Genomic DNA, 144,179 nt, shown 5'->3' on the forward strand with positions numbered 1-144,179 from the left:
TTTTTGTGCTAATGGTCTTGCAATCGTTACATGGTCTCAGAGACTGCTTTATGGTACAAGATTGAGGTGGGGGAGCAGATACTCTGAGGATCCATCTGAGCCTAATGTCAATGTCATCACAATGTGATCATAGGGAGTTTAATTCGATGACACAGAGGCTCCTTTCCAGTCCCACCTTCTGCCTCACCACTGCAAGCTCAGAGAGATCATGTGTCCCCCTTTCTGTCCCAATTTGCTCTTTATCTGCTGCTCTTCAATTGTCTCTTCTTTAGATATTGCTTCTCTATGTATTTATAAGGCTAACAGTCTAAACAGAACTTTTCCAAAATAATTGAATATGGTTAATGATACAATCCTTTGAAACTATACTATTCTGATAATTCTCACCCATATCTTTCAATTCCTGCACTAGCTTTGGAACCAGTATTTCCACAAAGTGCTGGAGTTGGAGATGAATGCTTCATATAGCTTGGAAGTCGTGATTATATGTTTCAGATGATACATGACATTGTTTCAAACATCAATCACTTGAAGGCAGCAGTCATTTAAATTGGGTCAGGATAGGGGAATGAGTGCAAGCAGAGAGGATGTTAGTGACAGTAGCGTGATTTTCATTTTCAAAATCTCATGACCACTGGGCCTATGTTGGAGTGTGGATCTTTGAAGAGACTGCACGAAGAAAACCCTGTGTGAATAAAAGACGGGAGCTGGGAAGTTGGGCCTCAGGGGCGGAATGCCCTTGAAGTAAAGGATAAGAAAACTATGCTGTATGATAAGGGAGTAGTGTTTGCTTAGAGTAGAGCTTCGCTAGGCGGGTGTTTTTTGAAATAGTCTGTTAAACATGACAAGCATATGTATCATCCAATAATGGTGTAGAAAAGGTGTGGTCTCAGGATGACTGACAAAAGTTGTCTATATAAGCAATAGAACTGCGCAATAAACAAGATTCCTGCAGCTAACTCATATTGAGTCATCTCTGCGGTCTTCAAATCCCGCTTCCGCAGGCCTAGAAAAAAACCTGCTGCACATCTTTGTAAGGCTGGACTGGATGATTAGCCTTCTAGTGGCATGCAGCATTGATTTCTGTTCTTGGTGATTCTGAGTCATCAATAGTCAATGGCTTTTCAAATCAGGCAAACACGGGCCTCTTTCTGGACAGGACAGGATGTTTTCTGCATCTCAGGTGTCTTGAACCACTTACTGGATAGCAGCCAGCCCTGGTGAAATAAGGACTGGCCAGCAGGAGTGAACAGAACTTTAAATAAATAGGTTTTGTTCTCCTAGTGTGGGAGAGTAAGAAATGCAGACATAGATGTATAAGAGGAATTGTCTGCATGAAGCTTTATTTTCAAAGGCTTACATGGGGAGTGTAAAGCTGCTCTTAAACATGCACTTATCAGGCAACGGCACTGATGGCACATTGTGCACACAGTCTTCAGTTTTAATAGCAGCTACTTGGGCAAAAAGGAGGTTCTGTTGCCCGATTTTCTAATCCTGTCTGTACTGTTTTTGGAAACATCCTTTCTGTGCAAAGCCCTGGGGGAGAAAGTAAACTCTTCCACTTTTGAGTGTCTGGGATTTGTGAGCACTAGAAACAGGCCAAAGCCTTGATGCTATTCTTGACATTTCAAAGTCTGCTAAGCTAAAAGTCAAATACTGCTTAATTACAGAGAAACAAAAGAGTATGCCTAGTATTCTGCTCCAGGAGCACGAGAACCCATGGCTTCCTTGTTCCCTTGCCCAGCCGTATATGTTCTGTGGGAGAAGATTTAGTATAACTCAAAAATGAAAGAGTAGGGCCTTTATGATTAACAAACATTTGATGAAAAGAAAATTTGAAATGCCCCTATTCTATCCCCAGCTACCCTTCTTCTTCTTTAGTACCCTCCTTTCTCTATCTTTTACTGCCTGTTTTAATGGTTTCTTTGTCATTTTCTCTCTTTTCTCCAATGCTTTACTGACTCATATTCTTCCCTTTCCACCCAAGGGTCTTTTGTGTTTTCTCATGTGCCCCCACCCCCTGTAGTCCACCCCTTCATTTTGCACCTTGTCTTAGTCTGTTCCTCTTTCTATTTCTCAACCTATTTATTGAGACTAATGCCAACTTAAGACAAGGCTGCTGCCAGAGGGCAGGACCATAGATGAGCTCTTCAAGGAACACACAATTTGGGAAGTCAGGAGGCTTCAGTAATCTGCACTATGCCCTTGGAGGCAGTGTTGAAGTTCATTAGTGTCTAATGCCATATGCACAAACATAAGAGTGATAACGTGTCACTGGAGCAAAAGGGAAGGCAGATTCTGATCTCAGAGCATTGATTGATGGAAGTCTTAATTAATTCCATTGATATTCATGGAATCATACTATCTACATCGGTGCTTGCAAAGATACCCGCTGCCACTTTCTCTCAGATGATGCCTGCAAATACTGGACCTGATTCACAGCTGTTTTTCGCTCAATTTTTGCACCAGCAGAACTTCACTGATGTCAGTGAAGACAAGCCAAATTTAGAGATATAAATGAAATCAGGAGTAGCGAACCTAGGCTATATATTTTCTCTGAGTGCCTTCCAAAGTCTTCAGTTGTATTTTGAAAGTCTCTGCATTTCCATTTAAATTCAATTATTCATGTTTGACAGAACCTGCTCTGGCACTATTGTGCTTTAAAAACTGGAAATTCCTCTAAGGTACAGTACAGAAAAAATAAACACCACTATTGTCCTTGAAGGGAATACTGCAAGGCTGCTGGTTCTACTCTTTCAAGCAGACTGATAGTTTTTTGTCCTATTGTGTCAGTTCATGGTTGCTGAATGTATTCTAAAACATCTCAATTACTTTCTATTTTACAGACATTTTTATTAGATCTATAATCTCATGCCTCATAACTTCAGAGTGTCCTCGATGCTCTGCCATTGCTAAACAATTATCAGGAGGATGTATTTTCTCCCTGATGGATTTTAAGCTTTTCTTCCAGAGGCTAGATTTTATTGCAGATTTTATGTCAGGACAGCAGAGGCTCATTGTTCTTCTTAATTGTTCCCACTAGAAGTTAAAAATGTAAATACAGAAAGAAGAGCTGGAGTGATGATCCAGACAAGAGAGAAAGCAGTTTTTGATGTCCAACATTCTCATAAAAATTCATTTCATGTTCCTGCTGACCTCCCTCTTGTTGATTCATGACAGATAAACAGAATATCTATCTCTTTTTCGTCTGTTATGATGCACCAGAGAGGCCCGGCTCATCTCTTATACAGCCTCTTTACTGCAGAATAACAGGCTACAGGACAGCAGACAGTTTTGCAAGCTTTCATATTTCAGCTGTTCTTTTTGCCCATGCCTATTATCTTGTCCTCTTCATATACTGAAAAATGTCACCCATCTTAGGTGGTCTTAATCTCTCAAAAAACACAAATTAAAAAGTATGTTAATGCTGTCCCTAGAATATGATACTTCAGATCTCTGTTGTGCTCTGCATTTCCATAGCAAAAAACCCACAGAAATACATTCCCAGCTTTCAGATAAAGGTGTCAAATTCATTAATTACCTTTCTAATTAATATTAAGTCTAAACTTCCATTCTAGCCTTTACTTTCTATTGTTGTTAAGACTGTATTTGAAAATGGGGATCCTGAAAATATGGCAGGAAAAGATTTTCTTTCCTCCAGTCATCGCAGTAGTGGTGTCATAGATGTATGGGACTTCTAAGGAGTATTGCACATGACATATTTCATTCATATAGTGGGCATTTTCAAAAAGATATTTAAGGAGCACAGGTACTAATGATTTAAATGGTAGCACATGATGGAATCATGCTAGACTTCTCCGTTTCAGTATTTGAGAGATGTCCTACCAGCTGGCTGCTATGAAGTAGCCATCTTGCCAAGACTACAGACTGCTAACATACTTTGGATCAAAGGAGAAGATGGAGAACCTGGGAAAACAACAGTTTGAGAAATTAAACAGCACGACTATCACAACAGACTTTCTCAACATAATTCCAATGGGTCCTAAGTTGGGTAAACTCGAGCATGTAAGACAGTAGCATTAGGTTTTTCACTAAAAGGCTAAACATTACAATGACTTTTCTGATTTTGGTGAAAAAATGTTGGGTTTATGTCTGCAACAGTCCCACAATTTGAGGCTATTGCTACCAAGTTTATTTATTTATTGATTCTGTCATTCTGAACACCTTTTTCCCCATGCATTTGATGAGACCTTGAAATGCACTACAAAACATCTGCCCATAGATTCAAGCCAGCATCCTTTTGGGCAAGTGTATCATCTTCAGAATCACCTACATTATTTTGGAGCCAAGGCAATTTTTAAAAATGGCACTCAGAGGAGCGAGAGGGTGGAGTGATATCCCTCCCCAGGGGAGCGCCATGAGCAGTAGTCTCTGCTGGGGCTACCATACTCTCCCATGCTAACACAATGCCCGTTGAGCTGATGTCTGCATAGTGCAATATTTTTCACAGGCAGGATGTAGGCTCACAGAATCATAGAATTATAGAATGGTTTGGGTTGGAAAGGACCTTAAAGATGATCTAGTTCCAACCCCTCTGCCAGGGGCAGGGACACCTTCCACTAGATCAGGTTGCTCAAGCCCCATCCAATCTGGCCTTGATCACTTCCAGGGATGGGGCATCCACAACTTCTCTGGGCAACCTGTTCCAGTGCCTCATCATAAGGAAGAATTTCTTCCTTACACCTAATCTGAATCTATCCTCTAGCCAGAGAAATTGGCTTTTATCTAGTTACGGTGCACGGGCGAAGTCAGTCTAGCTCCTCCATTAACCACCTGTCTGCCCTCTAAAACACTGACAGGCTTCATTCTTGCCAGGTGACAAATTTGAGAAGAGGTAAATATTCACGGTCAATAGTAAAATATTTCATATTTCAAATTCACTGGAGGTTTTTTTACTCAATTTCTTGCAAGGGTTGGCAACTGTCTACTTCCCCATTGGGTGTGGAGGAAACGCCAAGTCTTGGTAAGAAAGAAGCTCAGAACCATAGGCTTTAAGTGCCCAAGTGTGATGAGAGCCAGCCTTCAGCTTTAGATGATTATAGGTATGTTGTGGGTCTTCCAGTATTGCTTCTTTTAAAGAATAACGCAGTTGCAGCTGGCTCCATTTCCTGTATTTTCTGCCTTCTGTCTGGATCTACCCAGGGTTTGGGATAGGAACTGAACACTTGCAAAGAGCAAACTATGAGCACTGAGCAAGTTTCCAACCAAACAGTACAGTGCTTATACAATGTGGCTTGCCATGAGTCCTGCTTCTATGTGGCAACTGCATTTAAGTGTCTGAAGTCTCTTTGTTGTCTCCTTTATATTGAATATCAGTTTTGATTTGTTGCCTCTTTCTTGTAAAACTGATATTGTAAAAATCCTTGGATCTTGGTTCTAATGTGCATCTCTGACCCCGTGTGCAGCTGGCTCTGTGTGGTCCCAACCCTCAGCTGGCTTCGCGAGAACCTGCTCTGCTAATTCCGGAGCTGGGAGCCTTAGGGTATTCTTCAGCTTGCATCTGCAGAAGTGCCTTTGGTTACTGCTTTCTGGCACTCAATCAACGTGGCGGCTCCGTGTGGCACCAGAGGGATGCTTGAGATCGGGTCAGCCCATGCCGGGGCTCTCTGCGCTCTGCTCCACGACGCAGAGACTGCCTGTGCCTTCTCGCCACAGTAACGACGGAGCAGCTTTTAGGCAGTTTTGCTGGTTTTGATTCTCTTTTTTTCTCTTAGTATTGTGTGAGAGGCTGAAACTCAACCTTGTGATGACTGATAATTGTCTGCAGAAGATGCAGATTATAATTCAGATTGTGTGTTTCTATTTTTTGGTCTGCTGCAGTAACCACTTTGGGCAGGAATGGTAGGACAATATTTGCCAAACAATTGTGAGGAAAAAGGAACCATGAAGTGGCAAGAGAAGATTTAATAGATGTATTCAGTAAATCAAGGCACCACTAGCCATGACCGTCCCTGACCCCTCCCTGGGACTCCCCCCACCCTGTCCATGGCCCAGGAGCCCATGTCAGCCCCCGAGAGCCATCAGCCCCTGCCCCAGCGATGCTGCAGCAGGGCTGGTCTCCAGCTCTCCACAACCCTGCCTGTCCTGTCCCCATCCCCATTCCCAGGGTGGTGCCCAATGCCAGGGCTAGGGCTGCCCTGATGTCCCCCCGCTACCCTGCTCCCCTGGCCTGCTGGCTGCCCAGGCACCAGCAGCTCTGCTCCTTCATCTGGAGATGTGGGAGCTGTGGGGCACAGTGCTAGGAGGAATTACTGGCTTAAAAACTGAGAACGCCGGAGATGGGCTGTCAGAAAACATGAAGACGCTCATAAGAGACTAAGCATATGGCTACTTGGTCTGTACTATGTTTCATTTCACCTTCATGGAATTACCCCCTCTCCCTCTGAGACTGGCAGGGACTGAGTTAGTGTTTCACAGGGGAGCTCACACCTACGCAACAGCCAGAATATTCTCAGTTGCAATATGCTGACCTGCAACTTTGCAGATGAAATTGATTCTTTTTGCTGTCAGCCCCCTTCTGCTCTATTAAAATTCAATTTTATGGTGCAACATTCCCTAGGGATACGCTTTGTCATTTGTTTGCAAGACATCCTGGAAGCACGTATGTGCTTCTAGCAAACACTGAAACCTAAGAGAAATAGCTTATGAATTAGCAGCAGTGGGCTATGGTATAACAAACAGCTCACTGTTTTGTTACCATATAATATGTGACCATTTGTAACAGCTTTAAAGCCCAGCTATATGCTCATCTATTAAATGCTATCTTGTGAGACAAACCTTTTAGCTCCACTGTGTCGAAGTGCAAGTGACCCTTTTTTTTTTTTTTTATGACCGCTAAAAGTGTCAGTGGTAGATGAAGCCCAAGATGACCAAGGTCCTGAGCCTGCAAGTTCCCAAGTGTTGTCACTTCTCATTACCATCAAGATGTGCCATTAGAGCACTGTGAAATTTCTCAAGCGGTGGCGCTTATGAGAACAGGGGCTGAAAGAGCCTTAAACTTTGCAGCAACTCAAGGGAAGTCTGTCTCATCAATCTATAGGAATCATTGATGCTATTTTGACTGTGTTACCTCAGCATACGAAGGGAAATAACACAGTCATTGCATTGAAAATGTGCTGGCATCTAGATTTTTTTTTTCAGAATAGATTGTGAAAGAGGGTTAAATCATCCACCTGTTTCTGGAATTATCTACATTGCCCACGTTTTGTGATGTTTCTGATCAGGCATGGTTTTTGATTTTCGTCTGCAAGCTCAGAAAGGCAGCCTTGGAATAGTGCATCTGTAGATTTCCATCCTCTCCTAACCCAGATCTTTGCACAGCAGATTAGAGCTGCGTAACAGGGCTGTCAGCTTTAATGTGACAGCTCAGTTCTCCTGCATTTATTCTAAAAACAGTGCCACTGGTTCATTCCCTACAGCTCCTAGAGCTGATTATACCAGCTATACACCTCCTATGCATTTCAATGTCTTTAGTGATTCCCAAGCACACCATCTAAACATAAGCTTCTGAACCCCATTATTTTTTTTTTTAATAATTAAAATTTCATCATGCAGCATGATGTTTAACATCTTGTACTATTAGTGATGCATGTTTGAGTTTGCAGTTCAGATTGGCCGTTTTCATCCAAGCCTCATGAATATTTGCTGTATTTTACTTAGTTTATTATTTTAAAGCCTGATTGTGGTGATTATTTCTTCATTTAGTACCTTCAGTATTCTGGCAGTCATTACACGAATCCAATGAAGGAAATCCAACCCCCAAACCATGTCCATTTTTTCCCCAACTGTATCAATGAGTCAGTAAAAGAGATTGCTGCTTCCTACAGATCCTTGCTCAGTCAAGGGCAGATAACTGTTGGTGCTACCACTCTATCCCCTTGAAGCACAGCCTAGTTTATATCAGCACCTATGCACAGAGTGCTTGCCTATGTGCAATGGTTATTAATTCATCATAAATTCAGCAAAACCTAAATAAGATGGTAATTCATGCAACATTTTCCGTCACAATTTTGAAAGCTTATCATGAGTGGTGTTGGCTTATTTTGTCTGGCCTTAATTCCAATAGTATAATAAATCTGTAATACCTACATGGCATGCTTTTAGTACTTCAGTCAATTAATTGTTTTCTACAAAGAAAACTGTAGAGAAATAAAACGCCTCCCATGAAAAGCAAATGGTCAGCCCTGACGTGATCAGGCAGTTGGATTAGATGATCATTGTAGGTTTCTCCCTCTCCCTCTCCTCTCCCTCTCCTCTCCCTCTCCTCTCCCTCTCCTCTCCCTCTCCTCTCCCTCTCCTCTCCTCCTCCTCTCCTCCTTCCCTCCCTCTTCTTTTCTCATTAGAAGCTTTCTGGTTTTAATTTTCATTTTCTATCTTACTACTTTTGGTAATAGTTTCCTTGTTTATATTTTGTTCCTATGCTGCTCCTTTTTTTTCTTTTACATAAATGCAAACAACCTTTCATGCTCATGAATGAGCAGGTCCATCTCTGGTGATGTGCTGCCCCTGACAATGGTCTCTAGATGTCCAATATCATGATGGTAATGACTACAGTTTCTGAAGAGGATTATAATACAAACGGATTCTATGATCATGCTATTATAAGCGTCTTCTTACTGCATGTTTAGGCATCACCTTAATTACTGAAAATTATTTGAATTCAGCTAGCAAATTTTTGTTTATAAAGGAGAAGAGTGTTAGTCTACCATGCTCCTCTGGGCTTGATTTAGAACTGAGCAGGGAAAATATTTACTTCATTTTATATAGAGTACCCAAAAGAATTCATTTATTGGCTTTAATCCAAACATGGTAACTTAAACTCCTAACTATGACCTTTTCCTTATTTTATCATTCAGCCTGCTTCAACCTCAATTCCTGAGGAGGCAATATTTTCATAAAAGGACACCATAGTTGAATATTTATTGCTTCATTCCCATTAACATCTTTTTAAAGTAGTGGAATGGCTATTAATTTTATTTTACTAGTTTGTTATTGGTTTTCAGTTTGGCAGTGAGCTCCTACCTCAGCAGCTGCCCTGTGTTTCAAAAATCCATTCTTTGGCATGTTCTGCACTTTCTCCAAAGGCAGCTGGAATAATCAGCCCAATGGATGCAAGGAGGTCTGGGAGAACAAATGGACAAACAAAAACAAAAATAGAAAGAAAAAAAAAGTTCATGAAGTGTAATCTGGTCTCCAGTTTCAAGTCTGATCATCTCCCTTACAAATTTGGAGCATAATCCAGTATCTGCTGTTGTATAGGGCTGCCTTACAGTGAGTCCCAGGTTTGCCCCAAAAAATGAGCTCAGGCAGGACATGTCAGCAGAACAAACTTACCTCTCTATGTTCAAGTACTAAATAATTATTCCATTAAAAAAACTACATGAAAGAACAGAAAGTGACTGAAAGAAGCTATCCAGAGATGTTGCATTCATGTGCTGAGTTTCTTACTGTTTTGAATCCACCATTAATTAAGCCATTTAGGATTCCACAAGTACAACTTGTGCATAAGTCCCTGTGCATACGTACCCAGAGAACAGGAACGTGATACGGCTTCCCCGTATATTTTTAGCTCATGTCAGTGAAGCTAGTTTTTGGGGTAACTGTGCAAGGGAAAATTTCAGAGAGGTCTCAGTATGGTGGCAAATCCACCTCATGTTATTTTAATTAGACAAGGATTAATGAAAATTATGTGTGAAAAGTGAAGAACAAACACGATCCTCTAAACATATTCATTCTTATACGTCAGGTAGGGTATTTTTGACATAGCACCTATTTTTGTGCTAAGACATTCCAATTCTTAGGTTGGCGGGCCATGAGTGCAAATACTTAGCTTTAATTGCAATATTTTAATAGTTTAACTTGCAACCTTTTAATTGCAAAGGTAAACATTGTTTAATTGCATTTTTTAGTTGTTTTAAGTGGTAACACTATATAAAAAACTACTACTAAGACATGTATGTTAAATGTTTTTTATTTCACTGTCACATTTCACAGTTTAGTGGAAGATAGGAACTAAAATAGCTGCACAGTCATCCCTAGTACTGAACCGCGTGTGTGGATGTGTATTCTATAAATACATTTTCTCTCTGCCAAAGTTGTTCTTTTTTTTCTTCTTTAGAAAAGGTGAAATCATGCTGCATAATAGAGAATCATAAGACTTTGTGCTACTTACTTCCCAGTTCAGATGTGTTTACCTGAAAATTAAAAGGTGTCTAGACCTTGTGTCGTTTTTCAGTGATTAATGTCAAGAGAAACAAAGGGAAGAAAATCAGTGTGTCTGTGGTATTGTCAAATTGCGTTTTTTCTTTGTCAGACTAGCATCTAAACTCATTTTCCAGTGCATGCCGTGTTAGCCAATATTATAGACCTGCCCCTATTGCATGCCTAGTAAGTAGCACTGGGTAAAACCTCTGGTCAATATGGGAAAACACTTTACACATCAGCTATTGACCATTCAATTGCAAGCACACAGAAGAGCATTTTCTGCCATTGATCTACAGTAATCCTGGCATTCACAAGGCATCTCCACGCTGAGAGCCTTAAATTGCTCTGCAATGATAACAAATTCTCACAGTACCCCTCTGAATTAGGTGACACAGTATTTGGTTTACAAATGAGCAAAGTAAATATAGAAGAGTGAGATAATTGTTCAAGGTCAGATAGTGATTTTTGGGCAGAACCCAGAAAAACATCCAACCTTACAGCCTTTTAGATTTGCAGAAAATAAGTATAAACTTTGTTACCGAAGCAGATACTAGGTTTGTATCTGCTGCTCGCTTTGCACAGATGTTAACCTGCCTGTAACGACAACGTAAAACAGTGGAGAACCATGTTCTCAAGCAATTGTGTCACAGATTAGAAGAGGACACGGAATGCTTGAAGTGTGGAAAACTTTTTTGACTTCTGAATCACTGCTAGCTTTTGAATGAAGAGCTCTAATGCAGAGACACCTTAGCACGTTCCTGTATTCTAGTTCTGCTGTTACTTGGTGGCAAACAGGACACTCAGTTCTGCAGAAGGGATAATAGGCTGCACATGAACTACATACACGGACGAGGCCTCAAGTTTAATGGGAAAAACTCTCTGTACGGCTGTCTCTGAGAATAGAATTGGTTTCAAAATGTGTAGACCTGTGAAGAACAGGGTATAAATACCCAGAGAGATGTCAGGGTAGCATTTACGACCCAGTTCAGAGCCATGGGATGCAGCATAGCTTCTTTAGACTTGCAAGGAAAAATAATCTGCATAGTAAAAATACGGACAAAGATTTTTGGTTATTTTATCACCCTTGCTTTATTATAAATACAAGTGAAGAACTGCCATTGATTGGTAGGATTTCTATTTCTGGGGTTTGCAGGGGACTGAAAACCCTCTTCTTCAGGCAAATCAGGTTGCAAATTATATCTAAGCCTTGGTACATTTAATAACATACACAGCTAAAAAAGATACTCTGCTGTATACTCTGTCCTTGTTCTGCTCTTTTAGCACTTCAGTACCTTATGGTTTCAAGTCTGTGCTTTTAGACCTGCTTCACACCCCAGTTTCTAAATCCTACGTCATTCTTCTTCTTGACATTGTAAATTTATTTATACAGCAAAAAGATATTTATGGTTTAACATTTTAATAATGCTGTAGTCAGATTTATTAGTGCTTCCCTGTTACATTTTGTGTGAGATAGGAAAGAGTAATAAAGGAAATATCATCATGGGGTTTTAGGCTTATGAGCTTAATGTATTATGATACAACAAATGTATTATCTAAAAGTCCCTTTCTCACAAAGGCAAACGAGAGCACCATAGATATGGCCAATATAAACAGCAGTCAAAACAGCGGTAACATTCTCTTATTGCAAAAACATTTTTTTAAATAAAATATAATTTATTTATTAAAAAAAAAAGTTTGAAATACAGAGTTTTAGGATTCCTAATCTTGGCTGTATGCGTATTACACAGCTTGTAAGAAACAGAAGTGAAAACTAAACAGAACAAACCTATTTTCCCGCACAACGTACTTTGACCCCCGAATCTGCAGCAGAGTTTGGCCATCTGGATAATGCGTGTGACAGGATGTAAGAAATCACCAGCGCAGTTGGGTACAAATGGTTGAAGGAAACCCTTCCAGATGTCCTCAGAACGTTAGGGGGTTTCAAACATTCTTGCAGCTAATGAGCGAAAAACCTTATAAAAGCTCTCTTAGTTTCTTCTCATGCTCTCTTTGCTACGTAGTAGGCACAAAGACAACTTCCAAAGAAAACTGAATAGACATTACTTAGTCTGGAACCATGTCAACATTACATGTACAAGGGAGCTCATCCTTGTGCTCTCATTCCAAATTGTAATGAACTTAAGCGACAACTCCCAAAACTTAAATTTATACTAATTTCAGGAGCACTGATACTGATATCTCCAAAAGGTGACATGCTTCTCCGGACAGCAAAGTCACTCTCCCTTAGGCTGGTGGCTGCCTGCCTCCGAGCAGCCGTCCTGGGGGCCACGAGAAGCACACAGATCCCCGCCGGGATCGGACACGGTCCCGAGCGGGCACCGGCCGGCCGCGGGAAGGCAGGTGGGCAAATGGGCAGAGAATCCGAGACGCAGCCCCGGGACATCTGGCCACACAGCCCCGAGCCTCTCGGGGGAGCCGGGCGGCCCGCCCGCGGCGTGCCAGCTACCCGCCGGCTGCGGCCCTCTTCCTTTTTTTGAGATCCGCCCGCAGACCTCATTTCAGGCCGCTGGCCGGGCCCCGAAGCCCGTAGCACCGTCGCGTCGCCGCCGGGCGCTCTCAGCGGAGGCGGCTCCCGGCACCGCCCTTGCCGAAGCCGACGGCGAGCGACCGGGCTCCGGCGGCCGGGGCGAAGGGGCCGGGCCCCTCCCCCCCCCCCGCCCCGGGCCGCCCCCGGGCAGCCCCACGGCCCGCGCGGTCCGGGGGCGCCGAGGGGCGGGCCGCCCGGGGCGCCGGGGGGCGGCCGCGGCGGGCGCGCGCGCATTACCCGGTATGCAGCGGGCGGCGGGCTCGCACCAAGATGGCGGCGCCTCTGGAGGAGTACGAGAAAGAAGCGGGCTGCGTCCCTATCCTGCACCCGGAGGTGAGGGCACCCCGCTGGGGGCGGCGGCGGTGCACGGGCTCGGCAGCGGCCGGGACGGCGTCCCGCCGCGGGAGGGGGAGGGCGAGGCGGGCGTGCGGGGTGCGCGGAGGGCGGGAGGTGCGCCGCCGCCCCCGCCGCTGCTCGCCTGGTGTGCGCGGGGGCCGGGGTGGGCAGGGCTGGGCCGGGCCGCGCAGGGAGGCGGCCGGGCGGGGAGGAGGATGCGGGTGCCGGTGGCGGGATGGAGGGCAGGCTCCGCCGCGGGCCCTTCTGTGGCGCTGTTCCCGGCGGCGGAGGTCCCGCCCGGCACCGGGCCAGGGGGTTGAGGCGGGCGGCGGGGGCCCGCCTGCCTCCCGGCCCTATCGCTTCTCCGCGGGCCGGGCGCCCTGAGGCGGAACCGACACCGGCTGCTCTTGAGTAGCAGCGCTCGGTGCCCGGCCGGGCTCGGCGCCCGCCCCCGCCGCCCCAGGGGGGCTGCGGACCGGCAGCCCAGGGGGAAGCGGTTTGGGGAAGGAGGAATGAATGTTTCCTCTTGCGTTTTGCTGGCACTGGCCTGCGGCTCGTCTGCAGGTCGGGCCTGGTCCGATCCAGCCCAGCGCTCCCTGGGTGGCGTGGGATTTTTTTAGAAAGCAAACGGTCTGTCTTTTCCAATGTGTTGGCCAGGCGGTGGGAGGAATGTTTACAGGTAACATGTAGCGGTCGTTTCGTGTCATATTTTTACTGTTCATTTGTGCCACCCAGCGTTGTCAACAGCATATGTGCATTCTCGGGGACTAGTGTGATTGTTTGGAAACGTTTTAAACAGATTAGAAGACCTTTTACGTGTGGACTTGTCACATGATACATTAAGGATTGTAAAAATGGATTTTTCAGCCTATGAAAACATTTAGTGCATATGCTGGCCTCCAGATTTTGCTAAACGAAGGGCACTCTTTTTTCCTTAAACAGCATCTTAAAGACACTTTAAGTTTTGTTGATGACTGAAGAGGCTCTGTAGGCCTCTATATGTGATTGTGTATCCTACTCCCTCTCTAAACTGTCCTCACTTATGACTGTAAAATAGACCTGTCTGTTCTGAAGGTTAAGCAGCGAAGTGATGCACGCCAAATAAGTGTCTGGATTTTCTGTTTAAGTGTTGTGCAAAGATTGATGCTACATATTTCTTCAGAGTTAACTGGAGAAGTACTCTCATTTGCAGTGTTCAATATTTTTCAGAAGTGACAGAAGTTTTCAGTCATGATCTAGACTGTTGGATGTTGATGTTCTTTGAAGGAAACGTTCTTAACTTGTGGGAACTTTTGATGGGCAGTCTAAAACTATAGAACAGAATAAAAAGCATCTATAGGCTGTTAGAAAACCTTTAGTTTCGAAAATTGAAGATTAGTATTGTTAAACTAATTTTAAGTAATTACTTTATAGTGAAGAAAATGTCTCAATTTAAATTGAGGACTTTGACTAGTTAAATCATCTGGTAGAATTTTACACCGTGCTTTGGTGTATAAGTTGAGTGTAAAAAACATGAGGAAGAAAGAAAGCTTGTATATATAGCATGCTATAACAGCAACCTGAATCTTCTAATATGCAATAATATCACTTGTCTAACTAGTCTTGAGGGTTTTTTATTTGATTTTCTGGAAATGCTGAGTATCTGACTATATCTTCTTCACAGGGTAGTATTTACATGGATTTCAGTGGGTGTTCCTGTAGTCCTTAAAATCACTTTGTGCAGCAAGCTTTAAAAGAGAAGGATGTTTTAATGTCGGTGGCGAGACTGGCTGTTAAAAGAGCATTTCTGGAGTGTCTGTTAAAAGCTTGAGGATTCTGTACCGTAGCAGAGCTGTATTGTCACAGACCTGCCCATTGAACAATGTAGTCCATCTGTGTTCAGTCATTTTTGAAGGTCAGAGGCCCTAATACTCAGTGATTTCCACTTTTTAAGAAAATAGCACAATGTCCTTATGTAAGTGGTGACGTTGGAGCATATAATCAGTTCTTACATTTGTGTACATATAAAACTGATGCTTTTTATAGGACTGTCAAAATCTTTCCCAGTTTCTTGTGTTTCATGCTACTATTATGTGTCATGCATCTTTTAAAAATGTTTTCTTGTACCTTTTTTTTTTTTTAAATGAGGCTTTTGCTGCTTTTACTGTCTTTGTTTTGACTAGTTTGGATTATTTTCAAAGTTTAAGGGGCTTTTTTGAAAGGGAGGTGTTTGTTTTTGTATGGGCTCTATGGCTTTGCATTTTGCCATGAGATATTATGAACACAATATTAATGTTGTAGGAAAGATGGTCTTGGGAATAGTGACAAATTACTTAAATACCGGAGTGCTGGAAGATCTATTTGTTTGTGAAAGGCTTGAGTTAAAGCGATTCAAGTAATTTTGGTGAGAGAGATAGAAACACTGCTGAAAATGTGAATGCCCTAGGAGATTGATGATGGGACTGCCTTGGGGGTATTATGGCTCTTGTTTCTGCAAAGCGAATTATTATCTTTGTGTTTTTTCCTTCTTCTTATCGCAAGTTCAGTTTCGTGTGACGGTTTAGATCTCACTGTTTTCTGCTAACATTGTTGTAAGATTACTAGTGGAACAGCAAAGTATATGAATATCATTTATTGGTGAAGTACAATAATAACATCAATTGCTCATGTTATAGAATGATCTTACAGTATATGATAAATGGATGGATAACTGCTGGCTAACTAATATCTTGGAAATAGTTCCTAGAGAGAGTTATTCCTGAACGTCATGGTTCTTGAAATTCTTAGAGGAATTAATCTACTAGACACGACACTTTTTTTCATTAATTATTTGGAAGTAATAACAAAATGGTCATAAGTAGAACTTGCAGATGGACAAGATGGATAGGTACTGAGCAGGGAGGATGGAACAATTTTACAAACCCATCCAGAATTCACATGAAGTTAAGCTAGTAAAAAAAGTACACCTTAGTGCAGCTGTATTTGAAGTATTGCATTGAAGATAAGGAACATAGGCATGGGACTGTGTCCTGCAATATATTGACTGGTAGGACATAAATATGAATGATCAGTTCAGAAGCTCCCAGTATAATCCTTTAATTAAAAAATATGTAACGTATTCCTTAATTTAGTGGGTTTTTTTAAGATGGTTTACGGATTAGGAACAAGAAAATGATTTTTGGCTGAGGATGTGATAATTCTAATGACGAAGTTTTGTCTTTAGAAGTCATTGTTAAATAATGGAGTGTGGAAAAAAGTTAAGAATTATTTTAATAATGCCTTATGGTGAAGGACTTGGAAAACCCCTGTTCACATTATCAGACGTAGTGAGAAGCAGCTTTTTTTTTCCCCATGTAAACACTTTCTTACTGAGATCCAGTGCTTTATTCAGTTTATACTTAAGATCCAGTGACTGGAAAGTGAAGCTGAATGGGATCAAACTGAAAGGCACATGTGATAAGCAGTGAGGATGAGTAATCATTGTAGTAAAGAAAGAAGGGCAATGGTGGATTATCCAGCTCTTGATGCTTTCAGCTTGAGTTTGGATGTCTTTCTAGAGACCGAATGCAGGCTTTTGAATTCCATGCATGGACAGCGGGGTGTTTTAAATCCGCGAATGCAGAGGAATGTAGACTGTGTTAGGGTGACTCTCATTCTGAGAGTGATGTACCACCTTTTTCATATACATGAATTCTTCAGCAGGATTGTGAGGTGCATGGATGACCAAAGAGATGTAGATCTCGGGGTGGGCATGGTGTTGGCCGCTCTACAGTGTGATATGGTAGCTCCATTATAAGAGACACAGAGCACCCTAGGATGGCACAGTAACACTGGCTACGTAGTCCCTGCAAATTTGTTTCCTTCTCGCCATGTTCAGGTTTCTGGTGACAGGTACAACAGCAAGCTCTACTTCCATTTATACAGTGTAGTCTTGGTATGGGAATATGAGAATGCTATTCGTGTTGCTTGTACTTCTTACCCTTCAACTAAATGATTTTGATGGGCCTTCTGACTTTAAATTCCTTGGATCTTCTAAACAAGAACAACTTCCTGATTGTTCTGTGGTAGGTGGTGATAGGCTTGGATGTTTTATTTTGAAATCCAAGAATGGGACGAGAATCTTTAGGAAATAGATTTTGTTTGTATTGCTCCTTTTTCTTTGGAAAATATTCTTGGTGCATGGCCTCTTTCAGTCTGAACTGCCAAAGTTATTTCAGCAGTTCAGGGCTGCATCTCTTCCTAAATGGTAACAACTGTTACTGGAGGGAAGCTCTGTTTTGTTACCGCTATGTAGTGCATTCACCAGTGTTGTTAGGTTGTGTGGGATATGTTTGAGAGAGAGGGGTTATTGATTCTTACAGATCTCTTTTGGCATTAGAAAAGTCTTGGCTGTGGAAGTTGAGGTTTTGAGGGTTTTTTTGTTGCTTACTCAGAAGTCAGAGAAAAATATTCCTACAAAGTTGGAAGAAAATTTTAGGAGTTATGGGCTCTGGCAGGAATTATTCTAGCTGGAAGCCTTCATTTTTATCTTTTTTTTCTCTCCCTGTGGTTCAATTTGTAACTACCTGGGAAGTTAGAAGCATGGTATATCCTTGTATTCCTCGGTGGCAATGAGAAGAAAATAGGTAAACTTATTGTAGATAGCTTTAGCTCTATTTTTTCTGTTTAAAATATCAGTGAAAGGCCTGATTTTTACAGTCTGACTCTATTCCCTGTGAGATTCTGTTGATACTATTGGGGCAGTATTAAGGTGCAGATTGTTCTTGACTGCCCTATAAAGGTATGGGAATTACTCTGTGCTTTAGTCAGGATCACTACAGGGACTAAGCTTACATTTATGAGCTTATTCAAAGATCAGTTATTGTTTATTGTATTTACTTAAAAAGGAGGATGGAACCGTGAAGTCTTAGACAAATTAGTTTGCTTAGTATTGCAATTGAGTCTTGCTTCGTGTATCATGGTTAGCTTCGTAGTTTGAGGCCAGAGGGGACTGCAGATCTAGTCCAACATTCTAATGCAGATATTGAGGGTTTTTTAATGAGCTAATTCTTTTAAAGCGCAATGCTACTTATAAAGTAAAAAAGAAAATAAGCAAAATCCTACAGTAACAGATAGTATTGTGTAGCTGGGCAAGTCGCCCCTGAATTTAATTAGTCTGTTTAAGACTTAAACCTGTTTCTAGTCTGAATTTAATTTGTTTCTGTTCATTACATCTTGAGAGTTATCTATCCAAATACAGGTCTCTCCGTATTTATTTAATAAGCTGGTGATTATCAGATCCCTACGCTGGTGTTATGGTCTGCAGTCCTGCTGACCCTTTTGAGTCTTGTTAAGATGTGTTCTTTCATTCTTTCAGAGTTTTCATGGCGTTGCTCTGAGTGTGATAGCTGTCTTAGTGGACTTAAGAACAGACCGCTGTTCTAATTAAGTCACACGGGCCAGTTGCAGTAGTGAAGCAACTTCCATGTTCTTACTTATCATTGCACATTTGTATACACCATTATACTGATCTCGTTGGGAACTGCATCACACTGGAAGCTTGTGCCCAGATGATTTTCCACCTCCAAGTCTTTTCAGTGCTTTCAGGATAGTTTCCTGGATGGGTCTTCATTTTAGGTATAACTTTGCTTTCGTTGGTGTTTAAAAACCTTATTCTGGCTTGACTCAACCTTCTCCAAGTAAATAAGCTGTGTTGTGTCAGAGTATTATTTATCCCCCTTTCCCCACCACCCCGCTATAAAACTTAATTATAACTGTTGTTTACCTCTAGGTTGCAGACAACCATGAAAGAGTGGGGTCAAAATACAAGCTCTGTAGGGTGCTTAGTGTCCTCTCCATAGTATTTTCATATTAACGGTCCTCTGAGGCTTTACAAATGTTAGCTACTGAAAAGAGCAAGAGCCTTTTTTTTGGCCAGCATAGTCCTTAGCTAGGACAGTATGTATAAAAGTCACAAAATGAATCATAAGAATAAAGCTTGTACCTCTCTAGTTTTTAATACATGCAAGGCAGACTACATTAACTTTCTTTATATTCTAATTTCTTAATCAAAATATCAGACAGTATTAATGCAACACTTTGGTCATTAACTGTGTTTAACTGTTACTACTACTTTATCAACTGAAAGTGCTGGGTTTGTTTTTCTGTGAAGCTGTGGTACTTAGCATTACTAGCCTTTGCTTTTTTGTTAATTCTGTATCAAACCTAGAATAGTCACAATAACTTAAAATGGTAACCATTTATAACCCAGGTCATTTTATCCAGATCACTGGAGTTTCATCAGGCTTAATGAAAAACAGTATTTACAGCTTTGGGACTATAAGGTTGACCTAAGCAACCTGTACTTTGAAAAAGTTTATATAATATGTTGTTATATTAGAAAGCATTTTATCATGGCAACAGGATGCGATTTAAATTTTCTGGCTTTTTCCTCAGCTGTTCTTGTTCTGTACTTATTGAACATTTTCACGTTTTGTGGTTTTGTGTTTTTATTGACAGTTCTATCATTCTTATGTTGTAATCATGAGAACTTGTCCGTTTCTTTTGTTGTTAGGATGCCGCTTGCCTTTCTAGGGATAGGAATGTCTTGTATCCTTTTGCTTGGCTTTCAGCTCTCTGTATTTTTCTCATTTGTCATGCTTATTATCAATGCTTCTTTTGCTGTTTTTTACAATATTTTTTTTTTACAGTTGTTCTTACTTCCCTTTTAAACTATGCAGTTTTTCACCACTCTAGGATTTTGTTGAGGTAATATTGTGGCTTCAGACATCTAGTAAAACACTTAAAAATAGATTTCAACTATTTACTGTTTTTCTTTTACATACTTTCTTCTGATTTGGGCAGTAATTGATTTTTAACTTTCTGAAACAGGCCCTCTTAAGGGAACTGGTTAATGTCTGGTTTGACCTAAATTTGTGTTAACTCACTTTGCCTTTACTTCCTAAGCACAGACTTTATTCCTCTCAGGTTTCACAGAATGTTAGTCTTTCAACAGCATTGGTTTCACTGTGCTTACCTGTTTGCTCAAGAAAGTAATGAGACATTATAAATGTGGAAGAGGGTTACATTTAAACTTTGCAGAATTCAGTTTATGGGATTAAAGAGGAAAACGTTTGTTTGCTGTGTGCTTGAAAACTGGATAATATTGTCATTGATACTGACATGTTTAGATGGGAGCAGCCTCAGTAATTGATATTTCAGCATACACAGTCCTCTGCTGCTTTTCAAAGGCAGTATGAGATAAAGATTTGACTTTCATAGCATCCCTGTAGTTGAGACAAACACTGGAGTCTGTTACAAATGAGACTGTAGAACAAAGTTGAAAGCTTTTTCTGAAGTCAGAAGGAGTCTGGCTGGATTGAACCCTCAGGCCTGTCATGCCCAAGCGCATGGTGTAGCATTAGACTACAATTTGTCTTGTCCAGTTTCGAAATCTAGTAATTTCTTCCTATGCTTGTAGGATGCCCTGAGGTCTTTAGAAGTGTTTCCTTGATTGTCTCTGTAAGGGGGAGTAACAAAAAATGGAGGGTAGCGGGAATGCTGTGGTCAGAGCTTAGAAGGCTGCTCAAGAGCAGAGGAAGATGAAGATGACTCAAGAAGGAGAGAGCACAGTAGCAAGAGAGGGAGGGCGTTGGAGTGTGCTTTGAGAGCACTTGTATTGCTGGCTTTGAAGGATGTGGTTTTATGATTGAGTTTAACGTGATCTAAAGCCGTGGTGGAACCCAGACCCTTCGTCGTGGTTTAGCCTGACTAGCAACTAAATGCCACATCACGCAGCTGCTCACTCACCCTCCCACATCCCCGCGGATTAGGGAAGAGAGTTAAAGGGGAAAAGGGAAGGAGACTCGTGCGTTGAGATAAGAACGATTTAATAATAGTAATAATATATATGTACAATAATAATACATACAAACAAGTGATGCACTACCCAGTGACCAACACCTGTCCCGTTCCAGCAAGCGATCCTGAAACAGGTAAGTCCCAACACGGCAATCCCGGATGAGTGAGAGGCCTGAAAAGAGAGAGAGCACTCTTGAGAGTCTGAGCCCTCCCAAGAGAGTTCCTGAAAGAGCAAAAAGCTCTTATTTCTGGTCAACCGTCATGTATACACTGGGCATGACATTGTATGACATGGAATACTTCACTGGCCAATTTGGCCCTCAATTCTGAATCTAAGTTCAAATCATAAGGGGAGTTGTGGACTCTTTGTCCCAGCCATGCTCTCCCAGCCTATTGTGCTCCTGCACACTGGCAAAAGTATGTCAAGCTGAAAGTCCTTGGTGTTTCAGTGCCAACTATAAACATCAGTGCACTATCGACATTTTTCTTGTAATGAATCCCAGACTGAAAGCAAAACACAGAGCTCTTTTAGCTGCTAAAAAGGGAAACTAACTGTCCCAGTCAAAACCAGGAAACCCTTTCTGTGGTCAGCTCCTGCAATTGAGTGGCCAGTAGGTGAACTAGGCTACTTCTTGCTTGGTGAGTCTGTGACCTGATCCAACTCCAACTGTTACTGCGCTGTTGTGAGGACTGGTGGTAAGAGGTAATGGAGAATGTGCAGCTGGGACTGTGAGTGTGACCACCCCTTCTGATGGCAGGGCAGTTTTAGTTTGACTTAAGCAGGTTGTGAAACCTACGTTTAAATACTTCCAGCTGCATGCATCTGCCAGTGATGGTTGTCTGGTCCCAGGATGAGCCAGTTCAGGCAAGTAAATCAGTAGAAAAATTCATCCCATACTAAAAAAAATGTATATAACTTTCTGCCAGTTCACTAAACCTACTCATTATAGGATCAAGCATGCTACACTACTGACAGAAGGTAGCGAGTAAGCTGATGTGATCAATCTAGAACATTAGGAGATGGATAGAGTGGGACTGTTCTTAACTGTCAGACCATAGATTTACTAAGCTGTCTCTCATATGCTGTAGAAGACTTATCAGCATGACTAGAAGTGCTTTTCATGCACTTCCTACTTGTGGTAGATGAACCAACCTGTTTTTACTATAAGTGGGAATGAGAGTTTGCTGCGTTGGCTATTGGTTTGAAGCTCCGTTTGCTGGTTTAAGGTTGTGGTGGGAATGGTGAAGTTTTCTATGAGAATTGATTGCAACTTGTACTAACTTTCTTTTTTTTCCTGTATATACCAAGGAGAGAAGAGGGTCCATAGCTAGACTGACTGCTCATTCTGTTGTGTACACTTGCCTGTGCTCTAAGTCTTGATTTAATTTTTTCACTGTTCCTCAGAGATGAGTTAGCTATAAACTCACTAAGCAGCATAATTTACATTTGAGTGTGCTTTGACAATATTTACTGAATAAAGCAGAACCTTTTAGTGTACTTTTTTTGAATATGTTATGTTATGGGGTTTGAAAATTGAAGAAGAATCATAGAATGGTTCGGGTTGGAAGGGACCTTAAAGATCATCTAGTTCCAACTCCCCTGCCATGGGCAGAGAAATCCTCCCCTACACCAGGTTGCCCAAAGCCTCATCTAACCTGGCCTTGAACACTTCCAGCATCTCACACACAGCAGAGAAACGAGCCCTAAAAGGTAGCAGAAAAAGCAACCAGCAATTTGCTCCAGAATCTTGATCTTTGAAAAGAACTTTCAGAATGTCCTTTGCTGTGAATTTTTAAGTAGTGGGTTTTCTTTCTCTAAATGGTTGAGGATCAGGATTGAGCTAGATACACACTTAGGTGCATTTTTGAAGTTTAGCACTTTAAAAGAGTGAAATGAATAATTGGGTGTAAATTACTCTTATGATGAATGACTACTAATCCTAGTTCTCAAGGATTTTTTTTCATATTGAGAGGTCTGCAAGCTCATATACTCTCAAACTTAGAGTTGTTTAAATCACTTGAACAAAAAATACAGTTTTATTTCTCTTGAATTCCTGACATTTTGGCTGAGAACAAAACGCAACTCCTTTTCACTCCTTGAAAAGAAAGCCAAAAAAGATATGTGTTAATGGTAATGTAAGTTGCTAACTGAAACAAAACTTTAAAGTAAGCCCTAAAGCATAGTATTTTAAACTTTTTGGTTTTTTAACTTTTACAAATGCTAATAAATGCAGCTGTTTTAAAGAACACTTGCTGGTGATGCTGTGTGTGCAAATACAAGGCCTTCTGAAGGCCTGCTTGTGAAGCTGTTGCTTGCCAAAGTATGGTACTGTTCAATTTAGGAGCATCTCTAAGTAAATGACTATAAAACAGGCTTTTGGTTATAGATGCTTGCTTTGAAGAAATGAAACTTACTGTTACCAGCTGTGCCTTAAATCACATGATCTCTGACCTCTGCATGGAGTGGTTGGATTAAGGGCTCTAGTTGAGCATCTCTAACTCGTTGTTATGTAAAGAATTAGATCTGCATGGGAGAGTATGCGGATTATTCTCTCTGTGTGATGGCTGACTTGCTTGTGAGTGGAACTCTGTTATCAGCAAAAGCACTACTTCATCGTCTTTGAGATGAGGCTTTCTCAATCTATTTCGCTGCTTTTTAAAGAAAGCATTGTCAGTTTAAACTGTAACTTGCTTTCAGAAAAAATCCATGTGATAGCTACAGATTTTTTTCACTGGGTATGTATTCTATAATTAGCTTCTCCAGGTATTTTCATAATTGCATCTTTTCTATTGGTGTGTCAAGAAACCATGCAAATAGGCCAAAAATTTAGGAGGGAAACCACACAGACTTCACAGGATGCTGTCGAATGTGCAAAGTAATGGAAAATGGTGACAGAATTGGCATCGAATGGAAGTGGTTTTTTGTCATGTCATACTCATTTTGTGTAATCTAATGCTCCAATAGGGGGCAGGAATCCCAGCATAAATTGTAAAGGTCAAAGTAAGGCGAATCTGGTATGTATATATATGTATGTATATTGGCAAGCCAAACACTGAACTGTTGTTCTGATGTGTAATATGATCAGTTAAGATTAAGGAAAAAAAGGTATTGCACACTTTTCATGGAAAATGGAAGTTTTCTAGCATGAATGAGCTAAACTGAAGGTGTATATTCATCATCTCAGTTCAGACGATCTAACAGCTCACAGCTGCTGAAGGCTCCGGCTCCTCAAACTGATGAACCTGTTCAGCCCTGCAGAATTTTTTTTTCTGTGGCTAGCACTTCATGTGAGTATAAGAAGGATCAGACTACTCCCACTTGAGAACAGTCAACAGTTAGTCAGATTAGCTGTTACTGGTTTCATCCTAAATTTACTGCTGCTTCTAGAGGAGAAAAAGTTACTCTTCTTATGCCTGTAACGAATTAAATGTGATTCTCTCTAAAATTAAGACATCATCACTTTAGCCTCTGTTTCTGTGACTTTGTGTTGCCGAATTAGGTGAAGGGGCAGGAAAGTTATCATAGACTTTAGAAGAGGAATTTCATTTTAAAATGTTAAAAAATACCAGGAGTATCTTTTTTAGGAATGCAATGAGTTGATTTGCTTGTACTTATTTCATTAGCATTTTTCTATTAATGCTAGTGTTTGAGTGGCTAGTATTTATGTGGGTGTTTATAACATGCAAATGACTATAAATAAATTTGTGATATAGATTCTTGCACTTCTTTAAATGTGGGAGGAAAACTGGGAAAGCTTACTAAAAAGCACTGTATTATAAAAAATGAAAAATAGAGAAATGAGGGTGGTGAGGCACTGAAGTAGGTTGCCCAGAGAAACTGTAGATGCCCCATCCCTGGAAGTGTTCAAGGCCAGGTTGGATGAGGTGTTGAACAACCTGGTGTAGTGGAAGGTGTCCCTGCCCATGGCAGGGAGGTTGTAACTAGATGATCTTTGAGGTCCCTTCCAACCCTAACCATTCTATGAAATTGAACACAGATATGGGGGAAGTAATGCTTTAATGTTAATCTCCAATAGTCCCTGTTAAATGTAACACGCATACATGAAGATTATTTTATTGTTTAGCTTCCTTGAAATAGTATGCTTAGTTGCAGTCACTTCCAATTTTATCATCATTCTTTTGACTGTTTCCAGATATGGAAATAGTATAGTCATCAATTAAAAAAAATAAATTATGATTTCTTCTGTTTTCATTAAGAAGCAAAGGCAATAGCATGCAGTATTTTATGGAAGGTAATACTTTTATTTCTACATTTTTAGCTTAGAACTTGTTAGTTTTTTTTAAGTGTCAGTTAGCTTGGTCACCATTCAGAATTTGACTGTCTGATGTTGGTCACGGTATCGCTTCCTTGCAGCAATATTGCATAACGTTAAAGGAAAGGCAGTCCTAGCCATCTGTTAATGCCTACCAGAGCCATGTGTAGCAGCTGTAAGCAGCAGTATTTTCCTCCCTTCCTTATGTCCAAGCAGGCATATTGACCTATTCATATCCTCCTGCTATATAATTACGAATTATAAATTGCTATCTCAGAATAATTCAGTCTTGGTCATTTTTCATGCATAACTTCTTAATTCTTTTGTCTATGAATACTGTTCTTAAAATTCTCCTTAAGATTATTTAATTTTGTCTTTTTTATTGGAAAAGATTAGAAGATTTGAATACAGAGGGGAAATGAGCATAACTTTACTTGCACATTTGAACGTGAGGATAGCTGACTGGGAATGCTGGTATTGGTAGTGCTTATTCTTGGGAGCTGTGCTTACTTTTTGTCCCCCACTCTCCTGTACTTCTTCCTTTTTCCTTTGGAGTTATTGTTTATATTTTGCTTTATTCTGTTTCCCCATCTTATTGGTCCTGTATTACAGAGGAGGTTACTTTTTCTCCTTTGCTGTGTTGTTTCTTTTTTCCAAAAGACCTTTTTTAGCCTTAGTCTCTACTCTTCTGAGCTTTTTCCTACACTGCATTACTTATGCATCCGTGCAAGCAATCTGCACACTTCTTGACTAATGAGTAATGACGAACTAGTCACAGATGCATCTGAGTGATTAGGGCACTGTCAAAGGATAGTCACTGAAGTGGGAAGCTCATCTAGAAAGAGTGACCCTTTGTAGTAATTGGGAAACCAAATTTGATTTTTATAAATAGGTAAAATCTGTCTCTCTTGCAGCCTTCCAAGCCAACCAACCTCTCCCAGTTTCTAGAAGTAGCATCATTTTCTTCATCCTGTCAGCCTGGCTTCCTTGAATATTTAAAAGCTGGAGTGTGTTCCATGATTACTTAGTCAAATTAACAATTGACACCTACCAAAATGTTCCTACCTTCTTCTTACTTGCTTTCCCTCTACCAGTGTGTCCAGAGTCTGTCTTTTCACAGGAGAAACAGATTCAACTTGCTGTCCTAGTAAAAGAATGAGATTTTTCAGTTTCTTGTTTATTCCCCCTCCCCCCCCTCTAATGTATTGAGTGGGCTCACTGTGACCACAGCTCAGAGGACCAAAGGTAGCTTGAGTTAGGCAGCAGGAGCACGGAGCCAAGAGCAGTGGGGGAGAGTGGGCAGAGAAATGACCTTTCTCTTTTAGCAATGGTAAGCTACTAATTTGGCTCAAGTCATGCTTGGAAATGGTTCCTTGAAACGGAATGAAGTAAGTAGAGATTTAGTGTCTGTAACACCATTGTAAATCAGTGAAATCAGGCCTCTGCTATGCTACTTTCTATTTAGTTTTCCTGACTTTCAACTAGGGGAGAGCCGTAGTCAGTAGAGATCAAAGTATTAAAAAATAAATGTGTTTGGGTTTCAGTTAGTTTTTTATCTCTGAGTTAGCTGTGAGTGGTTTTTAACAGTGGATTATCATTGAAAATTAAATTTTCTGTGATTAAATATTTTTGTCATAAAAGAAAAAATATTTTAACACTTTGGAACATTGTTGGAGCCATGTGTGAATGTGGTGTATGTTCTAGGCTCAAATATTATGTTGTTACTTTTTTATCAATCTGTCATATGTTTAAAAGAAATCATAGTCGTTTCAAGAATTTTAACTATTTTCCTAAAATTTGTGCGAAGGCTCGTGAATTTAGAGGGGATTCATTCTTTCCTATTTTTGGTGAGAACTTAAAAGCTAAATGGTGGCATTGAAACTGACAATACACAATGCCTTCTCTAAAAGGCATCATGTAACCATGATACAAATCATTATTTTTCACTTTTTAAAATGTTATTCCTGTTCCTTAAATAATGATGGGCAAGTAATCTAGATCAGTATAGGATTTTTAAACAGCAATTTTTCTTCTGTCCAACCGGTTAGATGAAGTAATCTGTATTTTTATGTGTTTTAATCTGCTGTTAAACTCCAAAAATAAACGCTGTCTGAATGTCATACTTAGGATTTCTTTCTAGCTTAGCTGCTGATGCAGAATGACTAGCATTGGGCAAACTCACCCTGGCTGTAACACCAGGGTACACTGTAGCTGGTTCTGCCGGGGCTGAACAGGACGTGTGGTGCCTGGGCACAGGCAGCTTTGTTCAGGTAGCTGCTGCTGCTGACTTACAGCCATGCCTGCACGTAGGATGGCAGCATCTGACGGTTGTGGCTGTGTTGAAACCATCATGCTTGGAGGCAATGCGTGTAGAGAGATTGTGTTTAATAGCCACAGCTTTTTAAATAGCAATCTTCTAAATTACTATGCTAAACATTTAAAAATATAAAACTTGCCAAAGAAGGTGATGGAAAGATTGTGTTTAAGCTTTGGCACGGTTTTGTTCTGAGTCATGTCTTCTTACATAGCTTATAATGGGTGCATATGTGCTACCATGTATGGGTTCATGAGGAGTTTTACTGTCTATACAAGTGTCTGGATTGAAATACTTGTATATTAGGATTAGCTTTTTTGCTTTTGATGTTGGGTTGTCTTACTGCTGAGTCCTTATTGCAAACTCTGTAATAGTTTAAATATATTGTTGCAGTCCTTGAGACAGAAGAATTACTTGCAATAAGGCCATTTGAAGATCTTTCACAAACAGTGTGACCAGCAGGACTAGGGAAGTGATCGTGCCCTTGTACTCTGCACTGGTGAGGCCACACCTCAAACACTGTGTTCAGTTTTGGGCCCCTCACTACAAGAAGGACATTGAGATGCTGGAGTGTGTCCAGAGAAGGGCAACAAAGCTGGTGAAGGGTCTGGAGCACAAGTCTTGTGAGGAGTGGCTGAGGGAACTGGGGTGGTTTAGCCTGGAGAAGAGACCTTGTTGCTCTGTACAGCTACCTGAAAGGAGGTTGTAGCAAGGTCGGTGTTGGTCTCTTCTCCCAGGTAGCTAGCGATAGGACAAGAGGAAATGGCCCTAAGTTGCACCAGGGGAGGTTTAGATTGGATATTAGGAAAAATTTCTTAACTGAAAGAGTGGTCAAATATTGGAACAGGTTGCCCAGGGAGGTGATGGAGTCACCATGCCTGGAAGCGTTCAAAAAACGTAGATGTGGCACTTCAGGACACGGTTTAGTGGGCATGGTGGTATTGGATCGATGGTTGAACTTGGTAATCTTAGAGGTCCTTTCCAACCTTAATGATTCTGTGATGTTTGCAGCAATGTAATGTAGTCAAATGAAACGATCACCATACCTGTTTTTTCTGATTCTTACTTTCCAAATAACTACAGAGACACATGGCAGAACTTGTCTATTGGTTGGATAGACACAAAGAAGAATTTACATTACTGTTTTCTCATTTGAGCAACAGATGCTTCAGAAGCAGTTATTCATCTGTATTGTAGTATTGGGAATCGGGCGTTTCAGAGAACTTTTTTTTCTTTAAAAAGGATGTAATTTGAAATTTGTGGGAAGTTTTAAGAATGTGCTTTTGGGTTTCAGTGCTGTGCATGGAAAAACAAAGGGAAGCTTTGCATTTCAGTCTGAAGTGAATGTGTTGATAGAACCAAATACATGTCAGGCATAAGGTTGTACTGGTTTGGCTGAAGTAATTTGAAATCTGATTATTTCTGGTTTTTTTTTTTTTCTTTGTTGTATATATAGCCTTTGTAAAAGCAGAGGTAGCTAGCAGTTGAAATCTCTTGACTAGATATTGGTGTATCACAAGCCATGACATCTGGGAAGGTTAGCTGTGTCGAATACAACGTTTTTAGTTACCTGGTAAGTCAATATTTAATCAAACTAGTAGACTCTGTAAACAGAGACATAAATAACCAAATTGTTCTCTGAAATGCATAAGGCTGATAGAGACAGCAATATCAAAAGCTGAAGGTTCAAGCAAAGTGTTTGTTAGCTGTGTTCGGTAGACTCAGGTAACACTTTAAGCAGATACTTGTTTTGGATTCACTTTTAGGTTTATAATGGTCTCCTATTCAGGCTATCAGTTGTTCCTTTTACTGGTAACTTGCCCAGCTAAACCAGTGTAGACCCATATGAGGTTCTCTTAAAATTAGTCTTTCATTATTTCTTTCTAAATCATTCTTTCTCGAATAACTAGGAGAAGTTACTTCTATCCATTTACAGTACTGTGCCCTAACCCTGCACAGGATTTTCAGAACCCTGGAAAAAATTCTTCAGGAATGAAGAGGCTTTTCTGTTCTAGCTGGTGTCTTGCCTCTATGACATTTTGCCTTGTCAGCCAAGCATAGTGTGTAACAGCGTTGTTTGCAGTGACCTGGTCCAAATCGCCTGTCACCCGGTGAACCAAATCTTACTATGATTCATAAAATCCAGGTTCTCTTTTATCTTGATTCCTGGCAACTTGTTGACATAGGAGCCCAAAGTTACTCTACAGAGCACAATCATAAACCAGGCACTTACAATGCCAGATAAGAGTTATATGCTGTAGAATGGCGCTGGTAGTAGCGAGCGTGCCACTGTAAGCCAGTGTGCAACTGTCAGGTTGCACAGATAGCGTTAAGTGATAGATTTTGACTCTAAGCTTGGGAATCTGTCCAAGCTGCAGAGAACTGTGTTGGGTGAGGATTCAGATTTGATATGCTTTCCTGGAATTTGTCTTAAATGATTTGCTTCCAAAATGAACAGTATTTGCATCTTCTTTTCCGGCAAATCTAAAGTCATCCCTTTTTAACAGAATGTTAGGGATTGGAAGGGACCTCAAAGGATCTTCTAGTCCAATCCCCCTGCCGGAGCAGGACCACTTAGATCAGATCACACAAGAATGCATCTAGGCGGGTTTTGAACATCTCCAGAGAAGAGACTCCACAACCTCTCTGGGCAGCCTGTTCCAGTGTTCTGTTACCCTTACTGGGAAGAAGTTCTTCCTCATGTTTAAGCGGAACCTCCTATGTTCCAGCTTATATCCATTTCCCCTTGTCCTATCATTGGATGCCAGTGAGAAGAGCCTGGCTCCATCCTCATGACAGTCACCCTTTACATATTATAAACATTAATGAGGTCCCTCCTCAGTCCTCCTCCAAGCTAAAGAGACCCTGCTCCCTCAGCCTTTCCTCATAAGGGAGATGCTCCACTTCCTTAATCATCCTTGTGGCCCTGCGCTGGACTCTCTCAAGCAGTTCCTTGTCCTTCTTGAACTGAGGGGCCCAGAACTGGACACAATATTCCAGATGCGGCCTCATGAGGGCAGAGTAGAGGGGGAGGAGAACCTCCCTCGACCTACTAACCACACCCTTCTAATACACCCCAGGATGTCATTGGCCTTCTTGGCCACAAGGGCACATTGCTGGCTCATGGTCATCCTGCTGTCCACCAGGATGCCCAGGTCCCTTTCCCCTATGCTGTTCCCCAACAGTTCAGTCCCCAACTTTTCCACAGTTAGCATTGTGCTTAGAAGACTGTTCTATGATGTTGGAGACTGTGATGTTCCTTTCAGGATTTTAGGGACTGTTTCAAGTGTTCTTAAATGTAAAATACAAACTCAACTCTCCTAGTAAACTGAAAAGCGTAGAGTTCACTTGAAGTTTATATTTGTCATGAGTCTTTATATTGAACAAATGGATTGTAACTGCTAATTTATGGACTAGAGGCAAAGAGGGAGAGAGTTGTTTCTCACTCATTTTGTGTCAGGCAATCATATTTACCATCACTTCAAATCTGAGTTTTTAATCATTTTTGCTTTTTTGCATTAATATAGAAAATTCGAAAGTTTCAGCATGAAGAAAGTAGTTCAGAGGTGTTATCAGTACAAAAGGAGATTAAAAATTATATTTTTTAAAATTTAAGAGTACTGTTGTTACCTTCAATCCTTAGTAAAAGTAGTAGATAAGCTGTAGAAGAGGGTAAGGAATATCATCTCTTACTTTTTTGAATTTACATGGTTAACTTAAGATTTTGCTGTGTTCCCATAAACCTTTTTATGAAAGCATTAGTATCATAAGGCTGTAGTTTTCACTGTAGGCTGACATAAATTTACACTGCTTGTAAATGTGCATCTCTCTTGACTGGTTAGTGTGGGCTCAAGGGAATAGACGCTTGGTTTGTGTGCTTGAAGTAGTCATGAAATTGCAGCTTAGGAGAAGTAGTGTTCCCTGTTAATTAACATCTGCCTGAAAAATAACCTTCTTGATTTGCTTTTAATAATTGTTAGATAACAAGAAGAGAATTTTTCCCCTTCCAGCAGCTGTAGGAGGCTAAGAAATGCATGGAACTACTGTCTCCTCATTAAGGTGCTCCAGGACAGTGAATTTCTTTTGTTCTAGCCTCTGCCTACTAGTTTTATCCTTTAGCTTTTCAGGGTCTGAGCATTACAATGTGATAGGTAAAATCCTACAGCAGTTGTGTGGTGTAAAAATTGGTTAACAGAGATGGTATAAATCTTCCTTTTTTTCTAATGGGATGGAGAAGAGAAAATCATGTGGCACAAAATAATCAATTTAGCCTTCTCTTATATTTTACTTTTTTTTTTTTATTTTTATGGTGTCCTCTGGTATTTTTTTCAATGTCTTTACTCCAGATAACTCTCTGGCTTATCTAGTACTTTGGGGGAAAAAGGCTTAGTTAAGCTGTTCCCTTCTTCAAATAAAAAGTGAAGCTGTGTTTCTGGATAGTAAGAGAATTGGTTGTAATGTGTGGTTTGGATGATAGCAAATGCCCTGTTAATACTTTTAGGTTGTCTCTCCTGTAGAGATGGCAACAGAGCAGCCTTCCTGCTGGGCTGGCAGTGCTTAATTGGTTAATCTAGTCAGTTTTTCAGGCTTAGGAAAAAAATTGAATGCTACAAAATAACATTGTGGTCAAGAAAATATGTACTCTGATCATTTAGGTACTGTGTGAAATTCAAATTTTTTTTTTCTGAAGAAAAGCCTATGCATGAATAAATCTATTTTGAGATAAAGACTTTTGCTGCACTAGTTCTCAGTATTACTATGTTCTGGTTTTAAAGCTCTAGACACTTGAATTTCTTGAAAGGTTTATTCAATGTATAAAATGTCATAAATGTTCTAACTGTATAAATGACTATTAATTTAGTACAAGTTAGTGCTACAAATGTACCTAATGCATTAGAATTTATCTTAATTTGATTTTTTTTCCCCTATATGAAATATGTAAATTGTATGTAACAAACACAAGCATACTCTGTTGAAGTTACTTGAGTTTGAAACTAGTACGGGAGGTTTTGGCATTTGCAACTAGACTACATTCTTGATAGTTTACTCTGAGGTTATAACTGGTATGAGTTTTTAGACTTCTGCTTAAGTGGCACTTCAGTATGTTGAAATCTGAAAATAGATATTTTAAATGTGGTTTTCAGTTTTAAATCTTTTTTACCTCTCTAAAAGAGATTCGTAATGCATGTAATAGTTTTAGGCTAGAAATACCTGTAAAATTACTTTAGTGAGAAAAATTTGCAATGACTATTTGGTTATCAGCATGCAATTATGGGGGAGGCATTGTGTTTATACAGCTGAGATGAGTGAACTCCAGATTGAGAGAGTCAGAGGGCAGAGTTTACCTGTCTGTGTGTGAGCTCAGTATTTAAACGCCCATTGCAGTCGATGGAGAGCTGGTTAACATTGCAGGAAGCTAGAAAACACTTCTGCTGACTGGCCTCAACTGGGCACGCTATGAAGTCACTGACGCTTCTCATTGCAAAAGGAGCTGTTGGTCACAGAGATTATTGCGCAGCTGAGAGAATGTGAGAAATGGTGAGACCTGCTCATCTTGGCAATAGATATCTCCCTAGCCCTGGTATATAGAATCACAGAATGGTTAGAGTTGGAAGGGACCTCAAAGATCATCTAGTTCCAACCCCCCTGCCATGGGCAGGGAAACCCTCCACTACACCAGGTTGCCCAAAGCCTCATCCAGTCTGGCCTTGAACACTTCCAGGGATGGGGCAACTACAACTTCTCTGGGCAACCTGTTCCAGTACCTCACCACCCTCTGAGTGAAAAATTTCTTCCTTAGATCTAATCTAGATCTGCCCTCTTTCAGTTTAAATCCATTACCCCTTGTCCTATCACTACACGCCCTTGTAAAAAGTCTCTCTCCAGCTTTCTGTAGGCCCCCTTAAAGTACTGGAAGGCTGCAGTAAGATGACCCCGGAGCCTTCTCTTCTCCAGGCTGAACAGCCCCAACTCTCTCAGCCTGTCTTCATAGGAGAGGTGCTCCAGCCCTCGGATCATCTTTGTGGCCCTCCTCTGGACCTGCTCCAGTAGCTCCATGTCCTTCTTGTGCTGGGGACTCCAGAGCTGAATGCAGTATTCCAGGTGGGGTTCACGAGAGCTGAGTTAGAGGGGCAGAATCGCCTCCCTCGACCTGCTGGCCACACTCCTTTTGATACAGCCCAGGATACAGTTGGCTTTCTGGGCTGCCAGCGCACATTGCCGGCTCATGTTGAGCTTCTCATCCACCAGCACTCCCAAGTCCTTTTCCTCAGGGCTGCTCTCAATCCATTCTCCGCCCAGCCTGTACTTGTGCTTGGGATTGCCCCGACCCATGTGCAGGACCTTGCACTTGGCCTTGTTGAACTTCATGAGGTTCTCACAGGCCCACCTCTCCAGCCTGTCAAGGTCCCTCTGGATGGCATCCCTTCCCTCCAGCATGTCCACAACACCACACAACTTGGTGTCATCTGCAAACTTGCTGAGGGTGCACTCGATCTCACTGTCCATGTCACCAACAAAGATGTTAAATAGCACTGGTCCCAGTACTGACCCCTGAGGAACACCACTTGTCACTGGCCTCCACTTGGACATTGAACTGTTGACCACGACTTAGTCACTTCAGCTAGCGGGTCAACAGATGCCTCTTGAGAAGGATGGTGGTGGGGATTTGTTGACTGCTCATCCTTGTTAAGGTTAGGTGTATTATGTCATGGTTGTCTTGACTCAGGATATTGTTACTTCAAAAAAAAAAATCTGTCAATAGTGGAAAAGATGATCACTCATTTTAATAACTAAGTGGAAATTGGAATCTTAATTAAACACCTTTCATAAATTGTTTAACAGTGTTTCCAGGTATAGATTAAAGAAACAATATTTCTGCTCATGGAACTCTGTTCAGGAAAACTGAGTAAAATGACACTTCTTAATAAAATCAATTGAAATGCATTTTTAGAACTTTCAGAGAGATTGCTTCTTTTTTGCTTCACTGTTGCAGTTCTCACTTTTTTGATGTAGCTATGCTGAATTGCAGGGTTGATACACAAAGGCACTCAGCTATAGTATTTGTAACAAATGGAAAATTGTCTAAAAGCTGTATAAAATTCATCACTCAATTTCAACTTGCTGAGCTGACTTTCACATGCATGCAGTTTGTAAAGAAAAATGTGTGTTGCTGCCCTAGTGATCTGTCAATACAGTGTTTTAATATAAATTCCACCAAGGGAAGCATTAAGGGTTGAAGTGTTGCCCTTCAGAAGAATTAAGTTTGTAGGGAGCTGTATCAGGTGAAGAACATGTCATGGTCATGCCATTTATTTCTGAGACCCATAGGTTAAACATACATAGATCACCTCTGAAGTTGGAATTGGAGTTGAAGAATCAATGAAGTATCAGCAGGTTCTAGTCATTTGTATTAATCATTCCCAATTATTTATTTTCTAAAAGGGATTTGACTATACTATTTAAAGTATAACGTTTATTTGCAGTAGGAGTGAGACTTTGTCAGTTTATGGCCAATAGGTTTTGTTAGCTATGCTATGTTGCATTTATTAAAAAAAAAATCTAAACCAACCAAACAAAAAATATGTGCTGTAATGTGGGGTTTTTTTTCAGCATTCTAAAAAAAATGCCCTAGCATTACATTTGGCAGAACTCTACTATTACAAGTGGTGTTTTCTGGAAGGTGTTTGAAATCTATGTAAAGGGAGTACAGTGGCCTGATTTGTGAAATGTAGAAATGTGGCCAGTCAGCTTACCACCCTCAGATTTAAGTAGCTTCATAGTATATTGAACTGGGTACGGTTTTTAGTTTTGCTTGTAGAATTTTTTTTTTTTTTCTGATAAACGTTAGCATATGCTGCTTTTGGTGTTCTAATAGCAAGTTTGTCTTATTTTAGGAATTAAAGCCTCAAAGCCATTACAACCATGGATATAGTGATCTCTTGGACGGAAAAGCCACATTGATGATTACAGCACTTGGGACATTGTCAAAGCCACACAGTAAGTTTATTTTTTGAGTGTTAAGATTTATTTGTGTCTGTATTAGTTAAAAAAACAGTAAAATAGATTTTTTTATTTGTGTAAAGTGGAAGGTGGACTGTATTTGCAGATACAGTAATGGAAGATTTCAGAAATAAACTCTACAAAATTACTTTTAAGACAAATCCTGTTGGTACCTATGTTTATTTTCTGTAGTGATGTTTAGAAGGTAAGTAGACAACATTGATACATGAACATGAGGATTTCCTTGATTTATCCTGTATTTATTTATAGCCTAGAAGGAATGTGTCTCTGTAACTTCCTTCGTTGTCTCTTTTTGCTGTTTCAGTGCTGCTGTGAAACTGAGTTTATTGCTGAGAAAGGATTGTAGGAGCAAACTGTGTGCAAATTTAATGATTGTCTTCTTAATGTAGATGGTTTATACAAATTTGTCTTCCAGAAAGTCCTGTAGTAGGTACTACTCATAAGACTTTCTGAAGAATTGTCATGACAGTACTTTTAGCGTGCTATTGTTTAGCATTCAGAAACCACCACCACTGTCACTTCAATGAACCAAGATAGTTTTATAAGATTTTTATTTTTTTTCTTGTATTGTTAATTTGAATGCTTAAATTATTATGTGTCTTGCAGAGCTATTTGCTGCTTTTTTTCTTAAAAGAAAGTTTTTCTTTTTTTTTTCTAAAAGGCAACTCCAACTGAAAGCAGCTTTGCAGCTCTGCATGTGACATAGGCCTCGTTTAGGTTTAGAAAGTATGTACTTTTCTTCACTTTTTGTTTTGAGTTCTGAGGAGTTTAACTTCCTGAAATAGATGTTGACTGACTCTGCAGTTGTTACTGTAAATACTGTAATGATAATGCTACAACCTATAATCCTCATATTAGGGGTTTTTAGAGATGAAAATATTAGCATAACATCAAACTAACTTCTTCCTAAAAGCATGGAAATATGACAGCAGAAGTGGTTTTACAAGTTACCTGCTTCCATTCTTTTATGCTCACTGTGTGTTTCAAACCCTAAAACTTGTTTGTCCCCATTAGCCCTCAAACTTAGGCTGACATATGCTTTCAGATGAGTTGTAATAATTCTTTTCTGGTCTCCTCAAAGAACAATCAACAGGACTGTGAGTTTGTTCATTATGTTCCATCCCAGTCAAGGTGAGATGTCATCCTCTGTACAAATCACATCTCACCACAGAGGACTATAGTTTCATATCATATCCCTAATGGTTAGGATTACAGGGAAGGAGGACTATGAGCATGGATATATGATCAAGTTGTGGTATCTAGACAGCACTTCTCTGACTAGAGGGAGGATTCACCTTGTTATTTTAAGTATTTACTAGATTTTTTAAGGCCGTATTCTATAAAACAACTGTCTCAAAGGGAAAAATCTCTGTATTTAAGGCAGAAAATAAACCTGCCAAGTATCATAAGGCTTGCAATAAAATAAATAATGCTGCTAATATTAATTCAGTGTTACTGAAAAGACATAGTTTCTATTAAAATGACGTAGTTATTCACTTTTGTAGAAATATAACCTTTCTTTTACGTATATGAAAAATAGGTGATCTTATCCTCTACCGCTTGTTGTTGAAAATCAGTATTCACTTAGGTTAAAATATCTGCTGACTTTGTTTACTTTTTAGTTCAATGCTAATGTAAGATGCCACAAAAAGTTTTTTAAAAAAGGCCGCTCATCTGTCTCCCAGAACTTCTCTCCTCAAGCAATTGAGTAAATTCAAGCAAAGCGTAGCAAAACAGAGTAAGAATTATTTTCAGTCTCTTACTTTGGGTGGTTTTTTTTTTTTTCCAAGTCTAGGCATGTAGCATTCAGCATGAGATTGTCAGCACAGTTACTTTTTTTCAGAACACCTCAAAACTTCCCCAAGAGAATATAACAGTTTTTTAGTGTGATATTCAAATGGTAGGGTGCTTACCATTAGTGAAATGAAATTCTTCTGGTCTTGAGAATGGTCTGATAGCTAATAATAATATAAGTTGTGTATCTTCCTCTGTTAAAAAAAAAAAGCAAAACAGTCAGACTGATCTATCATCCAAAATGATTTGGCATTTCTTGTAAGACCACTTAAATTGCAGGCTTCTTGACCAGTAGAAGGTGTGTTTCACTGTAGCATAGAATTGCTTGCTATTAAATTTGCGATAATCCAAGCAGGAAGCAGTTATGTTGTACGTAGCTAGTCAGTCATTTAATAAGTATTCAATGTGCTGCATTCTTAAAAGTTTCTCTTGTGAAAGTAACTAGTTATATTGTTGCAACATACCTGAAAATGGGGAACATAGTGGAATGAAAAGGTTTAAAACTCATCTGTACTTCATATCTACTGTTTGACTGTAGAATTCTGTTTTGAGATGTCGAGTTTATTGGCACTTGATTACAAAGAAATAAAACTATGTTAGTGAAATAGTGCGTTTGCTTTTATGTTTTTCAGAAAGGGAAAACAAGACCTTGCAGGCTCCACACGTTTTTCCAGAAGTATTTGTTCATTGTTTCATATCTTGAACGGTTTCTATGCTTTATCTTCTTAGTCTGTAGATGGGACACTTATTAAATTAACATGCTCATACACTGAGCTACAAATCTAATAACCTCTTACAATCAAATTAAGTTTTTGTACAGAAAAGAGCAGTTCAGCTGATGTTCTCATTGCAAAGAGTTTATCAGTATTTGTATTTTTTCTTCTATGCGTTCCTGATAAATTTTCCCACAGATGTAGGGACCGAGACATGCTTTATACCAAGAAGTGTGTCTCTGTTTATTTTGCAGAAACTTGTACTGTATTAAAAATTACAGTGTTTGGTTTAAATGTCTGTTTATTTAAAGGACACTTTTCACTGTCTTTGTTATGAACATGTCCAAGGGCATCTAGGTAGTGTTAAAAGTAGTAGTGTCTTAGCCCTTCATCTTCTAGGTGCTAACAATACGTGTGTCGTCTCTTAGCATCTTGTATTCGGTTATAGCAAAATTATTGTTTATATAAAGTTTCCACAGCGTTTCTGAAAGCAGAAGCAGGCCACTCATGTATTTGAAAATCTGTTTTCAAAGCATTAGTAAAGAAAAAATCATCATCATCATTGCTATAGCAATGGGGAACATCGTGTACTAATACTTAAAAAGTACTTCGTTTATAACTGCATAGCAAGTCTTTGAATTTCTTTTGCCTTTACAAAATCAGAGGGTGGGCTCTGTACTGGTTTTGTTCCTCTGATGTTATTCAGTGCTCTTGCTGGAGCTGCAAGGGAATGAAGTCTTGTAAAAAAAAAAAAAAGTCATAAGTGATTTAAAAGTGAAATTTAATGGAGATATGTTGGGTATGCTTATTTCTACCTCTTCTGGCACCAGTAGCCCTGTGCGTCCAAGCTGGGCTCATAACTTGGAATATAGTGTCTTGGGAAGCGTACTGTGTTAACATAGCAACTTAAAAGTTGCTGCCCTTGCTTTGTTTTAATTTTTTTAAGACATGAATCTAAGGAAAAGTAGCTAATGTTCACAGGTATAGCAGTATATGATGGGTTGTGACTAGAAGAACAAAATCTGAGACATTAATTCTTGCGTTGTGATTTTCAGTTCTGTTGAGAGTTAATAGGCACTTTCTGCTTGTAGTGAACTTGCGCAAATTCCAGCTATGTGAAAGTACATTAAATAACCATTGTGAACATGGATGTTAAACTTTAATGATTTTAACAAGTGCTTCTGTGACGTCTGGAAGATTGATTCCTTGTGTTCAAGTGTTACAATTTCATTATTTCAAGATTAACTTTTCTGTTAGTTTTATTCACTGAGATGATTCAAAATGAAGCCGTGTGTGTTGTGAAATAGTGCAGCATGAAATATGCTGAATCTTGCTCAGGAAAAAATTTGTTGGATACATTTGAGAACATGCTTTTTTCATCACTATTTCTCATCGTTAATAGGGTAACTGATAAGAAAAAGTAGAATGCATATGGAATGATTCAAATTGGTGAGGGTTGGCCAAAGTGACAATTATTCTTGGCTTTTTTCAGCTATTCACAGGTGAGGATGGGTAGACCGTGACACAGGTACACATTCTTTATGCCTGGTCATTTGTGCCTGGAGTTTGATTATATTGCTGAAAGTGAAATGTATCTGAAGTTCATGGAAGGGTGGGATTTTTTTAACCATGCTAGTCATACAGCCACAACTGTCTAGACAATTTGAGGCTTTGGAACATATGCAAGAGCTGAATTTCTCTTGTCTCTCAACATTACTGTTAACAGTTCATTAAGCAGCTTTGAGTTATCCCTTTGCTGGTGAAAACAAGAATGTCTTACTATTTAATAAAAACCATGAGAATGTATGAAAGGCTTTGTTAGTGTTTAACCACCATGATTTATGGAAATGAACTTCAAAAGATTAAAAAGATCATTTTTCTACTAATCGCATTTCCAGTTAAAACAGCTTTGATTTGAGTTACAATGATAGCAAGATGAGGGGGTGAGCTCCTGGCTTACCTACTGTTTGTTGGCATGGTGATGTGCTCACTGAAGAGATTTCTTCCTAGTATTGTGGCCAAATTTTATGTTAATCATGCAGCAAAGCTGGCGATGTCTATTTACAAGAGTTGATGCGCTTGCAGACAAAAGATTAAAAAATGGATTACATACTTAAAATGCAAAAGGCTTCTAGGATGTTATTTTTGAAAGTATTAGATTCAGAATATCTTAACCCGCAATGACAGATTAAATGTTACAGGTGAGTTACTGACATGGCTTAGAGATCATGATAGTGAAATGAGCTTGCACAATGGTATTTTTGCCTGGAAGAAGTAGTCCCATTTCTTTCGGAATTAGGCAAGCTAAATAGTATGCTTTAATTATGCTCTATATTGATGTTTACAGCATCACTCTCTAGAATTCACCCAGATGCTGAAATTTCTTAGGTTAATACATCAGTCTTTTGTGAGGATTTGAATCTTTTCCTCCGTTCCCCTTTCTCAAAGGGTAGAGCCCTTTATAACATCATCATGAGCATAGTTATGCTGAGTGTCTAAATAGGTAACTTTCTCATTTTGTAATCTTAACAGTGTGTCATGAACCTTTGGAGAAGGCAAAGTGAAGTCAGCTGCAGCAAATCGATGAAGAAGACTGTAGATAGTATGGAAGAGAAGAAGCTGCATTTCTAGGACAGAGCTCAAGAAACCATGACTGCATCAGATTCAGTGTTTTATTTAATTGTAGAGCGCCTGCTGTTTCCAGGAAGAGGAGCAAATTGTTGTAAATTCCTAACCTTTTTGCCAGACAGGTTTTGTCTGTCTAGATCCTTAAGCCCTCAAGTGACAGTTTAATATATTGAAGAGTTACTAAATCATACATTGTGTGTTACCTCTTTTGTAATTGTTATGATTGAGTTCAAGATAACAAAATAAATTGCTAGGAACAGACAAACTGATGGTGACTTAAATAAAAATTGCTGTATACCTCATTCTCAGTTTAACTTTTGGAAAGTATTTTGTTTTCCTGGGAATGCTCTTCTGATATTTGCAGAACTTCATGGTTTGTTTTGTGGCCAAGTGGTGGGAAGTACCTGTGACTTGCAGTTTGCCTTCTGGTGGGGAGGAGGGAAGTCTATGATGCTAAGCCCAAACAAGGAATCCATTCTTACTACTCCTTGTGGTATCTGAACCCATGCAGTAATCTTTGCCCAGGGCCTCAGAACAGTGTGTGGGTGAATTCTAGAGGTGGCATTTATAATGTCAGTGGAGCATAGTTAGAGCATCCTGTCAGGGCTTCTGCAGGGGCATTGGTGACAACAGTCTACCTCAACAGGCTGCAGAGTCGATGCACATGCTTGCCGCAGCCCTCCTTTGTTTTCATATCTCTTGAGCAAAGTTCTTCAGAAAGCAGCGTCACATTTTCTGAGAGAGATCTGCTTTAAAGTAAAAAAAACTCCACAAAAACCCCACCAAACCCAAAAGAACAAACACCTCCCCAAAGACTGTGACAGTGCTGCTCGGTTGTACCTATCTTGGCAGCATGATCTAAGAAAACTTGAGTATGTATCAGAGGTTACTTTCAAAGAGGTTCATGTTGTGTTACATAGTTAACTTGATAGGAAACTCATTTGTACAGTTTACCATGGCTGACCAAGGGAAGTACTGTGGTTTAACACCAGTAGGCAGCTGATGCCCATGCAGCTGCTTGCTCACTCCCCTCCACTGGGAGGGGAAAATGAATCAGAAGGGTAAAAGTGAGAACTCATGGGTTGAGATAAAGACAGTTTAATAGGGAAAACAAAAACTATGTGTGCAAGCAAAGCAAGGAATTCATTCACTAATTCCCATCGGTAGGCAGGTGTTCAGCCATTTCCAGGACAGCAAGGATCCATCACGCCTAACAGTTACTTGGGCAGACAAACACTATAACTCCAAATGTCTCCCTTCCTTCACCTCCCTCCAGCTTTTATTGCTATGCACAGTGTCATGTGAAATGGGTTATCTTTTTGGTCAGTTGGGGTCAGCTGTCCCAGCTGTGTCCCCTCCCAACTTCTTGTGCACCCCCCTTCTCAGTGGCAGGGGGGCAGCGTGAGAAACAGAAGAGGCCTTGACCCTGTGTAAGCACCGCTCAGCAATAGGTAAAATACTGGTGTGCTATCAACACTGGGTTTGCTCACAAAACCAAATTAGCCCCATAGGAGCTAGTATGGAGAAAATTAATTTGATTCCAGCCGAAACCAGTATGTTTAAGGAAAGTCCTAATCCATTGCATGACAGGTTTACATGGTTGCCTCTTACGCTTTATAGAAATCAGCATTCTTGTGTTCTTTGTATCCAGTAGCTTAGAATATTTTATTAATATATTCTGTGCTTGTGTAGTACTACTTATTTAATCAGGATGAGAGTCAGCTGAACTTAGCCTTTGGCTGTGCATTTTTTTTAGCTGGTGACTGTTAAACCTAATGGTAGGGCTTTAGGTCAGTAATTTCTTACATTATGGCTTCAGTTAGTTGTTCAAAGGAAGGCAGCAGGCTTGTCTGCAGTAGGAACGATTGTCATAACAGCTGACTGGAGTCGAACAGCTTGTCAACTAAAGGATATTTTGCTATTCTCTATGAATTTCTTTCCAGGTTACCTCCAGATACTGTAATATGCTAGTGTGATATTGTACTGCAGTAAGATCAGAATTTGCTGTCTTGCTTTCAGAAGTCCTTCTTTCCTCTATCTCTTCTACTGTCTCTTCTCACACTTTGTTTTTGGCTGACCTGCCTCTAGTAGTCCTAGCCTGTTTCAGCCCTTTCAGCTGGATGTGAGAGTCAGGAATGGTACATGTTAAGCCATTTGAACAGGCACTCGTCAGGCCACACCACTGGTCTAGACTGAAACTTGGGAGATAGTGTGCCTCAAGATTGGCCAGACTTAGGACCTTATCGGTTTTCCTGGCAGTTTTGTGTGTCTGAGTATGTGTATCTTGTCTAGCTGGTTGCATATTTTTAAGTCTTTGTAAACCAAACTTCTTCTCTGTCCCACCAACTGATTAAAAAGAAAGCTTTGTTAAAATTATTCACGACTGCTGCTTTTTTACACAGTCAGAGGGACCAGATTTTACAGGCTTGTTGCCAGTCAGTATGTACTGCAATGCAGTAGTCTTTGTTCTGATCTTCTGTAATTTTGGAAAGATTATAGGTATGACAGCAATTTCTAGCATTTTTCATAATTTCTAGTGCAACTTTCCTAAGAAATTGAAAACAACATGATCTAAGTAGGCTGGTCTGTCTAGCGCTTCTTTTTTAATAGTGGTCCAACTAACTTATGTGCTTCAAACCTGTGGCGGGCTTGGAAAGTATTCCTGAGTTTTACTGACTTGAGCCATTTTGAGGCTTCACTATGGAGCACTGTCCAGATTGAGGATCCGTTCAAATATATGAAAGAAAAAGTAGGAATGGTAAATTACTCAGAGAAAAGGTCTCTGCATCAGTTACATGAGCTGATTAAGTAGAGCAAAAGGGCCTTCAGTTTCCAAGTCTCTTCTGCAGAAAGTAGAACATAGAAGCGCATAGACAAACATACTAAATTCCACCTTGAGAGGCTATAAAATTCTGCTCTAGCAGAAGTCGGATGTCACAAGGCATTGATCTTGATTTCAAGGTGTGCCCACACATCAGTCTTCTCCTTGAGACTTGAGAAATCCCTAGGGGTTGTACAGACGTTGAAATTTAATCTTTGCTTTCCTTTCTGCATTGCTTCTATTGCCACTAAACAGGTGTAAAAACAGTGTAAGCATGGAGAACAAATGTTATTTAATGTTGAAGTTAGTCCTACATGGATTACCTAAGTGATGTTTATGCTTCCAGATTGTTTTCAACTGTTCAAAATGTATGCTAGACTTTTTTTTTAATGAAGGTAGCTCACATTTAATAGTCCATCTTTCATTCAAGAGTTAATTGATGTTAAAGTGTAGAAGTTTGAAGTGTATAGAAAAGAAAATGGTACTAACTTATATCAGGAAGATTGCTGTTTGATATCTGAAAGATAAAATGGGAAATGTTTGAGCTCTATTAGTGTTTGTAATTGGCCTGACGATTCTTATTGTCTGCTGAGTTTTAGGAACATACTGTCACATCAGTTGGCTAAGCTCTTTTAGTCTACCAGAGATGTAAAAGGACAACAGAGGTGAGAGAAACACATGTAGTGGAGTCCCTGGAAAAAGAAGTTTATTTATACCTGGTATACTATTGATTGACATTTTGCCTTGCTCTGCTAATAGTTTGCTGTGGATACAAGTTTTCTATAAAATCTTGAGTTGATTAATATAACTTCTGCCAGCGGAAGCTTCTATTGCAAGAGATGTGTATCATATGGCAACAGAAAGTAAAGTTTCGTCTAATTTCTCCTCCTGTTGAAGCTTTTGTATTGTGCCCATAAGTAGTGGTGTTTGCTGAATGCATTTTATCTAAGGTAACAGCTTTGAAAAATCTTGTTTTCTTCTTCAAGGTATGGACATATACGAACGATGTAGGGAGTTGGTGGAAGCAGGTTATGATGTGCGACAGCCAGACAAAGAAAACGTAACGCTTCTCCACTGGGCTGCAATCAACAACAGGATAGATCTGGTGAAGTATGTAGTGCACTCAAACGAATCATGTCCTTAAAAATGTTGATGTCCTTTTTTTAAGATGTTAATAATCTTAAGAACAAAAATTGAGATTTAAGATACTTGAAATTTAGAGGAGGGAGGGAGAAGTTAGGAAAACGTAATTTGCGGGTTTTTTTTATGTTTTTAATGGCACAGTTTAACAGAAATGAAACCTGTTTATATGTCCACAAGTCAAGCTCAGGCTCTTCTCAGACACGATAAACCTGTGAAACAGCTATTCAACTGCATGTGCAATTTCTTTATACTATGATTACTTGTTGAAATACAAATTCTTTTTTGAGGAGGGGAAGTTTGATGCTAGATGGTAGTGAATGTTTTTGAATAAGCAAGATTAATATGATACAAAGGGCAATTCCTACTTCATTCAGCATTTCAAGAAGTTCTAACTTAAATTTAACTTCTTTGCATTTTAAAAACGTAGCTGTTGCAAAATGTCACATTGCAGCACCTCTTCTTTCAAGTAATAACAAAATCTTAATAGTCGGAGCTGTGAGATTTGGGGTATTTTTTTGCTTTTCAGTTTATGAAATCTGAAGCATAGTATTGAGACTATGTTTCAAAACCTATTATTATCTTTCAGAACATGGAGAAACTTAATCCTGAAGGATAATTCTTAGTACTTGCTGTTTTACAAATCATAGAGCGTGTATAGAACATGTTTTTTTTCTCCACCAGTAACAAAACAATGAATTAAGTACATGCAATTAAATCTAATACCCACCTGGAGTATCGCATTCAGCTCTGGGGGCCCCCAACTTAAAGACGTGGACCTGTTGGAGTGGGTACAGAGGAGAGCCACGAAGATGATCTGAAGGCTGGAGCCGTCTCCTATGAAGACAGGCTGAGAGAGTTGCGGCTGTTCAGCCTGGAGAAGAAATGGGTCCAGGGAGATCTTACAACAGTCTTCCAGTAACTAAAAAGAGCCTACAAGAAAGCTGGAGAGGGACTTTTTACAAGGCATGTAGTGATACGACAAGGGGCAATGGCTTTAAACTGAAAGAGGGGAGATTTAGATTAGATATAAGGAAGGGATTTTCTACAATGAGAGTGATGAAACACTGGAGCAGGTTGCCCAGAGGAGTTGTGGATGCCTCATCCCTGGAGGTTTTCAAGGCCAGGTTGGATGAGGCTTTGAGCGTCCTCATCTAGTGGAAGGTGTCCCTGCCTGTGGCAGAGGGGTTGAAACTAAATAGAATCATAGAATGGTTAGGGCTGGAAGGGACCTTCAAGGTCATCTAGTCCAACCCCCCTGCAAGGAACAGGGATATCTCCAACTAGATCAGGTTGCTCAGAGCCTCGTCCAACCTGGCCTTGAACGTCTCCAGTGATGGAGCATCCACCACCTCTCTGGGCAACCTGTTCCAGTGCCCAGATGATTAAGATCCCTTCCAACCTAAATCATTCTGTGATTCTATGATTATTGAATCAGCATGTTTCTAGAATATTGACGTAAATGGCACATCTTCAATCAGTCCACTTTCAAAACGGTTCTTATCAATGAATATGTGTACTTACACATAAAAATTAATGCAAAACATCTTCATTTAAGCACGTTCACTCTGTGTATGTCCATCACCAGCACCTTCATCAGACCAGATCTTGAGTTTCTAGAAGATCTCCGGTTCACATTCTCATTTTTAAAGGACTTACTGTCTCCTGATGCAGTTCTCTTAAAGAAGGTTAAATAGGTAAAGATAGGTAAATAGATAAAGATTTAGATCTGGTGAGAAGGACCTTGGGGTCCTGATGGACAGGAAGCTGACTGTGAAGTGGCAATGCAGCTTTGCAGCAAAAAGGTCAGTGGTATGCTGGGCTTCATTAAGAAAAACATTGCCAGCATGTTGAGGGAGGCGATCCTTTCTCACTTCTCAACTGTTGAAGCTGGACATCTGTGTGAAGTTGTGGGTTCCCCTTTGCAGGAAAGATATGGACTTACTGGGTGAGTCCGGTGCAGGGTCGCAAAGATGATTAAGGGGCTGGAACATCTGACATCAGGAGAGGCTGCAAGAGCTTGGACTTCTTAGCCTAGAGAAAAGGAGGCTTATCTTGTCAATGTATATAAGATCCTCAAGGAGAATCTTATTAATGTATGTAAGTAACTGAGATACCTAGAAAATATAATACCTAGTAATATATCATACCTGTAATCTTATCAATGTACATAAATACCTAATGGGAGGGAGTAAAGGAAATAGAGCCAGACTTTTCTCAGTAGTGCCCACGGACAAGAGAAGAGGCAGAGGGCACAAATTAAAAACACACATGAAATTCCATCTGAACATCAGGAAATGCTTATTTTACTGTGCAGGTGAGGTGAGCACTGGCACAGGTTGCCTGAAGAGGTTGTGAACTCTTCATCCCTGGCGATATTCAAACCAACTGGACATGGTCCTAGATGACATGATCTAGATGCTTTGATCAGAGATGGTTAGACTAGATGATCTCGAAAGGTCTCTTACAAACGAAACCATTCTGTGAAATAATTCAGTGTTTCTGAAAGAAATTTTTTTATTATACGCAATAGATAGCACAAGAGGTATTTATGTCTTTATCGTGGGTAGAAGCTTATCATGGAAACCTTAATTCCGCATTTGGCGTCTTCCTTTTGTTATCAAGTAGGTAACCGATGTGCTTTCCGGCACGCTGAAAGACAGCCTCTTGCAAAAATGATTCAGGACCCTAGTTTACCTAAATAATCTTTTTTTTTTTTTTTTCTTGAGAGTACATTTTACACCCTTTTGTTTATTCGTTTTCATTCCATTTTCCTTCTGGGTTGTCCTAGGTCTTTATACCTAGCATCTTACAACTTGCTGTGAAATAAGTGAAATGCATAAAATTTTTCAGATGGCTGTTTTCCTTTAAGAAAAGTACAGCATCTAAAGCAGTTGTTATACCTTGATCTCACTTTTTTTATCCATCTTGATCGCATAATAAATTATGTGCAGTGAATTGTTCATCTTACTTGAGCTGTTGGAAGACATATTTGTATTACAGATATTCCATCTCACTTGGTATGTCTTTATAAGGTCTGAAAAAGTTCATGGCATTGAGACAACTATCATCATTTAAAAATGTCATTATGTCATAAGGCCTTTGAAAAAATAGGCCTATATGGATAATGTTTCTGTATTATATATAGTTTCTGTATTAGCTTCGCAGTGCGGTGGATCTACCTGTGTGATACTTGATCATGACTTAATGCTTTAGTTCACTAGCATTTTCTATAGCTTTTTCTTAAAAAACAAAACAAAACCGAATCAAAACACCTCAAAACGCAAAACAAACACAACCTGTGAAGAAAAATTTGTTTGGGGATGTTTTCATTCACAGAGTAAAATTGGACCAAATTTTAGATTCCTCGTTAGTCCTCTTTGAAGCTAAATTTGGAATGAAGTCCTTTAGCATGCGCGTATTTAATGATGTGTTTTACCTTTTTTCCCTTCCAAGCGTGTTGCTAACAACTTCCTTCTATAGCAATTATATTGGACATAGAGGTGGTTCCAAATTAAAATGTCAGATTCAGTTAGATGGAAGTCTGTGCTTGTATCTCTATCTGAATTTCCAGTTAGGTCTTTATTGTACGTTAGGGAGATCTCTCTGCCTACATTGGAGTGCTGGAGACTTGTTCTGAGAATTTTAATTCAATATAACTTTAATCGTAGCAGTCATATCCGTTTTTTTAGTATGAGCCCTGACAATTGAATGTTCTTAAATTAATGTGTCTAATTCTTCCTTTTTCCTCAACAATATGTCAAAGCTGTTGTCCCTTCTCGATGCATCTCAACCACTGTGGCATACTGCATTGCATTTTCTTCTCGCTGTTTACGAGAGTGCATGTGACTAATGATGTGTTTAACTGTATCTAAAATTCATTCCTCTTGATGCAGTTCTTACACTGTAAGTTCCTCTCTCTTTAGAGAGTCACGCTTTATTTTACTTTATATCATCCAGCATATTGGCGCTGTCTTACTTTCTCTTTGTGAGACACTGGTTTATTCTATTTTCTTAGAAGGAAATTCTGTGTTTTTCTTTTTGTTTGATCCTATCACGTCTTTCCCAAGTCTCTGGTATTAAGCTTGGTATCACAGAGATGAGTCTGTAAGTGGTTTGCCATCATGATACTAGATCTCAGTGTCTTGCTTGCTAGGTATTGGCTATGTAACGTCTTCCCAATAAGGTACTTTAGCAGCTCATCTGTGGAGAGTGCAGGCTTAGAATTAGACTTCTCTTATTTTTAGTATTTCCTCATCCTGTCTGTTGTGAGACTTGAGATCCAGTGTAGATAACTGTGAAACACATTGATATTTTAAAAGGAAAACTACAGAACCCTTTCTTATTTCTATAGGATCAAGGATAAGTGTCAGGCATTCACAACATAATTCTTTTTTCATCATGACACTGATCTATTGGTCTCTCTTCAACTCAGTTTTGTAAAAATGCATAAATTATCCTTATATCTGTACGGTTACCTACTGCCTGCATTTCCCCATTCTCTGTTGAACTTCCTCCAGACAAGGATTTCCCTTCTACTTGTCCTCCTTCTAGCAACTGCTAGGGTGACGGTGTGCACTTTGATTCCACAAGTACTGAATGCAAGGTGGGACAGTTTTCAAATGCCTGGCAAAGATGTAGTGATCCTAATGTGGAGATCAGTGGAAGTATTTTCTTCTTAAGGCAATCTCTTATCAGATCTGCTTGCTTTGAATGTAAGTAGATTGCTCAAATAGGACTTGCATATGTGGCATCCTCTAGCGTGGAAGCTTGGATGACTCATGGAGAGGAGAATCGCTCAGTTTCTTCTTTCTCCAGGGACATTCTCACCAAGCACACAATTTCTTCTGCTAGGTCTACCTAGACAAGGAGATGAAGTTCTCAGTCTGTTTTTGCAGAAAAATCTCACCATTTATGTGTACTGCAACTGAAATGCCAACTTAGCATTTATGCTTATGTCGTGGTTTTAGGGTCATCCAGCAACTAAAACTCACACAGTCTCTCCTTCTCCAGTAAAGTGGAGAGGAGAAAAATATAATAAAGGGACTGAGGGATGAGACAAGAACAGAGGGAGCACCCACCAACCATGGTCCTGGGCAAAACAGACTTGGCTTTCTTAAAAGCAAAACAATTTATTGATGGTTACTTTAAAGGACAAAGGGAAACAAAACCGGTTACGTGAGAGGATAAAAAGAAACAAAGCCAGATCTTAAAACCAACACCCCCGCCCCCAGTGGCGCAGGGAGCAGGGACTGGGGGAGTGCAGGTTAGTTCATTCCGTGCTGTTACCACTGCCTCTCTCTTAAAGGAGGAGGAGTCCTTACACCCTTTTCCCCTGCTCCAGTGGATCCCCTACCCACGAGGAAAAAATCCACAAACTTCTCCAATGTGAGTCCAGCCCACAGGAAGCAATCCTTCCCCACAGATTGCCCCAGTGTGGGCTTTACCAGAGTCTTGGATACTTAGGGAGCTGTAGCCACTCGCTCCGGCGTGGGTCGTCTCGCAGACTCCAGATGCCTCTCTGCCTTGTCGTGCATCTCAACACGACCATCCTCAGGCTCAGGCATCTTCTCCCCACGGGCTGCGAGTGGGTCTCTGCTCCACCGAGGCCGTCCTGGTTGCAGGGGGGCAGCCTGCTATCTCACCATCAGCCGCAGGGGAAACTCGGCTCCGGCACACCTCTTCCCGCTCCATCCTCACTGACCTGCTGTCGATGCAGCTGTTTCTCTCAGATCTCAGTCCTCTCCGGGTGAACTCAGCCCAGTGGGCACCCCGGGAGTGGGGTGCCCCTGAGTTCCCCAGCTGGCTCCGCCACCGCCATTCTCTGTGGGCGGTGCCGGCCCGACGCAGGCAGCTGCCCGGCCGGGAGCCAGGGAGCAGGGGCAGTGCCCTCCTCCCTTCTCTGCTCGATCCTGGGCAAAGCACCTTTTCCGGTCCCTTTGTCCTGACTTAAATAGGGCAATTTGCAGAGGCGCTGATTGGCTCAAGCCTGAGGGGGATGGCAGTCTGATCTGGTGGCCAGAACCAGGTCTGACCCGGTTCCAAAACCAGGGAGGTCACAGGGAGCAAAACCCCTCTCCTGCCACCAGAACCCCCCACCTCCTCCACATCAAACCATGACAGCTTAACTTGACTTAGTCTGAGAACATCCTTAAAGAAAGAAAATATTATTTCAATGCACCATCTGACAGGAGATCACCGCCTTGTCTTTTCCCAGTTGTCAGACTGCAAGTTCTTTGTTCTAAATAGAACGTACTAACCAGTAAGCAGTGCTGCTGCTCAGTAGAATCTGAACATATTCTGTGTTTCTGCCGGGATCAGTGTTTGAATGAAGACAATCTGTTTAATGTTCACTTCCCTATGAGTGGCTGTCACATCAGTGAGACGGATCCAAGCTTGACTGTGAATTTCTCTGTGCTGTCTTGTATCTCGACAAGATTTTCCTGGGAACTCCTTCCCAAGGGGGACTAAATAGTGTCTCAGTGTCTTTTTCAAATTTGTTCTTTGGTAGTTGATACTTCGCTTCACAATAACAAAATTACTTTGTCCCTTGACTTTATATGTGCCTTGTCTTTTTACCTGCATGGGACCAAGACTTTCACAAAATCTTTGATTGTTCTCCTTGAGAAATCTTAACTTTAGCAGAGAGAGAGATACGTTGCAGTTTTGTTCCTTTGGTGTTGAGACCAGCAGAGTGGACTGTGCTGCATCGATCAGAGCAGATATTGTTTGCCGTACAAACCAGTTTGTATGACTTTGGCAAGTCTGCTGAAGTACTTCATTGTGTTTGATGTTCTAAAGCAAATGTATAAAAGGACTTTTCCTTTAGATGTTTTTAGTGTGGACATGTATAGCTAATGCATTTTTCAGTTTCTCTTCCTGAAGGTATCTTTTGGGCTATTTTTGAAGTTTCACTCTGAATCAATAAGCACTAAAAGAAAAGGTAGTTACCTAGAGTGGCGTTTCTCAAATTGTTCTGTGCGTTGCCCTTCTTGCCATTTCTTGAAACACTTAGAGGAAATTGAGGTGCCAGAAACTCAATGCTGAGGATTTAAAGGACAGTTTGTAGGGATGGGAGAGCAGCATTCATATATACCTGACAGGTATTCTGAAAGCAAAAAGTCCGCAGGCACAGGTACTTGAAATGCGCAAGCACTTAGGAATCTATAGCTAGATAGTACTTTTCAAAGGTCTGTTATTACTAACTTTTTTTTCAATTGGCTTATACAGTAGTGAATGAAGAACTAGAAGCCTTCTGGGAAGGCCTGTTTTTTAAAAAAATTGATTTCTTTGTAAAGTGTGCCTTTTCTTTCACAAAGGAAAAATAATATTGCCAGTTTAGTGTCCCATATAAAACAGAAAGGGAAACAGTCACAGAAACAGTACAAATGACTGTGAATATGTATTGTTGCAGTTAAATATGGGTAACTTGTTTTGTTCCTACAGGCAGCTCATATTTTATAAATGTTCTTGAGGGAAAAATAATTTCTAGCCCATCATTTAGATGTATTTTTAAAATTCTCTGATGGTTTTGTCCTTTGATTAATAACAATTGAGAAGTATGTAAAAAATCTTAGTACTCGGCTAAATGCGTAACTTAAGTGTGAGCTCTTGGAACAGTGACTTCAGCAGGGCCATTCCCAATGATATGTGCTGCAAGTTGAATTGTATATAATTTTGCTGGTTTAGCCAAAATTCTCTAAATATGCTTGTCTTCTAGCAACACATTATTTTATCATTAATTCAGAATTCTTTTTAATGCAGCAACTCCTAAATATTTTAGAGGAACCCATTTTATTAATACTTGTGTGATAGCACAGTTTGTACTAATATATTCAGCAATTCCTCTGTTTTACCTTAAAGCCAAACTAGCAAATAGCAGCACATTTAAACACAGTAGGAAGCATCCCTGCTCTCCCAACCCACATCAGAAAGGCAAAAAATTGAATGTATACGCATGACCTTTAAAGAGGAAGGTTATATGAAGGCAAGGAAAAGTTCTCGTCTTCTGGTCTGTAACTGCCGGTTTTGCATAACATCAAACGTGTTTACTGTGTGTACTGAGCATTTAACCAAGACAAGCAATAATGTTTACTATTTTTGTTATTCCAGATACTATATATCAAAAGGTGCTATTGTTGATCAGCTTGGAGGAGATCTAAATTCTACCCCACTGCACTGGGCAACAAGGTGGGAAAAAGTCTCCTAGAATTTTCTTTTTCTGTTTTTTCTTAACTTGGAATCTGCTACCATTTGATTTATGAAATTGCTGTATTTTATGGTAATACTTTGCCCAAGAATTAATTCAGTCATTGATAACTGGGCATGCTGTGAATGTGGTAGGTTTGAGCTACAGGAACTTTCACCATATAGTTCAGTTTTTGTCTTCTCTCTTACTGATGTAGAGGAAGATGATTGCTATGACAGAAAAAAAGACTCAAGTAAAATTAGAGTCTATAGTCACTTTGGTTTACTCTTACTTTGGAGATCTTATTTTTTTCAGTCTTCCAAAGTTTAGCAACAGCTGTGCATATGGGGCTTGGGATGATTTTGTGTGACATTGTCCTTGCAGTATTCTATTACGTGTGTGGATTTTTTTTTTTTAAGATCCACTTAATATCAGATTTATGATGTAGAAGATGGTCTGAGAATGATGAATGGCTGAGAAAATTAAAGACAGCCTTTGAGTAGTAGCTACTTCTTCAGACAACTGCCTAGAAATAGGCAGAAAAGAAACACTGTCCATATTAATATTTTTTGACTGTAGACTGCAAAAGGAGACTTAAAAAATTAGCTTTTAGAACATTTAATGTACCAAAATAATTTAATTACTAAAGATGAGGACTTGCTTGTTAGCCTCCGTTAAAGATTTTAGCTTATATATTTCTTTTTGCTACATACAGATCGCACTCTGTGTTCTGTGTTAATAGCACAAAAGCTTGAGTAAATTTCCTGATGTTTATGGTTGTAATTTCTTGTTCTGTGAAGCATTGTCCAAAACCGCTTTTGACAGATTGAAATGGTCTTTTTGCTCATGTCAGAAACTGTGCTGACCAGGCACCGTATCAGCAAGAAGGATATGCCTGTGCTCATTATGCCAAAAAGATGATTACGTTTTTAATGCAATGTGGAGGAAGTATGAGGCCTTCAGTTTTCTTTTTCTTCCTATTTTTATTTCACTGCTGTTTTTAATAGTAGAAAGATAAACCATATGCCCCACAAAAAGTGAGAATATATAGCCAGTTTGACATCTGTTAATACAGCAGGTTTCATATGTGGATTGGAAGAAGTCATAGTAGACTACATTTCTAAACTAGTATCTTTGTTTTTTTGTTGACTGGCGTTTTGCTATACAACACACTTAAGCCAATTGCATGCATTGGCTGCATAGAATTTGCTCACGTGAATGATTTTGGGTCCTCAGTTGCAGAATTAGATTGTGACAATTGTTGTTTTCAAAATACGAGTCAAAATGCAGAAGCTCTGGTAGTGTAATTAACTGCTAGACATATTTGTTGTATTCAAATATTCAAATTTTAATAGGTTTTTTGTATATAGTTACTCAGTTGTTTATTTTTTGTGTTTTGTTACATTTAGACAGGGTCACTTATCCATGGTTGTACAGCTGATGAAATATGGGGCAGATCCGTCGCTAATTGATGGAGAAGGATGTAGCTGTATTCATTTGGCTGCCCAGTTTGGACATACTTCGATTGTTGCTTACCTGATAGCAAAGGGACAGGTAAATTTTAAGTAATATCATATTTAAATGGATTCTGCTCAAGATCAGAATAGGGAAACAATTGAAACCTATACCTGTCATTCAGGAAGTGCAAAATATTTGCCTGACTAAACATAAAGATAATTCAGTGTCTTTATTGTAGACTACAGTATTGATGTGCCACCTGCTAACTTAATTTTCTCTAGCAGTGGTCTAAGTACCTTGGTTTTAATTCATACCTCTCTAGTGTAGTGTGTGGAAATACTAGCGTTTGTTCTTTTTACCATTCTTTATTTCTAATAAATTTAATCTTTAAATGTTAACAGTGACAATGATAGCAAATATTTTAGAATTCTTCACGGAATCATCAGTTTATACATGGGTAAAGAATCTAATGGCAAACAGTTGTCATAAGTCATCTCTTATTTACACCTAAGTCCACAAGATTTATTTATTGCTGTTACTAATTGCATGCATGTGTAAATGAAAAAACCCAAAAACCTCCTTGCTAGCTTCTTATATTACTGCTAGATCTGTAAAGTGTTTATATTGCATCCGTATTCATTAGTGTTCTCATTGTCTCCCATCCTTCTTGTGTATGCTCAAAACCACGTTCTTTTTGCTACTCACCCTACCTTATAATTTGTAGATTTACTCACCCACAGATATGTGCCTGAAGCAGAAACTTGATTTACTTTGGAAACCGTATAGAAAGGTCGAAGCGCTCCTCTCTTTTTACAGTCTTGCTAATGCTGTTTGCACGTCTGTATTCCGCTTATCCTTTCAAATAGCAAGTGAGATACAATCCAATGAGTCAGGTAGAATATGACTATGAAATCAGTGGGTTTAGTCTATGTAAAAGAAGTAATAAATTTGCTGCAGAAAGTGATTTGTTCCTATACATGTAAAAAAAAATAAACTATTGCTCCATGCAGTATTCAGTTTGTATCTGAGAACTGTTTGGTAAAACAGTATTTAGCATATTATAGAGAGTAAGCTAGGAACAAGAAGGGGCTGATCGTATATAATCACTCTTTTGTAAGAGATAATGATTGGAGAGAAATGCTTTTTCATCAAGAGCAAGTTTTGTATTTTGTTCACAAATTATGTATAATTGTATGTGGGTTTTATCTTACCAGAAAAATCTTGCAGATGTTATACATGTGCAAACTTGTTTAAAGCATAGCATTAATGAAGTGTAAATGGCCTTTAAAATGTTCTGCTGTGATAAATCTCCCTGTAAATGTTTGTTTGTCCTCATGTTTATATACAGACTTGTCCTAATTATCTGAGCATATAATACTTCAGTCTAAAAGAAGCTGAGTGCATTTACATGTGTACGTACATAAACACACAAAACTTACTTCAGAATTTAGAACTTATTATCTTAGAAACAACTGTCCTTATCAGTAGCTTTTAAAAAGATGATTCTAATTAAATCCCCCTAATGTTATCAAGTATGATTTTGGTACCTTTTCCGTGGCATAAGTTTGAATTAATTTTAACAGTAATTTTTGGAAGTGTTTCAAAAAGTTCAATTTTAAAATTATGCATGGTTTGGATGTTTAAAATATAGTAATATCAATAGCGTTGTAATAACAATCCTGAAACTCTCAATTCTTTAGCTATACTACATACAACTACAGAAACTACGGGAAATTGTTTTACTTTTTATTCTCTTTTAATAAGTACATATGAGGTCATTAATCTGCCTGCTGCGGCCCCCCTCCCCGTCTTTGTGATGCCTTGATTTGTGTTTGGAAACTTGAACTGCTTTAACTTGTGTGGCCTTACCCTGTCTACTACTTGCACCTTTTTTTTACCTTTTGTCTTTACAGGGATCAGGTTCTCTTACATCCAAAGAGTAGGCTTGCCCTTGTTCTGAACCTAATTGTAGAATCTGTATGGTAAATGACAACTAAATAAACCTTAAAATAAAGACCAGTGTAGGCTGTTGTGCTTTGTGAGTTCTGATCCCGATGCCTTTGTGGGCCTGCATGATCAGAGGAGAGCCAGCTTTCGTAACTGTGTAGAGAACTGACAGGTGGAATAAGAAGTTGCTCTGAATTGCTTCTTGCCCCTTTCTGAGACAGAGCTGGAACCCAACTTCCATGTTGCCGCTTCAGTCTCTTCCTGGCTGCAGCAGCCAATGGTAAAATTTCCGATCTGAGGCTCGAGTCCAGTCTTGTAGCTTCTGACATTAGTGTGGAAGAACTCTTGGTCAAATGCCCTCTGGTATTGGTTGGAAGTGAACTCACTTTCATGCCAGCAAGTACTATCCAGCCAAGAGGCAGCAGTGGCTGGTAACTGTTTCTTTATATTTAGTCATGTCTGTTACTGAATTTTGAGAGACTAGTACCTGGCTGTATCGTAATTTGCTCATGTTGTTTGCATCGGTAGGTTGCCTGGGTCAAAATCAAGCCTGGGGCAAGTACACAATAGAAATATGATCGGATAGCAAGTAACAGAATCTGTAGCATGGTTCAAGTTTAGGTAAGATACTTATTTAAAAAAAAAAATGCAAGAAAGAAAAGCTGAAAAGAGCTTGAAGGCCCTTTAAAGTGTTCAAAATCGATGCTCGTACTACTTGACTGCTTGAGATTGTGCTTATGCTACTTAAAATGCCAAAGGCATATTAGGGCCTAGCATAGCAAACATGTCACCCCGAAATAACTTACGACGTGGATATGGTATGTTGGATGGTTGAATAATGTGTTCTCATCTGGTGGCAGGTATGAAATAATTTACCTCAGTCACAGATGAGTGACTATAAAGTCACTGATAGGGTAAAATCATGCGTGAAATATTCTGGAGCTAAAATTACAGTTTAACTATTTCATACTCATAGTTTAACTGTCACTTATTCATTGAGTATGTATTGGTTTAGTCTCAGAGTTGCAATGTTGTGTGTTAACTGCTCTCCTGAGCTACACAGGGCCACCTCCTGAGCTATGGCTTAGGAGTAGTTGGTGTCTAGGTTGGGAGATGCCAGTGTGGTACCAGCAGCCTTGGCTACTTTGGTGCTGCTGTCTGTGAGCAGTGCTCCTGAGCACTGTTACCTCTGTTGGCACTGAGGATTGTTCTCTCGGCTGGGCTCAGGCCAGTGTAAGACATTGAACCAAGTTGTTCCCTGGACCCAACCTACAGTACGTTACTTACAGAACTGTAAGTCCGGTTGTGATTCTTTCTTGTGATTGTCAAAACTGACTCTGCATGTGATGGACTAGAGTATTCAGAACAGAGCTTTAGTTGTTTGAAGGAACAAGGTAGGTTCAGTTTTGTGTGTTACCTTGCTTGATGAACTGCCTGTCGGTCTCCACTTGGTTCATTCCACAAGAATCCTATAAAATCTCTGCTTCTAGTGAATAACTAGCACGTCTTTCCTGAATTGGGAAATGTTTTCAGCCTGATGTCTGCCTTCCTGATAAATCTTATTCACTATATGCTTTTAAATATGTCGTCTTTTTAGAAGCCTGTTTCCCTGGAAACATGGACAGTCCATGTGAAAAAGATCTTTCCCTTATAGTGAATAGGATTCCAAAAAAGGCATGATGGGTCTTTCTATGAAGGTCTTTATTTTGTGAAATAACCAGTAATGGTTCTAAAGAGGATCAAATTCCTGGTCCCTTTTTGTGCAATTTAATGCAGTGGAATTTCTTGATATTTTTTGTGCTTTTGTAAAGGCCATATTGTATCACAGTACATTGCTTGTTAAATGTCCTGGTAAGCCTAAATGCTGCTCTGATCACTGGCCGCTCTTCAGAATCCTACCTTGTTAGCTATATTGCTTTCAGAAAGTGATGTTAAGCAGCAGAATAGTTGCTACAGCTCTTTCCATGCAGGAGACTTTCTCCTCTATATTTTTGCCTCTCCAAAAGCTTCTTGTGAAATCTTGTATTAGGGTTGTAGGATTAAGTCTGGTTATCTTTGCAAATGCAAAGTTGTTCTCTTTCAGAATCAGAGATGTTCTATTTCAGAATCAAGTTGTAGTCCACAGAGTTCACGCTTGAAATACAGAGGGCAGCAATATGTGCAATTTTTGATCATTGCATCACTTACCGTGGAAATCTTTGGTTCTTGCAGTTCTCGTGCTGTGACACCTGACAGCATAGGTACACCCCTCTGAGCATTATCAGATTGACCCGTCACTGAGAGTTAGACAAGAAATTAATGCTAAAATGCCAGTTGGTGTGCACCAGAACAGAAGAACAGTCTCCTCATATGTACCTGCTGCTGAAGGTTTGCTTTTTTGCCTCAGCCCTTCAGTAAAAAGCAGCAACAAAGCCTCCTTTCCAAAACGTCCTGCTTGTTGTGTGGTTAAGGCAATGTTCTGGCAAAATAAGAAAGAATTTTTGATGACAAGTTTGTTAGAGCATGCATCTACTATCCACAACTTCGTCGTCTTTGTTACATCTGTACAACAGAATGCAAGTCAATTTTAGTTGCTTTGCCTCTTGTTAAAGTACCTGTGAAAAAGAATCTGCCTCAGCCCACGCTGTAGCTTAATATGAGTAATAACTGTAGCCTACCTAGGTAATTTATGTGCAGGGAATACTCTGGAGCTCATGACTCTTTTTTTCTTTTAGCTGAGTGTCACCTAGCTTGCAAAGTGTAGTTTTGATTTGTCAGGTGGAATCACTGAAGGAGTTGTTCTACTTATGTCCAGGCAATCAGCTCCCTGCTGTCACGAAGAATTGCTCTTCTATATGAAATCTAAAGATGAAAAAGTGATTGTTCATGTTACAGTAATTTGTACAATCTCCAAAATATGTTGTTCACACAGTGTGACCTGTGAATCAATCGTGCTTCTCAAGGATGAATGAACTTGAGGTTCTGATTTCCTTCAGGATCTCAACAACAGGAGGTTCAAGGGAGTGCCAACAGTTGTACAGTCTGCTAGGCTCAAAAAGATCTTACCTATACAAGTACTGTGGGCAAAGAGACTTGGATGCCAGTCTCAATGCATGTAACTCTTTTTTGAACAAACAATACAATCTACAAGTAATGATTCTCTTTCCTTTCCATTACCTGTTTTTTAAATTTCTGGTTTATTTTTTTCAAGTAAGCAACAGAGTAAAAACTCAGAAATGTAAAGTTATCTACAGGATAGGGATGTTTTAAAACCAGTCGTTTGGAAGAACTAAATTGAATTTTCTGGAAAGCTTCTGCCTGGGTCAGGCTAGTAGCACCATGAGCAGGGATCCCAGAGTGATGGGCATTTGGCAGACCACTGGAGCAGACAAGAAGGTTCTGAGAGTGATAGAAAGCAACATCATCCACTTTCTAGGTTTCTGTGGCAAAAGACTTTACTTGAAATGCTTTCAACCTAATTTTCCTAGTAAGGACTGGGGGGGAGTAGCATTGGAAACATTGACTTAGCTCTGCTGCCTGTAAGGAAAACTGTTTGGGTCTTGCATTAAGTTGGCTTAGAGTAATTTTGTTAGTGATGGTCTGTGGAACTCTTCCAAATGTGCTTGACAGTCTAATCTACCACAGTGTATTTAGGAATTACCAACTTCCATGTTAGTGAGGCAGGGAACTATAACATGAAAAAATACTGTAGGTATTAGATCCTTTTTGATAGATCTAAGAGAATTGTCTGGGTGGTGCTGTTTTGTCCTTCTGTGGTTATGTTCTGTTAAATGTAATAATGATGGTTTTTTAATTTAGTTTTAGCCATCAGTTTGGCCACCGCTTGATTATAGATCAGTTTTATTTCTGGATAGGTTATTTTTATTAATGACGTTTGTTCAAACTTAAATTTTCTGGCATCCATTAACTTGATATTCAGATATGTAAATACCTTTGGAACTGAGTGAATTAAGGAAAATTGCTTTGCAAGTGGGAAAATAGATGCAGTTAGCATTCAGTAGGATGTAGGATTCAGGCCATGGTATTTATGTTACTTTATCAAGTATTTTATTAAATATTGGTACATTATTTTAGTTTCTCCTGCTTTTGAGTCTAATAGTACACCATCTATATATATCTTTTATGTTGAAGATTAATAGTAAGATAGAAATGACTAGTCTTGTACAGCATGACTGTTTCTTAGTTTCCAAGATAAATGGGAAAGGTTATATTTTTGCGATGGTTGTGTTAATGTCTGTTTTCGTTTTTTAAATACTATTTTATTATTTACTGAAAGCTTGCCAGTTTTTTGCCAATTCAGTTGGTTAGTCTTAAAATACTGCTACTCATTGCAAACCTTGTATCTGCTGGATCTTGAGCATGCTTACTTATCTCACCGACTTTTTTTTTTCTTTTCCTTTTTTAGGATGTAGATATGATGGATCAAAACGGTATGACACCTTTAATGTGGGCAGCTTACCGAACACATAGGTAATATCTCACTGGCGTGTTTACTTCCTCTTGATGTTAACTATGTGGCATATAGTGTGACTGACTTTGATTTTTTCTGAAATTTTTTTGTTTGTTTAACTAGTCAGTGTTCTTTCCACAATTGTCAGTTTATCTTTCTTCACTTAGGATTGTTGTGACCCCAGTGGGCAGCTCAGCCCCATACAGCCACTTGCTTGCATCCTCCTCCTTTCCCACCAGCTTTTATTGCTGAGCATGACATGATACAGTCTGGAATATCCCTTTGGTCAGCTGTCCCAGCTGTGTCCAGCTTCTAGCCCACCTCCAGCCTGCTCGCTGGTGAGACAGTGTGAAAAACAGAAAAGGCCTTGACCCTGTGTAAGCACTGCTCAGCAATAGCTACAACATGGGTGTGTTATTAACAGTTTTAGTCACAAATCCAAAACCCAGCACCTTAGGAGCTACTGTGAAGGCAACTTGATTCCAGACAAAACCAGTACAATGACCTGTTCAAGAGAGAATATTATGCTGAAGTATCCACTAATATGAACTCTTAGTTTATAAGGTAAATCTTCCTGTGGAGATGATTGGAAAAAGCTGGTGTAAAATAACACTTCTCCAAAGAGCAAATTTGTCTGAATTAGATTCCTGCTTGGAAGGGCCTATCTGTATCAGTTGTTGAGAGGAACATAGGCTAACTTTTACAAATACCTACCGTTACCAACATTATTATCCTATTCTGTTTTCATCTTTTGGAATGTGAAGTGGAAATATAACACATTTTGAACTTTGGTTGTTATCTGCCAAGTCTATAATCATGTGCATGCTTTCACAAATCTGTTAAGGTTAGCTTTTGGTAAACTTGGAAACAGAATTGTGTACCAAATGTGTTTCGTGACATCCCAGAACAAACTGTCTTACTGAGCTCCTTTAATAGTCAACAGAATTGTGGTTGCTCTTTGGTGGGAAGGGAATTTGAGCCATTCATAATCATCAGCAAAAAATGCCACTTTGCTATTATATAGTGTACATGATAAAAATTGAACTCATTAACAACAAGTTCATATGTATTTGAGCTCATCCTCTGTAGATCTAACAAGACTTTTTTTTTCTAGTGTGGATCCAACCCGGTTACTCCTTACATTTAATGTTTCTGTGAACCTTGGAGACAAATATCACAAAAACACAGCATTGCACTGGGCTGTGCTAGCAGGAAATACTACAGTTATTAGTCTTCTGTTAGAAGCTGGAGCTAATGTTGATGCTCAAAATATAAAGGTAAACAATTGGTCTCTTTTTGTTGTAAGTGGCTTGAGGCAGAAATAACAGAGCCTATAATAAATCTCAATAATAGATTATTATTGTGGGTATAGTGGGATCGTGAAGATGGAGCAAAAGGCATACCACTAATTTTAGTTTGGGAATCACTTTTTCCTGACAGTGATGCATAACTGCTAAATCTGCACCTTCAAAAGTACTCGTGTGAATAATTTACCAATGGTTATGTGAAAATATGTGGGAGTGGGGTGTGCAGTTAGACTGCATACGTGAAGACCCATGCACTTGGATGCAAAATTGGAAATCTGACCACGTCATCCCTTCCCATCCAAACCATTCTATGATTCGAGTGAAGTTCTGGGATGACTGTTGGAGTGAGATGTGAGACATCTCTGTCCTGTTGCAGAGAGATGGCAAATACTCTAGTATATCTCCCAGTGGCACTAAGGAAGTTGGAGACTTGAAAGTACCGGTAGGAGTAAAATAAGAAAATGGGCTCTTTTTTGCACCTGATTACTCTGCCACAACCTCTTAATGACGAAGCTAGGTTCAGCACTAACAGAGCCCATCCCTAACATATGTTAGACTAGTCAAGCAGCTGTTAAAATTCATGCCATAGGCTTGGAGCCTATGAGCTTCTCCAGCAGTGGAAGGTGCAGCTATTGAACATGGTTTTGTCCATTGCCTCCAGACTATTCTGAGTATCAAATTAGATGCACTTCACCACCCAAGCTCTTTCTTCTGTGGTGTCAGAGAAGAATTTACTTTTAGAAAAAGAATTCTCTACTCAATTTCTCTTCAAATATTTGTCTTTTCCACTTAATGAGTGTTACAGATGGAGTGATTACACTGGAAAATACAGCTGTAAATCTACATTTACAAAATATTAAATACTTAAATTTATTAGACCTTTCACCATTTTCCCTACTGACTTAGATGGCCAGGGCCTATTTTGCTTGGCCACAAGTGACAGAAATATGCTAAAAAATACATATATGCACCCATTTTCTTGAACAGCATGGAACAGTCTTTTCAAGGGTGCAGCCAAATTTTGCTAGTAGCTTTCTGGGTCCTACATCCACTTTAGAATGTCAGAAATACTGATGATCATGAATGAAAACTCATTAGAAAAATCACATGACTTTTAACGTGTTTAAAACAAACCAATTAGCCTCTTGCATTTACTGATGTGAATATATAATAATTATTCCTGGTCTGTAAGGTCAGTTGTGTGGATGGATTATGCTTCTAGTCTCACTTCTTGTAAACTGTTGAAAAGCTTTTTTTGTATGCCACCTAATGGTAAAAATCAAGGGTTTTTTGTGGGGGAAAAAAATCAAATGTGTCATACTGATGATGGCAGACTGATTAGTGTGATTAGAGTTTTAAAGTAATCACCTTACCTACATTTCTGGACTCTTAGAAAATTTGTAATAAAAATTTGTATGTTTGGCCAAACAAAAAAGAACCTGCAAGCCTGAAGCAGTTCATGGTCTCTCCTTCTTTTATTGACAGACAGCAGAAGTCAGTAGAAAAAAAGGTTTTTGAACCTGCTGGATCATGATATCTTTCCAGTCATGCCAGAAGACGTGTGCCTGGTTTCATTCACTGCCTTCTGCAGTGGAGACTAGGTTTCTTGCATGCCTTCCCAGGTTTCTAGGATCTTCAGAGGATCAAAATCATTCTAGCCATTGCACTTTTGCCGTCCTGCCAGTGGCTTTATAACAGATGCTGATTTGGGTGACAGTAAACATATAGGAAACGTAAGAATTTGGTTGATTTTTACAGGTATATAGAAACTCAGTTTTGTGGTTCTCCTTTGATTATTCAGCAAAAAAGTTTTCTTTGAGCCAAAAACCAGTTGTTAGGTGTCTGGCTCGTATTTCCCCAGAAATGAAAGGAATTGCGAAAGGCTCCTTTCTGATGCAGTCACCTCCAGATTTCTGCAGCACTATCTAGTGAAGTCCTTTTCTCATCTAGCCTGTGGAATTGACCAAGAATAGTGGTAAGATAGCGAAGGTTAAAGAAACACATTGACTGAAAGCCATTCATCTTTTTCAAATTGTGAAGTGGCTGAAACATTAGGTGCGAGCTTTGACCTCGTTGTCATCAGCTCTAGGCAGTCGGTGTTAGAAAGGCGCGCGCGCTGCCGGCCGCCCGGGCTTGGAACAAATGGGAACCAGTCGTTCTCATCAAGTTGCTCTTTCTACTTTGCGTGACAGCTTGAGTAGTGTATGAACGATGGCACTCTTATTCTAGAATACAGCTTGATACAAGCAGTGGGTTTGTCCTGTTCTTGTTATTTATCTTCTTTGTATTATGTTGTACAAGAAAGTAATACTTTTTTGGTAATGAGATAGTTTGGGGTTTTCTCCCCCACCTTTTTGAGAACTGGATTGCAGCTGGAGGTAGAAGCTGATTTTCACTAATCAAAGTAGAGTGGGGTTGGTTGGTTTGTTTGTTTGTTTTTTGTTAAGGAAATTATCTTACCGTACCAGTAGACAGATTGTTTAGATGAGGACAGGATTACACAGGGAGTCAGTTTATCACTGGGGGTCAGTGGGAAACCTGTAAATTTTATTTAAATATAAGCAGAAGCTCTATTTTCTCTGGAGAGTGATAGAGACTGAAAAGAGCTTTTATGGTTCAAGGAAGTTTTTGGTTTTTTGAATCTGTTAATGAGTCATTGAACGGACTTTAGATGTAGTTTCTTAATTATGCAGTGTACCTGTAGGTTTGTCTGTGGAAATCTACATGTAAAGTTCCCTATAGTAATGACACTTCAGATTATTCTTCCTATATAAACACTTAAAATAGATACTAATGAAGACTTACTGCTTGCTAGCAAACTAAGTAAGTTACTAGATTAATTTCCCTGATTTTTTTTTTTTTGCTTTCTAAGCAAGTCAGCCATCCACCACCCCTGTGAATACAAGGAAAGTATTAAAATGACCAGATGATGAGAAGCATAGTCAAAGACTTCTTTAAAGCTCCCTCAATCTTTTTATCTAGGCAGTTCCTAGGTGTCTCATGGCCCATGACTAGTGGAAGGGATGTTCAGCTGGACCCCAAGACAACTTCAGGATTTACTTGGGAGATCAACTCCCAGGGGGAATTGCTTGTCCACAGGTAATCTTTACAGTCTGGATATATAAGGTGGTATTAAAACAACAGCATCTCTGGGGTTTTCCAGATATTAGCAATTCAAGGTGCTATTAAATTTGTGGTGAAGCAGGCACCATAGTTTGATTTCAGGCATTTCTGTTGAGGATGGAGGTAACTTAATCTGTTTCTTAAACATCTGGCTAAATAACTTTGAAGCCAAGTTAAGTCAAAAGGTTATTATTTTTAAACTTTTTTAACTAGTTAAACTTCTCGCTCAGGAGTGCAAGATCCCGTCAAGCAGCAGAAAGCTTCACCTCATAATCTGTAGTCTGTGCTATTTACTCTCCCTTTAGAGATTAGGAGGAAGATTTCAAAGGCAAAAATAGCAGTTAAGTACTCAATTCCCATTGTCTTTCTATGGGATATCAGTAGCTAACTGTACTTTTAAATCTTTGAAATCTCTTCTGTCTGTAGTAATTATTGCCCATTCTGGGTAATTTCAGTTTCTGGTACCTGTCTCACTTTTTTTTTAGGAGGGGGCCGAGCGATGGAGGATTCAGCCATTTTTCAAGCCTCCATGAATGGCTTGTTTAGGAGGGGAGTTAACTCCAGTAGAAGAGAGGAGGAGTCAAATGCAAAACTGAAGCTGGAGGTACCTGCAATTGGTTGTCTCTTGCCTCCTCTATAATTTTAGACCCAGTCAATAACTTTCATTTAGCTCTCTTCCTACATGTTTAAAAAGCAATAAAATTAAATCAGTTCGATAGGCACCTTTGGCCCCTGTATAATTTCTCTCTGTCTCTCTTTTGCTTTGTCTGTCAGCCCTCTCTGAGAGTAGGGGAAGAGAAAGCATGGATCATTGGTGGCTTAGCACCCAAAACACATGAAGCACAAGCTAAACTTAAAAGCTCAGAGTTTTGGAAAGAGTTGGACATGAGCAATCAATTTATACTTTCCTGTTTTCTTCCTAAGACTTCGGTAACTGAGATGAATATCAGAATGTTAAGCTTGCATAAAAAAAATTCCTTTTAGAAACATTCCATGATATTAGTAATGTCACTGCCAAGAAGGCAGAGAATAAACTGACAAGTCAGGCTTTAGACTGGGACAATTTCCATGATCCAGTGGGTTACAAGCTCTTATTCTTTGCTTGATTTCTGCTGCCTGTCAATAGCTGAGGGAGGAAGCACAGTCTTTCATTTACAGACTAGTAGACTGTGTCTGCATGTGGAACAGTGAAACATAGATGTGTTATGCCAAAGGCAACAATTATTGCTGTGTCAGGACATACATGTTGTCAGGATCACACGTTTAATATTCTACTTGTCCACGCATGTATAGCTATGAGAGAGTGAAAAAGACGGAAAGTAATGAATGATGTTTGGTGTCAAGTAAGCTGCAGAGCAAAAAAGCGTGCCAGGATGTAGCCTAAACTGATTTAGAATATATTCTTTTTACCTGCCAATCTTCTGTTTCAAAAGTGCTCTGAATGCATTTTATTTTTAAACTGGATGTTTTCCACTTTTATACTCCTGGCAGGGAGAATCACCGCTTGATCTAGCAAAACAGAGGAAAAACGTTTGGATGATCAATCACTTACAGGAGGCAAGACAGGCAAAGGGTTATGACAGTCCATCCTTTCTGAGAAAACTAAAAGCTGATAAGGTAAGAAGTAGTATAACTCTTCTATAAATCGTTATTGCAGCTGCTGTTGATTTGGAGGGGTGTGCGTGTTTGTTCAAGGTAAGCAGTTCAGTACTGTAGTTTCCCCAAATTTCAATTTTAGGAAACATCTTTTTTTGATGACAAAAGAAATCTCCTCTCTAATTATGTAGTGTTTTGTGTTGAATGAAAGGAGCAGTCAGTGTTGGCAGTATAATGTAGTATATGAATTGCTAATATGGAAGCCTTTTTCTCACTAGACTATTATTTAATACTGCAGATGGGAGGAGACAAGAAATGAGGGTATAAAGGGTAATTGTTGCTCTAGAATGAAGAACTATCTAACTGCCTATAGTTTGAGAGCTTCCAGAGAGCTAGTGTTTTCTTACCATGCAGAATGTTGTGCTGAATATTATGTATTGCTATCACTGATTTGTTATGACTTCTTGATTTAAAGATACGTTGCATCTTGATGATTAAAGCACTGGCTATAGCCTGTGCTTTAACCCTGACTTTGAGTGATTTGTGCATTGTTTTATGTACACATGTGCGTCGTCACTATGCTTTGAATAAATATCCAGAAAGAGTTCAGTGCCTTCCTCAGGATTTATAACCACATAGTCTAAGACAAAAAAGATCCTATCTTTCTTCATAGATGCTTCAGTATGACTTTATCTTTTATTTGCATAACTTCAGTCTTTAGAGTTCACTGAGATTACCATGTGCTGTGTAATAGTTTATACACTTTGACAGATTCTTTAAAAAGAGCGCCTGTTGCTTTTATTCTGAATGAACAGTAAAATCTCTAAAAGACAATTATTCTAAAATAAATAAATAAAAAAGTATTGATTTGCTGTAAAATTTTAGGAATATTTTTTTCTTGCCCATACATTAGAGATATGTAAATATAGGAAATGTCAAAAATTTATGAAGATTCCTCTCCCTATGTCAAGCTTCCTGGAAAATTATTTACGTCTTTTTGATTGTCTTATTTATTGTGGAATATTGTTATACAGCCTGATCCTAAAAATAGAATTACTTACTGATATTTGTTTCTATATAGGAATTCCGTCAGAAGGTGATGCTGGGAACTCCTTTCCTAGTAATCTGGCTGGTTGGGTTTATAGCAGACCTAGACATTGATTCTTGGCTCATTAAAGGGCTGATGTATGGTGGCGTTTGGGCTATGGTGCAGTTTCTTTCAAAGTAAGTGTTTTACCAGGACACTGTCTGTTTAGTGTGCACACAGAAGTATTTTGCTGTTATCTTTATTGGATAAGTAATCTTAAATTTCTATGTTTTGTATGGGGCTTTTGGCATGCAACGTTTATTTTTCGTTGGAATGTTTTTAGTTACTATTTCTGGGAAAAATCTTGTGCAGTTTTAGCTCTTGTGATTCTCCGTTGTCTTGCAAATAGCCGTGGAATTACCTTGGGTGAATACCACTGAGCTAATACAAGCTAACAGCAGAAGAGAAATTCAGTCATTCTCCAGAGGAGGGTGCTGAATGTCTGTCGTCAAAGAGTCACCAGCGTGAATTTTGAAGAAAACAGTCAAGGGAAAAGTTACTAGAAAGGAATAGAAAAAATGTATGTGCAAGTTTGCTATTAAACCGCAATTTTTTAGAGTTTAAATACCCAAAGGCATCTGAAGAGATTTCTAGAGAGAAATGAAGTCAGAGTCAAGTTTTGTAGCTTCTGTTGTGGAAGAGGATGACTGAAGTAAAAGACTGCTTTCTAGTAATGTTTTTCATTTGTTACCTGGTAGTAAAGAATTTTTGTTGTTTTTGGGGTTACTTTAATTATCTGTAAATGCATGGGCATATGCAAGTGTGTATTCACACACACGCACGCTCCAACAGATTTTCAAGATCTGTAGACTACTTCATCTATGCTTTGCGTTTCATTGTCATATGTAGTATGTATAGAAGAGCTTGTAATTTCCATACTTAATAGCTTACTGCTTTTCTGACATTGAAAATCATGTTTATTAGAACCACTTCTTCCTTCTTCCTTTCTGTTTAAAGAGGAAGATAAAATATATCTGTACCTTAAACCAAGTTCACAGAATCTTAGTGAACTTTGTACACTGGGAGGGATCTGAGGGGGTATCAGGCTTTTTCTCATGCGGGAGATGATGTTTAGTCTTTTTGTCATCGCTGATACTGTGCAATCTGCTGACCTACTCCCACAGGTAGTTTACTCAGCAATGTGAATCCTCAACCATGCCTTCTGCAGGCAAGGACAAGATTTCTTCAAGTTTCTCTAGATCTATGTTTTGTCAAGTTTTATGTTTTTGACCTACCTGACACATACTCAGGATTAACATTCTTACTTTATCTTATCCTTTGCTTAATGTTTAGTATAAATACTTTTTGAAGCATTTTTCACAAAGCCCAGGTTTGAATGAAACTTTTGCTATCGTTCTAGTAGTATTTCCTTTCCCTATTGAATTTTAACTATTTTGCTTAGCTGTGTTTTCCTTCCTACTTCTTTCACAAAAGAGAACGCACAGAAATCACTGACTACTGTGTCCGAATGTATATTTACTTATTGCTTATCTTCCTTATATGATTTTTCTCAAAAGACCTCCATTAGAGAAGAGACAGTTAATGCAAAGGAGTAAAGGAGTAAAATGGAAACTACTTAGTGCACACATTTGTCCATGGCAGCCCTGAAGGCACCACCAGGTCAAAAAGCCAAACGCATCAATGTAAGGATCTTTAGGCAGATGATGGAAGCTTTATTTCAAAGAGTTTAGCAGTTCAGAGTGTGACTTTTGATATATTTAGCAACTTTTTTCTTGAATATGGAGTTACCTAGTCACTGACTTAGTTCGTCTCAAGTAAATATTGAGTTCATCTCAATATTCTTTACTCAGAATATTGTTTAAAATGCAAGAGTATAAGAAGGTGAAAATAATTCTGATAGCTTAATTTATTTTTTTTTATTAAATTAGCAGCATTCTATCTTAGAACTTGGCGAATCTAGTGATTTGGGAAGTGAATTAATCTGGGTGTTTTTCCAACTTTCTACTGGCATCTCTAACAAGCAAAAGATTCAAGAATCTGAAATATTGCAAGTATGTAGGCTGATAACACCAAGGTCTCTTAAGCTTTTTTCTTACTGAAGTAATTTTAATACGTAATTTCTGTTATATGGTTTGCAAAATATCTTTAGCACTAAAATTTCGTAAGTAAATGCAGTTTGCAGCACTATTGATGCTCTCGGCTAGGAATCTCATAGATTTCTAGCTGCTTTCACAGTGTAGTTTTAACATGAGTATTTACTTATGCTTCCTTTCTTATCCAGTTCTTGACATTCACTTAAAAAGTGAATGTATAAATTTTAATTAAATAATCTTCAGTCATGGACCTTCATCTGCACAGGTTGAAACCCAGAATTTCTCATGAACTTTGAAGATAAAAGTGAATGTTTTTATGACATGTTTTGCAATATCCCAAGTAGTACATATTTTAACAGGAAGTGTTTTTCAAAATGAGTAGTTCAGAATTTACATTTTATAAGTCGAAACTTACCATTTGACATTGTCCGTACTTTACAGGTCATTCTTTGATCACTCCATGCACAGTGCACTGCCTCTTGGAATATACTTGGCAACGAAGTTCTGGATGTACGTGACGTGGTTCTTCTGGTTTTGGAATGATATCCTTTTTTTGTGTACAGTAATAAGAAATATTTTTTCATGTTAGTAGTATGAGGTAATACCTAGATATATCCTACATATAAAAGTAAGTAAACTAATTAAAAATTGAAAATTACTGTCTCCATTAAACACTGCTTTCTGTATTGATGGTAATTATTTTATTGCTTTAAAAATGTGCACATTATTGCTTTATTTCAGTAAGTGAAAGATTTTCCTCAAAATTGGCTTACAGTAGTCTGCAAAATTTCCTGTGCTTTACCAATTTCTTAAGTGGCGGAAGTGTAAGCAACTCTAAAAAATATGCCCTGGCTGTGAGATGACTAGGTGTAATTGACTGCAATTTTAGACATTGCTTTTCTGAAAATCAGTAGGTGATTTCATGGTATGTATCAATTCCAGTGGAATTAGCTTTATCGTTAGTTCTTCCTAAAGAATTTGCAAATTCCATTTCATACAAACTTTATATATATTTGTTAACTGTATTTTCAGTCTTTGAAGATGTAGATATTAACAACACTAGATTATAGCAATTCTGCATATGTCCATCTTTTCATATTTTTGACTGTCTGCCTAGATATGAACTTTGTACTCACAGGGGTACAAATTGATTCAGAGTTCACTGCAGAATGTCAGTTATCCACCTTAAGGAAATAGATTAAAATTTTTAAACAATTGAGTGTTGTAATTAGAATAAACAAGAAAACAAAATGGAGATTTAATGTTTTATTAAATGTTTAATACAGTTCTCATAGTTTTAAATAGTTGAAGTGAACTTAATACTTATGATGGATGTTGGCTTGACTTTTCTAGAAACTGGTTTTCTTTTTATGCTCAAAGGAATTACCGTGAAACAGGATGGTAGCAATGCAACCCTTTTATCATCTTGTTAATATATTCTCCAACCTTAGCTAAGTAAGCCTCACATTTTTGGATTGAGAATAGAGAGGAGATCCTGTTTCTGTGCTGCCTTTGGCTTCTGTGCTGACAGTGTTTGCAAAGGTGCTGCTGTGAATAATCGCAGTCCCATGTGACTGGAGGTGACTGTGATTTCACGTTTAAAAAAACCTAACAATGAAAATCTAGTAGCTGTTAAGGAAAAAAAAAAATCTATCAATATTAGCGTGAGTGTGTCTTGAAATAGCTGCTTAGAAATGCTGGTCCTAGTACAAGTCTTGCTTTTCTATGGTTTTACTCAAATTTACTAGTAGCTGCAGAATGAGGAAAAGTGTATACAAAATGCACATTAAAAAACAGTAGTTAAAAATGGAGGTATACTTTTCCAGTTTTTATGGAATGGAGTAGAACTGTCTAAATATGTCTAGAATGAAATTGCTTTTCTGTTCTTTTTGTTAAGAAAACCTGACTTTTGGCAAAAAGTAAAAGACAAATTTCTAAGGCAGTTATAATAACTACACCATCTTACTTCTGAATCTCAGCTGTCCATACCTTGTAGGTTTTCTTTAGAAACTCACTTTTGCTGATGCTATTACACGTTTTGGGTTGGGAATGTTGAGATGTTCAGTGTTCATTGAACCAAGTCTAAGAATGTGTGCAACTTTAAATCAAAGTCCTTGACCATATTAGAATGGCTGTATAGACAGCACAATTTAATGATGGCCTCTATCTTGATGTAGAAAACCATCTCTTAAGGCTGGCAAATTGTGAGATTTTTATCTTGAAGCTTATATTTTCTTCATATTTTTACCAACTTGCCTAGATTTTTATTTCTGTTAGCTTTTCTGATTAAGGTAACTTGAAGTTTGGGTTGGTTTGTTTTGGTTTTTTTAGTCACAGGATAATGTTCATTGTCCACTAGGAGTAGTAACCATAGACAATTAATTACCCTAATAAAGTCTGAGTTCAGAATATCAATAAAATACTGTACTGCTTCGGTGATTTAAGATAAGTGCCTCAAAATCTTTGCAGCAGTCTTTTTGTACACAGTAGTAGCAGTCTAAAAACTTCAGTTACTAATTGCTTTCATTAGAGCTGACACAATTCTCTGTGACAAGCAGTTTTAGAGACTTAGTGCTTGAGGCCGTCTTCCTTTAATTGATGATTTTTAATTGGAAGTCTTTGTAATGAGATTCCAAATTCATTATTCCTAAGTCACCATCCCAGGAGGTATTTAAAAGACATGTAGATGTGGCACTTAGGGACATGATTTAGTGGTGTACTTGGCAGTGCTAGGTTAACGGTTGGACTTGATGATCTTAACGGTCTTTTCCAACATAAATGATTCTGTGATTCTAGGATTCTTCTGGAAAATTGCCCTGTAGCTTTATTGGAAAAAAGAAATTGCATGCCTGCTTTATTTTTATAGCCTGAGGCACAGCATTGTGGTTGGAGAAAGGATTTTTGTATTTTTACAGCTTTGTATGATTACTTACAGCAGACCAGAGTACTACTTTATACTCTGTAATATTCAAGTGATGAAACTCGTCCTGGTAGTTTTTGTGAATTCTGACCATCTTTTGCTCAGGAAAAAAAATTCTAACCTTAAACAGCTCACAAATTGCCTTGTTGGAACTTTATATTATAAGTAATTGAAAGTCTTAAATGCTGCAAGTGTTACTTTCATATTCAGGTGTTTGGTAAGAATTTTCTTGTAGATATGTTGAAGGTGTCTGGAAGATCATCTGGTCTTCTAGATTCAATACTAATGAGCCAGAAAAGGGCAGTTGAAACAACGTGTCATAAAGAACAAACAAAACCAAAGATTAGCATTGTGTTTTCTTGAATCTTAGGGTGGTTATGTGAAAAGAGTCTATAAATTTGAAGGTTTAAAGATGTGTCTTCTAAAAGACCAATCTTGAAAGCAAATTCAAACAGTTTAATCTAGTGTACTGAATCTTTATGGATGTTTCTATTCTGGTGGATTTTTCTCAGCAGCTTCTGAGTCTGGTATATTTGTTAACATAGAAATCCTATTCTTGCTGGGAATGAGGAAGTTATGATCTCTATATTTATGGATATATAAGTCTATGGTCCTGTGCTTCCCTGCCACTGTTTTGCTGCTGTTTTGCCACTTCCCTTTAACTGTATTTCGCCTATAACAAAGGATAGTTATATTTTGCTCTTTTAGTGTATTCTAATCTTCTGTTTACGGAGTAGTGGGGAAAAAAACCCTCAAAATTCTTATGCACTAAATCACTATATTTTTATTTCGTTTTCTTTTTAAAGGGGGGAGGGAGGATTTGAAAGCTTACTTTTATTAACATGAGACTAGAATTTCACATTTCATTCTTTTTCATTAACGTTTATAGGTAGAACGTTCTCTTATGTCCTGTAAAAGTTCAGGGTGCATGTACCGAGTTCATATCTCAGTTGTTCACGCGGTCTTTTCAGTTCCAGCTGAACAAATAGTGCCTGCTGTTGCAGAAAGTTCTTACACTGCTCTGTTTTTCTAAGATGTCAGAGTTTGCTGTAACCCAAAATATTCACAGTATTTTTTTTTTTAGTTCTGCCACTTCCATTTGATGCAAATAGTAGCGTGCAGTTTGCATTAATTAAGCTTTTATGATACAGCATGCTACTTGCAATGCTGAGATAACAAGATGATATAAGCCAATTTATAATTTTTTAAATAATTTATCATTGACTAATACTGTGATTATCTTATTTCAAATATACTTCAAGTGTTGATGAGTTCTAGGTGAAGGAAACACTGCACACTTTTCAATTAGGGATCATTTTAAAAACTGGATGTAAGAGAATTCATCATGATTTTCATGCTTTCATAAAGATGTTACAATAGCGTAGTGTTTTAAAAATGGTAACAAACCAATTGGTACAATTAAGCAGTTAAAAACACCAAAATATCATGTTACCAAAATTAGTTTCAGGAAAACAGCGAAAAGCCTTGCATGCAGAAAGAAGGAAGCCAGCAGCCACATTTCTAGAGGAACTAAAGACCCCAAAAATCCAAACCCCGGGCCCAGCTATCAGAAGCTTCTGTTTCTGTGTCTACGTACTTTTTCTAAATGTAAAAAATAAAAAATTCTGGAGTGAGGCAGATGGCAATGAATGAATTTTTTTTCTCAAAGTAAGGGATTTTCTTTATGTTTGATAGAAGATAGAGGTAGAGAGCTTTTGCAGAGCTTCAATTGATTAAAAATGGGGTTTGTTTAATAAATATCTAGTCAACTGAGGCTTCTTGTGTGGCTACCTGCTGCTGTCTACCTGTGCTCTTGGATCCAGATGCACAGCATTTATGAATTGTCGGGTTCCTTAGCACGTATTGATCTCTGGCAGCTTACTCTGGCTGCAGATCTTTCTCTTCAGGAGAAAAGGACTTTATTACTGGATTTGTAGTTAGTTGAAGCGGGCATCTTGGTATATAGTATGCACTTTGGTTTGGTTTCAGACTCTTGTATGATGTGTTGCTGTGATAGCAGGAAGCTGCATGTGTTTGGGCCCTTTTAAATAAGCTGCAGTTCAGGGTGAAAAATTAGCTTGTCACATGTTTACCTCCCCACGAGTTGTGAGGTGCTTGTTTGGTTTTAGTTTTCTTTTTAATAAGATGGTCTTTTTGGTTCTAAGTGGTTTCCTGGAGTAGTTTTCAGCCTATTGTACTCATTCTAATGATTAAAGGATATTGATTAGGACTAAAGTAGGAATTGTTTCGTGGGTGTTTCTGCTTTTGTCTCTCATAATGAAAACTGGGGGAACCTCATAAAAGACAGCAACTTGGCAACAGGGCAGAAGGTGAATGCGTGCTATATCATGCATTTTGCAGCCTTTAATAATATGGTAATGTAGTTTTCCCTGCATAGTTGTAAATGAGGATGTTAGGACAAAAGGAGGCACTCTCTCTGGAGAACTGATTCCCTACTCTGTAACTAATGCAAACCTACAAGGGTTTCTTGCATATGAAGAGTTTTGAGAGTTGCTCAAAGTTGCTAAGATTTCTTTGGAAGTAAACTTCAGAGGGGGGTTCACCATAATTTTACATACCTCTAGTGTGGACATCCATATCTATGTTAGTTGTTAAGGCTCTCTTCATAGTCAGTGGAGAAGAATAGCCACTCGTAGGGCACTGCTTCTCTGACTTAATTTAAATATCTTGATAGTAAATTAGATTGGATGTAGCTTTTTCATTTACGTTGTATATGAAGGCATACTGAGTGATTTAAGGTAGGTGAGATGAATCCCACAGTTGGAGTTGTTCATCTACATCAGATGCTAGAAATACCCTGGAGAAGACAATTCTGACTTTCCCTTCTCCTTCAAAGTCTGGTTGGTTTTCATCCCTTCTCCCCAGTTTTGCTTAAAACTTAGGAGAAATGAGTTTTTGAAGATACTAATGAAAAATACTGCTGACTTTGTCTGCCTTCTTTTACATAGTTACTACTCATCTATAGTTAACTCTGCTTTCTCATTTAGTCTCCTGACATCTCCCATGCTCAGCACAGAAGTACCTTATGTGCCACGATTTATACTGTCACCATTGCAGTCATCTGACACCACTGTGATAAAAGGAAAGGCAAAACTAAGACTCTCTGAGGAGTCTCTTATGCTCTCTCTGTGTTTTGTGGAGTAAAATGGGGGAAGGGTAAGTTCAGAAAAATTTTACATGCTGAATTTTCTACTCATGTGGCTTGGATCCATGGACAGCTTCTTCATCACACAGGTTATCCAAATTTTAGTCAGTAAAAAAACAATTCCAAAACTTAAACGTCATAAAAACCCTTTTACTGGGTAGGGGGAAAGACAGTTTATTTTCTATCTTCTTTAACAGTCTAGACATGATGTATAGTAATTAGGAATGGGACATATATTTTTTTTTTTCCAATTGTACCTTTATTGTTTGTAACAGATGTCTGATTAAGGTATTTTTAATGAACAAACAGTTTTCACTGTTTTGGCAAAAACCTTGGTGATACTTTTAGTATTCTAAAGAAAATGTAATCTCTCTCTAGCTATGCAAATAAGTTGAATGGGCTTATTCTTGGCAGCAGGTAGAAGAAAACAGGAAGAAATAAGGTTGAATAAATATTAAAATCAGAGCTTTTCATCTGTAATGTATCAAATAGAACTTTGTTTAGATTATAGTATGGCTGGTGTTTTTTTCCCCCTATTATAAACTTGCTGAAAACAGCTTGTTAGAGGAAAGATTAACTAGGCTTTAGTGAGTTAATACTTTAACATTCTTCTATATAAGGTGCATGATTAAAATTTTAACTTAACTTGCCAGTATTTTTTATTAGAAATTCACAGCCAATTCCTCCCCCAACAGGAGGAAAACGAAAGTTATTCGGGATACACTTCACGTGAACAATGACACTTTATTAGACTTTCAGAAGTGAAAAGGAGGCCTTACTTGTATTTATTCATACTTCAGGCTTCTTTCCCATCACAAGAGCAGTGTTGAACGATTTCAGATGGTTGCTGTTATTCTATAGAAATTCTGTTTTCATTTAATAATTGCTTGTATCTGTACTATGTAGATTTGTTTATCAATGGTTTATGTAATTTTTTTCTTAATAATGCTTAATATCTTCAGTAAACACTTTTTCCAAGAATATAGTCAAACAGAATAGAACATACTTGTTGATATGTAGTGGAATATATCAGTGTCATAGAATCATAGAATGGTTTGAGTTGTAAGGGACCTTAAAGATCATCTAGTTCCAGCCCCCCTGCCGTGGGGAGAGATGCCTTCCACTAGACCAGGTTGCTCAAAGCCTCATCCAGTCTGGCCTTGAACACTTCCAGGGATGGGGCATCCACAACTCCTCTGGGCAACCTGTTCCAGTGCCTCACCACCCTCAGAGGGAAGAATTTCTTCCTAATATGTAATCTAAGTCTACCTTCTTTCAGTTTAAAACCATTACCTACCCCTTGTCCTGTCACTACACGCCCTTGTAAAAAGTCCCTCTCCAACTTTCTTGTAGGCCCCCTTTAAGTACTGGAAGGCTGCCAGACGGTCTTCCCAGAGCCTTCTCTTCTCCAGGCTGAACAATCCCAACTCTCTCAGCCTGTCTTCATAGGAGAGGTGTTCCAGCCCTCTGATCATCTTTGTGGCCCTCCTCTGGACCTGCTGCGGCAGTTCCATGTCCTTCTTGTGTTGGGGATTCCTGAGCTGAATGCAGTATTCCAGGTGGGGTCTCACGAGAGCAGAGTCGAGGGGCAGAATCACCTCCCTCGACCTGCTGGCCACACTTCTTTGGATGCAGCCCAGGATACGGTTGGCTTTCTGGGCTATAAGTGCATGTTGCTGTCTTGTGTTGAACTACTCATCGACTGGTGCTCCCAAGTCCTCCTCCGTGCTGGTCTCAATCCATTCTCCACCCAGCCTGTACTTGTGCTTGGGATTGCCCTGAGCCATGTGCAGGACCTTGCACTTGGCCTTGTTGAACTTCATGAGGTTCTCACAGACCCACCTCTCAAGTCTGTCAAGATCCCTCTGGATGGTATCCCTTCATTTCAGCATGTCGACCACACCATACATCTTGGTGTCTTGGTGTCGTCAGCAAACTTGCTGAGGGTGCACTTGATCCCACTGTCCATGTCACCAACAAAGATGTTAAATAGCACTGGCCCAGTACTGACCCCTGAGGAGTGCCACTCATTACTGGTCTCCACTTGGACATTGAGCCATTGACCATGACTTTGAGTACGACCATCCAGCCAGTTCCTTATCCACTGATGGTCTGTCCGTCTAATCCATGTCTCTCCAATTTAGAGACAAGGATGTTGTGTGGGACAGTGTCAAATGCTTTGCGCAAGTCCAGGTGGGTGATGTCAGTTGTTCTTCCCATATCCATCAAGACTAACCCCATTGTAGAAGGCCAAAAGATTTGTCAGGCATGATTTGGCCTTAGTGAAGCCATGTTGGCTGTCACCAGCCACCTCCTTATTTTCTATGTGCCTTAGCATAGTTGCCAGGAGGATCTGTTTGATGATCTTGCCGGGCACAGAGGTGAGACTGACTGGCCTGAGCTTTCTTTTTTCCCCTTTTTAAAAATGGGTGCTGTGTTTCCCTTTTTCCAGTGGTGGGAGCTTCACTGGATAGTGGCTTGGCAACTTCATCTGCCAGTTCCCTTGGGACCCACAGATGCATCTCATCAGGTCCCATGGACTTGGGCACCTTCGGGTTCCTTAGATGATCTTGAACCTGATCATCTCTTACAATGGGCAGTTCTTCATTCTCCCAGTCCCTGCGTTTGCCTTCTGCAACTTGAGCAGTGTGACTAGAGCTCTCGCTAGTGAAGACTGAGTCAGAAAAGTCGTTGAGTACCTCAGCCTTCTCCATATCTCAGGTAACCAGGTTTCTGGTTTCCTTTTGGAGAGGGCTCACGTTTTCCCTAGTGCTCCTTTCATAATTGGCATACCTATAGAAGCTTTTCTTGTTGCCCTTGATGTCCTTGGCCAGATTGGATTCTGTAAGGGCTTTAGCTTTCCTAACCTGATCCCTGGTTGCTCAGACAACTTCTCTGTATTCCTCCTGGGCTACCTGTCCTTGCTTCCACCCTCTATAGATTTCGTTTTTGTGTTGGAGTTTGGACAAACTTTAATTGCAGTAGTTCTAATGACTACCAAAGTAGAGAGAAATGCTCATCTAAATTACTCAGAATATAGTGTAATTTGGGTGCGCAGGGATTTGTGCCTGAGTAATAAGTGTCGGTTTTGCCTCGATAATGCTATAGATGCTTCTGCCACCACAGCTTTGTCAAATGTGGCATCTCCTGACAATTGTGACTGACAGCTGGCAGGTATCTTTAGTCAGGTTGGTCAGGTTTTTTGTAGGTTTATCAGAGTAAATAATTTTCCACCTTTTGTGAAAGAGGCATGTCTGAAGTATTTGGTTTTTTGACATCATTGCGAAGAAATGTTTTAGCTCTGTGAAGAAATGTCAAGTGTTGCAAGACTAGGCATGTTATATGGCAAGTCATTCGACACAGGAAATGTATTTTAAAACTAATGGTTCTTTTCTGTCTTTATATGGTAATTGGTTTTATAAACACTTCCAGAGAATACTAAATCCTGTGTTTTTGTAAGTGTTAGATGCATTAGTATCTTAAAAATAACTTTCATTGATGTAAAATATGGGTATCGCCTTATAATAAGACCAGGTTTGAGGCAGTACCTTTCTTGGAGATACGTGGTGTTGAGACGTGATTGCCATGCAGCAGCACTCATTGCAGCACAATTCCTTCTATGGCAAGAAACAGTCCTTTCTGTGATCCTAACGGGAATTTCAAGCCACCGAAGCCATAGGCAGTCAAATAACTATCTTATAAATAGAGCTCTAAAATGTTTGTTGTGAAAACAGGAAATACTTTGAAGATAAATTTAATGGAATTTAATTTATTTAAATGGAAAATAATTACAAAAACTGAACTACCATTTTTCATTCTTTAGAAGGGTAAGTGCTTTAGAAATGCCTCGTGGAGATCAGCATTTTAAAAAGTAAGTTTTTAAGTTTGAGCAATAGAAAATACTAAGTACCAAACTAGTTCTTAAAGCAGTGCTGAAGTTTGTGAAATCAGAAGACAGTGACTCAAGGACATTCATAAAAAATGAAGTTTATTTAAGTTTTATTTCAGAATTATCAGTGGATATTTTCAAGAGGAAATTTGATTTTAAACTTTAGATTCCTTGACTTCAAACACATCTCAATTTTTTCTTTATACATCTTCCATTCCTCGCTAATAGCGTTGCACTTTTCTACAATTTTGGAAAATCCTGGAAATCTGATCCAGGAATCATCAAAGCCACGGAAGAACAAAAGAAAAAGGTAAAGGCATGAGATACGTGAAACTTGATCTTGAGCAGCCTGCCATCAGTTGGTCAGAGTACTTTGCTGTTCAGAACGTGAAATGTCAATAAATTGCTGTATAACAAAAGGTCTAAAATGTTGACGTTTTTCTGTCATCCAGCTTTCTTTTTTTATGCTTGGAATATATGTTCAACTGCTTAACTGTCATTCTGAACAAATTCACAACTTAGATTTTAAAGATAAAAAAGTTTAAAAAGCAGTTGGGTGAAAATGAAAATGTGAAGTTTCAGAGTTTTGTCTTACTGAAACAAATGACCCATTATGGAATAAGTGTTAGTCGATTGGATTCTAAAAAAAGACTTCCAGACTTTAAAACACCTCTGATTTTCCTTAACTTCGTGTCTAAAAGTATTAGACTGAGGATAACCAGGCAGTCATCTGGGATGTTTGTTTTTTCTTTTGATTTAAATATTAGAGAAAATATGGATGATCTAATGACATCTTTCTAACGCTATTGTTAGCATTTCTAAATTTTTTTGTGTTGAACTACATTGTCCTCAGCAGCCAAACTCAGCATTGAATATTGCAAAATCCTACAAGCACCAGAAACGTTTTGTGTTTTTCATTTTGGACAAATTTCCTGGAAGCTCACATCCCACCAAAAGTGCATTATGTGCTTCTACTTGATGCTCATTTGTGAAAACACTTGCGTGGATTGACATCAGACACTTGGAATTATGGCCTTATGTAGTGATAAACATACAATAGCCTTTAAAAGATGGTTGTGATAGCTTAAGTGGCTTTTGTTTTCTCCAATAATTACTGAGTTGATAGTCAATGTGCAGATTTGCTTTTGCAAATTCCTTTTCTGTTATTGCAAATTTGCCAAAGCAAAGTCCAGACTAAATTCTCTTCCTTCAACTGGACTAAATTAAATAGAAGAGTCAGCAACTGCACTTTAGTTCAGATTCAACAAATTGCTCAAATGTACAATTAATTTGTTTACTTGCTTAAGTACTTAAGTATAGTTACAAAAGCCTTGCTGAACTGGATAGGAATTGTGAAGTGCAACTTCTTCAGTCAGATGCATACGACTGCAAATGTTTTGGATGTCTTAGATTGCAGCTAACCAAATTGTAAAACAATCTTTTATCAGGTGTATAAACCACTGTAGAGTGCGTGTCTTACCTTTTTGTGGTGTGTCTTTGTAGTTTGTCTCCAAATGTTTTATGTTGAGTTAGCCTTTAAGTTTGGAATAAGCAACCAAAAAATTCTTTTAATACCATATGAATGACAAAGTTAAGTATGTTTGGAAATGTGTAGTAAGCAACAATTTCAAATGTTTATTTTTCTGATATGTCATGTCCTTTCTTCTTTGTTACAAAATTACCCAAATAACTTTTAAAATAAGTAAATAAATAATAAATAAAACCCCCCAAGTTTTTAACAATCAAATATGAATAGTTCAAATGCACAGAAAATAGACCCGAGGTTTACAAAGCACAAAAATGTGTGTCTAACTTTGAATACTCCTGATTCTTTCCATGCTGTAAACTCTAAGGAGAGTTACATTTTCAAGTGGTTTGTCTGCTCTTGTTCACTTGTCTTCTCCTGAGCTTTGGGATCTTGCTTGTGGACAATATGGAACATGTGTCGAGCATTACACCATGTACATTTCTTTCTGCATCCTTTTGTTAGTCAGTAGCGTAGAGTATGTTCCCACTGAAATCAGAAGAACTATTTATGAAATTGTCCAAAATGTATTGTATGAAATTGTCCAAGGTATCAAAAGCTACAGGAGCAGCATTGAAACCACAGGAGATACATCTCATTGGGTTTCTTGCTTTCTGGTTTTTTTTTACAAAAGTTACTCTTAGGAGGGAGACCTTTTAATTTCAAGTCCAATAGTGGGGATTGTTAGAGTAGTGAGGGGTGGTAGAGGGGGATGAGAACAGAATGCAGAGTACTCAAGTTGGCAAGATGCAAGAGGAATGCAGAAGGGCTTATGAATGGCAGGGATTGGTTGGAGAGGAGGTCTGAAGGATTGCAGCGATGGAGACAAGTACTGGGCCAATAGCATATGGAAATACAAGAAGGAAGGAGAAAAAGTCACCCAACTTTTAGAGCTTAGTCAAGAAGTGTTAGAAAACTGTAAAGATCGTTCCTCCCCTGAGATCAGCAGGGAAGGCATTATGACACTGATTTACCCCTGGACTGTTGACTGTAGTTTTTACTGGTTACTTTGAGGAAAAATTTCCATAATTTTTTTCTGACCAGTTAGGTGTAGTATTTTGGAAGAAAACGTCTTACTGGTCATTATCTAATTGAGGAATTCATGTTTATATTACCATGATGAGAAAATTTGTAAGCACTTTTTATTGCTTCTGCAGTTAGAAACCACATTGATGCACAAGATGTACATGGTTTAAAGGGAGCACGAGATTAATCTATTTGCATTAGGCTATTTACAGTGAGCAAATTCCTTCTCATTCAAGGAAGGCTATTCTGGCAAAAGATTTTTTTCAAGGTATTTTCCATACATTGCAAATGCTATTTAAGTCTTGTGTGGCACAGATTTCAGCTCCTGAGTTTTAAAACTTGTTTTAAATTTAAATTAAATTTAAAACTTTTTCATGGAGTAATAGGTTCCTTCTATTCCAACAATGAAGTGGATACTGCAGGAGTGTAGAAAATAAAAAAAGCTGTCATTCAGTGTGAACTGGTACCTACGTCTGTGTATCACTTGACCCGTGAGACCCATTTATCTGTAAGAGGAGGTTTGGTTTGCGTTGTTTCTTTTTTTTCTTGAAGCTTCAACAAGAGATGAATATAGATTTAAAGGTTTTGATGGGGTACTTCTGGAAAGAAAGTCTGTTTAGACTGGCTGATCCTGCCAGCTAGTTTGGCTTGTGTTCCTGTTTGGAAATTCAGCTGCATTAATTTTGATAGGTTTAATAACAGGTTAGTCAAACTGATGCTGATCACTGTGAGGATGTATCAAGATTAATATAAGCTTGCTTTTTCTCTAATTAAACCTAGATAGACTTCAAATATGTATAAGCTAGAATTAATGTAGAAGTAAATGTGCATATTGGTTTAACAAAGTAGGTTTAGAATCAGTTTCAGCTGAACTTAGAGTTGTTCCTGTGTGTCAAAAGTACCTGAACAGAGTTCACAAGCCTGTTTCTGAGAAGCAGCTATTACAATGATTGTCAGCATTAGTTTATATGCTAAGTTTTAATTTCTTTTTCTTCTTTCTTTTTTTGTCCTGCAGACAATAGTAGAACTTGCAGAGACAGGAAGCTTGGACCTCAGTATATTCTGCAGTACCTGCTTGGTAATGTCTTTTTTAATCAATTGCAGCAATGAATTCTTTTTTTTATTTAAATACTTGGCCAAAATAGATATTCATATACTGAACACATTTTTGGCCTTAATAATGCAATTTCAAGGATAGGATTTATTTGCAATTTTTAATTTAAGTAGTGTTTTCAAACTATACACAAAAAAAACTGCAACAATAAGATGGTTAGTTGTATACCTAACAAGATATGAAAATCACAGGTGACATTCCACTCCCTCTGTAACTCACTGTAAAATTATGTGGTATTTCTAGTAATTTAAAAAAAAAAACAAACACCAGGTGTATTGCTCGATTTGACAGTAATTGGGAGGGGAAAAAAACAAGTTAGTTTTGTAAAGCTTGCCGAATTGTGACCAAATACTTTTCTTGGACTAGTTAATACTTTGTTTTGCCGCAGAAGATTTAAGAGGAAAAAACTGCTCAAAGAGAAAAAAGTAACTGTAGTAAATGTAATGCATTTCTTTTTTAGAAAGATAACTAATTAATATAAAATTATCAAGGTTATCAGTGTTACACTGTAATGCTTTGACCTGTGTAGAAAATTAATGGTTACTGCTCCCAAAATTGAATCTTGACAATGATGTACAGTTACACCACCTTAAAAATGATGTGTGTGTGTATACAAATATATCTCAAAACACTTAATATCTGTTCTTTTACTGCCATTTTATATTTCTTTCAAAACATAACCACTGGAAAAAAATTGTTGGGAGCAGTTCAGCTTTCTAAGTTCCACTGAGTTCCATTTGTTGACTCATATTTCTGTCTTTAGAAAATAAGCTGGAACACTTTACACTAGAGCTCAGTTATGAATGATACGGACGGAATCATGGAACTCAAACTCATTCTGTACTTTCATTGTTAAATAGCTGAAATAAAACTGGTTGCTATACAAAGCTCAATAGCTGGAGGGGATGGGAGAACTTTATATGAAACAAAAAAAATTCCTAGAATCTAAATACATAGATGTTTGTTGTTAAATAGTATACAGATTAAACTTAGTAGCTAAGATTGCTTTAAAAATAGCATCAAGTTTGAATTTCTCTAAGAGGTTAACAATAGGAAAATCAAATTGCATTTAAATTGAAAAGTTTTTCTCGTTTTTTTGCTAGTCTAAACAAATGTTAATAACCATTACAGATACGGAAGCCAGTGAGGTCCAAACACTGTGGTGTATGCAATCGATGTATAGCAAAGTTTGATCATCACTGCCCGTGGGTGGGTAACTGTGTAGGTGAGTAATTTGCTAAAATATGGTGTTGTCATAATGGATAAAAATCTTCTGAAATCAACTGCATGTTGTGCAGGGCTTTGTCTGTTCTTGTTTTGTGATGAAAGTGACCTGGCTTCTGCCAAAGTCTGAGAAGAACTGTTGAGGACTTTTAATAGAATGAAAAGCGTTTTCATACTGAGCTTAATTTTTTTCTACATTTGATTGTCTACATTATTCTTATTTGTGTTGTCTGTGATATACCCATCCTTAAAATTGTTTTGTGTCTAATTCTGTTTCCTACCTGTATGTTTAACATAAGCTGTAGTAATTCAAAGATGCAAGTGCTTTGCTATTTACAGAAAAGGTATGTACTGATTCCACCACTGACTGTTATCCATTATGTAAGATAAAAATGTTCATCTTTGCTGATAACTTTCTAATTTAATGGGACAGTATACATATTCAAAAATGTAATGATCGTAGCAGTTAGATACAGAATAACTTCCTATTGAGGTATTCTGCTCTTTTTGACCCTGCGGGTAGGCGTTTATTCTCCCCAGTGATGATGAAAGGAACAGATACAGAAGAGGAATAAAGTCTCTAAATGCTACTATTCCCCATTTTATTTTTTTGAGAAACTTACTTGAAAGTCATTATTATGCAGGGAGCACTGAAAACTTCACAGCTAGGAAATGAGCACAACTTGCACTATTTTTGCTTTGGTTTTGGTTTGGGGTTTTTTTTTAGGACATAAGCAGAGCTAAATTTAATCATAGGGAGGAATTAGGACCTGGATTCATTTGACATATGACTGCAAATAAATGTTTCTTTGTAGTCCCTCCAAACATATATAGTCACAGGTAGTCACTGTAGTTTGGTCTTATGATCAAGAGTAAAATAGTTAATGCTGGCGTTTGAATTGTAATAGAGCATCACTGAAGTCTCATTGAGATGGGCTAATATCACTGCTTTCTACTTTACATTTCCTACTGATTTTACTATCTGAGTTACTTTTGATTTGTGTTTTAGATGTTTTACGATGAAGAACTAAGAAATTTTTACTTAAAAAAGGCAAAGGTTTTGGAGAGTGTTTAATGACTGTTTTACAAGAGGGCTGAGTAGTACTTGTCAGTGGGACAGAAAAATCCAGTATTTTAATCAGTAACTCGAAAACCATGAAAAACAGCTGGAGGAGGAAAAAAACCTTAGTTCGTGTGTATTAAGAGAGTATATCAATAATGGGATTAAGTTAGGTGGAGGAAATGCTTTTTAAAAAACAACGGTGATGGGAGAGCAGAATCCTCCCACTGGTGGTATTGTACAGATGGGGATAACTGGAGGTAAAAGTAAACATTGCGACGCTTGAAAGTGTGCTGGGAAAAAAGCATGAGAAATCACACTATGGGAACAGCTCTGAACTGGAGGGAGTGATGGTCTAGATGACCTTATATGGCTTTTCTGTCTCGCTCAGATTATGTGATTACAAAACAGAATCCATTCTTAAAACAACCTTCGTGTTATGTTTGCCATAAAGGGAAACATGAATCACGCCTTTCTGGAAAGGTGGAATTTGGAAATGTTTTATATAGTCTTCTTTTGAATGTGCTAGAAGGATAAGAATTTTACTAAAGATGGGACTGAGAAATATTGCAAGAGTGTGTACAGACAGTCTAAAACCTTTTGGGATAAAACTTGCCACATGAAGAGGCTGAGAGAGAATATTTTTACCACTCTAAAGAGGTTGACGAAAAGTGCACACTATTTGAAAAATAAATAAATAGACAATTGGGGCAAATTGTTTTCATCATACCTACAAAATTTTAACTAAAATTACAGTGAGCAAATCTCTAAAGATGATTACACTTCTCTTTTTAATGGAGTATCAAAGTGGCATTATGTTTCTTACAATTGGTTGTTTGAAAATGAAATTAACAGATTTTATTAAACTTGCAAGTATGTCTCAAACACAAGCTGCAGACTAGCAACAGAAATTTAGTTTTCAAGTAATAGTATGAAAGGAGCTAGAGCCAGATTTTAAACCCTTATGCCATGTGGGTTATGCTGATGTTGTACTGAATTATTGTTGAAAGCAGAAGGTAGGTCTTGTGTGTATGAGAAATTATTTTATGGTTTAGAATAATGATCACTTTTCCCCCACCAATAAAAGATTCTACTCCAACAGACTAAAAGTACAAAAGTCAGCAAACCATCTAAATCATGCAATATAGCTCCATCAGTAAAAAATCAGTTATCTTTATTACATGTTACTACATATGCGTAATATAAGTACAACCATCGAAAAGAAATTAGCAGCAATTCTTATGGGATTGTTTTAACTGTGAGGGATAACTGACTGTGTTCCTGCCAGTCCAGGGTGAAAGTGTAGAGAACAGTGCTGTGGTTTGCCCAGTCTTGTTTCAGATACAGAAGAAAGGCAATATCTCCACTTTCTTTTTCCAGAGTCGTCTTTTTAACTGTGACCAAGATTGTACCTGTCTCATTTATAGTTTTAAATGCTCCACGTATGATTTTACCAAATATAGATGGAGTTCCTGTTAAGCAGAATTTGGTTTAGTATCATTGAAGATGCTGCTGAAAGAAGCATCTCATCAGGTGCCTCTCAGAGGAACCTCTAGGTCACTGTTTAACTTCCGTTTTTTAAAAAAATGTCTTTTATGAAACTTAACAGTTGTGAAGCTTAGTATGCAAATGAAAATGGTACCTTAGGGACATTCCCATCACTGTTTCTCACATGCTCGTAGGTAATAGAAGGCAATGCTACAACATGTTTTATGTCTGAAGGAACTGGTTTGATTTTGCAAGGAAATGTCTTGTGTTTAGTCTAGCTTGTGTTGTATGTGTGGTTTTTTTCCTCATCTCTTATTTATATAGTCTTTCAGTTCACTTGCTAAAAGCACTTGATTATTTTCTGCCTCCAGAGGATGCTCTTGTTTTAGCAGGCAAAACATTTGACATAATGAAGAAGTAAACGCTGTGCTGGTAGATGATGACAGCCAAATCTTTTGTAGCCCATTATCATCTCTGTGGGTTTACTTTACAGCCTAGAGCTGTTGGAAGGTTGCAACAGTGGACATATTTCACAAACAGAAGGCAGGCCGAGTACTTCAGAATTATGATGTACTCACATAAAAGGCATCTTTTTGACTCTATTAATGTTAAAAATAGATCAGTCTTTTAATAACTGAATTTTCTTGCATTTAATTTCTGTCTTAAGCACAATGGCTTTTCTCTGTTTCGTTATTTTAGCCAAGCTGTTAGGCCTTCTCTGTTCAGTTAATTGTATTTGGTTTACGGGTTCTATTAGATACTTTATTTTTAGCAAGCTTCATCAAACAGGTTTAAACATAAGTTGTGAGTTAGTTTATTATAAAGGAAAGTTGTATATTTGTTCATATTTGTTTCTTTTAAGAAAGTGAATGCTGCAGTCTGATTATTTTTTTTTTTAATGGAATTTTAAAAATATTGATGTGTAATTCCTGGCTGTTCAGGGCTCTGCAACAACTGCCACCAACATTGTTCTAAATGTTGCCTGTCAATAATTTTATTAGCTCATGAAAGAGGTTGCAAATGAAATGCATTTGCGTGAATTGTAGCTGTAATATGACAGAAATTGAAGAAAATAAATGTTGCTTTGCTGTCTCAGAAGTGTAAAAAAAAAAAAAGAAAACAAAAAAAAGCACATCATAAGTAAACCAGCTAATTTCACTGTCTTCAAGATATATTGGCTTAATATTGGAGAGTAATGTCTCTGTAGGCTATAATAAGCAGTACATCTAAGCAAGCACTTAAACTTCCTGATGTAGTGTTGTCTGTCTTCTGAAAGTGTAGTAATTTGATCTCTGTTGTTCTTGTGCAACTTTAGGAGCAGGGAACCATCGCTATTTTATGGGATATCTTTTCTTCCTGCTTTTTATGATCTGCTGGATGATTTATGGATGTATCTCTTGTGAGTAAATGTGATCTTTTGTCTTTTTTTAATTGATTATAAACACTTTGTTTATCTGCTGGTATGGAGTTTTACAGATTTCTGCCGTATCAGAGTTTTGGATATTTTTATTCTGGAATTGAACTGCATATTAATAATTGACTATATTGGATATTTGAAGTTACAAGATATTTTTCTTGTATTAGATTTTTTTTCTTTCTGACAGCCAAGTATGTGCGCTATGTCATGTATTCAAGGAGTTGGGAAAGGAAGAGAGAGCAAGTAAACCTATTTTGTCATATTGTCATTTTCTTATTTAATACATTCTACTGTGGGCATTATGTTGACGTACAGTAAATGTATCGTAAATCTTCCGTATGGTTTTTGACACTTTGTTTTTTCTCTAGACTGGGGTTTCCACTGTGAGACAAGTTACGCAAAGGATGGATTTTGGACCTATATTACACAGATTGCCACCTGTTCTCCGTGGATGTTTTGGATGTTTCTAAACAGTGTTTTTCACTTCATGTGGGTGGCTGTGTTACTCATGTGTCAGATGTACCAGGTATGGAAGAACACTTCATTTGTAATGCGGAGTCTTGGGGTAACATAAGAATATCAAATAGTTCTGTCATTTAAATTTTAATGTTCATTATGCAAAGACCAAGTGTTCAGTCTCTTAGCCATGCTGGAGGAGGCAGGCATCTGTTGTCTCTGAATATTAGGTATCATTCACTTCTCATTCACTTGTGCTTTTATGTTTTTTTGCAAGAGATGAAGATACCTACCCTCCTGCTTTCCATTCTTAGGATGACAAAAAGGCAAAACAGACCAGAGAAAGGCAGTAAAGACTAATAGAGGATAAGATCTGTGGGTCAAACTTGGGATAACCCAGTATATCATTAGCAGAAGGAGGGTGGTAACTTCAAAGGGTATGCAAACACTGCTTCAGTGTGGTTTGTGATCACATTACTGTACTGTAATCTGACCAAACCCAAGTTTTTCTTCACCCTTTTTAAGGAAAGACAAGTCATACTGAATGGCTTTCAGTATGACTTGAAGTCTTTCAGTATGACTTGTCATTAACAAACCGTGAGACTTACTGATTTAATCTTTTCAGAGATCCCGGAAATAAAAATCATCCTCTAAGGCATAGGTAAAACGTTTAAGGAAATCTGTTTTGTTCTCCTTTCTCTATAATATTTGTCATTTACAACATATATCAATTTCAAAATCTTGTATGTGTGAGCAAAAGCCGTTCAGACTTTTAGAGGTCTTTTCGTGCCCAAGACAAATGCTCAGAGGTAACTAGATGTATTTCGGGTGGCTTTCAGAGCAATCTAACCCACCGGACTTCTGTAGCAGAATAAGCATGTAACTTTCTGGAGAGCCTTCCGTCATACTTATATCATGATCCGTTAAGTTCCTCATTGAGGATTCCTGTTAATACAGTATGTGTGCAGATAAGTCTTTGATTTATGTCACCTGGAAATATATATATCACAGTATTTTGTACCATTAGTGTAGTTAAGCAAAATAATTCTAGCATTTGACTTTTTTAATAATCCGGGAAAAATTAATAACAAATGCACAGTCATATTACTAAATTTCTGAAGACATTTACACATAGAAAACTTAGGATTGTTCTTGACAAATCTCTTTGGAGTTTGCCATAATGATGGAATTGATATTCACTAAATTGCTTCTTTTGATTTGCAACTGCACAGCCCCTACTCTTGCTGGTTTTTTTTTCTTCTTTCTATCATAATGTTTGGGCTTGTCCTTCTTATTGGACTGGCCATGGTTATTGTCAAAACACTACTTAGTATCTTAGAAAAATAATTTAAAACCTTTACTTCCTACTTCAAAAATTAGCCGTTTAGAGCCCATTTATGTTCCTAGACCCTTCACTGGGTTTCACAGAGGTGAAGAAAATAGTTGAGATACTAAGTACATCCAAATGAGGAAAGCCAGCCCAAACTTAACTTTCTCAATGTTCTTGCTTTTGTAACGTGCCACGGAGTTGACTTCATATTTCACTGGAAATTACAAGATTTTATCTTCCTGTAGTGTAAGGCTGCTAAGAGAGTTCTCACATATTTGTTTCCAATTACATCACATTACGGTGAACTCTAATTTTAGGTAAGATACCCTTTTAGACTAACATAATTGGAATACTGTTATACAAAATTATAGCCTTTGGGCCAAACGATTCTGTAAAAAGGAAAAAAGACAAGCAACAACAAAAAACCTCCACTTTTTTCTGGTCATCTTTTTGTCCTGTGAACAGAAAAATTATCTTACTCCAACAAATATATAAATGGGGAAAAATATATTACTGGAGCTATAACCAGAATTTCAAGAAGAAAGAAAGTGGTTCAGATGCTGTGTAAAGAAACTCCTGAATCTGTTATTTACAGTACACTTCAGCTGACAATATAGTAAAGGCGTCTCTTTATTATGAACTAAGTCGTCAAAGTTTATTCAGTGATCATGATTTATTTCTGATCGCTTTCGAAGTCAAACATTTTGCACAATCTGGTACAGCTGTTGAATGGTGTTTTATGTAGAGACCTCATCATTTCTCCAGACAAAAATTCTTTCTTCAAAAGAAGGAATATAAAATGGTAAATTTGGTGCTCCTTTTTGAGTCTGGCTCATGCAGGGCTTGTTTGCATGTTTTGACATGAGCTAAATTGCTCACTTTTTCCTGCTTTCAGATATCTTGCTTGGGTATCACTACAAATGAAAGAATGAATGCAAGAAGATACAAGCACTTTAAAGTTACAACCACATCTATTGAAAGCCCATTCAAGTAAGTTTTAAAGTGTATTTCTTATTTGTGTAGCCTTGCATACGTTTGAATTGTGCAGCTTGTTGAAATAGAACATAGCTAAATACTTTTATTTTCACTGCTTGGAATGCTGAATCTGTCAGCTGTTTTTACAGAAACACATTCTTTCCGGTTAAAGGAAGTGATAAACGTTTTGTAGTGACTCTAGACAGGGATGCATAAACACAGAAAATAGTGCTTTCCAGCAGTGGTCATATTTACTGTAGAGTTTGTGGGGAGATGGATATCCTCTTTGTAAATCAGGTGCCCAAAAGAGAGGTAGTTGCTTATTGCATGGTGTCGATGTTGCCCGGGATCTTCGCTTCCACACCAGGCAGTCACTTCTCCTGATGGATATTTAATGTGCTGTTGAATGCGCTCTGTGCGGTAGCTCCCCTTGCTCTCTTTCCTGTGAGAAAAGAGGCAGCACTTCCTGCTCAGGAGGAAGAGCATGGGCAAAGCTCTGTGAGGAAGGAAGCAGGATGTCCCAGGAACTGAAATGAGTGTTGCATGGGTAAGACATGGGCTTTTGGGTATCAGTAAGGAAGAGGTAGGTTGGGATTCCGGTTTCTGTAGTGATGAGGAGAGCGCAAGCTGAGAGGGGCTCTGGAATGATAGAGCACTGGGATGGGAACACGGCAGCATGGAGCAGCTTGTGGAGCCAAAGCAGGAAATAAATGAAGGCATGAGGCTGGAATATTGGTTGGTTGAGGGCATGTTACAAAAGGAGCAGAGAAAAGACAGAAGCATGTCTCATCCTGCTGCATGTGCTATGTCTCCTGTGGGAGTTGCTGCTCTTTCAGGTGACACCCAGGGGAACCGGAGATAGGAGTTATTGTTGCAGTTGAGCTTTTTTTAATATCTCTCCATACAAAACTTTTAGTGAGAAGCAGACAAGCATCTCTATGATTCCAGTCATCCTACAGATTCGAGTTGTAACAAAACCGGATAATTATTTTGCCTGAAGAACACAGGGTGGTGTACAGGATAGGAAGAAAACTGCTGGTTTTATCCTCAAATTAGTATTACATTCACAAACCCATTTTCACTGAAATAACTGCTATTATAAAAATTACTCCTGAAAATAACACCAGATGTCTGAAATAACTGACTTGGCATCGCCTGTCAGATGAAGCATTGACATCAAGTAGTTGTTATCTCCTTGTTGCTTAGTCCTCTTCTTGCATATATCGTAACAGGAGCTTCCCTTCCAGAAAACTGTGATCTATTCAGCCCATGTGTAATTAAGTAAAAAAAATCCCAACATGTTGGAATTTCAATGTAGATATCTTAAATACTTGACAATTAATTGATTCAACAGCAGAAATAAGCTGAATGGTTCATTTAATTCAGATAATGCTTTCTTAATTTTGTGTTGTCTAGGGACTTAATTGATCTTAGACCTGCAGCTGATGAACCAGTATATATGACAGAAATAGATACTAATAAAAATGGAAATTATTCTAGGAAGGCATTCACTTCATACTGTTTTGTCTTGCATCCATCTGTGCAATGCAACTTTCCTCTTAGAAAGCGACCTGAATTACTACATTACACTACCTGATGATGCACTGCCAATGACACATTACATTTCTCCATACAGTTTTGGTAGATAGGGGCAGAAAGTTAGCGTCTTGGTTGTGTCCAAGGATCAAACATTCATCAGTCTGGGGACTACTTCTTATTTCAGAACTTGTTCATCAGCAAGGACTAGGATAATTCTTATCCGAAATTGTCTGCAGTTAAGAGCTTAAAAGGGTGAAGAATGGAATTTGTAGGCAGACAAAAAATGTTGTACTTTGTACAAGCTATGATATTGCTTACTAACACGTGGTTTTGTTTTGTTTGTAGCCATGGATGTATAAGGAACATTATAGACTTCTTTGAATTCAGATGCTGTGGTCTTTTTCGGCCTGTTATCGTGGACTGGACAAGGCAGTATACAATAGAGTATGACCAAACGTCGGGATCAGGCTACCAGCTGGTGTAGCACCACCTTCGTCCTGTGAGCATATCATATCTGAGTGGTGCCTGAAAAATTTTCTCTCTCTCTCGAATCCGCATCCCTTGAAGAGTAGCATGTTATGTGTAGGGCTGATGATGAATCGTAAGGTACCTTCTCTTCATCAGAATTTTATTAACAAAAGTAAAAATGGACAGAATAAACTGCCAAACCTGATAAGGAAGAGGAGGAAGATCAAAAAGGGATTTTAACAGTTCTTAACATGAGAATTATTCACGACAGCATATTCACAGTATTTGTTGTTGGGTTTTTTATTTAAGGTCTTTCACAATGGAGCATGAGATTATTGAAGTATTGACATAAGTAGTTATGTTGTGCTGAGCAGAAAAATTTCTTTCCCAATATGAATAATTCCACTGAAACAAGAATCTAGAATATAAAACTAAATTTCATGATGCAGAGTTCACTGATCACTATGTTGTAGTTCCTGTAATGTGATTTTTTTAATACAGATTTTCTGTAGTATTATGTACATTGAACAATGTGCTTTTCGATACTGTTATAAACATCATGTGGTGGAAAATCCCCTGTAACGTATTAAGTCATACCAGTAGGGCACGTCAGATAATGTTGAGAAAAAAATACGTTGCCCATGTTTTTTGGTGATTGTTTTTGCCACCAGTTAGTGGTACAACTAAATACTTGTAATAACCCTGTTCTGAGATTATATAGTCTGAAATAAACAACTGCGCAAAGAAGGAATTCTCTTCTGTCAAAGTTAAAGCCCTGCTTAAATGCATGATACACCTGTAAAACTAGATTACAGTATATAATGTTCAGGAAAAATGTGGAAAAATTAATTATCTTTGAAGTAATTGTGTGAGCAACTTACAAACTAGTGATGTTTCAATATTGGGTTTGGTCCTCATGCAGTACAGTGTAGTGTAAATGGAGACAGGCTGGAAGAGAAATTGCATGGGGAAGCCACAGACGTGAAAGCAAAAATCTCAATCCTAAAAAGACAAGATAGTTTTGAATTGAATACAACTGCAGAAGAAGAATCCAGAATTGTCAGAAACGTTTTTGTTTGTTTGTTTGGATGTAAAATAATGGAAACCAAACTTTAAAAAAAAAAAATCCCCATAATAGCACGCGCACACAGAAAACATAATGCAGCATTCAGAAGATGATGGTGTATTGGCACGTGGAAATCACCCTTGATTTCTTTTTTTAAGTTCTCATGCTACAGATATGTTTGGAAGGTAAGGAATGATCCGAAATTGCATTCCAAAGGGGCTTTTCTTGAATGTGATGCACTGATTTTTGTTATGTTTTTTTTTCATATACTCACGGTGAATTGTTCACTGCTTCCTTAACTATTGTTTACAGAGAGACTGAGAATCAGGTTAGGTCTCTTCTAAGTGCTGTAGCAACCCAGTGGTTCAAGAAACCTGTGAGGGGAGTTTGGGGAGGCGACCTGAAAGCCGAAGTCTGAGACCAGTGTAAAGAATGTGTATCTGTATATAAATAATTTATCAAATAGTTTTCTCCCTGTGAGTGTGTGTTTAGTGTATTTAAAGCTGCTCATTTTCATTTTATTCAACCAAAAAAAAGTGTAGGAAGATACCTAATGAGCTTTTAGTGATGTTCAATATTGCTGTTAATAGGCGTTACGCCCTGCAAATTCACTGCATGTTTGATGCTTGGCAAAATTAGCGTTTTCTGTAATATGCAGATTACAGGTAATAAAGCAATCTAGTGGTATTCCCGGCCCTTGCCTTAGTAAGAGGAGCAGTGAAACTGTAAATAGTTGATGTTCAGTATTTGCAAGTAAACATTTTTTCTGTAGTTGCTCATTGATCTCAAGACACACATTTAGTTTGCAAGTACCAGATATCAGGATTTACAGAAGTGCAGCGTTAGAGTACTTGAATGTTTAATACTGGAAAAATCAACATCGTCTTGGACACAGTTTTAATGGGAGAGGTTTGGGTGTAGGGGTGGCAAGAAGCTTTTGCTATTTTTGTCAGACAAAATTTTTAATCCCAATGAAGACACGTTCTGTTTCAGTGAAAACAGTTGCCATCAGTTCTTCGTATTTTTTTCTAACATGAAGACTTCACAGTGTTGTTTATTTTAATCACCAGTAACATTCTGCGTATTTATTCGGGTTTTTTTTCCCGACATTTCTGTTGGGGGTCGGTTGACTTGAAGAACTTCGATCCACTTTATTAAATATCACCTAGCACCAGAAGAGCAGTTCAGTACGTGATACAAGTTTTGGTTTTAGTTGCCCAGTAGCATTAACTGCCATGAATTGTGTCATGTCACGCGCATGTCAAAAATGTTTGCAGAAGAAGAGATGATCTTTGGTAGTACGTAGTGAGTTCTACACTATTTACTTGCTCATAGCTCTCTGGTGAGTTTTGTTGAGACCTGCAGAATTTGAGCAATAGCAGGTAGTTGTGAAAAATAACTCGCGTATATGGATTTGGGTTGTATGAAGTTTCCAGTGCAAAATGTGACTTGTCTTGAGTAACACTGACTCTTTTGATGTGAAATCATAAAATTGAGCAGGGGGGAGCCAACTATGCAGCATTTTTCTGTCAAGTTATCAAACTTACAATTCATTTGTTGAACCAAAACTGCATTGCTTCTGAAACTTAACAAAGCTGATCCAGACCAACAGTAGATATGACCAACTTAATCTGACATAGGTAGAATAAATGGGAATTTTGTCTTGGCCCTAAACATGTGCTGTTTCTTTGCAGGTTTCTGTATTCTTTGTTCACCAGATTTTTTTTTTTTTTTAATTAATGTGTAAAACAGCATCACTACATTTTAAGCTATGGATTTTTTTGTATATTCTTTATTTATAACTGTGCCAAGTATTATTTTAATACTGTCGAGATCTTGATGTATTACATTGTGAACAAAAAAAAAAATCTGTAAAATGTTTAATAAATTAGCTCTCCTTACATAAATTAAATCTGTTAAATTTTGTAAGTTATTAATCAAATAAATATTGACTCTTAGATGCAGTGTTTGTCTTGACTTGGGATGTGATTTTGCAGTATTGTTTCTGTCCAGTTTCAGAAGCTGTACCATGAGAAAATAGCTGCTATCTTGCATCTTATTTTAGTAAAGTCTGTTTCCAGAAAGATTTGCAGGCGTCTTAAAGTGAGCATACACCCAATTCCGTGCTGATACAAAATCCTGTAAACTACTACTTTACTGGGTTTTGGTAAAGTATATCTTTGTACTACCAATTATAGTTACCGTTCACTAATTATACTCCTTTCTTTTGAGTTAAAGATACTGGCAAGAGAACGTTTCTTAAGGGAAAATTGCTTTTAGAGGACATTTTGGGTGGCCAAACGTACATATTTAATGATAATGACATTTGAGGTGTATTCTAAGGGTAAACAACACATCCACGTAGGACTAGTCGGTATGACCAAGATGTGTGCTTCTAGGTGGCACTAGCAGGAGACAGAATACCTTGATTCTTCTGCTCCATGCTAAAGGTTAGATTTTGAATAGAAACACGGTAACCATCCAAGTTGGAATTTAATCAGGATATTTATAACCAGCAATATGTATTAAAGTATAAGGCTAGGACTTGACAGCACACCTAACGGGGAGAGAAAAGGCTCATGTTTCCTGCTGGGTGCGGGTTCGGTACTAACATTGATCGAGAATTGCCGGTGTCGTTCTCCCCTTCCTGAGCAATGGTTCTGGTGAGGCTGGGCCCGAGCTCGCCTCTGCCGACCACCCTTAGACTTGTCTGGGGAGAGACTTTCTTTTTTTAAAAAAGACATTCCGTACTGAAGATCTCCATCAGGGATTTGCAGTGCTTCATCAGAGCTGCGCTTGGGAGGTATGGGTGGGCTCCTGATGGCTCGAAAGCTGGTTACTTGGTTCGTTTTATGTGGGAGGAAGCCTGCCCTCTGCACCCTCATTATGGCTTGATTAGAGCTCACTCCCTCGCACCTCCCGTGAGCTGCCTTTAAGTGAAATCAGATTTTTTTGCTCTGAAGGCAGAACGCTTGCGTTTGGGTTTTAACCCACCTTAGGCTACTGAACGGAGATCAGGAAAAACTGCACCCATTCCAGGTTCAAGGGCCGAGTGTTTATTCATCAATGTTTTGTTGCTGCTGAACAGTTGACAGTAGCTAAGTGAAAGCGCTGCAGGGTAGGGTACCCATTTCTCTTGACAGGTATATTGACTGCACAGTTACAAGTTTTCTTCATTTCTTTGTCTTCCTGTGGTTAAATTATGTAACTTGTTGGCATGTAGAGCAGCGTGGAGCTGTGAGCTACCGCTGTCACTCCCTCTAGGAAATGAAAGGAAAGCCCGTGATTTTTAGTGGCTTAAATCACTTCTGATCGTTTCTTCTGTTCATTTTTCTAAGAATGGAAGGCTCGTTTTTATGGGTACATGAACAATATGTTAGATGCCCATTTTTGTCAGCATGAATTGCACCTGCCAACTCTGCCAATGTGGCAGGTTTAGATCCACTGCAGTAGCTACATCAACTAATGGGGAGCGGTTTCATCTGCTCAGTAGTGTGTCAAGAACATTATTTTGGTTTCTGTCTTATTGAACAGTGCCACTCAGCATTTTATAATGCCATTCCTGAGAAGAGGAAGCAATTCCATCAGGCAACAAAGCTATGGAAAGGGAATATTGTCATTGCTTTCATGTCCTTGGCTGCTGGGGCCTGGATACCACTTCTAAGTTAGAGCTGTCCTTGTTCAGGTTGGAAGAGTCAAGGATCAACCCTTCCTGCATAACTGTCAGGTTGGCAAAGGAGGGAAAAGTATTAAGATCATCTGTGAGTAGGAGGACCAAAGGTTTCTGCCCAGATTTCCTGGGCTGTGCTGTTGCTTGCGGTCTCACTCCCACCCCAAATGCGTGCTGCTTCTGCCTTACTGCTGTCTTTTTCAGTTGTAATATTTCTGTGAACTATACAAGCTCTTGGCTCGCATTTTGAGCCGGCTGTCTGCTCTTTTTCATACCCCCATTGTTCCTTTGTAACCCGTATAAAATGCTCTTTATGTGTTATTTTGACTAGTACGTATTTTTCTAATTAGGCTTTTGGCTTGCCCTGCTTCACTACCTCAGACTGCAGTCGTAGATGTTGCTTGGAACTCAAACTTAGGCCGTGCTGACACATTTGCTCACTATTTTATTTTAGTGTTCCCAGTCTTGAATATGTCTTCATAAATTCACTCTGTGAAGATTTTTTTTTACTCCCCAGAGGTATCAGCCTACTTCCCAAAACAGAGTTTCAGATTTCATCTTTTCTTTAACTAACTTCTGCCGGGCACAGTAAGAGTCAAAACTGAACCTCTGCCCCTCCACCCCAGAACACCACGTAGGATGTAGCCACCAGGATGGAGCTGGTGTCTTCCCATAGACATGGCTGGCCTCTAGTGCAGCCCGTGCTGTGCCATAGCATGCCCTTCACCGGAACAGATGGAAATAAAACTCCTACAACCGCCTGTTACCTGCTGAAGCTCAGGGTGTGCTCCCTCCCCTGAGGTACGATTTTTGCTTTTAAAGAGGCGTCGATGCCCAGTTCTCATGTGCCTCCTCCTTTTTGTAGGCAAGAGTGAGCCATAAACGTTGCAAGAGGAGCCTGAGCACACCGGTGAAGGTGTCTGTTTCAGGTGCTCAAGAAACTTAGTCCCAGGTTTAAAAAAAAAAAAAAAGCTAAGCTATTCTTACTAAATGCTGATTACTTGCACAAAAATAGGGCAGCTTGCTTCGAACTGGCTGATTTTTTGCATCACAGGTTTAGGCTTAAGTACCTCATTCTCACATAATGGCTTTGTGGTGGGCTAGTCCTGGGTGTCCCGTTGAGGAGGTGACTCCTGTTTGCTTCACAAGGGCAGCTGCAGGTGCTATCAGCTCAGGCCTCGCAGGCTTGTGTTGGGAGCTGCTCCAGCCTCTAAAAGAAGCCAAGCTCTTCCGTGATCTTCCATTCAGGGTCTGGCTAAAGCAAAACTAATTGTCTCGTAATCACAGGCCTTTATTAGCAACAGTTCCTAAAGAGTTTTATTAGCAGAGTCAAGGACCCTATTATGGCTTTCACCCAACCGGTGTGTTCACATGGAGTAGATCTGTACAGCATTTGATGTGTTTAATTGCTGTTACTCCTTGCCCATCAACTTGAGTTCAAGTCACATTATCTACCAGGGTGGGTGTTTAAAGGCAGAACTTTGCTTTGCCTTTGCCAGGTGCCCTCCTCAAGAGGCTGAAACCCTCCACCATCTTCAGGGAAGTGAGGGTTGTAACACTACTGGGAAAAGGTCAAAAGCTGCTCTTAAACCGGAGTTTGACATGATAGTCCAGAGCTTGGTCAACTGCTGAGTCGCAATGGTATTAATCAGCAGCTGCCTTGGTAGAGTACTCCTGCACATAACAACACCTCAATACCAAAGGCGGTACAATCCCACAAAATATTATGGTGGAAAAGGTGGGGTTTTTTTCTATTTACTAGAGACTCTATGGCAGAGACAGCCAGCTGTTTAGGTGCAGGGCTTCTTAAAATCTATCACTTTCAGAGCTGTGTCACTGCACAGAGTGGTAGATTAACATTTACTACTTCTGTGCAGTCAGCAGGTGGTTGCTTTGCACATGCATACGATGGTGTGATACTGGAGGACAGTCATTTCCCCTCTGAAGACCATGAGCAGCATCACGTACACCCAACTTTCAGCAACGGTCTGCACTAAGTCTATTGTTGTATCTCCACCCCTGCACACCCAAAGTACCCGGACCCCACTCCCCTTACTTAACTTTTATTGCTGACAAAGCGTGTAACACTTGGCTTTAGGATACATCAACAAGCAAAGCTTTATTGAATTGATACTCAGTATTACATTTGTTACAGTGTGATACACAAAGCAAGGAAAAAAGCAGTGCTTTTTTTCAAAAAATAAAAATAAAAAGTCATCTGCTGAATGTATGGCCCAAGTACTACAGTAACTAGTATCCGTTTCACAGTAGTTAGTAACATTTAGGAAACTTTCTTGTAGCAGGATCTCAGCAGAGCCATACCGGGCTGTGAGCCGTGCCCCCTCACTGGGCGTGAACGAGGGCACCCGCTCCCTGGCCGTACCCAAATCCCTTGGGGCCAAAGTTCTTCGCGTAACAGCCTGTGAGAAAGAGGAACGTGTAGTAGCTGAGGCTTCTGGCTCGTTACTTAAGAACAGCACTGTCAAGGCTGAGCCCCTTGGCTGCTTCCCATTAGTCACCAGAACATCCCCATCGGAAGCATCGCTTAAAAACATTTTGTCAAGCTGCACAACTGCCATGACTGAACTCAACGGCCGTGGCTGTTGGGTCAGTGTAGCTCCCCACCTACTCTGTGAAAGTAATTGGTACATCAGTCCTGTGGCTAGGTATCTCTTAGGACGTATGTTGTCACCAAACCACTGTGTGGACCAAGTTTATATCCATGACACCATGCAAGAAGGCATGGCAGGATGCTAGCTAGCTTGTTTCCTTACTCTGACCTGCTCTCTGACTCAGGCAGAGGGTACTGGCTGCTGCTGCATTACTCAGTATGCCATGTTTTGCTTGATGCAGAAGTAAACTACATCAGCAGCTTCAGTAACGTTTATTTCATTTCTCAGCTCTATTCCTATGACGTATAGAGCACTTCCATCTTTATGTTTCTTATATCAGGAATAAATTCAGCATCTGTCCTTGTAACACTTTACCTTGAACCATAAACAAGTGATCTTTGTTTCTTTCCTCACCTTTACAATAGATTTCTCCCTCTTTTTCAGTTAGGGTTGTTGATTCTAGGCTTTTTCCACACTTGGCACATCGGAAACAGTTTTTGTGCCACGGCTAGAGAAACGAAACGAAACAACAAGATAGTTTAAATAAAAAGAATTCCCAAGTTTGTAAAAAAAAAAAAGGTGTTAACATGCAGATGCCGGCTCCAGTATTGTTATAGATGACTGGTGCAATAAAAACCAGTTCAAGCGCACCAGCAGCAGATGAGAGCATCTGCATTTCTGCGAGTGACCCAAAGGCCTGGATTTTGCACAGCATCCTGCTCAGGGCAGCATTTTGAAAGGTTTGAGCTTGCTGTAATCAATTCAGAGCAATTCTTGGCTCTCCGTAGCAAGGCAGACGGCTGGCAGAGAAATACAATTTTAAGGTAACTCTGCCACGCAGTTGGTTCCTTACTGGAACATCCCACATAACATCCCTGGCTCACTTTAAAGTCCACGTAGCAGGTACAAAATGACGTGCAGTTCCTTACCTTTCCAGCTCCTATTACTTTCTCTGCTGCATAAACAGAATCGCCACACCTGGAGCATTTCTCTGCCCCGCCGAACTTCTGAGCAAACTTTGAAGTGTTTGGATTTGTTGTGGGCCGGTGGGGAGAGGGCGTGCTGAAAGAAATGGGACGTTTGTTTCCTTTACTCTTTTACTAAATGACCTCTTGCTCTTCTTAATGACACTAACAGAGCAGCATCCAACACACAGTACAGAATAAAGTACTTTTTCAAAACTGGAGAGGTAAGTTACCTGCAAGGCTATCCAATTACACTTGGCAGGAAAAAAAAAAAACAAGAAGACAAAGGCCATGCTTCAAAGGATAATAAGAAGCTACCATAAAAGCTACTCTTCTGAGAAGCCTTCACCTTTTCCCTTCTCTAGAAGTGCTGAATTCTGTATCAGGACACAGCTTTATCAGATAGTAAGCCACAAGTAACTCTGTTAAATTCCTGTCCGCTGATCATAATTTGGAACCCAAACTGATCACTGAACCTAATGGATTGAAGTATTTCTCGGTTCTGGATATGCCCTGGCTGAAGAGCATACAGCATATAAACATCAAGCGATAACGTGGGAACTTGCGTGAAGCAAGTCGTGAGGCATACTTCAGCTTCTTTTCACGTGCTTTGCTTCTACAGCAAGGACTTAATCAGACTAGGAATGTGTACTATTTAATAGGCCTTTTGGTTTTGGCTATAATTAAGCACAAATAGTTCTACCTTTGCCAGTTAAAGATTCATTCTTCTTGTAGCCTCAGATTCTCAGCTCTCCAAATCGATTCCTGCCAGAACGTGTCGAATGTTTGCATTTGTAACTTTTTTAGGAGAGTGGCTCGAGACCCACGGTCACCTCCGTGGGCTCACGCAGAGCCATCAGCAGCTCCATAATCCAGTCCCCTATGGCTCATGCACAGGGTTAGTGCATCTTTACCTGCACTAACTCCTGCTCGTCCGGTGCCTACTCACGTAATCACCGGTGGAAGCTTTGCATGCTGCAGGTTAATTGCCCTGCCTCTCGTTATACTCAGGCTATTTTGCAGCATTTCCATTCCAGACAACATGAATTAAAGCCTGAGGGACTCCTCTGAAAACAGTCCTGGAGGACAAGGGTCACACATTCCCCCCCCACCCCTAACTCAGATCACTCACCTCTCAGGCTTGATGCCTAGTCTCTCTCCCCTGTCCATGTTCAGCGTGCCTGCCCCTTGGCCATACCCGTAACCTTTCGGGCCATACTTTTTTCCATAGCAAGACTTGCAGTAAACTTCAGCATCATGAATCGCTACAGTTGTGCTGTCCAAGTTTTTCCGGCAGACCACTGGAGGAAAAAAAAAAGTTAAATTGCCTTAAGAGACCAGTTCCATCAGCACATGAAGTGAGCCAAAAATCAAGTGAGAAGTGATGTTATGAGTTTCCTTGTCCACAATTCTTCCTATTAGGCTGTGGGACCACTAAAGATTAGAGGGGGCAGGTTGTCCTTTGAATAAGTGAATTATGCTTAGCCCTACAAAGGCTCTATTCCCTCCCACCTCTTCATGACCGTGACATTTAAAGCCTTGGAAACTTGTTGTGGTTTGATGAATGAGGCTGCTCAGAAACCCAGATAGTGCAGTCAGCAGTTTCCCTTGACAGATGCCATACAGCATGAAGCAAAAGCCTTTCGGTGCAGAGGAGTCCCCGTCCTGCCCTTTTGGCCAGGGTGGGGCTTGGGAAAAAAAAACCTTCAAGGTTTTCCCCCTTCCTGGGTACCGGTTTGGGGCTGAGTTGAGACTGTTTCACAGCTGTCACCGGAGGGGCTGTGCTTTTCCTACATTGTCCTTCAGCACAATGCAAGCACTCTGCTCAAGGTTACAGTAGAAAGCAGAACTATTTCCTTCTTAAACCCTCTTTTGTATCCCAACTGGCACGCTCTTTCCGTCTGCAACAGCATTATGCCCGTGATAAAGAATTTGGGAAGAAGGAAAAAAAAATAAAGAAAAAGCCTTATGATTTTTTTTGTTTAAAAAGAACTTTAAGGTCTTCAAAATACAGGGTGACCTTTGCTTATGGCATTCATTAGCTCCAAGGCGCTTTTTATAAGACACAAATATCCAATAAGTAAATCAACTAATGCATGTTTGTTAAGTCTACAGACTTTAACCCCCCAACAGAACTATGCACTAAGGAAAAGCAAATACTCAGACACACTAGAGCCATTGTTTGACTGCAAGTTCCAGGTTTCTTTTAATAGAAACTCCCATAAAAGGCTGAAAATGAGGCAGCCGAGACATCTAATCTTTTTTTTTTTTTTTTGTGACTGCTGTAGAGCTAAGGGAAAGGAGCGTAGGTGCGCCGAGGCTCACGCGCCAGCGCGGTGCGCTGACGTTATGCTGCAGACTAACAGCAAACTAAGCTTGAGAGGGCCAGCTGCAACTGTGGCTTAGATGAAGAGGGCTAAAGCCTGGCTCTGCCCGTGGGTATTAACCACCAGCAAGCAGGACAAACCAATACCTCATGGTTGTAATAAGGTAAAATTCTCTGATTCAGACAGACAGGCTGTTTGTTTGCAAAGCAGGAGCCTCCGATTCACAGCAACCCTTTGTTCCCTTCGTCTAAGCAGAGGTCTTTTCAGCAGAGAAAGCGATTTTCAATGCCTCACTGGGCTTGTTGGTTGGACTGGAAAATAATGCTTTGGACTCCTTTCATCTGAAATAAACCACAGGCCCCCGTGCCAAGAAAGTCTGGGCTTTTGGCTGTGCTAAAACATCAACAGCTCGGCTGTGTTCAGGCACGCTGCTGTCCCAGTCCACGTGGGACTTCAGGGCAGGGGTTTGATGGCTGTTCCTTCAGCTGCCATCAGCCCCAGGACCACCAGGAGAAGTCCAGCTGACCTCAGATCAAATCGGGCTCTGCCACTGGGCTTTCTCCTCTGCATGAGCAACACTTCAGCTGGGTTTCCCTCCTAAAGATCCCTTAGACGCCTGAGGAGAAGGCTGGGAGGGGGACAAACGGAGGAGAAAAGCACAATGTGCTCTGCTTTGGGAGAGCTGGACAGGTAGGATATCATCTCTCCAGAAGATAAGCTCTTCCTTTGATACCATTAGGCCCACGAAGCATATGGGGAAGCAGGAGTCAAGCCCAACATGTCATGGACAAAGCCATCTCTGGCCACTGCCATCCCCTGTGCATCACGGGTGCCAGCTGAGCCCGGGACATCTCCTGTGGACCAGCACCTTGCTGCTGTGACCGCCCCCAGTTATGCCAGGAGAGGTTTTGCAGGGGAGCGGGAGGGGAATACTTACTGCAGAGGAAGCAGCACCGGTGGAAGCTCCTCCCGTCACACTGCACTTCCTCGGCGTGGTAGACAGTGCGGCCGCAGGCACCACATTTGTTGCCGCCTCCCCAGTTCGGCATGGTGGCTCTACACGCCCAGCCAGGCGGGGAGGGAGAAGGGGAGAGGTTTGTTAGCCAGAATGTTCTCCACCAACCTGGCTCGAGGACAGCTGGGGTTACAGAGGAGTTCCTTTAAACCAGGTCTGAGAAGTTAAGATATCAGACTACAAGCCTGTGATTTCCCCAACTGTTCAAAAACGTGATGTTCCACCGTGTGAGAAGTTTCTGTGATCAGAGGAACTTCTCAGCCCTTTAGATCCCACACCAGACTTAAAGGCTTAGGCGAGCTCTCCACGGCTATTTGTAAAAGCAGATGGACTGGCAAGGGGAACAGAGGCCGCTGCTGCTGAACAGCAAGAAAAACAGAGACACAGTCTTCACGAGACGTGTCCTCCTCTCCCTGCTTGGGGTTTTGAAAGTCACATAAATTGGATATGCACAAATCACAGTTTCATGCACAAGGGCTTTACTGTACCTTGAGCGAACGCCCCCCCAGATGGATATAATTTCAGTTTCTATGCTTCATTAACACTGGGCCTCTCGTCTGATAGAAGCAAACCAATTGTGCCAACAACGGTATTTTGTTTTACTGCAGGGCCTATCATTTGGGACACAGTACAAGACAAAGCTCACCTCACCAGAAAACCACTTATTAGGGCTGTAGGGACATTTTGAACTCCTTGGGATCACGACTGCACTTCAAAGAATTTTCATGAGGATTATTTCCTGGGGACTCTGCTGCTATTACATGAACTGCACGTTTACCAGGCAAGTATATGAACCAAACTCAACTGCTCACGGAGTCAGAGCTACTTTAAAATAAAGTAAAACTCCCTCTCTTGCATTACTTGCAATGGACACTCAGACGGCTGGCAGGAAGGGACAGGCACCATCACCCACCGTGTTGCACTATACAGCCTCGGGAATAGCCTCCTACATCAAGGCAGATGCAGCAACTGCCCCATCTCAACCGGAGCTGCTCCCTCTCCAGCTCCCCTGTCCTCATGCCATCACCACCACCGGTTCCCACCCAGCTCAACCAGGAGCTCCTCCTGCTCCTCCCAGTAACCATCTCGGGTTAAAGCACTGCAGCAGGCTGCTGCTCGCCACCTTCAGCCTTTATGGGGCTTTCCTCCTTCTGTCACCACCAAGAGCTAACACAGCAGTGTTTGCTAAAGGCTCATCTCCCAGCCATTGCTGAACTGCCCTTGACTCACGTCAGTTAATGCTGGTTTGCTCCCCTGCAGCTCACCACAGAAGACCACATCTCATAAGCAGAAAGCCCACCAGCAGCCACAAAGGTTACTGATTCAGTGAGCCTAACCCAGCAGAGCTGCTCGGGCCTCCATTACAGGCAGGGTTTCTGGGCGAGTACCATGGATCTACCCAGCTGGAAGCCCAGAAGGCACCTCCTGCCACCATCCCCCTCCAGCAGCACCATTGCCCCACAGCAGGCTCCCCACAGCACCACTGCCGAACGGGTCAGCTACTAGGGCAGGAAGGAAGGGATTTGTTGGAAGCTTCTGACTCGGCACAACTCACCTTCAGTTACCCTTAGAAGCTCTCCTGTGTCACCAGATAGGGAGAAGAGGCACACGACAGCATCCCCACACAACACTCACAACCTGATGCCTTCAGTCAGCTTTGCTGCTCATCCCCCTGAGCCAGAAGCAGAGGACCACCAGCCTCCAGTTGTCCCCTTGGCCGACAGAGAGGAACTGGAAGCTCTGCCGTGACACAGGGAGGCAGAGAGGAGTGCTTTGCTTCATGATCCCCTTCCTCTAAGGGGCTCTCACCGACGCGCAGGAGGGACCTCGGTGCAGACTGAGGGGTCTCGTGGGTGCCCGGCTGCTGCCTCACATGCCCCAGGCAAACTAGAGGAGACTCAAAAAATCCCATCTCAGAGCACCAGTTTTGGCTAAGCCTGAATTAAACGACCCCTCTTGCTATTATTGCTAAAACAAATCTCCTGCCCAAGCAGCCTGACCAGTGGATCGGCAGTTTTAGGGATGCAGGGAAGGTTGCACGGTTCCCAAGTAAGACACGCTGCCAAGTAGCTGCTGCTACAAGACCTTTGTCCAAGACAAGCAGACAGACATTCACGGCATGTGAGAAAATAAGATTAGTTTATTAACCTAAATTGGGGCATCTTAGGTACATTCCTGAGCAAAGGCTTAGGAAACTTCCTCAGAGTGGCTGAGCAGTGCTATTTGCACACTGACACTAATTACTGAGATATCCCTTTGTTTAATACTTCCACGGGATTAGCACCATTACTGCTCCATGGTTTAGCACTAATACCCTGACCAAGCTCATAAAATTAGTTTTATGACATTTCCCACTTTGCCTTTGTCATTCTTGGCACAACTGTAGAGTCTAAAAATTAAGATTCCATTTCTTTTATTCAAGTGCTTGGCTGTGCTACCGCACAGCAGCTGACATCAATCATGGCAAAGAGTGTCCTCAGTTAAAGGGAATATAGGCTGCACAAGGCTTTGGAAAAGGAATGCATGGACTGGAAAAGAAAAAAAAAGAAAAGAAAAAGAAAGAAAGAGGGAGAAGAGATTCCTTTCCACTTTGTATGCTTTCCAAAATGTAAATAGTATTTGGTACAAGAAGTACTTCTGTCTTTTCCTCTCACCATCCCCACTCTCACGTTCTTTTTGTACATTTAAGTGAGCCTATTTTAATCATTGCGTTAGCAACTATTTAGCTTCCACGCACACTAGAGCTGAGGACCTGGATCAGGTTTACAGCTTCGCCCCAGATTTCCCATGTAATATTAGGCAACACGGGGTGCAGCTCCGCCCCTTCTTCCCAAGGCAAATGAAGTATCAGACGATCTGGCAACCATTAGCTGACTCAAATCTTCTGATAAGGGCTCTGGGAATTCATTAAACGAAAAGCAAAAAGGAACTGAAGTCAGTACTTCAAGGTGACCTTGGTCTCTTCCACTGAAGATATTTGCGTTCATCCTCCCCGTAATGCTTCCATGACGGCTTGCGTGGGAAGAACAGCAATATTTCTTCAACTACCCAACCGCAGGGGCTACCCTGAGGCAGCAGTGCCCCGAAGGCACCTAAGGGGAAAAGGGCGGACGACATGAAGACGTGAAGACGCTCTGCACCGTAGGACAGCGTACAAGCCTGTACTCCTGCCCACGAGCCGCTCTCTTAGCACCGCCCTGGAGCTTCATGCAGCCCAGGTCTCCTCTGGAGGCTCCACAGGTGGCAGATTCAGACTGCCAATGCTGCACTAAGCCTTCCCTGCTCCCCGATGACTTTTTGGCTAGTTCAGGCAGGCCTTTGGGGAGCACCAGAGCAGTACTTCAACATCCAGACGATCTCACTACCAGTACCAACAATTCTGACTTTCGATTGCAGGTTTGTCGGCAGCTACTGTCCTGTAATAAGAAGATCCTGACTTCTGCTAAGCTTGTACCCAGGCAAGAGGGGAGGACATTATATGGCTAGCGTTCCCCGAAACACCAGTGGCGGACAAACCACAGCAACTGCAAAGTCCTTTCCAACCCATTTGTTAACAGCATGTTTAAATACAAGACACCTCAAGCAGCCTCGAGACAGACACTGAGGAATTTCAGGCTATCCAGTTATCCTGGATTGCTTTCTCGGCGACCCGTTGGGGAAGCCAAGCGTGCTGCAGCTCCGTCCAACGCAGCAAGCCGAGCAGCACATCGAAACCACTGCTCCGGGCGCTTCTCCTCGCCGAAACCGGGCTGCCTGGCTGCCGCTCCCGCCCGGCCCGGTGCTTTGCTCCGGCCGACGGGTCGAGCACCAGGTCTCGGCGCAGGCGGCGGGGGCGGGGCAGGACGGGCGGCCCGGGCCCTTCCCTCCTGCCGCCGCCCCAGCACCGGGGGCACCGCCGCGGGGCCTTCCCGCTGCAGCCCCGCGGCGCTCACGGGTGGGGCGGGACGGGCCGCACGGGCAACGACCACCGCGCCCCATCCCGCACCGCGGGGCTGCCACCGGCTACCTGGGGGCTCTGCCGGCGCCCCTTCCCGCGGAGCGGAGCTGTCCCGCCCCGCCCTGTCCCGTCCGGCACCTGCGCACCCGCCTGCCACCCGGCCCGGCCCGGCCCCCCACTCACCACAAGTCTCCCCTCGTCTCGGCGCGTCTCAGCCCGACGCGGCCCCGCAGCGGCTTAAAGAGCCGGGGCGGAGCCATGGCGGGCCCGGCCCAGCCCCGGCGGCCCCGCTCCCGCCGGGCAGCAGCGCCATCGGCCCCAGGCGCGGGGCCGGACCCCGTCCCTGCTGGGGCTAGACCCCCGACCCCTGCCTGTGAGGCAGCGGGGGGGCAGCCGGGGCGCCCAAGTGCGAGGCAGTGACGAGTGGGACAACGCTACAGCCACCCGAGAGGCGGGAAGGCAACAGGAGGTATCCCAGCCCCAGTCTCAGATGGGACACCAACTTGTGTTTTTACTCGTTTTTAGGATTTTTCTTTCCGTTCTAGGCTGCTTCACTGTCCGTGCGCAGCCCACACAGGCCTGCTGATCGTGTTTCATCGGGAACACGGCGGGAAGGTGCATAGAGCCCAGAAATACATTTCTCTGGACATGAGGAAGTGGGCTGGCATGGGAGCTGGCGCCCAGGCACATGGGAGTGAGTCTGCCGGCACCCCCGGGAGAGGAGTTGCCACTGGAGCTCCCTGCTGAACCATCATGGGTTAATTAGGAAGGACTTTAATAGTTTCCACAGCAATTAGCCCTGTCCACAGCAGCTGTTCAATGCTGTAGAAAATGCTGTAGAAAACAGAAAAAGCTCAAGTGCTTGAGCTGCTTTTTAAAAGCGGCCCCTTCTCCCAGGTGCGCGGGGCTGCCATGTGCTGGCTGGTTCGGTGCAGGTTTATGCAGAAAGCTCCCTCTGTTTAGAGGGAGATGCAGGTTTATCTCCTCCTCTTTATTAATCAAATGCCAAAACAGCTACGCATTGCTGACGCGAGTGCGAGGTTGCTGTGTTTCAGCAGGGGAACGACTTCTCCATGTGCTCCAGAGCCGAAGCCCAGCAAGCTGGGTGAGGGCACCCCCTTGGAGAACCTCTGGCGCGAGCGCAGGATGGCAAAATAAATGGCTGTCTGCAGGTCAGGCATGAAATAGCCTGGGTGGCTGCGACCCGTGTTATCCAACAGCTGGTGTGTGGGGCCAAGTTGCCTGTACTGCGAGATTAAAAATGACCTCCACATCACGCGTGTGAATGAGAAAGTTTAGCTGTCCTCTCCCCTTAAAACGTGCTTCCAGTGTGCTGCAACCTGCCTGCTGACAGCCACAACACACTGAGACTTTTTTCCTTCTCGTTTATGGTTTTCTTTCTTTCATTTGTGACGAATCGTGAGTGACCGGATTGTGCGTGGTGTATGCACATCTCGGCACTCTGCTCCATAAGCAAAGCCAGTATCGATTCCTGTGGAACAAGGTGGCGTTCGCTGTGAGCAAGACCCAGAGTCTAACCTCAAACATCATAGCAAAAATTTTAGTCTAGGTTTTGAGGGAAGGAAGCATAACGAGAAGCAGAAGTATTAGCAACTGTTGTTTCACGTCTTGGAGGTTACGTGAAGGGAGAGGATCCCTCCGAGTCAGACAAATAAGAGGCGTATGAGTCAGAGCAGGCAGACTCCATTTATTGCATGAAATGCCTGTGCTCTCTTGTCCAACCTGTCCCGCTCCCAGCCCTGCTGGAACTACGTGTGATGATGCTAAGAAGTTATTTACCATGTCTCCTCAGGTAGCCTCCAAAGCTATTAGATTTTCCCTTTTGATAACATTTCCTACAGACTATAAAAAATAAACAGCAGAGATCCCAAAGGGAAGAGAGTAGCATCGCAGTTCGAGCAAGGTCTGACTGTGCTCAAAGAAAGGAAATTCTCACTGTGACTGCGGGGCCACACTGGTGCGAAATAAAATACTCTTCAGCAGTGAGGCACTGCTGAGTGAGCTAGAAGGGAGTCTGGCATTCAAGAATTAATTTTCTCATGTCTAATATTTAGTCAGTCTGTCAGAAGCAGAGTAACTATGAGAGAAGGACAGACATAAATATGTCGGTAACTCCATTGCTATGGAAACGATATTAATGAATACATTACTATGACACCCAGGAATAAAACCTTGTAATGAAGGAAAACAAAAACAAGAATAAAAACTTTTGCTACATACTTTATTTCTGTTGATAATGACTGTTTCTATCAATGCATTTTATAAATATAGGTATGCATCTTATTATCTATAATGATATTATAATATCTATAAATACGTACTTATTTTTGATATGCATATAAATATAGATATTCTATCTCCTCAGCAGATCTCTTCTCTGTCTCTGTCTTCCCTGAGGGCATAGTTCAGAATTTTTTAAAGATAAAGCCTGCATCCAACCCTGCCGCATTCCTGCTCGCCGTCCTGTGCTCCTTCACCCTGTTACCCTGCGCATGCCTCCCATTGCCCAAGCAGCCTCATGACCCCGTCACCCTCCTCGCCATCCTCCGGACACAACACCATCCTTCCCCTCCATCCTACCTAACACCTACCATAAATTCCTCTTTCCAACTCACTTGCCCAAAATCTCAGACATTGCCTCTTCTCACTGGCCTGGGGAGAAGCTCCCACCTAACCACCATGCCAGGTCCCTGCGGGCACCTGGGCTCCTGCAGCCTGCCAGCTTTTTTGTGTGGCTTCTGCTGTTTTGAGCTGAGCAGCTTATACTTAGGACAATTTATTTCTGAGAAACAACATTCAAGTGCATTAACAGCTCCCATTCATCTCCCCTGCTGATTTGGCAGCTCTGTGAGCAGGAGGTGCGCCCCTGTTGCCTTCTGCCTCCTTGGCCATGGGAAAGCCCACGGGCTGTACACAAAACCAGTTCTTCTTTCACTTGTAAAATTGACCCAAGGTATGTTTATCACCTCGAAACAAAATTCTCAACGTTTTATCTATGCCATAATTTTATGTAAAAGTTGTTTTCCATGTTTTGGGGAGCTGGGTAAACCATCAGCTTGTCTGACCTAGTTACTTCTCAAAAGATTTGTCGCACATCAGCATCCTCAGGCCTTTTACATCCACTAAATACCTTCTACTCACCTGGGATTATCTTATCCTTGTTTGATCTTGTAAGCATGGTCCCACATGTCTGGTTACGGCATAGTCAATCTGCTTGCTCTGCTGGTAATCCTTCCTATTATTTTATGAAAGCGTATTCCAGATAGTCCAGATTTTACTTTGCAGGGGGTTTAGTCATATTCTGACATTGGTTTTGTCAGACCTGGTTTTATCTAAATGCTGCTACTACTGATAGAGCTCCCTTAATTATGTTCTTGGCAGAGCATAATTTGGCTAATTTTCCTGTTACTAAAGATTGTTTTAAAGTTAGCGTTAGAGTTTATCATTTATCAGCCTTCGAGGTCAGCCACCTCACAGTGGTTCTCGTGGTGCCTTTGTTAATTTCTCACAGGCCAACCCCCAAATTTGCCCCCAGTAAAAGAGATTTTCAAGTGAGCTCTATGCAATATCAGCCAGTGAAAAATTAATTCATGCCCAGAGTTACACAGATTTGCCCTGTCCTGGACGGGCATAAGTGTTTAGCTAATTTTCTTATATAAATATTCATGTATCATCTCGATAGTGCATGAATACTTTTATTCTACTCAGTGGTGCCAAGGGGCAGAGCAATATCTGTCTTCCAGCATCCCACTTCCCTGTGAGCTTTGCTTTAGGCGCTCTGATCAGAAACGGAGGCAACTGTGGAGCTGCCCACTGTTGGAAGTATGGATGCTAGTGGGATTTTAAGGAGACCAAGCAGTGATTTTTAACTCAGAGGTTCTGAAACCTCTCTCTAGCTCAGCAAGGCTTTCTGGACCTAGTGTGTTCCTGGTCCCCCAGGGAGATAGATCTGGACTCCTGCAGAGAGCTCCTGTTCATTCCTTGCACGCAGTGCTTCAGCCTGATGTGAGTTTTATCTGAAACCCATACGGATGAAAGAAACACACGGTTCCCATCTAATCCCAAATACATTTAGCGAGGTAAAGCACAGTGTAGGCTGCCAGAGCTGATGTTATCAGGCGACAGCACTGTAAAAACCCAGCAAAACATTGAAGTTATTATATTCTAGTTCTGAGGTTTTGAGCGGAGGTTTCTAAAAGCCTAGCAAAACATGAGCTCTATTTCAGATGCCAACTCAGCAGAATACTAATACCTGGGCTAGTAATGATGTCATCTCCCTGGCAGGAGGGATAATTTAGGTTGAAAGTATCGATTTCTTTAATAAAGCTCAATTTATTCACTGTACGCTCACAAGGCCAGATTATCCCTCGTGTTGTGCCATGGAAAAACCTGCAGGCAAGAGCTTCAGTAATCCCAGCCATGTACAAGCTGTCACTGACCGATAGGATTAGTGGAGGTGCAGGACAAAATTTGAGGAGCCACAGAGCTTGTTCCAATAATATCGTTACTGATTTTTGAGGAGGGCAGGGAATTGTGTTGAATATGAGGGAGCAGGTACAGGGGAAAGCAAGGTGAAATGGTCTGACTCTGCTGTTTTCAGGAAGCTGCCCAGCTCCATCAGGCTGCTGAGGGAGTTGCTGGGAAGACGTTACCCAGATAGCAGATGGCAGCCTCGTAAATCCATAATGTGAGAAAGCAGTGGTTGGGCTGAAAAAAGGACCCGTGTGATTTTTTTTTTCCCCTATCGGCCCCATTCTCAGCAATGGCTAGGACCCTAAACCCTTCTCCACCACCCTGGCACCGCTGCGTGTAGCTTCTTGTCCTGATAAGAAGAGGAAGCTCAGAGGCGAGCCATGCCAGGGTGGGATGGTGATCACGCTGTTCCCTGCCTGCCTGCCAAGCATGGCTTCAGGCTCCGTTACATCACCTGCGAGCAACCTTCGTCAGAGCCTCTGACGTTCTCAGGCCAGGGCTCCCTGCTAACTGTTGTGAGAAAGACGAGGGTGCATGGTTTCCAAGTTGCATCTCATTCCTGTCGTGAAGTTTCCTGCATCCTTACATCAAAGGAAAAGTGTTTCAGACTCCACAGAAACAGCTAGAGGGTGGTCAGCACACAAAACCAGCAACATGCCGATGCCTGCTGGAAACCAGGGCGTCTCTGTGGATGCTGGGTTGCTACAAAACATCTTTGGTGACCCTCCCACTGGCAGCACAGTGTGCCTGAGATGCAATGGTGCCTCGCCTTTCCCAGGCTTGGAGAGTCGGATCTAGGGAGAGGGAGTGGAAGTTTTGGCGGGAAACCTGCCCAGCCTCAAGGGGAATAAGCTATTGAGTATGGTTGGGCTGTAGCTTCTAGCATGTCTCCTTGCAGCCAGCAGTGTTTTAATTGCCCTGACTGTCTGCAGAAAGGCTTGCATATTGTACCTGTTCACACCTGAACAAAAAAAAAGAGCATTGGACTCCTGCTTTGCAACTGACTGCAGCGACAACGACAAACACGTGTCGCTGGGGAGTGTATGAGCATGCTATGAAGTCTCTTTTTTCCAGCAGTAGAGCAGCAAAGGATAGGTATACCTCATCCGACATGGAGTCTCCTGGTGGGAGGAAGACAGCACTCTCCATAAACGTGGTTATGCTTTATTAACAGCCCATTGAAGGGGAATAGGTGGCACTGGGCAGCACCTCAGTGGTGCTTCTAAGACTGAATGTGACAGCAGCAACAAAAGCCAGCCATAGAATCATAGAATCATAGAATCATAGAATCATAGAATCATAGAATCATAGAATCATAGAATAGTTTGGGTTGGAAGGGATCTTTAAAGGTCTTCTAGTCCAGCCTCCCTGCAATGAGCAGGGTCATATTCAACTAGATCAGGTTTCTCAAAGCCTCATCCAACCTTACCTTACATGTTTCCAGGGATGAGACATCTACCACCTTTCTGGGAAACCTGTTCCAGTGTTTCACCACCCTCATTGTAAAAAATGTCTTCCTTATATCTAGTCTAAATCTACCATCTTTCAGTTTAAAGCCATTGCCCCTTGTCCTATCACTACAGACCCTGCTAAAAAGTATACCTCCGTCTTTCTTATAAGCCCCCTTTAAGGCCTGCAATAAAGTCTCCCCGGAGCCTTCTCTTCTCCAGGCTGAACAAACCCGTCTCTCAGCCTGTCTTCACAGCAGAGGTGTTCCAATCCTCTGATCATTTTTGTGGCCCTCCGCTGGACGCACTACAACAGATCCATGTCTTTCCTGAGCTGAACGCAGTACTCCAGGTGGGGTCTCACGAGAGCAGAGTAGAGGGGCAGAATCACCTCCCTCAACCTGCCGGCCACGCTTCTTTGGATGCAGCCCAGGACACAGTTGGCTTTCTGGGCTGCAAGCACACATTGCCAGCTCATGTTGAGCTTCTCATCCACCAGCACCCCCAAGTTCTTCTCCACAGGGTTGCTCTCAATCCCTTCATCTCCCAGCCTGCGTTGATACCGGGGCTTGCTGCATGTGCAGGACCTTGCACTTGGCCTTGTTGGTCCTCACAGGTCCACTTCCCAATCTTGTCAAGATTGCTCTGGATGGTGAGATAAGTTACAGCCCACCCCTATTTCCTTTGACTGGAAACTAAGTGTCTGCAGCAGGCTCTGCCCAAAAAGTAAGGGTGTCCTGGCTGCAGGTGGCTTTCCGAGGGAGATGTATGGCTGAGAGCTGCTCCCAGCCTGCAGAGCTCCTCGTTTGGTGTGTAACAGTTGTCAGTCTCACCCTCTCTGATGAGCCAGTGGCAGCACACTGTGTGGTGTCTTTCTCCAGTGGTTATCAGCTACAGGTGAGACAGTATTAGTTCCTGCCACCAAAGTGAATTTCCATGAGATCTGGATGGACCTGTTCCTGTCTCTGTCATGCCCCTGGTGTACAGGACTCATGGCAGCAGTAACACCTCACATCTGCATTTTCCTATGTGTTTTAGGGAGAACTGAAGCTGAACTTCTCACCTCAGTGCCATCTGAGGAGGAAAGAATACCCAATTAATTAAATCAACTGATGCTGATTATTAATTGATACAGTTATCATCACTCGTTGGAGTATTTTAATTACCTCTATCACTAAATAATTATTTGAATCAGTAAAAATAGGTGATAACTGTACCATGGAAACACTGATTGTACTCGGGGGTTTTGGCAAGGAGAGGATGTCAAGACTGAATGCTTGGAGATGTCTTTGGGATTGCTTTAACATAAAGGCCACCATAGTACACAGTGAGCACCCGATGCGAGTTGCCAAGCAGAAACTGCTCGTCTGGGATGCTGCCTTCCACCATGAGCATGGATAGGCATCAGCCAGCACCGGCACTAGTGCTGCCCTGGTCCCTTGGCCCCATTGCTCTTTCTTTCCAACTCTCATCCCCATCCATACTCTGTCTCTCTCATTGTCCGTAGCGTTCACCAGGGTGCACAACGGTTCCCAGTTAAAACTAACTATGCAAAAATAATTTTTACTGGCAATGCTGGCTTTGGCTGTCCCTATAGCTACATCATCAGCAGCAAATCATTGTAAAGCACTCTGCTTTTCTGTGGTTTCTTTGGATAACAGTCTATGACCCTCTTCCACGCACAGTGAGTGAAAACAAGCTGCGCTTAAGAAGATCACGTTGGCTAGCACTTGGACATCACACAGTCTTGGCGATGATCCCGTCTGTTCTCTTGGCACCCATACAGAAGCACTAGGAGGCTACAGGGTGTCAGAGCCTGTTCTGTGTGGTGCCGATGGTCAGCTTTCCGTGCTTGGTTTATTCGTTACTTTTAATGCTGCCTTCAGGTTACGATGGAAGTGGGCACGTAACACATACGCTGCCACAGCACACACCATCCTGCTAAGATAGAGGCGCGCCTGCAAAATACAGACCTCTTTTGTGGAGAAATACAGGTGTAAAAAAGGGTTGCAAGAGTCAAAAGGATTCCTTCGGATATTTTATCACTCAGAAAGGAAGATCCGGTTTTGTCAAAAATGAAATTCCATGGTCAGGAAAAATCCCAAATAAGTTACAATATTTTACTTAATTGGATTACAAATGTCACCTTTGGAATATGTTTAAAATCAATTATTCTTTTCTCTTTGTTGTGCTGTCAGTTTGTTTTTTACGCTTCATTAAGCAGGGCAATGAAACAAGGCTGTTGTGCTTCTTATTGATTCAGCTTTGTGTTCAAAATCAGTTTATCATTCTAGATGTTGGGCAACAGTAAACTCTGTTTTCTTTTCCAGCACAGATGAGATGATAGCTATCTGCACAAACTTTAAAAATGAGCAGATCGTGATTGTCTACCACAGGGTCATTTCTGATCTTCCCTGGGATATAGATTCTTCCATAGAACCAATTAAAAGATACATGGCACCATAAAAAGAGGTAGCATGTATGGAGGTCAGAAAGACAGCCTCCTTAACCCAAAAGTTAAAATGGGATAAAACATACGAACAGAAGCTAAAGTGGAGGTGGTTGAGATTTATTGTCTAAAAGGTAGAGATTAAACAAGAATTTTTTAAAAAAGGTTTCTGGAGGTTGTTGTGTAGGCGTAAATTGGGAGATCGTGACAGGCACAAGAGAAAGCGTGAAGCTTGGAGTGAGAAAAGGAAACAGAGTGAAAAGGATGAATGTGTAAATGGGGGAAAAAGGATGAGTGGTAATATGGGAAACTGGGACAGAGATAAGTAGGAATATAATATGCAAGGTCCCAGTGGAAAAGGACTCTGGATAAGGACAAAGAACCAGCATTTAATGCTGTTTGAGACATGAAGACTGAACAAGGGAGACAGACAGTCATCAGCATGAAAGGGGTTTCAGTATTAGGTTGAAAAAAAGTTCTTTTAAAATTCAGAAGTTTATTACCTCCAAACTGGCTACTAGATGCAGAAATATGTGTATTATTTTCTGTATTTCTTGCAAGTCATGGTACTGCTTGTAGAGTAAAATTTATCTTTGATTGTTTTTTTTTTACCCTAAGATTTTTTTCTGTAGCAGTCCAGATGCTCTAAAGCTTTAGTAAACAATACATTAACTGAAATTTTAGGATTTAATGATAGTTTTTCCTTACCACCAAAAGGCTTATTCCTCTAACTCAAAATAATTTGTACTTTCTTTTCAGAAACGGAATTTCAAGTCAGAAATACATATAGCCGTGTATATCTGTATGTATATACATATATGTAAGTATACACATCACCATAGTGATGTCTGTATCATTTTTGATCCTCGATTTCACACATTATTATTTACTCTCTATTATTTGTTCTGTGCACTTGAGCTCAGTGCAACTACAGACCACCAGTTCAACGTAAATCACCTAAAAAGTTCCATTCGTGGTTGAAAAACCTGGAATTAGCATGTTGCACCCTGCAGTTTAACGCTATGCTTTGCGTGCATATAACGGCCTCGGTGACGTGGCTTGGAGTGGCAGGGACAGCAGAAGGGTCTTTTGTCATTGCTCTCTGCCAGGGGTGGCACACGATTTGCTAGAGCGCCTGTGGCTGCCAGCCGTTACGCTGGTGGTGTTCTGATGGTGTTGCTGGACTCCAAAACCCTCCTGAGAGCAGGTGAGCCCCTTGTCTAACCAAGACTGAAGCCAAATCAAGAAACCACTAGTGATAGCTAGAAGAGGCCCATGGAGGAGCACCTCTCCTATGAAGATAGGCTGAGAGAGTGGGGTTGTTCAGCCTGGAGAAGAAAAGGCTCTGGGGAGATCTTAGAGCAGCGTTCCAGTACCTAAAGAGGGCCTACAAGGAAGCTGGAGAGGGACTTTTTAAAAAGGAATGTAGTGATAGGACAAGGGGCAATGGCTTTAAACTGGAAGAGTGTAGATTTAGATTAGATATAAGGAAGAAATTTTTTACAATGAGAGTGATGAAACACTGGAACAGGTTGCTCAGAGAAGTTGCGGATGCCCCATCCCCGGAGGTGTTCAAGGCCAGGTTGGATGAGGCTTTGAGCAGGTTTGCTCTAGTGGAAGGTGTCACTGCCTGTGGCAGGGGAGTTGGAACTAGATGATCTTTAAGGGTCCCTTCTGACCCAAACCATTCTATGATTCTATGGTTTCAGTAAGGTCTAGATCAGCTTTCACTCCTTTTCCTTGTCCTTCTTCCCCCATCCGTAAAGTGAGGGTAACAGCAGCTGATGTTGGGATAGCTGAGCGAGGGCAATAAGTTCTAACTACTGAGAGCCATATCACCATCACAGCTGATTACAACTATAATCCTCTCACTGATTAACAGTTAATGTACTAGTCCGAAGATGAAATGCTAGGTGTTGCTGTTATGGTGCTGGTCATTTAGCAAGCAGCCTTCTGTCTCTCTCCTTCACCGTACGTGGTTTCAGCCTTGTTCTTGCAGCAAGCCACAACATCAGTATTTCCAGCAGCAGATTCTCAGCGTGGCTGTGGCCAAACCCCACAGAAACAGCAATGGAGCGAAAGTGCAATGAGCACTGAAAAAATTTCAGCACATATTGCAGCATTAAAAAGCCTTCATATTAATTTTATGTTCCAAAGCCTAATCTTTGTGTTTGCTTTACAACAGAAATTAAAAGAGTTTCTTGTCCAGCCTGTGGTTATTTGGTGGAAATTAGGCCTTTTAAATACCCCTTTGACATTGTACACATTCTTCCAAAACCAGCTTTTAATGTCCTAAGAATAATTACATGGGCCTGAAATTCACAACTAAAGTTTGTTTTGATTTATTTACATGTAATTGTTGTCATGCAACCAGGTACTGTTTGCAATTCAGGGTTATGTTCCCAGCAAAAAGGTTAACAGAAATCGAAGGTAATTAGCTCTTCTAAAAGCAGTCATTTTATGCAAAACAAAAGAAGAAATATCTTTTTTACTGCAAAAGACATAAGGTAAAATAAAACTGCTTTGCAGGTTAGCACAATTTTTACTGTTTGATGGTACTTGCTATGGCCTTCTCTAAAATTTAGAGAAGGGAGTGGGACGATTCCATTGCCTGGGGTGCATTCGGAGTCTGGTGCCAAAACCAATAGGGAGATCAGCTGAGAGATGAAGATTTAACCATTGGGTGAGACAGTTACTGATAATTACATGTTCAGGATAATGAATGCTGGTAGTTTCCATCAGCCTGTAACTGTTTTGCATTCAGGGAGGATTTGCCAAATCAAGGCATACAGCAGAAGACCTCTCGTGCAAATTGCCTCCTCTCTGGGCACATATGGGTTGCTCTTACGCATTTGGTATTTCAGGAAAACGTTCTGAAAGTTCTGGTGTGCTTCAGGAGCGCAATTCTTGTTTGGAGAGATGACAGGCAGGCCAGTTAGACCCTAAATCGGTTTTCGGTCATGCAGATTAGAAACCAAATCTCATTAACTGTAGGGTGCCTGGACGCCTTGGAGGCTTAGAGATGTTGGAGATTTCTACTAGTTTCTTCCCTTGCTTCCAGCCCCCTGGGTCACAGCTGGGCAGCAAGCGCAAGGCTGGCCAGGCACTCAGCCAGACATTTCCTAGCCTGTTCGCCCACGTTTCGTTCACTGTGCTGGGAGCTCAGGAGTGGGATTGTATGTGCTCAAGCAAACTCTATGTCAGCTCAGTGAGGCTTTCACCACTGAGGATGGAGACCCTGGGCTTGCATGTGGATGTTTGGAGCCGGGAGGGGGTCAGCACATCATTAGAGCTTTGGTGTTTGAAATGAACTTTTATAATTGGGCAAACGATGGGTTGCCCAGTCCTGCAAGTGGAAACGGTTGACAGTTTGGCTACCATCAGGGCACTGTCCTTGTTGCTCTGGACTTGTACAACCAACCAAAGCCCTTCTCGAATGAGGAAAGTCAGTGGTCCTTGGCGTCATTTAATTTAGCTACTGTAACTTCATGTGATACTGAAATCTGTTTAAATGTAATCCTTTTGTGTTTTTTTTTTAATGCTAATCACCTCAGTAATGCGTATGGAAGCAGTTTCTAGTGGTTACTTGCTTATACAAACACTTCCTGATACTCATTTTGCTTTCATTACCTCTCCGTTCTTCCTGCTCTCACTGTATGGAAAACACAGGACATACCATGTTACCTAATTCTTTTTTTTCCCCCTTGCCTGGCAATCTTTTCACTACCTCCACCCTAAAGCCTTTGTCTGGCTTATTGTCCTCCCCCTTGCCTGAGAGCAGCCCGCAGGCCAGTACGGAACGTGCACACGTGCGCAGACACACGCACACACGTGTATAGGAATACACGTGTACACGAATGTATGATTGTCTTGTGGACTGGGAGGACAGCATGGTTTACAGCATCTCACTTCTATTGCCCTGACCTTTTCAAATAACTCATGTCAAGTTTCAGTGTTATTTTAGTTTGTCTTAGCGGCACATTTGCAGTTGAATTTATGTGGTATTTTACAGTATGATTCTTTTCTTCCCAGTTCAACTATACTTCAGGGAAGAAGTGTTGGAAAAATAAATAAATACGAAAGAAAATTATTGTGCAATATACCACTCTAATGTTAGAATTTCACTGTGTTATAAATAATTTCATATATAGATGAGGAACAGACTTTTGATTTACTACTGTCTGTCTGAATTAGTCATAAATGGTAAATTTCTGTAAAGGGGTCATATTTGACCAAAGGTGTCTGTTATTGTTGGCATTAAGTGATATGCTTTCCAGAACTGCTATACTACTCGTGGCACTGGACCAATTTGTTATTTTGGGGGTAGATAAAGTCTTTGTTTAGCCTTCTGGCACTCAGCGACGCTCTTAAAAATGGTTTTCTTTGTTTTGCTTTACGTTCTCTGTTGCTCTTAAATCTGCTCCATTCTACGGGGTTTTGTCACAGGAGACAAGGAGCCTGAGTATTAGGTGTACTCTTTCTTGGATGTCTTCCCAGAAGGCTTAATTTCAGGTGGGTGGGAGGGGGCCACATGCAGATAATGTACAATATTGTACTTGTACATTGCAGTGTCAGCACTCCTGTATTCATCTAAGACCAGCGGCTGTCACTGTTGCTCATGTTCACTAGATGTCAGATATGATTTTTATATCATACCATAGCACCTGGAGAAGTCGAATCATATTTTTTTCCATGTGTAATTGTTACCTCATTGTGTACAACTTGGAGTCAAATCCAGTAGATTTGGGCAGTTAAAGGAGAAGCGTGTTTATACCTGACTGCAAAGTTTCCTTGGTTCCTGATTTTATGTTTGGTGGACCTCCATGTTTACGCAGATCCAGAGCTGCCCCGGCTCTGGCACAGATGTCACCTCAGAGCATGAAAGATGCCCGAAGCCAGCCAGGATCCTAAGCAAAATGTTCCTACCCCACAGCCATTGCCATGCTTAGTACACAGGCAGGATTGTTCTCGCAGAAATAGCATTGCCAGCTTCCCTGAAGGCAACTTGTGGTGCTATTGTGCATGATAACCTTGCAATTAGAGCAGTCAACAAGAGTCTGGGAAACTCAAATGTAATTCTTTCCAGGCAGAGAGGATGCCAGTGGTCCCAAAGGACTGTCTCCTCACTATGCTCCAAGCTGCCCTGTGAGAATGAGGCTGCCAGGTGTGGGTGCAGAAGAGGGGGAGAGCCCATGCTGTTGGGATGAGGGGGGCTGTCCACCCTGCCCTTCCTTATGCTCAGCGCTGCTTTAGTTCATCACTCGGGGACTGCTCCCTGTAAGAGCACCCTAGAAACTACTCAGGCAAACAGGGAGCCGAGGACTTCCCCATCAGAGGTGTCTGGCCCTGGGGCAGTACACACAGCTCCTCCCTGCTCCTCCATCTGTTCTCTTCCATGAACTTGCTCTGCAGGAACAGGTGTGCCCCAGCCTGGGCTGGTCCATTTCTTTGGATACCAACCAGAAAAGTGGGACTTTGTGCCCTAGGAGTCCTGAGCAAGGGCTCTGACCAGTTATTCTTTCCGCTGTTACCCATCCATCTCTTCCAGCTATGGTTTGAAGGAAAAGTAGGCACCCTGCTCCATTTCCGAAAGCCATGTGTTGGGTGCAAAGGAAGGGAGGTTCCCGCAGCCAGCCCACAGCCAGACTCCCAAGGGCTAGGCTGAAGGCTGCCTTTTGCCTCCTGGTTTGTACTTCTCTGTAGTAACCCACCGAGCGTGTGAGCTAAGCAGGGCTCTGCCTGCTCTGTGTTTGCTGAGGCACCTGTGTGCATCATATATACAGCCTAACTGCCAAACCATATGGGTCTGAGCTTCCACACCAGTCCCAGGTCTGTGGACTTGATCCCAGTTGAGGCTTTCATCCTGTGACACAGCCGGGACAGACTCTTGTGCAGCTCAGGAGGTCAGTGGGCTCCACTGATTTACAGTCTGGAGCAGTTTGCTGGATTTGGGCTCTGCACTCACAGTATTTTTGTTGAAGAAGTTCCCAAGAATGTTTTCGTTTGGTCAGGGCTGAAGTAAGCTCTCTGGTAAAATGCACGCTTAAGGACATACTTTAAGTCCCATCATCGTGAATGAATCTTAAATAAGTTCCCCTTAGTAGCTTTACAGAGCAAGGCTGTGACCTCAGGACCTGATTTCACTTCAGGCATCAGAGTTGATGGGATGAGCAGGTTGGTATTGCTGGTATTGCCACACCGTGGCTCAGATCGTGGAGCTGAGTTAGGATTTCAGGCTCTGATTCTCCATGAAAGATGTGGCCACCCGTTTGGATATATAGCACAGAAATGGCACTGTGCTGCCTTTCTGTACTCTCCTGCCACAGCATATTTTCTAGACGGTTCAGCAGAGATGGCAGACTTAGAGCATTTATGCTTTTGAGACTCATAAAATATCTTGCAGTCCTCAGCCTTTTGAACAGAAGCACTTCTATATTTTCTCAAAGCATTTTTTAAAACAACAATCAATGATAATGTCTCCAGGAATCCAGTTTTCCAGGAGATGGCTCCTCATTAATCTTGAGTACCAAGTTACGCTGCAAAAGGCCCAACTCAGCAAACACAGATCCACGAATTTATCTTGAGTCCCAAGGGAGCCTCACTAAGTACAATTCTGGCTTGCGTTAGCATGTGTTTGAAGAGTCTGAACACAGAGACCTGATGCTGGAAATATTTGTGACAGTTTGACAGCATTCGTTTGGAAAGACCACTCCAGCAGTATGTGGATCCCACTCCAGCCCCAAAGTGAGCAGCAAATGGGTGTCGCTGGTGCCAAACTGGTGATAAAAATTTAAATTATTTTTAGAGGGATGAGAAAAAAAGCTAGCTCAGAATTTCTGCTGTGGATGAAATTGTTTCAGCAAAAGGTAAATTTTTATCCAACATGTGTCCAGACTGTACAATTTAGATGGCTGAATAACAGCTTGCAGTGTTGCTTAAAACATAGGACTATACTCTATAGTCCTTCATCTGTGGTTGCTTGAGGCTTGGGCATGTGGCTCTCCTGAAAACTCAGCTGAAGGAGCTGATGTGGACAGTGCCGTGACACAGATAACTGCAGTACCTTCATGTCCCTGTTCTCCTGAGGCACAGGCTCCTGACCACCCACCAGACCTTTTGGGGGGCCTGAGAAGGAGGACGTACTCAACCATCCTCATACGTAACTCCTTGATCTTGGAGTCAAGGCTTTGAAATCTGAGAGATTTCATTTGATTTGTTGATAATTCAAGTGAAGTGACAGGACAGGGAGTGTTGGATGGGAAGAAGGGAGATCCTGCAAAGAGTGCAGCAGTTGGCTGAGACAGGCTGGTGAGCAGCATATCAATGAGGGATCGAAAGGTACGTGTATATGCTATTCCTGGCCAGATCCTGAAGTCTTCATGCTGCTATTAGCTCAAATAGTCTGTTAACATCAGAGGGTTTGTCTGTACGAGGTGAGGTGTATACAGAGTGAGAGCATTGGTATTTGTTGTTTCACAGTGAGGGAAAGCTGCCAAGCTTTACAAAAGGTACTGTTTTAAAAAACAGTTTGAAGGGCAAAAGAGGAGTGGGGAGTTGGACAAGAAGGCAGATCTCTTCCTCTGTAACTAGAATGGGTTTTAACACGGAGGAGCATTGCGGGTACAAGAAGGCTCAGCTTCTTTTTAATTCAGTATTTTGGCCAACTCATCGCTTTGCTTGGCTTTAGCTGAGTGGCTGCAGTGGCTTATTTCCACGGTCATTGTTGGCTCATCAGTTTTACTCAATTCTTCGGCATTTTCAAAGGACATAATTAAGGCCATTTCCTTGAACTTCATCATTAGAGACAGTGCTCGGTTTGTGCGCTCCAGCTACATACCAGAGCTGGTGCAGCCGTCTCACGTCTGGGGACTTGTGCGTAGCTTCCATTTGTGGAACTGGGATTTTTCCTGTGCATAGAAGAAAAGTTTTCTATCATCTGACTTGAATTTCCCCAGGCCTAGAACAATACCCAAGAGGAAACTGGAACCTGAGTGTCTTTTCTCTTAAATAGATCTTCACAAACATCTGCCATAAAGGGGGATTTGAATTACTGGGAGCAGGGGCAGGCAGCATCCCTCAGGGGGAAATCCGTGGTGCTTGGGAACATTTGGTAATAGGATTTGGGTCTTAACTTGAGGCTTAGCCAAAAGAAAGGTGTCAAAATATTGATCTTTCCAAATTGTCTGCAGCATGTGTTAGAGCTGGCTGCTGAGATTTTACTTCAGTCTGCATCAGGATTGCTGATACAAGTCACTAATATAAATATTACTAAAAGGTTCATTTTTCTCCTTTAGCATGGCTGCTAGTGCTCTGGAGTTTTCAATTTCATATTTTCTTTCTGAATATTACTTGCAAAAAATGCACATTAAATGACTGGCCTTTCTGGCTAGATATATAGATATATTTTATGATGTGGTCACCGACGTTCATTGAACAAAGCTACAGCCTGGGTCAAAGTCATGCCAAATTGCAAGTGTGCATTCTTTATACCTTTTAGCAGGAAAGTAATGTTGAAAGAATATAGCTGCTCTCCTACAGTACCTGACAATGGATGCATTCTCCTACTGGAAGATTTCCTAGCATCTTATTTTTGTGAGGAAATGAAACTTACTACATTTTTCAGATTGGATGAGAGGCATATGGACATTTTCATCTTTGCTCTGGCTATAAACATTATTCCTCAGGAAGTTAGGATCAAAGAGCAGAAATGATGCTTCATCTTTGCTTTGTTTCTTAATGAATTAAACAGGTTATTTTCTCTTGTCCTGTGCTCTGGCAGACCTGAAATGCAGGAATGATGGATGTAGTAATGGCTGGTTTCCAGATAGCAGTATAGGTAGGAATGAAAATTCAGACCAGCCCAAGTTACGCCATTCAAGCAATAGCTATACTTCTGCAACAGCAAATCACTTCATTTGCAATGTTTTAAACAAATTGCCATCATTCTACATTTTTTCTCAGAGAAAAATATTTAAAAAAAAGACTTGATAGTTTTATTTTCAATTCAGTACTCATCCGGGTTCTGTTCTGAGTTATGGAGAAGCTGGATCCTACCTGTATCTCTGCTACCCATTTCAGCAAGCCACCTCAGCCTAAAGCACTGGGGGTTATCTCATGCTGGTACATTGATATATGCCCAGGACCACATGTACTTTCCCCACATGCTGTGTACAAACCCTCTGTTGTGAATAAACGTCAGTCCAAGCGTTCCCATCAGACGCAATCATTGACAGAACTGGTTTTGGGTGAGGCAATGAACTTGGGCTTCCCTTTGCATCCATGAAACAAGCTTTTGGCTTTGGAAACTTGAATAAGAAGCTCATTTGCCAGTAGATTTCCATGTTGAATAAATGAATGCAGGAGGGAAGGGAGAGTAAGCACAACAGCAGATGTAGGTAAGGGGTTTATAGCCCAGAAGGAGCAATTAAATTTTAGGATATGGACATTTTTCCCCACTGCAGTGTTATGACCCTCATATATTGTGAAGGGGAAGATGATTACACTGTAGCTGTGTTACTATAATGTTATAAAACGGATAGGATGGTATCTTTCAAGGAGACTATCAAATGATTCAGTAGCATGGATAACCAACCGCGGATTTCTCTTCACGACAAGACCAAGTCGTAATAACATCTTGGGAATAACGATGCTATATTTTTCCATTAAAGAAAGTTTTTTTTCTGGAAACTTGTCAGATTTTTAAAGTAGCATAGACTTTTCTTACCGCTGAAGCCCACATCTTTATTACAAAGCCAAACTGTTCTCTCCGAAACCACGTTATGCATGTTGTAACAGTACTCTCCCACAGACGATGAACACTTAGAGCATATTTTTCCATGTGAATCATCCATTCACTTAAAAATAAATTCTCTTATTAAACAAAATACAACCATGTGACAAGTTTTGTAGGTTTGTATTCCATCTCTCCTTTTCATTAGACTATTAACATTTTATAACCGTTTCAAATAATTTTCTGATGATTGCATCATTTTTCCTCTTTATCCCCCTTCATTTTCTTTTGAACATAATATAAAGAAGTTTCCATCCTCACTTTGTTGCAAGCACACCTAAGTAAAATAAATGACCAAGAACTGATCCTGCAGTGGGATGAATTCAAATAGGTCTGTAGTGCTCCTTGAAACCGGTAGTCACACAGCTGCACATAAAGTTGCCTGTCTGCATTTCTCTGCTTAAAGAGAAACAAAGTCATCATTACAATCCCTGATGCTGGTCACTGCAGAGAACAGTCTCCGCAATTTTTTATCCTTTCCTTCAAAACTAGAAGGTTATGAGGGAGCATGAAGAGTGTGTATTGTTGTTGTTGTAAGTCTGGCACTGCGGGTGAGCATCCAGTCTTGCTGCTGGTGATACAGCTTTTCATGGGTATTATCTGCCCATTTCACAGTGCCAGATAAAAGGTAAACAAGATTCCAAGTTCCAGGAGTGATTAGTTTTGATAATTGTTCTGCTGCTTGCTTTGTGCAATTTACTTCTATAAATACACACCAGGGGAATCATTTGTCTAGTGTACCATGGCACAGTAATTTCCTATATAATTTCATCCAATTGCTGCAGGAACTCATTTGAGCAATTGTTAATTAATCATTAACAATCATTAACTCTGGGTAGCAACGATTGCTAATCAAGATTTCCATGCTGCATTTTTAATTTCTGAAGGTTCATCATTAATCAAATTAGTAACATTTTTTGTTATCTGAGGAAAAGAAACAGTATGCATCCCAGCTATTCAAAGGAACTGTTAGCAACATCTTTGCCTTTAAAATCATTACGTGCCTTCACTCTGGCTGTTGTACAAGTCAGGGGCTTTTTTTTCTGCATAAATTACTTGAAAAAATGTTGCAGTTTAAATTAACAATGCTTTCCCATTGTTTATGTTACTGACGATTATGCTGTTAGGAGCAACCATGAAAGTAGTGACACCACTCCAGCTATTTCCCTCATGGTTAATCTTCTTTGCCTCATACTTTATGGCTTTGAAAAAAAAAAAAAACAAAACAGCTATTTGTAATACTTTTAATGCCACTTTTTTCTCAATGACGCCGCTAATAATAATCTATTTTTCTATTAGTGTACCCTTATGGTCCATCAGCACCGTGCTTGTAGATGAGGTAGGTGTTGCTGTATCAAGACTTTGTGCAGTTCAATAGAGGAACATTTAATTCTGGTTTTCTCTCACACTGCAGTGACTTTGCAGTGTCCCCTTGGAAATAAGAGAGTGGCACAGCCCATGGATGACACTCAGATGGAAACCTTCCCTTAGGAAGAAAGGCTGGCCAGATGTCTTTATACTCCTTCCTCCACGCCTTCACCTGCTATGGCAGTGGGAAGGAAGGAGCAAAGGTAGAGCAGAGCTGCAGCTGGACTCCACCACATCTCCAGCAAGGACCATCACCCTCTGTAGCTTGGCCAGGTTGCATCAGCCAGCCTCTTTGCTTCTAGTCTCACATGGGACTTCAGGTGAGCACGTGGGAGAAATCGGACTTGGGAAGTCAAAGATTTCCCCTTTCTAAAGTGAAATGGAGAAGCAGCCCAAAAGCTGCTGTGTTTACAGCAGGATGTTTGTAAGTTCTGGGAGGACAAAGCCGACAAGCTCCCTGAACTCCTGGCTCCCAGTTGAGCTCCAGCACCCTGGTCTCAGACAAGCAACTCTCATGTGTGTGCCTTCACTCTGGCCAGAAAAAAAAAAAGGAGTAATAATTAAATCACAGGGCTATGAAGTGCCTGAACAAGAAAAGAGCAGCATATTTGAACAGCATCTCCATCCAGGTGTGTCTACCTCTGCAATGCCTGAGGGAGCTGCAGGACCCTGCCATGCTGGGGCTGTGCTTATCAGGGTGTGACCCACCAGCCTCAGGACTCAGGAGAGATTAGCTGCTCCTATCCCTGCATTTGCCAAGATAAACTGCTCACATGCTCACCTCACTGGGAGCTGTAAAGATTAAGGTTGGCAAACTCCCTTGACAGTGAAAATGCTATTGAGCAGTGCTAACTTTTTATCGCTGCTGCTTGCCGCACAAATACTTGCTATTACATTTATTATTAAAACACATTTCCCATAGAGCTGCAGATTGCGAGGCCATGAATAGTATCAGGCTGAAATCAGAGAGATCTTATTTCAAGGAATTCCAGAGGAATGAACAATAATTTGCCACTAATTGCAAAGAAGCTTTGATAAAAACTCTGAACGGATTTCCAACAGCACATATTTTCCAGAGCCCGCCTTGTAATTTTCAGTAAAACCCAAGAACAATATGACCATTAATTCTTATGTTAAATGTCATCCAGATTTGTTCATATCATTCTTCACTGCTCTGTATCTTTTCTATGTGTGTTTTCGTAATTTATGGTGTGTGGCCACACGTCGCTCAGTGCTACATCCATGGAAAAACATTAGATGAAGGTCAAATGAAGCCCACAGGGGATGGGTGATTACCTTTCCCATTTGACTCTTCTTTAAAAAGTACAAAAGTTATCTTCTAGTTTGTGGCTTCATTTGCAGATAGATTGCATCCCCACAAATCTCTTCCCATGTAAAGGTTTAAACATGTGCGGGAGATACTTCCTTGAAACAGACAAGGTCATCAGCAGAGATAGCGTCTGGGTTGCACAGTGAACCGCGTGGTGATGGCTTGTGAGTCTGCAGCACTGTGCGTGTGCACCACTTCCTCAGTGAGACTGACGGAGAAGGAGAAAGCGATGTCTGACCCTGACTCTGCAGCTTGGAGTTGGGCAGGACATCTGCCCGTGCCCCAGCAAGGTCCCTTGCTGCGTTAAGAGGTTATTGGTGGAGGCCTGAGTCAAGACCCCCTGTGGTCTGTAGAGACTTCCACTGACCTACTGAGATTTTTCAATTAGACTGTCTTTGTGCTAGAGCATGCTAAATAATGCGGTATGCTTGCTGAAAAAAAATAACCATTTCATGCTTGGCTGGGGCTGCTCATGTTGTTTGATGGTTGAAAACGTTCAGAAAGTTACCAGCTATTTGGCATAGGCTGGAAGACACCTTAGAGATCATCTAATCATCTATTTATGAGGCTATTGATGGCTTCCCAATTGTGACAATACTGTGTTTCATTATTGTGAGCACTTATACAAGGTACAAGTTGGTTTTGCTTAAATTTGTTGCCATTTAAAGTTCCAATCGCAGTAATCAGTACTGAGTGACTGTAGTTACCAGCCAAACAAGGCGACTGGCGGATGGTCGAAAGAATTTCTAATACCTCATGGGAAAGTTAATTGTTCAAATTACTCAGCAAATGTTGCAAATTCACAGACAATTAGAAAATCTTTTGAATATTTTGTCATCATGAAAGATCTATGTCTATATAGAATATTATTTTAAATTAATATTTCAACTGGCTCATGTTTAATTTATTCTGTGTAGCTGGCCTGATTTTGTCCTATTGACAGAGGAAGTAACAAATGTGTGAATGTGCTTTGATTCCCCAATTCCCTATTTAATAAATATATTAAAAAATTAAGAACAAGCTTTAAGGCGCATCCTGCTGCGTGGTTAGTTCTCCTAAGAAGATTAACAGATGTATAGCATCCCAGTCCTAGCTGTGCTGGGATCTCGGCTGCCAGTTGCTGAAAGGCTGTGATCTCCCCTCACATACGCACAAGTCATTAAAAATATAATTGTTGATATTTTAACGTTGCCTAAATTAGGAGATGTCTTGATATAGCCTAAGCTGGGAGATGTGCATGATACTCATTAGGCCAAATCCATTGCTGACATAAAGCCAAGAAAGAAACGGTATAAATGCAACTAGATCTGACGATCTAGAAAAGCCTTTGGTACAAGACTTCTTATTTCAAAATAAAAAAAAAGTCAGCTATTATCTTAGTTTGTTTAAATGCCAAAAGATAGTGCAGATGAGATTCTTTGCATCATACATCATACTTGCTAACCATGTAGGTAAGGTTTCTTTTCTGTTCTCTGCTTTATGGTGTGCTCTCCACCTCATGACTATGGTGTGTCCACCACTCTGTCCAGCAATGTCAGACTGAAGGTACAAAAGAGAAATTTTGAACAATTGAGTCTCTTTCTAATAATTTAAAGACACTCTGGTTTGAAATACTGAATATTGTCAGATACTGATGTATTTTTGATCAAAAATAACCTGCAGCTTTCTGTGCGATGAAGCTTCCTCAAGAACTTCTGTATGGAAGAAAATGGCTTGTACCCAGGCAAATCACTGACACTTTATTGGGACATGTTTGACCGAATTTTTCTATGGGCAAGATCATGACCAGGTATAGTAGCAGGCTGTACCAAGAAATGGCAGTGTGCTCTTCTTGGGGACAGCAGTTTTTGATCTGCGTTAAGTTACAGAAGCTGGTTTGCAGGCTAGAGCTGAAGAGCCAGGATGTCACTCAGGTTTCTGAAAGCTTCTGCCCAGATGGTACTGTGCACTTCCACATTCAATTAAACGACAACTTGAGTTTCCCAAAATACCTGAAAATCTGGTGCGGATGCTCTCCACATACTTGATCACGGATGTGTATCTTAACCAATGGGACCAGCCAAGCTAAAGACTGAATGTTTGAAAACTGGTGCAAATGTTAGCAACTAGTCTTTTTTAATAGAAAATCCATTACAGATGCAATTCCAGGGTCACACACAAAGTAAAGACAGCACAGGTAGGACTGTCAGACAAGCTCTGGCAAATCTGCCAGACTGAGAGAGGCAGAGCATGTGCATCATCTTCCCTCGTTCGCATTGCAGTCTGTTTGCAGACTCTACTACTAAGGACAAGTGTTCAGTGAGATACTTGATGGATGGAGTGATCAAAATGCAATTACGTATTGATATTTCAAATCATAGAATCATGGAATAGTTTGGGTCAGAAGGGACCTTAAAGATCATCTAGTTCCAACCTCCCCCGCCATGGGCAAGGACACCTTCCACTAGATCAGGTTGCTCAACACCTCATCCAACCTGGCCTTGAACACTTCCAGGGATGGGGCATCCACAACATCTGGGCAACATGTTCCTGTGCCTCGCTATACTCATAGTTAAGAATTTCTTTCTTGTATCTAATCTAAATCTTTCAGTTTAAAGCCATCCATACCCTTGTAAAAAGTCTCTCTCCAGCTTTCTTGTAGGCCCCCTTTAAGTACTGGAAGGCTCCTAGAAGGTCTCCCTGAAGCTTTCTCTTCTCCAGGCTGAACAATCCCAACTCTCTCAGCTTGTCTTCATAGGAGAGGTGCTCCAGCCCTGTGATCATCTTTGTGGCCCTCCTCTGGACCCACTCCAAGAGGTCCATGTCTTTCTCATGTTGGAGTCCCCAGAGTTGGATGCAATACTCCAGGTGGAGTCTCACAAGAGCAGAGTAGAGGGGCAGAATCACCTCCCTCGGCCTGCTGGCCATGCTTCTTTGGATGCAGCCCAGGATACGGTTGGCTTTCTGGGTTGCAGTGAAGATTGCCGGCTCATGTTGAGCTTCTCATCAACCAGAACCCTCAAGTTCTTCTCCTCATTCTCTGCCCATCCTGTACTTGTGCTTGGAATTTCCCTGACCCACGTGCAGGACCTTGCACTTGACCTTGTTGGAGTTCATGAGGTTTGCACAGGCCCATCTCTCCAGCCTGTCAAGGTCCCTCTGGGTGACATCCCTTCCCTCCAGCGTGTCAGCCACACCACACAGCTTGGTGTCGTCAGCAGACTTGCTGAGGGTGCACTCTTTTCCACTGTCCATGTCACTGACAAAGACGTTAAACAGCACCGGCCCCAGTACTGACCCCTGAGGACCGCTACTCGTTACTGGTCTCCATGTGGACATCGAGCCGTTGACCCAACTCCTTGAGTGCAACCATCCAGCCAATTCCTTATCCACTGAGTGATCCATCAATCAAATCCATGTCTCTCCAGTTTAGAGACAATTTATTTGTCAACTTTAATCTAATAATAGGAAAAAACCAACCAAACAGAAACGCATAATAAAACCCATGATTAAACAAAAACCTGGTTTTCATCCAGACAAATTCCAAATCTACATCTGAATTCTCCTATAGTCAGAAAGCAAGCAACCAAGAAAATGCTTATCCTTTTAAATATTTATGTTATAAAATATGGATAGCTATAGTATCTTCATTTCTGCTAATTTATGTGCTTTTGTGGAATAAGATATTTTAAATTACTCCCTTCTGACAACTTTATAGAAGAGCTATAATTTCTTTTCTCCCTCCCTCACTGTGCTTTGTGAAGTCACATTACACTGCAACATTTAAAGCATGGGTAGACTTTGACAGTACTTCATACAAAATGTACTTTTCAAGAACAGAAATAATAAATGCCCAGGAAATTGTTATTTTTCCAGTTATCGTCCATTAAACCCATGGAAAGGGAAAAAATACACCGCAAAGGTTCTAAGACATCCACCAGTCAAAACTATTTTTTAAACACAGAGGAAACTTCAGGAAACTTCAGTGACATGATTTTTACAAGTAGGAAATTTTGAAACTAGGAGAATTTCCTTTGGAAACCACTATTATAATTTGCAACTTTATTTATACTTTGCCTTCTATTCTACAAATAATTTTTCCATATTTTTGTTGCAGTATTAGGTGTTCGATTTCAGGCCAAGCAGATGTTGTAAGAACAAAACCTCAGTTGTCATTTGATTTATGAGTCAGTTTTGCACAATAAGGAGCTCTAAAAGAAGTGAAGCAATCTGATATTTCTGCTATAGGAAATGCATATTCTTCCATATACTCAAAAGCATATTTTTTTGTTTGTTTAATGATAATATTCCATTCTTATCCTAATTTACGTATTTTGGCCCTTCCAAATGCCCTTCATCTTCCAATTAAGTTCCCCATTACATGTATAATTAAAGACAAATCAGATTATGGTGATTAGCATATATTATAAACCATTTTACTAATTTCTGAGGGCATATTCCTACAAGGGATAACATAGAAATTAGAAGGCTAATTAGGCCAAAATTACCTTTGCTAATGAATTTAAGCAGTAGTTAAATCCTCTAACAAAAGAGACATTTTTGTGCTTCAGACGTTGAAGGTGTGATTCTCAGGAACCAATATTAGGAATAAATCTGTGGAGTTTCAGGAAGATTTGCGAAGGGCTCAGCTCCAAAACACCTGAACTAATTCTATGAAAACCTGTGGCTATTGGGACTAGCTGTGGTTACTTAAGACATTCATAATATTGTAGAAGTCTGAGGGGAGAAGAAATACCTCTCTGTGAAGTACAGCTCTTCCTACTGTTCTTGGGGCTCACTGGGAGAAAATATGAGGTTTGAGGAGCAAATGCCAAATCTTGTACGTGGTGCGAGGGTATGGTTAGGCAAGAACGATGGTACCCCATCGGTGAAGGCAGGGTGTGTGGCCATGTGCTTGCCTCTAGCCTACCGCCCAGACAAAGAGACTTAGCATTCAGTGGATGAGGAGCTGATGCAGAATCGTGGCCAAAGCATCAAAGGCATCCCTCCACCCACAGTGGAGGAATGCCATGCACCTATCTGTCCGTGTTGTAAGTGCAGTGGTCCTACTCTCTTATTCAAGAAGTGAGTATACTGAATTCAGAAGCAGCTGTAACAGAAGAAATCATCTTTAGGTGTTGAAGCACAAACCCAGGGCTCAGGAAAACCAAGGTGATTTGCAGCCACAGCGCAGGTATGCAGCCTCTGAAGGTTTAGTCCCAAACCTTCATGTGCATTTGAGTTCTTGAATCTCCTTTGAATTGCAAACCAAAATACCTCTGAGAGCTCCAATCTCAGCATCCCTGTCCTTAAGTCCCCTATCTGTAAAAAGGAAAAATAGTACTTTCCACTTCAGGTATGCTAAGTATGCTGAAGAGGGACAAGTGGTTCAAAGATAGAAATGAAAGAGCATGAAAGTACCTAAAATCTTCCAAATAAGGAGTGCTGGAGCTATTGCAGGTGCAGTTCTTTCCCAGGCTTGGACCCGTAATCATAGAATCATAGAATGGCATAGGCTGGAAGGGACCTCAGAGATCATCTAATCCAACCTCCCTGTCATGGGCAGGGACGCCTCTCAACTAGACCGGGCTACTCAAGGCTCCGTCCAACCTGGCCTTGAACACCTCCAGAGAGGGGGCATCCACAACTTCTCTGGGCAATTTATTCCAAAGTCTTACCACCCTCGTTCTGAAGGATTTCTTCCTAAGATCTAATCTAAATCTGTTCTCCTTCAACTTAAACCCATTTCCGCTTGTCCTATCAGTGGACACTCTTGTAAAAAGTCCCTCCCCAGCTTTCCTGTAGGTTCCCTTCAGGTATTGGAAGGCAGCTATTAGATCCCCCAAATTCTCTTTTCAAGGCTGAACAATCCCAGCTCCCGCAACCTGTCCTCGTAGCAGCGGTACTCCAGCCCCTGAATCATCTTTGTGGCCCTCCTCTGAACACGCTCCAACAAATCTATGTCTCTCTTATGGTGACACCAGAACTGGACACAGTATTCGAGATCGGGTCTCACAAGAGCAGAGTAAAGGGGAAGAATCACCTCTCTTGACCTGCTGACCACGCTTCTCGATACATCCCAGGATGTGGTTGGCCTTCTGGGCCACATGAACGCACTGCCGGCTCATGTTGAGCTTCTCATCTATAAACATCCCCAAATCCTTCTCTTCAGGGCTACTCTCAACCCACTCTGTGCCCAGTTTGTATTTGTGCCTAGGATTGGCCTGACCCAGGTGAAGGACCTTGCCTTTTGACTTGTTGAAGCTCATGCCGTTTGCACTGGCCCATTTCTCAAGCCTATCAAGGTCCCTCTGGATGGCATCTCTTCCCTCAAGTGAGTCCACGAAGAGAGTAATGTAATGAGTAATGAGTAATGAAGCGACAGGTTTCACCAGAGGCTCCCTTTCCCCCCAGTTCTCCACTGGGATAGATATCTGGGCTCAGCCTGGACTGGAGTGCTTCTTCCCCTCATTCTTCATTGCGATGTGCATTAGGAATATCAGAGTCAAACTATTCCTGTTTAACAGCTCTATTTTCATATTCTAATTACCTGCTGAAACTTTCAGTCTCTGAGCTGAAGTTTTCCAGACCAGGTTCCTTCCCTGGATTAATTTCATTTAAATGTGTAAGTAACAAAGCGCAGCTCTTCTTGTAGACAGGGAAAATATTCTCCCTTCGTCTGAAGGAAAACAGAAGAAAGCGATAGATCGTTTTGAACAGCTCCAGTGTTGAAATGGGTGGGAGCAAGAAAAGACTGAAACACTATAGGAAAATAGTCCTTGGAGAGGTGACGAGTCTTTTGGTGTTCCAGTGAAGCTAGCCAAGGTTTGGGGCTAATGGTTTCCATATGCATGACTGGTTTGCACGACTGTTTCTCCGTATTCTACATGAAATGAGGCAGTGCTGTGCACGGTGATACTGTTCTTTGTACACACTGAAGTATCTCACTAGCTGGTGAGGCGGACTGTACCTCCATTTCTCCACAACAAGTGAGGATATGGGAGGAGTGAACACATAAAGAAAGAAGGGAAAGAAAGGAACAATCTTTAAGGTGCAAAGGTGTCCACTGGAGATGATGGTTTTTGACCTGTCCAACAGTGACTGAGCTTGTGGGTACATGTGTGTAGGGTGCTCTTAGATGAAACCTGGCTTAGCTTACTCCAGCCTATACGCATCAAGCTCTCAAGATTGAGGCAGTATACAGAATCAGAGGAAACAAACTATACATTTCAAGAGGAGCATTTATGGACTTAGAAACTGAAAGATCTGCAGACAACAGAACTAGGCAAAAGGAGTAAAGGGATTTTTGGAGGAACTGAGGCATATAAGGAGCTTGTAGCTGTTTTTCAAGTCTATCTCTAGTACAAGGGCGGTGCTGTTTGCTGGCCATGGTGTCTCATCAAAGGACTTGGGAATCCCAAACAGACCAATGGGACTAGTTGTAAACTACTGTTTAATAAAAGAAGCATTTTCCAATGAGTGTCTCTGTCAAAGCAGTCTTGACGTAGGGAATTTTACGTAATTTTTTTTTTTTTTAGCAAATTAACATAAAATTTTAATTACTGATTTGGATATTGAGGAAAAGAAGACAATTAAACAAGACCTAAGGAAATACCTTTCCTCCCCATTCCCCAGATTCAGCTTAAGCTAGACACCTCCCAAGCCTCAGCTTCCCTTGTTTCCACCAGCCCTCACACTCAGTCCCTCCGGAAGGAAGAGGTACCAGATGTGTGTAGTAGGTGCAGAAGAGATGGAAGGGAGGTCAGAGCTGAGTGTGTGAATTACTTGACCGTGCTTTGGAAAGAGGAGGTGCCATCCCTGATGCACAGGGAGTGGTGTGTCAGAGAGGGGTGAATGCCCCTGCCCAGACAGTGAGACATGGGGGAGCTCAGGTTGGCAGTTCAGCTCCGGGAGCCTGAGGGAAAACATCCAAACCCAGGAGGAGTTGAGGGGTTAGGTTATATTACGCCCTTCCTTTAAGCATTTCCTTTTGGCGAGCTCGGGTTTCTGCCTCTTACCCTTCAATGCTGGCATAGTCAAGGGCTGTAAATCCCTCTCTGGGAGGCAGCCAGCTGAAAGCTGGTCACTGCCGGAGCAGCTCTCTTTGTGGCTTGAGGTTTCTTTGCCTGTTCAAAAGATGCTACTGGCTGTTCTGCTCCAGGCATAATGATCCTCATGTCCAGTTTTTGTGGAAAAAAGCTAAATCCCAATCAGAATGAGGGGAACGTTATTCACACTATCACTAGGCAGGGACTAAGGGGCTATCAAAAAACAAGAAGCTGAGAGACTCCTGGGGATGTAAAGCAAAATTGCCTTAAGTAGGTTATTGTCTTATATCCTGAGCATTAAATGGACAAGTTCCCTTCCATTTTCCTTGGCCATTGTTGCCATTCAGCGCCTGTGCTTCCTCTTCAATGCAAGGTCTTCCTACAGCCTTGTACAACAGTTTGTCTGCTGGAACCTGTGAGCTTTGTGGTAGCCCTTAGGCAGTGACATGAAACAGTCATAAATCACAGCTCAGGCTGAATCCCCGGAGCAGCTCTTCCTGCTCTTCTGCGCTGGGCATAAAGCCTTGCCACCAAAATTACTCACTCTGCTTGGAGAAGACCTACATTGAGGCCTGGTCTGGCCAGCACGAGTGGAGCAACTAGAGACTTTCTAAGACATGTAGCCCTCAACCTTTCCTACTCCTGCCTTACTGTGCCAGGTGTTGCCACTCTTTCGTTGGTCTTCCTCTTTGTCCTTGTCCTCTGAGGTGGACACCCCTCAGTGTGATGTCCTTGAACTTGGCATTACTGGACTTATTCACACTGACTGTCCGTAACCATCACCGCACCACATATTTCATTTTGTTACTACATTTGCTTAACCTCAGGAAGGTTTTCTGTTAAGGCAAGCCCTAGCAGATAGCCTAATTAAGCTCAAGTGAGTGTGACTTTTATTGCCTTGGGAAGAAAGCTTTCCTGCAACATAACATGCAACAATTTGTAACACTTTTCTTCCCAGGGGCACTTAACAGAATATGTAAACACAAAGAATTGCAGCCAAATATAGAATTCAAGACACAACAAACTTTAATTAATTTTCTGGAAGAATTTATTGTGGGGGAATCAGTGGGAGGTGAGAAGCAGAGCTTTTCCCTGTATTTCATTTTCCTTAGCTGTATGTGACAGTAGCTGTCTCTCAGCATGACTCTTTCTCGTAAGCGTGCTCAGATGCAGCTGGAAGCTGGCTAGCCTGTGACAGATCATAGAATCATAGGATCATGGAATGGTTTGTGTTGGAAGGGACCTTAAAGATCATCTAGTTCCAACCCCCCTGCCACGAGCAGGGAGATGGTGCCAAACTTTATTGTTTGGCCGAAGATGGGTATTTTGGAGGGGTTTTGGTTTAAAAACAACTATCCTCCAACTTTCCGTTCTCTCTGAGGTCCAGAAAAAGTTTCCGATGAGGCAGGAATCATGGGAAAGGTAGCGATATAATGAGTGTAAAACTACCATTACTGTGAGACAGTTTCTTTAGGCTGAAAGATTAAAAAAACTAAGATGACTTTCTATGCCTGGGTCAGTATTACCAATGAGCCACTGCTAGAACATGATGCTCCAGGACAGACCTTTCACCAAAGAGCAGACAGATGCTGCCGGTTGTGTACGTTCACAGCTGGTTGAGAGCTCCAGCTAGAAATGTTGGCTGCAATAGGAATGTTGGCTGGGGTAGAGGCATGTGTTTTAATACAGAAGACCTATGCCAGCAACAGCCGTAGTGTAGATGCAGTCGTGTTAACAAAAAGTGCTCTTGCCAGCACAGCGTATACAAAGTATAACAGCAACTGAGACTCCCTTTCCAGCTCCTGGCATCTACGTGGGGAATTGAACTAGAAGCATCTGCTGCCCTTATGTGAGCTGAAGAGCTGAGGCCTCGGAGGTGGCGTGATCCTCTCTGAACTGGGTGTAACACACCCGCCAGGAGATGGTGGCTACTGCCGATGTGCTGGGCGCAGCCCCAGAAGTCAGCGGTTCCTGCGGGCGGAGCAGGTTGCACCTTCAAATGAGGACAGGCTTTGCAGGGGCTCGTTCTGCCTGTGTGCTGAAGATTGCATGGATGTACCTGTACCAGTGTTTGAGGGCTCAAATCAGGGCTAATCCCCATTATTGATAAGTCGCTATAAAGATCCTACTAAGAACAGTAAATTTTACTAAACAGCCACTTGGCAAAATCAAGCCTCAAGCAGGCTCAGGTAACGGGTATTGACAATTTCTTCAAACTGAGCACCCTTAAGGCCCTGCAAAATGCACCCACATTGATATGATCCTGGGCCCAGCGTAGTGCAAAAGCCAAAGGGGTCTCAGGGGGCTGAGATTTTGGCTTTGCTTGGGAATGAGATACCCCGTAACAACGGCTTACCTTGTTAGAGGCTAACAGGTGCCAGTGGAAGGGAAATTCCGTTCTCTAGACAAATGCAAATTCCAATGAGGAGATTAAACTTTTAAGAGCCTTAGGGAAAAATAAACATCCTGGTTAGGGAGAAAGGCTGGAGAAACCTCTCTAAGTATAACCATTGGGTACTTAGACCTCTGCAAAGAGCGTTAATGGATAACTTGATACCCAAAGTGCTGAAGAAAACCTCAAAAATCCATTTGAAAGGAGTTAAAGAAACTCTGTATGTGCGTAAGATAAGGAAGGAGGCCAACAAACACGGATCTGTTGAAGGAGCTGGGTGTGATTTAAGAGACAGGAAGAGAATGGGAAAAGCTGTTAAGGCTGTGGGGGATGCTGCTTCCGAGGGTAACGGGATTCTGATTTTCCCAACCTGAGGTGCAGGATACAAGCAGGACAAGAGGAGTTTATTCTTAATGAAAAAGTAACTGAGTAGAAAGAAGCAGAGGTAGAATCCTTATTCTATTATACTCAGTCATTTTTCTGGCTAAGGTATATTCATTTGGGAAGGGAGAGGATGATAAGGCAGAGTGTAAGTACTGCCAGACCAATATTTGAGAAGCTCACAAAAAAAAAACATTTTCTATCTTTACAGTTTATAGGGAAATGAAAGACTGAACTGCATAGACAATAGAACACAGACACTGCCAGGGCACTGATACTTTCAGATACTGGTAAAACTCAGTTCCCTGACATAACAACCTCCCTGATGTATCTGGGTTATGATCACAACAAGTCTTTGCCCGCTAGGCCTGGATGGTTATGGCCTTCCTCTCTCAAGAGAGGATAAGTTCTTGTTCCTTTTACCCCAGAGATCTTTTTTTCTTGTATGCATTACAAGTAAATGGACACATTCTTATATATATCCTTTTAAGAGTGTGATTTAATACAGTATAGGAGGCCTGATTCTGTACCACCTCAGTGCTTAAAATTATAGGGAAACAAAAATGAATAAACAACTGCAATGATGTTTTGGATTTGCTAGCTTTTTCACTTTATTCTGTTAACTTGGTGCTAGTGGAGGTGACTACAGAACATGCAAGGCTCCAAAAGCTACAGTGCAGTAAGATGTCAATGTTGAACCTTCATAGGTCTCTATACTCTAGCTTTGCTCTAAAAATAACTAAATATGTCATCGTGTAAGTGCCTAACTGTGCTCTGGTTCATCTTTGTCATTCTTCTTCATTGCACAAAAATGAGCTTTGCAGACGTAGCAGGAAATCCCATTTGTCCAGACAGTATCAGAAGACAAAAGCAGCCAGACATAGATCTGAATTTGTTCTACCCATGGAGGTAGAGTGTGTTTGTTTAGATAACAAACAGATTATGTTATTAAAAAATGATAGGTTTTAAGAGTGGTTCCATGTCTTAGCATCCAGGACAGAAGTTTGGAAACTTTTCTAGTTCCTGAACTTCTGAAGAGCATCCGGGTGAGCTCACAGAAAGGATTTCAATGATCCAGGCATCTGTCAGAAGGGCAACCTGGTATTGTGCAGGCAATTCAGGCAGATCCTAGAGTGCTAGTGACACTTTTGTAATATAAATTGTGAAACTGTTCACGGGGCAATGATCTCTTGATGTGTTGTTTGTGGGAAGGGAAGAAAAGAACTGGAGTCAAATGTGGCCGTGGATGGCAGCTTCAGCTGCAGGGACTACAAGATGGTTGAGTCTGGGATCCAGAGGAGAGATAGGAGTGTGACTAGTAGAGTCAGGACTGGATTTTAAGAGAGTGGGCTTCAGCTCAGTGAGGAATTTGCTAGGAAGCATCCCTTGGAAAGTATAATGAATGGGAAGAAGGCTGTTTTTCAAAATAAAACCAGAGCAAGCTCAGGAACAAACCATTGTGTTGCACAGGAAGACTGGGCATTACAGCAAAAGACCAGCATGGTGAAGTGAGGAGTTTCTTGGTGAACTACAACACAAAAAAAGAGCACACCAAGTGCTAACACAAAGGCAGGCAGCAAAGGGGTTGTATGAAATCACTGCTTGGGTATGTACATACAAAATCAGGTAGACCAAAGCCCTGGAGCTGATCTTGAGGATACCAAGAATTCTACAGATATGCTACTTGCAAAAGAGCGTGGAGGTCTGTTGCAGGAGATGAGTTAGAGTTGTACAATATGGAAAAGGCTGAGAAATTCAAAAAGCTTTTTTTGCTTTGGCTTTCACAAGCAAGACTTTCTGCCAGACCACTGTGTATATATGCACAATTTGGGAACTGGAGGGACAGGCAACAATGGGGAAAAAACACAGTAGGCACTACTTGGAGACCCTGAGTACATTCAGATCTATGTGGCTGGATGAAATTTTCCCAAGAGTGCTGAAAGAACTGGCTTATGTGATTTCATAGTGTGTTGCCTGTTATCTCTGACAAATCATGGTGATGGGGAGAGGTCTGTGACAACAGGAGAAAAACTAGCAGTAAGTCCTTAAGAAATGCGAAAGGAAGGAATAGGAAAAAGACTAGCAGTAAGTCCTTAAGAAGTGTAAAACAGAGAACCCAGGGAACTTCACTGCAGTGAAGGCCAGTCAGTTTCATCTTGGTTCCTGGAAAGATCATGGCGCATGTGTTCATGTGATCCATTCATGGACATGTAATGGATAAGAAGGTAACCAGAAATAGCCAACATGGATTGCGTTCTACAATAGTGTGACTGTGTGGAGAAGGTGAATGCCATGAATGTAGTGCACCTTTACTTTATTATTATTTTGATTCCATCACCCACAGCATTCTCATTTGGAAGCTGAAGAAATATGGGCTGGAGAAACAAACTGTTAGGTGGATTGAACCTCTGGGCTCAAAGGCTGGCTTACATTTGTTTGGTGGTAATTTATAAGAGGAATACTGCAAGGGTTGTTTAACATCTTCATCAACAACCTGACTGATAACCTAGAATGAACCATCAGCAAATTTATTGAAAATATTTAGTTAGAATAATTGGCTGACAAGATGGGTTGCAGAGCTTCAATCCAAAGGACCTTGGCTAAACATGAGGACTAGGTCAATCTAAACAGCTTGAATGGTTTAACAGGAGAAGTGCAAAGTTCTACACCTGTGGCAGAATACCCCATGCATCAGCACAGGCTGGGAAGTGACTGGCTAGTGGTAGCCTTGCTAAAAGAGCCCTGGGTATTTATAGCGGATGGGTGGTGACAGGGCACTCTCACTGCAAGTAAGGCAACTCATGCACTGGGCTGCGTTAGGAAGAGCCTAGTGTAGCTCTCCCATTAGGAAGAACCTTGTCATGGCAACAGTCCTGCTTTGAGCAGGAAGTTGAAGTAGATGACTTTTCAAGGTATATTCCAACCTACATTTCCATGATCCTATAGTTTCAATCCCAACAAGCAGCTTAGCCTCTGAATGACTGCATGCTTTTTTTCTCAGAAAATATGAATGAAAGGCTCCACTGACCTATGTGTATATCAGTATGAACTTGAGACAGTACTTTAATTTTCCATACAGAGTCATCTCCCTCCCCAGACAAGAACACTTACTGTGAAATCATAAGGTGGGCAGAAGGTTATGAATGTGGTGTGTGAAAGTTGGGAGTTTGATCAGTTACACTACTACTCTGGGTATTTCTGTCTGGCTTAAAACTATTTGTTTTGTAGCTTAGCGATGCTGGTCGTTACGAGTTTTGATAGCTGGGAAGGACTGAGTAATAGTCCTTTCTTGCTTTCATTACTGGCCTGTGTAATTGCAGTTAATAAAAGCAATGATTTCTTAAAATGCACTTCATGTATTGCAGCTGTCCTCAGGCAAGAGGACAGCACGTCTGGTTAAACACTCGGCCTTTAGAGCAATAGTAGAAAGTCTGATATTCTCCTCTGAATTGTGTAAGAGGAGAAAGAA

General features: G+C 40.7%; 2 protein-coding genes across 4 annotated transcripts; one reads left to right on the forward strand and one right to left on the reverse strand.

The window, feature by feature from the left end:
• The first annotated feature begins 13,030 nt into the window (after nucleotides 1-13,030).
• Nucleotides 13,031-95,088, forward strand: ZDHHC17 (zDHHC palmitoyltransferase 17). The gene is given in 19 exon segments (XM_086610890.1): nucleotides 13,031-13,105; nucleotides 35,410-35,449; nucleotides 35,452-35,512; nucleotides 44,479-44,485; nucleotides 44,487-44,602; nucleotides 52,745-52,822; nucleotides 54,230-54,374; nucleotides 60,631-60,695; nucleotides 61,790-61,952; nucleotides 66,597-66,722; nucleotides 67,783-67,925; nucleotides 70,284-70,384; nucleotides 80,003-80,127; nucleotides 83,384-83,446; nucleotides 84,614-84,707; nucleotides 88,570-88,653; nucleotides 89,040-89,197; nucleotides 91,353-91,447; nucleotides 93,317-95,088. Coding segments are annotated over 19 exon segments (1,866 nt in total). The 5' UTR covers nucleotides 13,031-13,042; the 3' UTR covers nucleotides 93,456-95,088.
• A 5,430-nt stretch (nucleotides 95,089-100,518) lies between these two features.
• Nucleotides 100,519-109,291, reverse strand: CSRP2 (cysteine and glycine rich protein 2). Of its 3 annotated transcripts, XM_086610891.1 has the most exons (6): nucleotides 109,176-109,291; nucleotides 105,017-105,135; nucleotides 102,885-103,053; nucleotides 101,717-101,849; nucleotides 101,202-101,295; nucleotides 100,519-100,595 (listed from the first exon to the last, which is right to left on the reverse strand). In XM_086610891.1, exons 2-6 carry the CDS (start codon nucleotides 105,126-105,128, stop codon nucleotides 100,519-100,521), a joined length of 585 nt encoding a protein of 194 aa, XP_086467017.1. In that variant the 5' UTR covers nucleotides 105,129-105,135; nucleotides 109,176-109,291. The 3 variants fall into 3 exon arrangements, with proteins under 3 accessions (XP_086467017.1, XP_009985512.1, XP_086467018.1); XM_009987210.2 differs by lacking the exon at nucleotides 109,176-109,291 and having other exon boundaries at nucleotides 101,735-101,849; nucleotides 105,017-105,128; XM_086610892.1 differs by lacking the exon at nucleotides 109,176-109,291 and having other exon boundaries at nucleotides 101,208-101,295; nucleotides 105,017-105,128.
• Between the last annotated feature and the right edge of the window lie 34,888 nt (nucleotides 109,292-144,179).

This window comes from Tauraco erythrolophus, chromosome 4, assembly GCF_009769465.1.
Source record: "Tauraco erythrolophus isolate bTauEry1 chromosome 4, bTauEry1.pri, whole genome shotgun sequence".
NCBI classification, from domain to species: Eukaryota; Metazoa; Chordata; class Aves; order Musophagiformes; family Musophagidae; genus Tauraco; species Tauraco erythrolophus.

Excerpts from the sequence above, each read along its gene's own strand:
- CSRP2 (XM_086610891.1), bottom strand. The coding sequence starts at position 105,128 with ATGCCGAACTGGGGAGGCGGCAACAAATGTGGTGCCTGCGGCCGCACT. Across the intron at positions 101,850-102,884 it reads CTAGGCATCAAGCCTGAGAG|CACGCCCTCTCCCCACCGGC; the intron begins GTGAGTGATCTG and ends CATTTCTTTCAG. Across the intron at positions 100,596-101,201 it reads GGGAGAAATCTATTGTAAAG|GCTGTTACGCGAAGAACTTT; the intron begins GTGAGGAAAGAA and ends TCTTTCTCACAG.